Source organism: Prunus avium, chromosome 7 (genome assembly GCF_965620075.1).
Source record: "Prunus avium chromosome 7, drPruAviu1.hap1.1, whole genome shotgun sequence".
NCBI classification, from domain to species: domain Eukaryota; kingdom Viridiplantae; phylum Streptophyta; class Magnoliopsida; order Rosales; family Rosaceae; genus Prunus; species Prunus avium.
This window is the reverse complement of record NC_142290.1, coordinates 31,886,504-32,000,783: the sequence shown is the minus strand read 5'-3', so window position 1 is coordinate 32,000,783 and position 114,280 is coordinate 31,886,504. Positions and strand designations below refer to the sequence as shown.

Here is a 114,280-nt window from a genome sequence, read left to right as displayed (position 1 = left end):
CTATGACACTATGATAGTGTATACGATAAACCAATCATGCTTGTAATTCAGACTATCGCTTGCATTCAGAAAACCAATCACCCAATGTGGTAACCATGTTGGTAGCAAATAAAATTAAAAATCTTTTGGAAAAGAAAATTTTGGAAGAGCAAAAGTCCAATGAAGTTGGGAAACAAACCAGTCAACTCAATCCTTGTCCTAGCCTTTATATCATGTCAGTGAAAGTACGTAAACTGGTGACTTTTTGAGTTGGCTTTGAATATATATTTTTTGGTCAGATTTGAGATGGCTTTGATTACTGGGGAAAATATTGTAGTAAATTCATCCGCCTGGGGCACACGGGATCATCCCCCATGAAGTTAGACTCTGACATTGACTGCCTTGAAAAGTACAAAAGAAGGGGCACCAGCTTAAGAAATTGGCTTCATAGAATTTTTGTTTTCTCTATTTACCCCCTGCTATACCCGGTAAAAGTAAAACTATATAAGAAAAAAAAATTACTAAGCGTAGTATCGTATGATTCTTGATATTGTTTTTAAAGTTAAGGGAAGAATTGTCAACGGGGTCTAGCCTAGGGGTGTTCATGGTCCGATTTAGTCCAGTTTTCATCCCAAATCAGAATTAAAACTGGCATTATTCATTCAATCTGGTTTGGTTGGGTTTTGATGAAAAAATTATAATATCTGGTATGGTCCAATTTACCTTTTTTTATAAATATTTTTTAAAATAAAACCTAACAAAAAATTTATTTTTTGGGCTTAAAAATTCACAAATGACCCAATTTCATTCAAAGGAAGGTGATTGGGCCTAGAAAAGAGAGGTGATTTGGAGTTGGACTTGGGGAAAGTTAGTTATGGGCTTAGAAATTTAGCATTGGGCTTAAATATTTTATTAAAAAAATAAAAAAGTCGGTCCGATTTGACCCAGTCTGATTTTTCACTTCAAGAACCAAAATCGGACCAAACTGGTCCAGTTTGATTTTAGGTCAACTCGATCCAATTTTTAGTCAGCATGATTTTTTGCCCTTTTTTAAAACCTTTAAAAAAAAAAAATCAACTCGGTTTTCCAGTTTTCCGATTTTACAGTTTCAATGCCCACCCCTAATCTAGCCTAATGAAAAATGGCTTGAACTTGTAGACACGAGGTCTCAAGTTCAAATCCCTATGGCATCTTGATTGTGTCATGTGTGTGTGTGTATGTGAAAACCCTTCATCCCATGTAATTTAGATTATCGCTTGTACTAAAAAAAAGGTTTTAGGGAAGAATGTAAAGTGCCACTTACCTTTCAATTAGGTTGAATCCGTGAAGCAAATAATATATAGAAGTAATTTAGAAGTGCTTATTTTCTTATTACCAGTTGATTTAATATCAGGAATGTGAGAAAGATCATCCCTCTTGAGGGTGGAATTTGTGAGAGGGGTTATTTAATCTACAAAGCACTAACATTCAATGAGTACATGCATGGAAATTGGAATGGGCTTCATATCTGATTGCTAACAGGTGTCCATGGCCTAAAGAATAGAAGTTGAGAAACATCAACCAATTAACTCCATTACTCATCAATGGTCAATTTATCCAATTTACCAGGATTGTTCATATGCTTTTAATTTTGTGAAGAAAAAAAACACTTAGGCCTAATTTATTTATACCAATTTTAGTGAAATCTCCAATCTAGATAAAAACATGCATGTTTTAAGCTGGACATAAATCTATACCCCATGGCTGCACCACAGATGCTAGACAGTACAAATACATGTGCTTGTAGAATGAATGACAAACCGCAATTTAGATATAATAAACAAAATAAAATCCCATTTTGCTAACCAAAATGTTAAGCACTCAATCACATTAAACTTTAGTAATCAACTAGAAACTAAGCGATCTTTGTTTGGACAGTGATGAGCCCCTAAAAATTTAAAAAAAAACCATTAGAGAAAGGAGTTATTTGTTCAAAAGGAAATCATTTTAGAATTTTGGCCCAGGCTCCAAAAAATTCAGGACCAGCTCTGGCTTTACGACTTGAACTTGTTCTCTTTTTCTGTTGGAGAACTCTCCTCTGTTTTTGGGAAGGGTGGAAAAATTCAGGATCATCTTCATGATCATTTTTAGTCGATGGATGCATCCTTTCAAGAAACCCAGGTTTTCGTTTTTGGAATCTTCTTGTGCTAGACGTGCCTCCACCACCTTTTTTAGCAAGAAACCCATCTTTACCTGTAAAAAGATTACCATAAAACATTAGAAGCAAGAACAGAGAGGCAGAAAAGAATATGGAACTTTGCAGTCGATTGACTTCTCAAATATCATTTCAAAAGGTGGAGAGTTTCTTGGTCTAATAAAAAATGGAACCACATTGTGTAAGTTGATGTTGGTGATCTTGTTAGTTTGATAGGGCAGATAATCTCATGAGCAAATTCTGTATGGAAAGAAAGCAGAAATTAAAAAACCACAAAAGGACTGATACATCTTGCAATTAGAGGAAGGAGTCTGACTGATCCAATTGGTTAACTGACTTGCATACACAAAAAAGAAACAGTATTGAGTCTTAAAGAACAATTGCTAAGGACCTTTCACCAGATTTTCAAGATCTTTTCACAACCCTTGTTTTTTCTTGGGGGTGGAAACTTGTCCAAGATTTCAACAGAATCGTCACTGGAATCATCAACAAAATCATCACTCAAGAGCCTGCTGAAGGAAAATCTTGAAGAAGCTTGGCGTGTCCACTGGAAAGGCAGCGCCTTTACCCTCTCTCCTGCTCCACACGAACCCAGTTTTAGTTTCAGAGAGTTGAAAGTAGTATAGGCTCTGCTGCAAGGATGAACGTTTGAGCCCTTTTTTGTTGGAGAGAGAAGGACGTTGGAGGTCTTTAATTATGGAGAGAGAAAGTCTTGGGTTTTTGTTTGAGAGAAGGGCTGTGAAAAGTAATTGTGGGTTACTGGCAGTGGTAGTTGAGGAAGAACCTTTGGTTAATGACCTTCACTTTCCTTTTCTTTTTTGGGTCTGAATGTTAATGACCTTCACTGGTTCTGATGTAAAGTTAGTATATTTTACAATAATGAAGATAGGAAGCTTTTGAAACCCCATTTTTCTTCATTTTTTTCATCTTAATTTAATTAAGAATTCTGGTTTAAGTGAAATTTGTGCAGCTAGGTAGCAAACGGATATGAATTAATGCACACAAATTATGTCTGCCTAGGAAACTTTAGTTTGAAAGATGATTTATGCATCAAAATATGGTAAGTTGCACCTACAATAAATCCAGGATTGCACAACATCAGAAATATTTAACTACAAAGTGACTCCCAAGTAGTATCCAGAGATCCTCCTTAACTACAGCAAATAGTGGTCCATTTACATAGCAAAATGTGATAACTGAGCTCTTTGCATCCCTCTTTAAATGACATAACTTTGACTAATCAATGTCTGAAAATGTGAACTTTCAGTACAATGTCGTTTCTCTCGATGAGCTCAAACATACAAACATCTCCTCCCCTCAAACAATTTTCTGTCGCAAATGCAGGCCAGCCACCAGAAAGTTTAGCTGATGATTCTTTAGTCCAACCAATCAAATTCACACGCCACGATCTCTCTCTAACCTGAAGAGTCACAGTTTGTTTCCTCCGTTTGACGAAACTCCGGGCAAACCCAACTGGTACATGCTGCATAAGATGGATATATGGTACTCAACACAATCACTACATGGAAATGAAACTCTATGCAAACCAAGTGAGGATTAGTAAATAAATAATGGAGGTGATTTTGAACTAGTGCATAGACAACATATATACATATACACATCTATGCACAAGCAATGAGCTTACATTTAGTATTTATGTTTGAAGCTAAGTTGTATAAGTATGTACTTGTAGAACCTACCAATGACTGATATGTTGGCCCTAAAGTGGCTCTAAAGGATGGATTCTTTGGGATGAACCTGTTGGCAGCTTCAAGAGCCGTTGAAGATGAATTTAAAGGCCTTTGCGTAATCTGCTCATCAGTCTTCAACCCTTTGTACCTGCCTACAGTACAGCCAACAAAATATAGTCTGAATTCCTCAATCTTAATTTTGGGAATGTTGCATTCTCATGGGCTAACCAATTTCAAGAGAAGGATCAAGAGAGCAAGACACACCATTTTCACAAATTGTGGTGCGACCAGTTTCAACTTTATTTATGGGGCTTCTCCTTTTCTCAACTTGATCAATTGCTCCTCCGCCAAGGCCTGTGTTCCCCAAAAATTACACAAAAAAGAACAGAATATGTGTAAGTTACAATGCAGATAGAATGAACAGATTTACCTGGTGACAAGGGGCAATCTTCAGCTTCGTTGGTGCGGTAAAAGACAACTTCAAGTAAACGTTCATTGCGGTCAATCAATACAAAAACACACACATCACCGACTTTCAAATTATTGTCCCTTGCAAATGCTGACCAACCATTCTGGAATCGAGCCGTTGAATTTTCATATTTGAATTCAACAGGCCAAGTTCTTCCATCTAAAATTTTAAGGATTATGTTACCAGCAGACTGTTTGATGAGATGTTGCCTTGCAAACGGATGTGGGAAATGCTAAAACAAAAAGGAAATCGGGAAAAAAGATAAGAATTTATTTGAAACTAGTTATGATTCTGCTCTTTGAGGGGGAAGTGTCATTGCTTAATATTTTTTCACACTGACATCAAATAGGAGTTAGCATAAGTGTAATGATGCAGCAAGGTGTTATATAGCAAGCTTACCAGGTACTGTTGAAGGATATAAGCCGGTTCAATGGCAACCAAGCAATAAGGATTTTCGGATTTGAAAGCATTAGCTCTCTGAAGAGCCAGAGCTTTTTCACTTTTAGTCAATGGATGCGTCCTCCCAAGAACATCAGGTGTTCGTTTTAGGAATATTTGACTACTAGATGAGCCTCCAAAATCTTTCTTTGTGGGTAGATCATCTTCTCCTGTTAAAGAATATAATAGGATATTACAAGACAAATAAGGATGTATCTTAATTGTTTTGGTAGGAAACACAATAAGGTAAACAACACAAAGACCAAATATAACACTCTGTACTTTTGATTTCTGATTTAGACCAATGTGTAGCCTTGTTTTTCATTGCTCCTTTGCCATGGCCTGCCTTTCCAAAAGCTAAAAAATAAACAAAAAGAAAACAGAACAAATCATATATGTGTAGGTTATGCATTCATAATGTTGCACAAACTCAAAATTAACAACTGATTACTTACCTGGAGGCAAGGAGCAATTTGCAGCTTCAGTAGCTCGGAAAAAGACAACTTCAAATGAGAGTTTAATGTCCTTAATCAAGATAAAGACACAAACATCCCCAAGTTTCAAATTATTATCCCTTACAAATACCCTCCAACCTTGCTGGAAAGTGGCTTTCAGTTTTGGATATGCAAACATAACAGACCAAGTTCCTCCGTCCGAAACCTTAAGGATGGCATTAGCAGTCTGCTTCGTAAGATGTCTCTTGGCAAACCCTGTTGGCACAGTCTTTAAAAAAAATTGGAAAGCAGGATATTAGACAATAAGAACAGTTTTGAAGAGAGAATATTGATTTATTATTTTGCTTAATACTTTTCACGCTACGGCTTTAAATTATTAGACTATGGAAATAGTTGTATTGTAACTTGTTTTTAGAAAGCTTACCAAAGGACCGTTTGTGATGTACGATGGCTGCATGACAACAGTAAAAGAAGGGTTTACAGATTCAAAAGCAATAGCTCTCTGAAGAGCTATAGCTTTTCCACTTGTAGTTGATGCATGCATCCTCCCAACACGATCTTTGACCTCTGATGGTGCTAATGGAGATTTGTCCCCTGTTTTTGGGCAGGAGGGAAACGTGTCCAGTGTTTCAACAGAATCATCATCTGATTCATCTTCCTCTGTTCAAGATTATAATAGGATTTATTGCAAACTAGAACATAATGAGACAAAACACAATAAGAAAAAAAATTACATATTCCTTACTTTTCATTTCTGATCTTGAGCAATCTGAGGCTTTGTTTCTCAGAGAAGTTTGAGTCTTTGTTCGTCTAAAGTTGATGTTGCATTCTGCTTTACCACATGTTCTCATTTTCTTGTGCGGCTGAGGACATGGCAATGGAGATTTCTCCCTTGCTTTTCTTGGGCAGGGTGGAAAACCATCCAAGATTTCTACAGAGTTATCATCATCTTCTTCTTCTTCTTCTTCATAATCAGTTTTTTCCATTTCGGGCTTTGTTATGTGATATTCAACCTCAGTAGATGTTCTATCAAATATTAAAACATGGAAGTTTGAGTTCCCTTCGTATCCAAAGACTAGCCAATTAGCGTAGTCAAGACAGCAAAACTTGGAGAACTCTGGCCAACCCTTGTCAAACCAAACCCCACTATTATTGCATCTTCTGAGTTCTATTTCCCGTTCTGCACCATTTGGAAGTTTAAGATGTACTGGACTTGATAAATGTTCTCCATATTTCGTCACAAACTTCATTGGAATTTTCTGCAGAACAGAACATGTCAAGGCTTCAATAAAAATAACAAAAGAAATGAATATTTCAATAATCAGAAAACATTCTTAGCATAGTAATATAGGGAGAGAGAGAGAGGTGCTTACAATTCTGATGTTTTTAGAAGTGTCATCTAGAATGATCTTGAAGAAGTGGGGTCTGGGAGCTGAAGATGTTGGAGTGTCATGAAGAGAAGCCATGGCTGAATTAGCTCAAAAACTTGATTGAGAGATGTGTTTCAAAATCAAAAGCTTGAATGAGTTTTATAGAAGCATGTGAGACGGAGTTGATATAGTTCACTAAGCTCGAAAAGGAATCTAATTATTTCAATCAACAGAAGGGCCATTACTCCATTTTTTTTTTGGGGGAAATGAAGAGTCACTACTTATTACGACCCCATGCTTGTTGATTGGTTTTTATTTATTTATTTATTCATGTCTTTATCTCTTCAATTATTATTTTTCTTTTGAGATATAGTTATTTCTTCATGTTTAAACAAAAAAATATAAGTTATTTCTCCAATATTACCTGTGTGCCACTTATTTTTCTTCACTTTGGTTCATGATTAGTGGCATCAATGATCAATCTAGTCGAACAGATAAAATCGGTCGATTCAAATCATAATTATCAGTTTAGTTTGGTTTTGATCAAGAAAAACTCAAAAGATTTAAAATCGAACCGGACCATATGTGATTTGATTTGGTTCGATATTGAGCTCTTATTTTTATTTTACATGTGTAGCACTTTATTACATAATAACACTATATGGATGTTGAATTTGAGGTTTGATGGACCTTAGGAGTTAATGATATTTGAATTGTAGCTATATTAGTTATTGAAATTGACATGTTGAGTTTTAGGATGGTTTGATCCTACAGAAAACAAAAATAGAATGTAGCAAGTTATGAAATTTTTGTTGTAATTGGGCTAACAATGTTGAAAAATGCAAAAAGGAAAGTTAATTAGGCTTAGGCCCAAACCAGCCGAACAAAATCGAATCAAATTGTCATAAATTGGTTTGGTTTGGTTTAGTTTCTTTCATGATTTGTGTCAAAACCAACTGAACCAAATCATTATATTGTAATTGATTCGGCTACAATGTTGAAGTGAAACCGACCCAAATCAGATTGTGCCCACACTTTGTCGAGAAGAACATTTTTACTCACCCATAATTGGTGGTGATCAAAGAATTGGTGTTTGGTAATAAATTTGGTCAAAATAATTTGTGCATGGGTAATGGTTGTACGGATGAGAATGTCCTTAGTAGTTAGACCCAAGCATTGTTATTTTGTGCCTTTTCATCGTGCACCTACCTAGGAATTAAGTTTATGGAAAGCTAAGACATGATAATAATGCAAATAAACAAAGTGTGTCTGTACAGAGAGTAGTGGTGGGCATCAATCAGGTTAAATTGACTAAATCCGTGAATTCAAATTATAATTCTGGGTTTAGTTTGGTTTTGATCAAGAAAAAGTCAAATGGTTTAAAAATCGAAATGGACCGTATATTGTTTAATTTAATTTGGTTTTGGACTATTGTAAACCGGCTTAAACCGAACCGAATTGTCTACTTATATATTTATTTATTTTATTTTATTTTGCACATGTAGTCCTTTAATTAGATATAACTAGATATGAATATTGAATTTGAAGTTTGATAGACCTTTGAAGTTATTGATATTTGAATTTTAGCTATATTAGTTATTGAAATTTGAAGTTTTATGGAATGTTGAGTTTTAGGATGGTTTGATATACTAGAAAATGAAAAAAGTATATAGTGAGTTGTGAATTTTTTGGTTGTAATTGGACTAATAATATTGAAAAAATGTAAAATGAAAAATAATTGGGCTTAGGGCCAAACCAAACCAAACCAAACCGTTATATTGTAATTGATTTGGCTGCAATTTTGATATGAAACCGATCCAATCCGGATCCTGCCCAGGGTAAAGTGATCTTTTATCTCTACACTTGCGGTTCTCATTTCCTTTACTTCAATAATAATAACTCTTGCTGGCAACGAGGTCTAGCCTAATGAAAAGGGTCTTGACTTGTAGACCAGCAGTCTTAAGTTCGAACTCACATGACATCTTGGTAGTGTGTGTGTGAGAAACCCTTGCTCCCCTTGTACCTATCAGTTGTATTTTTTTTAATTAAAAAAAAAACTTGCTAAAAAAATCTTTGTGATTAACAATCATCTCCTTTTATACGATGTATCAATAAGATTTTGCCTAGAAACTTAAACGATAAGATAATGCACCTAAAACTCAAGATTTTGATAAGATCAGAAATATTACAAGTATAGCACAATTAACTATTGTAGGAGCTAAAATACGCAAACACATCTCCTTTCTTTTTCAAAGGTTATTAGCTAATTGTAGGAGCTGCGCTATTATGATTCATGAGAAGAAACTCATCAAAACCCACGTGAGAATCTTTTGTCCCCTCAGCCAAACCACAAACGTCATTGACCAGATTACGAGGCTCTGCAATATGTGCTAGCTAGCTGGTGTTTCCTTTTTTTAACCCACCAATGACCACAGCAGCATGCTAAGTAAAGTATTACGGACAAAGAGCATTTATTTATTTTTATCATTTCCACGTCTGGGATGATGATGGCTTTGTATTTTTCCTGAATTTGGCATTTTGATTTTTACTTTTTATCCTGTTCATAATGTTCCAAAATATTGCAGAACCATATTATTAAAAGTTCAAAAAAAAAAATATATATATATCATCTTCAAATATTCATAAAATTAAGTCACAAGTTAACCGAGAAGAAAGCATAACATGATAATAAAAGAGGTCTTGCATATAAGCTAGAAACAACATATTACTCATAAGCTACCTTATATATGCATCATTCTTCATCTTCAACTCGGAAGATGCCAACTTTGAATGCAATTTTATCAGGGCCCTTATTTATGAGCTCAAACACACAGGCATCACCTTCTTCCAAATGATTGTCCTTCACAAATGCCCCCCAACCAAAATTGTGGAATCTTGTTCTTGAACTCCCATTGTATACAGTGGTAATGCACTTGACTGGCCAAGATCTCTCATCATTTGAGATCTGCAGGGTCACATCTGATGAAACACCTCTTGCACATATGTATTTGTTGGCAAAGGGTACACTGATTGGCTTCAAACATAAGAAAACACAAAACAAGAGAACCAAATTACCAAACCAAAATTGAAATATATATATCATTGTGTCCAGCTCGTTTCTCTCCTGACCTCATTAGGGTTGCTTACCAGGTGAGTTGATAAGTATGATAGATGCATTTTCATCACAAAAAATGGATTGTTAGATTTGAAGCTTAAAGCTTTTGAGTATGCTAAATCTTCAAGTTCTGTCTTTGCAAAAGTTCTCAATGGAGCCTCTGATGCAGTAGACTTTCCTCCATGATCAGCACCTGTTTAGCTCCCATGATTCAAAACCATGACAAGTCACCAAAGAAAAGAAGAACCAAAAAATATCATAACCAAATTTACAGAATTCTCTAAGGACTAGGTGAACTTACCATGAGTTCTTTTTTCCCTGTCATGCTTATTTCCTTCACCTTCAGTTTCACTACTTGGATTGGAATTGCCTTCAGCTTCGTCATCAGTGCTTGAACTGAAATACTCCAACTCTAGAGTATTTCTCATGAAAATGCGAACTCTGAAATGGGAATGTTCCCCTTCATATCTGAAGATTAACAAGCAACCATGCTTTAGGGAGTAGAATTTCGCGAATTCTGGCCATCCCTTTTGCATCCAAATCTCTCCGTTGCAGGGCCTAGTTAGTTTTACTGGCCAAACTGCACCATCTGGAACCTCAAGGAATATTTTGTCCGCCATCAAATCTCCATATTCCATCACAACCATCTTTGGAATTTTCTACAATATTAACAACTTCCTCAAATTAAGATATGTTCATGTATAAAATATGTGCATGAAAAATAAATAAATAAAAAGGATACAAAGATCGGACTACTTGCGGCATGCAGCTGGTTAATTTCCTTTGAGTATGAGTTACCCTTTGAAAACTAATTAAATTTAGGGTTAAAGAGTATAACATTCTCTTTTTCTTTTAGATGAAAAAGGAAAACATGTTAAGGTCTGAAAAGAAGACTGACAAGGAGAATAAAGATGAAGAAAAAGCTAGCTAGGTTTCAACTTACAAGCTTCCCATCTTGAAGAGCCTGCTGAACGACAATCTTGAGGAAGCTTGGAAATGGAGTGCTCAATTGAAATGCAGGGCCTTTGCCCTCTCTCCTGCTCCTAGAACTCATATGATCAAAGTTAATGAGACCCTTTTTTTTCTTTCTGTTTTTGTTTTTGGGAGGCTTTCTACACTATGGAGAGGGTGACTGATGATATATCCATTTGTGAAGACATCAGAGAAGATGGCTTATCAACCATGTGCAAATGCTGTGTTTTTATTTAAAGTAATTAATGCAGATGTGGATGGGTTAGGAACTTAGGACCACATTGATCAGGACTTTTTTGATATGCAGACATAGATGTACACTTTTTTTTTTCATATGAGCAAAAAGCTTGGCTCTTTAGGAGCTCCTCCTTAAAGCAAATGAGATTTTGACACTTGTTAAATTCCAAAACAAAGAAAGTTGGAAGAATTTCAAAAAGGGGAAAAGTTAAATGAAAGAGACAAGTGTCAAAACGTCATTTGTTTTGAGAATGAGCTCATTCTCAGTTTTAAGGAGCCAAGATTTTTCCTTTTCGTATTTGTTTCCCCTCATGTACGTAGGTGAAGTCATAAGTATACATAGGCAAGGCGCAGTCCCATGAAACATTGGCAAGGGTTGCAATTCGTGATACTCTTATTTTAGTATATAATAATTAAGTTAATGTTTAAAGCAAATTAAGTTGTACAAAATTTTAAATAAATAAACTTTTAAAGGTATTGTGACCAATAATCAGCATCTGAAAATGTTTACTACAAATGTCGATAAGGAAAAAGACGCAAACATCTCCTTCTTTTAACCAATTTTCCTTTGCAAATGCTACCCAGCCAGCACTAAATCGATCGTTTAGAGGATGGAAAATCAGTCTCACAGGCCATGATCTATCTCCAACCCAAAGCATCACCAATTGATTCTCCATTACAGTGAAATGCTTCCCAAAACTAACTGGAACATGCTGCATAACATAGATAAGATAGTAAATAATAATTAAAACATAACAACCAATTAATAAAGTATTTTAAAAAGAGAAATTCAGATTATGCCATTCAATGGGTATAGCCGAGCGGCTATACTTAAAAAATCTATTTAAAGCGCATAGCCACACGGCTATACAGCTGAAATTTTATATTCATGGAGCATAGCCGCGCGGCTATACTCTCTTAACGAAAACACGCGCCAAGCACTGTGCTAGTCCTTTTTTCTAAATAGTATAGCCGCACGGCGATACACCGGATTTTTTATTATAAAACCGCCGCGCGGCTGTATTCTCTCCAAAAACACGCGGTAAGCGTTGGGCGGGTAACCCGTTTTTTATATATATATATATATATAAAATAGTATAGCCGTGCGGCGATACGCCGGATATTTTTTTATAAAAAAGGGTATAGCCGCGCGGCTACACGTCGGAAAAAAAAGGGTATAGCCGAGCGGCTACACTCTTTTCACACGCTAAGCCCTGCGTGGTTCCCCCTTTTTTTTTAATAAATAGTATAGCCGCGCGGCTATACTATTTTCACAAAAGCAGGCACCTAGCGCTGGGCGGGTCCTCTTCTTTTTTATGAAGAAAAGCAGAAAACCTCAGAGAAGAAGATGAAAAAAAGCTCCCAATGATTAAGTTACAAACTAATCCAGATCAGTTACAACTAAGCTTACACAGGCTTATATAGCATTGCCGACAACGTTACTCTAATCTAACAATGAGCACACATGAGAACCATGAACTAAGTCTGAAACTTTCTTGTAACTACACAAAAACGTGTCATGTCTACTTCATATAAAGCAATCTAGAGCCTCCCTGTTAATTAAAGTCCTAGACCAAGAAAGAAAAAGTCCTATATGTAGTGTAAAGCATGTACACATATATAGTTAAAGATAGACAATTGGGCTAGCTTACAAGTTTTTGGTCTCTGGAATTCTTGTCTATGATCATGTCTAAAAAATGGGGAATTGTAGCAGAAAAGTTTGGGTGAAGAGAAGGAGCTATTGAGTTGAGATGAGATGTATGTTCACAGACAAGACTTCCAGGGATAAAAAAATAAAAGCTTTGAGTTGAGATGTATGTTCAAAATGAAGACCTGTGGCTTCATTTTTATGGTGGATTTGTTCTCTGTTGTATTCATTTAGTTGCATGTGTGCCATCTCACATAAAGTGAAGTACAGTGGCAGGGAGTTATGAAGGCTCTGCCAACCACAAACACTTAACATGAAAGAGGAAAAGCTTGTACGGTTGTAGAAAATTGGGATTGGACTCGTTGGACAAATGTGGATATATATATATATATATATTTATTTATTATAGAAGATTGTGGAGATCGAAAGAAAAAGCTATGCCAACTTGCCAAGTGACTTTACAAGTACGATTTTGTTTGAATTGTTTACCACACCAAATGGTTTTGGGATATTGCATTATGACCAGATTGAGGCTAGTACTATACCATTGCCAAACAAAGCATAAACTTTTCAGAAAAGCAGAGGCATGACATGATGCAGAAAAACACCACCCATCAGCTCTTTGTGAAGTCCAAATACAGATGTACAACATTGGCAAAAAAAAATGGTAGAGAAGAAAATGCCAATTTTAACAAGATGTTTTTAGGTGCTTAACAAAGCATTATAGCCAAACAAAACAAAGAACATGCAAGAAAAGGGTAGAGATGTAATAATCAACATCTAAATATGTGTATGCAGGTGTCCTTTCCAGGAAAGAACATGCCAAATAAAATTTTGTGTTCAAAAAGTGAGTAACTGTATGAGCTTAGAGTGAAGCCAAATAGCTTGAATTCATCATGTTGAGAAAAATAAATCATTAAAAAAGTAAGAAGTTAAGTAAAATTAGTCTATCTCAAAGTATCAACTTCAACACATCCAGACAGACTTATAAGTAGTTACCAGTCACAAGTTCACAACAAAAGATGAAAGCATATAACTTGTTAAAGAGAGTTCTTGCACATGAGCTGAAAATAATAAGAGTCATAATCTTCCATGCACTACTGTGGGCGGCATCAGTCAAACTTGATCTTTATCTCGGAATATGCGAACTCTGAGTTTAATTTTAGGAGCCTTTTCTATCAACTCAAACACACAAGCATCCCCTTCTTCCAGTTGATTGTCCCTCACAAATGCTTGCCAGCCATGATGATGTAATCTTGCACATAACTGACCACAGTATACATCGATCATGCACCTAGCAGACCAAGTTTTCTTATCTGAAATCTGTAGGGTCACATTGCATTCGCCATCTGAAAGGATATGTTTCATGACAAAGGATGAAGAGATTCTCTGCAAACATCAGAGAAGATAAACATAGCCAAAAGGGAGTTATTAGTTACATATATGCTGAGAGATTATTCAAAATGTGTTGATCTTTGAAGGAGTCCATTGTGCCAAATTCGTGTCTCTCATCATACAAATGGAGTTGTTAGAGACCCAAAAAAAAAAAAAAAAACAAAGCTTACCAAGTGATTTAGAACATATGATGGTTGCATTCTGATCACAGTAAATGGATTGTCGTATTTGAAACTGCTAGCTTTGGCAAAGGCTCTACCTTTCAAACTTTCAAGTTTAGCAGTTCTCAAATCAACCTCCGATGATCTGTGTGAAGCAGTCTTTCCTCCATCACCACCTGTTTAATTATTCCAAAGACTCAATTTCATCATGACAAGTCCCAAAAGAAAAAGAAACATTCCAAAAGCATTATTCTTAATGAGCACTCACACAAACAGAACCAAATTTCCATATATACCAACCAAATTCTTTAAGGAAACTAGGTGAACCTACCATGTGTCCTCTTTTCTCCTTCAGTTTGATCACCACTTGTGTTAGAATTGCCTTCAGTATCGTCACTTGAACTGTTATACTCCATCTCTAAAGTATTCTTTCTAAAAATGCGAAGCTGGAAATGGGAACATTTCCCTGCATAGCTGAACACCAAGAAGCATCCATCTTCTAGGGAGTAAGACTTTGCAAATTCTGGCCAGCCCCTTCCTAAACAAATCTCGCGATCACGCCTAGTCAATTCAATGGGCCAAATTGATCCATCTGGAACTTCAAAGTACGCTGTGTCTGCTATATAATCTCCATACGTATGCACAGCAATAATTGGAATTTCCTGTAATTAATAGTGTCCTCAAATTTAAGCTGTGCATGCATGTTTATAGGGTAGCATATAGAAACACAAGACATATGACATGAACAAATAAAACCGTGAAAATATCAATGGACGTTATTCAGCAGCTGGTTTGAGTTAATTTCAAATGGAGAACAAGATGGATATAAGGAGAGGTGCATGAAGAAATCATTATATGAAGCAACTTGAAAATAAAAATGAGAAATATCAACACAAGGTTTCAACTTTAAACTGACAGACTAAAGCTAAACTGAGGAAATGAAGCAAAGTTATCAACTTACGAGCATCCCATCTTGAAGTGTCCTTTCCAAGATAATCTTGAAGAAGCTTGGAGCATTCACCAGAGAGGCAGGGGACTCGGATGAGTTTGAATAATCCATCTCACCATTTAAGTTGTGTTCTTCTTTAACACTTGAACCGAAATAGTCTATCTCTAAAGGAGACCTCATGAAAATTCTTACTTGGAAATGAGAGTGAAGCCCTTCATAACTGAAGAGCAATACGTAGCCAAAGGCTAGTGAGTAAAAATCTGCGAAGTTTGACCAGCCCTGTTGTAACCAAACCTGGCCATTACGCTTTATCAATCCTACAGGCCATACCGCGCTATTCGGAACCTTGAGAAAGACTGTGTCTCCTAGACAATCTCCATACTTTGTCACAACACTCTCTGGAAATTTCTGTAAATGAATAACTTCCTCTGAGTAAGATATCCATAGCTATAGGGTTTAGCTTTAGCATATAACAATAAGGTACTTAGTGATATGAACAAATAAAAGAAGGAAAGTATTCAACTTACAAGAACATCCTTTGACAAGACTATCTTGAAGAAGCTCCGAGAGTCCACAGGAAAGGCAAGGCCTTTGCCATGTCGACTAGATGAACCCATTGGAGCTGAGAGAGAGTTGAGAGCTAGCGTAGGTGTTGTGCTGCAAAAAGAGAGAGTTGAGAGAAACAGGCCTTGCTTGCAGCAATAGGAGGAGGTAATTGTTCAAATGCTATATTTGAACAACCCATTTCACCATTGGATCTTTTTTATATGATCTCAACCGTTTATTTTTTCATATTTTTCTTCTGTGTGATCTTATATTTATTTGGTTACTTGAATGTTTCTGTGTTATCCAGAGGTCTTTGGGAAGTCATGAATACACACAGCTGTAGCCATATGAAGACTACGTACAACATGCTTTACAAGCTTAAATTTTCACCATTATATGTCAGTATGCAAGACAAACCAGAAACTTTGCTTAAATGCTCCTTGCCTCTTTCAGTTTTGAGTTACAAAGATTTTTCTGTCTTCGTATTTTTGGGTGACCATTCTTATACAAAGAGTAAAGTTGGGGCAAAGTTTTATATATATTGAACTTTAGTAAATTATCAGAATTGCAGGATAGTATTAATAAATGCAGCAGAGGTTTTATTATCTGCCAATGCGAGCTTGGAGATGTAAGGTGCGATTTTTCATTATAGGTAGAGATTTAAATGTTTGTGTATCATCCAAACAGCTTTTTTGGGGAGTCAGAATTCAAGATTGGCAGATTCAATCAAACCCACAAACTGATCATGAGATGCTTTACAAATTACAAAGCAGAAAGTTTTCACCAAAATGTTGCTAAGCTAGCTAGAGAACCTAATATATGCCAGCATGCTTTGCCTTTTTGAGTTTGTTTCTTTTTTGGAGGTGGGTTGGCACTTGTCAGATATGAGATTTTTGTTTGGGCTTCGGCCTTCCATAATACCAAAAGAAAAGAAAAAAGTCATTTAAACTATGATGGGCAGTATATAGGGGAAGGTGCGGACAGTAGGAGGGAAGAAAGAAAAAGAAACTACTTTTCCTAAAACATAACAAATAATTAAAATAATTAAAAAAGAGAAATTCAGATTATGCTATTCAATGGGTATAGCCGCACGGCTATACTTTTAAAAAACTTCTACTTCTAGCGTACAGCCGCACGACTATACGTTTGGAATATTCAATTTATAGAGTATCGCCGGGAGGCTATACTCTTTTAACAAAAACACGTACTAAGCGCTGGGCGGGTCTTTTTTTTAAGGGTTAATCGCAGCAATGGTCCCTCAACTATACCCGTAGTTACACTTTGGTCCGTCAATTCAATTATTAGTTGCAGGGGTCACTCAACTAGGTGCTATGTTGCACCAGTAGTCCTTCCGTCAAACTCTGTTAAATTTTCTGTCAAAAATGAGGGTAAATTCGGAAATTCATCCACAACCCTCCCTTCCTCCACAATCCTCCATTGCTGCAACAGTCGATGAAGCTCGCTACCACAACACAACCCACACCCACCATTTCTCTGCCCACTACGTCCCCTTCAACGGCGACCCTTCCTCTGCTGCCGCTGTCGACTTCGAGTCCTACTCCCTCGATGAGATCGTCTACCGATCCGACTCCGGCGGCCTCCTCGATGTCTAGCACGACATGGCCACCCTCAAGAACTACGACGGCAAGTACTGGCGCGACCTCTTCGACTCCTGCGTCGGCAAGACCACCTGGCCCTAAGGCTCCGGCATCTGGAGCAAGAAGGAGTGGGTCTCCGCCTTCGAAGATAACTCCAATCTCTTCTGGGCTGAGCGTATGCCGACTCCAAATCCTTTGATCGAACCCCAGCAAATGATTTAGGGACATGAAAACCGGCACACAACACACACAATTGAGGCATGTGGCTTCCTTGATCAGAGGTGTAATACTAATATAGGCTTCATTTTTTGTTGGTCCAAATGCATTCTTCTTGCGATATTAATTGTCATAATTAATTGTATCACTGATTTAAATTAAAATTTTTGCTAGATACGAGTTTCCTTGAGTTTTGCCGACTACAAGGAGTTGCTATCGGCTGATGTCCTTGAAATTGCGTTTCAAAGTCAGAATGATCAAAAGCTCACCGGGTTTGGTGGTGGAGATGTGAATTTGTACGGTGCAGAGGCTGGGATGTTGACCAAGATGGGTGGCAAGAAGAAGGGGAAGAAAGGGAAGAAGGTTAGCCCTGTTGTCTTGGGATTTAATGTGGTGAGTAACCGCATCATGATGGATGAGATCCAGACAGTGAAGGGGAAGAAAGGGAAGAAGGTTACTGCCCTTGGTTTTGATGAAAAAAGTTTAGATTCGTTTAGAAAGAAAACAGAAACCTCAAATACATTTGATTGGGATTAGCCACATCGATTTATTTGGCCAACTCTTCATAATCCTTCCTCCATTCATTAGGTTGCGGCAATGGAGGATTGTGGAGGAAAGGGAGTGTTGTAGACGAATTTCCGAATTTACCCTCATTTTTAACGGAAAAAGCCACAGACTTGACGGAAGGACTACTGACGCAACATAGCACCTAGTTGAGTGACCCCTGCAACTAATAATTGAATTGAGGGACCAAAGTGTAACTACGGGTATAGTTGAGGGACCATTGCTGCGAATAACCCTTTTTTTAATTATAAATAGTATAGCCGCGCGGCTAGACTCGTTAAATTCATTATGTTTAAAAGATATAGCCGCGTGGCGATACGATTTAATTAAAAAAAAAATTAAGAAAAAAGGACCTTCCTAGTTGCATTAATTTATACTTGGTGGATATTAATTTGCTAGTTTCAACATATCCAAAGCATAGTTAGTAAATGATCTTAACCACTCACATTCATTCGTAGTTAGTAAAATAATAAAATAAGTACATGTTTTATGCGGTAAAATTTTGGAAAATTACAATTTAAAAGTTCAGCCACTATATAATTTTTAATATATATTATTTTTATTCAATAATATATGAGAATTATATGTATAATACGTGAATTTTGTATGTATTATTGAAAATATTGTAAAAAAAAAAAATTAAACATGAAAAATAAGTACTATTTATTAAAAATACATGTATTAAACATGAAAAAATATGTATTTTTCATGTTTAATACACTTGTTTTATAAAAACATTTCAATAATAAGCACAAATTTCACGTGTTATACACATAATACTCACATATTATTGAATAAAAATAAATTTTAATAAAATATTTAAATACTAATTATTCACTAAGTAAATAATAATTAAAACGTAACTACCAATTAAAGTAATTAAAAGAGAGAAATTCAGATTATGCTATTCAATGGATATAGCCGCGCGGCTGTACTTGTAAAAAAAATTCTATTTATGGAGTATAGCCGCTCGGCGATACCATTGAAATATTCTATTTATAATATAGCCGCGCGGCGATACGCTTTAAATATTATATTTGAACAGTGTAGTTGTACAATGTACATTGATAAAATTGGAACTTATACATTGACCGTTGTACTTGTACACACATCGTCAAACTAAACAGACCCATTTTCGTAATTTGGCTTCACATAAAATCCCCAACGTAGACCCCTCGCCACCACATTAACCCCCACCACCATGCGCCACCTCCTAAAACCCCTACGCCATCACTGCCGCCGCCTGCGGTGGGCCCACCATAGGGCCCAGAAGGCAGCAGCGAGCCCATCACCGCCGCCGAGACCACCCCGGCCGCCTCCGAAGCCCGAGAGCTTAACCTTCCACGACCACTCGTGGGAGGACCCGTACAGCTGGATGTCGAAGCTCAACGACAAGGTGGCGATGCGCCACCTGGACATGTACATGGAGCAAGAGGAGAAGTACACCGAGGCCACCATGTCCGGCACCGATCGCCTCCAGAGCAAGCTCCAGTCCGAGATGGCCTCTCGCTTCGCCTCCGACCTCTCCACCCCTCCCCTTCGCTGGGGCCCGTGGTATGAACCGTAATTATCGCTTCAATTTCGTCCATTTTTGGTTGTTTCAGCTGATTGAGAGTTGTGATGCGCGCAGGTTGTACTATCGGCGTGTGGAGGAAGGAAAGCAATTCCCGGTGCTCTGTCGCAGACTCGCAAGTTTAAACGACGAGTTCATTTCGCATAAATCGCCTTCTGCTGGATTTGATTTCACTTCGGGGAAGAGAATTGAGCAGAAGCTCCTTGATTACAATCAAGAAGCCCAAAGATTCGGAGGTAAATTTATACTTTTTAAATCATTTATAAATTTAAAAGGCTAGATTTTTTTGTTTTTGGATTTATTTGTTCTATTTAATTTTGTGTAGGTTATGCTTACGAAGAGTTATCAGAAGTATCTCCAGATCATCGGTTTATAGCTTACACAATGTATGATAAGGAGAGTGACTTCTTTAAGTTATCTGTTAGGAATTTAAATTCTGGTGCATTGTGTAGTAAGCCTCAAGCAGATCGTGTCTCGAATTTGGCTTGGGCCAAAGACGGTCAGGCATTGCTTTATGTTGTTACTGATCAAAACAAGCGGCCATGTAGGTCTGTAATTTGCGAAATTTTTACAATTTATGTGTGTTATTTTGTTACACCAAAATGAAATGTTGGTAATTTTAAGCTTTTGATCAATCAGGATATATTGTAGCATGATTGGATCAACCGATGATGACTTTTTGATTCTAGAAGAAACGGATGAAAATGTTTATGTTAACATTCGACACACCAAAGATTTCCGGTTTGTGACTGTACATACTTTCTCTACCGCATCTTCCAAGGTATTGCTTTGAAAATGACTTTGTGATCAGAGCATCCATTTTGTTTCAAGTGATATAGTAATTGTGACCTCTTTTTAGGTGTTTTTGATAAATGCAGCTGATCCATTGTCCGGGGTGAACTTAGTTTGGGAGTGTGAAGGTATTTCTCATGGCATACTTGAGCATCACCAAGGATATCTTTATCTGTTTACGGATGCTGCCAAAGAGGGCCAGTCGGTTGATTACCATTATCTTCTTCGTAGTCATTTAGATTCTTCTTCCAGTCCGAGAACATGGGAGGTCTGTGGCTTAATTGTGCATTATGTGTTTCTTAATCAATCTTTATTTTTTGGATTTTGAAGTTTTCTGCTTTTGACTGTTTGTCATTCTATGCTTGCAACTATAGCTCATTTCTCTTTTTTAGTCCTTTATCTGTGTATGGCTCTCAAATGGATGTTTTGAGTAGAAATGTTTTGTTTTCAAGTATGAGCATTTAAGTCTGATTGCTGTTTTTATCTGCATGATTTTTGTTGTTTACTCTGGATAGTTACTCCAAGACAATAATTTACTGTCCTTATTTACTGCAGAGTGTATTTACCGATGACCCGGATTGGGTTGTTGAGGATCTTGATTTCAGTCATACACACTTGGTAGTTACTTTAAGGGAAGGGAGAAACTTTAGACTTTGTTCCGTCACTTTACCTTTGCCTGCTGGGAAGGTAGGTTAACAACACCAACTTCTTTGGGGTATGTGCATAATGCATTGTCAACAACAATTTCAATGTGAAAGTATTTCGAACATGCTCTTCAATTCTATTATTCTCATATTTTTCACCTCATGCTGTATCAGGGACCAGTTCATCTAAAAGAGCTTCACCCACAATTCCTGCCTCTTCCAAAATATGTTTCGCAAATTTCACCTGGACCAAATTATGACTACCATTCATCAAAGATGCGCTTTACAATATCATCACCTGTGGTATGTGAGTTACAATGATCACTTCCTTCTAAAGATTGCTGCAGGATTATTCCATAGCTATATGCTTTCATAACGTGCTTTTCGTTATACCAGAGAAGTTGTTAAATGTCATGACTGTAATTTGAGCCTCTGCAATGGGTTGTGTAAAGTAATCCTTTCCCAAAAAACTGATCTCAAAATTTTGATCACCTGCCCAGATTGGTTTAGAATTCATGATTATTTGAAGGTCAAGGTTTTCACTTTATGCATTAGGACCATTAAGCACAATATGCATCCTTCTGCTTTATGATTACTGAATTTGTAGCACAGATAGCACCCTCCTAAATACGACAGAAAGTATGATGTTTCATATTTGTTCTTCAAATTAGTTTTGATTTGTCTCTCTATTCTTATCAGTTTCTGGAAAGAGTGTGCATGTCCATATTTCAGATTATGAACCCAATCTTCTGAACTTTTCACAGATGCCTGATGCTGTGGTTGATTATGACCTGTCAAATGGAGAGTGGAATATCGTTCAACAGCAGAATATTCTTCATGAGAGAACACGGGTTTTGTATGGAACAGCTTCTTCAGCAAGCATCATCGAGGAAACCTTAAATTCAAAAATTTCTAATCCTTCAAATGAAGTCAACTCTGATGATGATCAGTTGTGGAATGGTCTTTCTGAGTTTTATGCTTGTGAACAGTATAATGTCGCTTCTTATGACGGAGTTTTGCTTCCCTTGACTGTTGTATACTCTCGCAAGAACAAGAAAGAGGATCAGAGCCCTGGATTGCTTCATGTCCATGGAACTTATGGTGAGCTACTTGACAAACGGTGGCACAGTGAGTTGAAAAGCCTTCTTGATCGTGGTTGGATCATTGCGTATGCTGATGTTAGGTCTGGTTTGTCTTAAATCTATTTCTAAGTTATTTTTGGCCTAATCCTACTAATTAAACTTGGTAAAGGAGATGCCTTTTTTTCCTGTGGGGTTGAGTGGCATTTTTGCATCTATTGCATTGCAGAACTCACGTGTTTTTTCTCCTTCCTAAAGAGCCTTGTGATTGCCTACTAACAATGTTTGTTTGGATAATATTTCTAGAGGCGGAGGAGGTGGAGGTAAGAAGTGGCACCATGATGGAAGATGTACAAAGAAGATTAATTCCATCAAAGATTATATCTCATGTGCAAATTTCCTTGTTGACAAAGAAATTGTGCATGAAAACAAGCTTGCTGGTTGGGGTTATAGTGCTGGAGGACTCGTGGTTGCTTCGGCCATCAATCAATCCCCGCATTTATTTAAGGCTGCAATTTTGAAGGTAGACATGGATCTTGATCTGCTTTTGGGTTTTACGGGTCTTTTGGGTTTCTCATTTAGTTATTATTGTATAGTTTTGATGTGCTTTGCTTTGGTTAAATGGAGTTGTACTTTCTAATCAGGAGTCTAAATTGTTTTGGCTTCTCAGCATGAAGAGAACCTCATCCTATTTTCTTAACAACTTTAATTTTGTGTTCTTTTGCCAAAAGAAACGGTAAACTAATACTTAGGAACTGGCATTTTCAAGTATATGTCTGTAAGGAGGCATTAAGTTTTTTCTTTTGGATAAAAGAAATACATAGTTGTGCTGAATTATGTATATTTTGTTTGTAACTTAATCCATTTGCTCTGTCCGTCAGGTTCCATTTTTAGATCCAACAAACACTCTTCTCTATCCCATTTTACCGCTTACAGCAGCCGACTATGAAGAGTTTGGATATCCTGGGGACATTGCTGATTTTCACGCTATACGTGACTATTCTCCTTATGACAATATTCAGAAGGATGTTCTTTATCCAGCTGTCTTGGTATCCTCATCTTTCAATACACGGTAATTTTTCAATTATACTTTTGTTAGTTTTCAACTCTTATGCGGGAAAGGATGTGAAATATGGTATCTCACAAGATTGAGAAGCAGCTTTTGATAGGTCAGAAAAATGGAAAATGTTGGCCCCGTTCATGATTTTTTTGTTTGAGATGTTTCAGATTTGGAGTTTGGGAAGCTGCAAAATGGGTCGCACGGGTTCGTGAGCTTACAATTTATGAGCAAAAACGTCCAATACTGCTTAATTTAACAACTGATATGGTGGAGGAAAACCGGTACCTACAGTGCAAGGAGTCGGCTCTGGAGTCTGCATTTCTTATAAAGGTGATGGAATCATAGTTTTCATTATACCTCCCCATTCTGTTACTGAATCTGTTGATCAGCAACTCAGAAGCTAGGCGTTGGAAATACGCATCACTTCCAGAATCCATTTGAAATTGTTACATCCTTCAGCTGCCAACCACGATCCAATCGGTGGCAAAAACTACAGGTTTTATATTCATTTTGGATCCCCCTTTTGATCACGGTAGGTCTCCATATGTAAAGAAACGTCTTGTTTAGTACGCAAATGACCAAATACAGACATTCTTTGGTGCATGAATTAGACACTCAAATTATAGTACATGTTGCTTTCAACTGTTGTGATCAATTAGTTTGTTAACTCTACATGTCAATGTACCAGATTGGTTAATTAAATACAAGGTAGGATAAGGAAGATGTCCTTATCCTCTTTTATCTTACATTATTAATTTGAAGAAGCTTTCTGATTGCAATATTTTCATTTATCATTACACTTTTTGATTCTGGTGGCGACTTTGACCGGCACTATCTTCATCTAATAGTTTAGTATGGCCAACTACAAATTCATTCGGCTCAAATTTGTCAACCGATCACTGTCACCACCAACCATGTAAAAGTTTACTTTAGAAGTTAGCTTCCCCAATTACCTACCTCCCCAAAAATGGTTTCTTTAACAAAATCATTTGTCGTCAAACAGTGAACCACCATTGACCATTTTGTATGTACTCTTTTTATTAGATATTCTTAAATGATTTTCCTTATGATATGGGATATGCTATTCACAGGTTAGGTGACTTCTTTTTTTTCTTTTTTTTTTAAATTATTTTTTTTTATTCAAGGACAAATGGACCCTAGAGCTTTACTCAGAACACAGAACATGCATAATGGTACATGATTTTATTCAATGTATGTATCTGTATACTATTTATATCAGATTCCTTCTTCTTTGCCAATTCTGTAGGGGGGAACTTACCGTCCATTTTTAGGCGGACAATGCGAAAAAACAACAGAGAGCAAAATCAATGGGTTTTCCTTTTCCGAAGAATTAAATTATACCATGTAATTGTATTGTACAAGAGCAGATTGTGAGTAATGGGAACCCTTCCAATCTAATTCTGCTTTTGGTTTACAATGTCAAGAAGATACAAACCTCTACACGAATCCTTTCTAGCAAAAGATGGAAGAAAAAAAAAACCATAGGAAAACAGGACTCTACAAGAACTCAAAAGGTGAAAGAGGTGAATACAGAAGTCAACAAATTCATCCACCTGCATTGATGAGCTTTTTCTGGAAGAACAAAAGAATGCAAACTACAAAGGAAATCAGTAATTAAGGCCATTCCATCCTTCTGGCATGGAAATCATCTGCTCAGGCGCTCAGGCAGTGGTAACAAATAAATTTCGACATCAAATAGAAAACTGTTTCTCAATTTTGAATATACTCGTTGACGGATGTTACTGACTTTGTCTCAGACTCTTCATCAACAGTTGACAGCCCACCCTCTCTGATAAAGGTTGGATTAAGAAAATTCGCCATAAAAGCCCATAACTTGTAAACATCTTCAAAGTTGGTTAGAAAACCCAAGGAAGCTGTTACAACCTCAACCCTTACAAAACCGCCTTTTCTATCATTTCTTCCATTTTCCATTGGCCTGCACAGGGTTGTATCTTGAAGATTCAAAGCCCCATGTTGCTGTCTCGGGGTATCTAGGATTCGTATGTGATTGAGGAAACCAATGCCAAGAGAGATACCTTCTTTTTCAGCCAGCTTCTGAACAACTTCAGGATTGATTAACCCTCTATTTTGGTCTCTCACATTGAAAGCTACAGCTGCACCTCGTTCATATTTTATTTTTGGACCATAGATGTGAACCAGATTCGTTCTGCTGTCTCCATCTGAACCAGGCAACCTCAATTGCAGTAACGAGGTCACAAGCCAATTGATCAAAAATCGCAATCGGGAAGTGGTTTTATTGAGACCTAATGTATTAACATGATCAAGATGTCGGCATATTATTTCAGGTTCCCTCCTGTCCCAGTCTTGCCCATCACCATATTCCTCATCACTAAAGTAATCTTCATCCTCAATACTAGTCACAGAAACTTCTCCTGTCTCAACATTATGGCTCACATTATCTTTTCCATTATCATCCGTGCTAAAGGACACCCTTCTTCCCCGACTTGGTTCCTCATTCTCTTCTAAACCAAAAAATCTACCGTTGCCATATTTACTCCCCTCCCTTCTCCCTAACAACCTAAATTCACCTTCAGTTTCTCTTCTTATGGCGCAACCTCTTACCTCTGTGCAATTTTCAGCAATTGATCCATTTTCTAGGTTCTGATGCTGAGAAGTGGAAGTTGAATTCTTGAGACAAATCCCATTTGTGGCAGAATTCAACATTGACCCATTAGACAAGGGTTTGCTAACTCCACATTCTTCCTGGATCTCTCCATTATGATGGTCAGAACCCATTTGACCATTTCGTGAAGTGGGGGCTGCTTCTGAAAATTGTTCTTCATTGACCTCCTTGACACAATCCAGCTCCTGAGAAATTGATTGGACAGCAGCATCAAATGAAACTACATGAGAGTCATCGTGTAGCCTTGAGTTTACCTTTTTGTCATCAAATATGGGGCTGCCATATATCCTAGAAGTAGGTTTTGGGGAAATTTGCTTATGATTCTTCCTGCCAAACCAAAATGGAGGCAAAGGAGAGGCAATCTTCTGCTTGCTAATCTGGCCAGCCTGGTCAGAACCCAATGGGCTCTGACCCAAATCAATCCAAAATGAGTTGTCCGATGACTCATCCTCACTGAAAACTGGACTCTTCATCACCTCCCCAACTGAGACACTCTCAGCTTCTTCAAATAAGGTGCTGGTTGCATCCCTGTCAGAGCTATCTTGATCCATCTCAGTTTCAAATACATCCATTACCTGAGAAGATGTGTACGCTCCAGAGAAAGCAGGCATCTGCTTTCCCTGGCGAGGTTCAGAGGTTACCTCACCATTTCCAACAACTTCATCATCTTCAATTCCAGCCAATTTGTCAAGACCATCTGCAGAATCACTCAAATACAAGGGGAACTCGGGGGTAATCTTCACCATCCCAGACCCAGTAGACCCAGACTGATTTTGAAGGCATCCTATAACTGATTTTTTAATCAGAAGGCACCCAAATCCAGTTGGATCATAACCAAAAACCTTGTAAAATGATGTGACAATAAAATCAGGCCTGAACAGGGACAATCCAAGTGAATCCATGTCCTTGGGACCCAATGACCCAGCATCAAGCAAGACATGCCAATTGTTCTGCTGAGCCAGTGCCATCCATTGGTAGGAATACTTGGCCCCGGTTACTCTAGACTGAACCGGAAACACAAAAAGACCAGTCGCAGAATCCTTCTTCCTCCTCTTCTTGATTGACATTTGCTTTCTCAAATCAGTGGAGCAGAGTTTCAGGGTTGGCCACTTAAACCAGGCACTGTATACCTTTGCCCCTTTCTCTCTGGCACTCTGAGCCATCCAATTCACGGACTGGCTCTCATAATCAAACATGGTCAACAGTTTTTTGTTTGTATGAAAAGGGTATGATTCAGCCAACAATTTAAAAGCAGACCCTCTACTCACAGTAAAAACAAGACCATACTCATTCTCAGGAATGTTCAAATAATCCATTATCCTAGCTTTTATATCATGCTCCACAGTGCCTTTCTCAGCACCACCATAAAGAACATGGTTACTCAAATTTGCAGTTATCTCAGACAAGCTAAATGTAGAAGACTCCCAATAGTGTAGAGTTTGAAGGTATGAAAAAAGACCAAATCCACAGTAGTCAAGGCATACCTTTGGAGACAAATGTGAGTACTCATCCAACCTCAGCTGATCGATCTTCTCCGAAGACTGGTACTTCGGGTACATAGTGAGGAACTTAGAGAAAGCTTCATGGAGGTCAGGGATGGTGTCTTCAGACTCGAAGATGCGCTCAGCAGCAAGAGCAGTGGCGCAGAGGAATTCTCGCTGGGCATGGAGCCTAGCAAGCGATCTGGACCGGCCAAGGCCCTCGTCTTGGTTGGAAATGGACTCAGACTCCATGTCTTGGGATTTAAGGAGTGACCCATCTTCTGAAGCTTCCTCGAGAGCTTCTCTGAGCTTGTTCTCTTGAAGTTTCCGGAGAATTGATGTCGTCTTCTTAATGTCAAGATTTGAATCTGAGCCATCTTTCTTTTTGCTGCTCTTCTTGTCCTTGAGCAGAGCAGCACACTGAGATATGGACTTCCATAATGAAAAATGCATGAAAGCTTCTTTGATGTAACCCAATGTTACAGAAACCCCAGAAGAGAAAATTGGCTCGGAGCAAAAGAACTCAAAAGGGTTTAGCTTTAGCCCATCAAAGAGGGATGCACAAGCAGGTCCACCTCCAAACCCTAACTCCTCTCTTAGGCAAAAACAGATTTTGGCCAGATCAATGAAACCCAACTCTGGATTTCTTTAAAATTGAAGTATTTGTCACAAAGGAAGCAACTTTACACAAGTATAAAAACCCCTATCAAAGAAACCGGTGACTGAATGAAGCAATTTCCAGGTCGAAACCAACCCACAATTCACTCAAAAGAAACCCCCATCACCAAACGTCAACTGTCACTGCAGCACATTTAATAGCAAAGCAAAGCAAACCCACCTCACCAATTTCTCATTTGCTCATATTCTGGTGAGGCAAATCCAAAACATAACAGTGTTGATTTGACAACCCCAATATCTCTCTGTCTATCTTTGACCCATCTATAATTCTTTTCTCTCTCTACAATCTTCCATACCAATCCCTTGTTAACAAACAGAGAGAAAAGACATTGACTTTCTTAAGCCCATCGTAAAATGATGTTGTTTATTGATTTTTTTTCCAATTTTTAATCAGTCCATAATAATCAGGTTGGTTTTTGCTCTGCTGGTGATGGGACCCGGGGAAGCCAATTTCCTCTTATGGTCAATGGTAAAAAGTCAAATAATAAGCTGGCTTTTTGGCAAAAGCTGATTTCTGTCCAACTAGGCAGCTAGAATGGATTTGCATAGTTCTTTTTATTTTTGGTCTAGGATTTGCATGGTTAAAAGTTTCAAACTTGATAGTCCTAACCCGAAAAACCCCTCCGTCTTTTTTATTTCAATCTCAAATTGACCCCTTAGCTCTGCATACTTGCCTTTTCTTCTCTTCGTATAGAGCTGTCTGGTTGGTTTGCTTACCACAGACAGTACAAGTAATTTGGATTATATATCTTCAGTGGCACTGTGGCAGAGGAGTGTGGTGGTTGCTTTCGGCTAGCAATCAATGCCCATACTTATTCCATGCTGCAGTTTTGACGGCATACAATGAAACATGGATCTTTTGGGTTTTAACTTTTAAGTATCTTTTTTATTTCTTATTAATTTGTTCTTTGTTGCATCGTTTTTAGAGGGTGCTTTGGTTAGATGGAGTCTTCTAAATATAACCATGGTCAGGTTGGATTCAAAAGGATGTTCTTTACCCAGCCGAATTGATATCTCTCTTCTAATATACTCATTTTCATTTGGTTTTTGTTAGTTTTTCGCTGCGTCTCAAGTTTTGTTTAGAAAGCTGCGGCTAGATGAATGGATGTGAAGTATGCTACTTCATTAGTTCCTCACAAGAGTAACAAGCAACTTTTTTATGAGCCAATAAAATTAAAAACTTGGCAGGTGTGCTCATGATTTAAATTTTCAATTCTCCAGATTTGGAGTTGTGGGAGCTGCACCATGACCCAAAAGTTCCAATACAGCTTGATTTAACAAGAGACTTTGTGGAGCAAAAACAGGGTAGCTCCAGTGCAAGGAGTTGGCATTGGACATTCCATTTCTTATAAAGGTGACACATTTAATGGTAGGTCTCATGTCACAAACTACCCAAGTAAGAGTTTCCTCTAGAAGTTAGCTTCCTCCCAAAAGTGGTTTCTATCAATAGTTAATTGAAGAGTCAAGCTGATAACTACCATTCTGTATGCATTATTTTAGTTAGAATAGATGATTTGCCATATAATATGGGATATGTTTTTGCCACTTGTTAGGTGTCTTTTCTTGTTTCTTTGCTTGGAGGACCAAATTGAGTTTGATTATCAGTATCAAGTTCTAAAAGGAAGCATGAAATGCAGTGACAATACCTACCAGCTTCAAGAAAAGGGAGGCTCAAGCTTTTATCAGACCACAAAGTACACAAAAGCCAAAAGAGAAGTATGCTGATACATATGCTTTTATGATCACTGTAATTTCCAGGGAAACAAAACCCAACGGATATGGCCCATTGATGATTATCACTACGAGAAAAAGAAACCCCATACATCTAAAGCAGCCGCTATTTAGTTTCTTCTTCTACCTTTTCCAGTCTGATGACAAAGCTTCAGATTCAATTACTCAATGCATGCCCATATTTTGTTACTATCAGATAAATGTTGCTTTGCCATAGTCCAATCTCTGATTTTGATTTTCCTTTATTTCCTCAAAATGTTAAAGGGGGCTAAACTATAAGTCCCTAAACTAAAAGTCTTAGCTAAACAGAGACATCAATTATGCTCTCAACTAAATTAACAGGTTTTGTGAGGAATAGAAGCTGTAAAACATAAGCTTTGAATTTCCAATGAGGAAGACAGAAGGAATCCCACCTGCCTTAACAGGGCTCAAATTTGTTTTGACCAGAATATACTCTTCCCATTGGCTCCCTCCCATTGTTAACATAGGGGGAAGTATTTATCATGCATGTTCTGGAGAACAATGCGAAAAAGCAAAAAGAGGGGCAAAATCTGAATTTTCTTACAAGAAATAAGCTACACCATGTATTTTGCAAGAGCAGAATATGACTAATGGGAGTAGTTACAATGCTAACTCTGCTTTTGCTTTACCATTTGCCAAGATGATACAAATTTCTAAACCAACTCTACAAGAACCCAAAAGTTTTATAATAAAAAAAAGAAAAAAAGAAATTTAAAATGCAGAGCAATAACAAACATGAATCAACAAATTCACAGGCCTGCTTTGATGAGTTTTTCGAACAAGAGCAAAAGAATCCAACCATACAGGAAGTAAACCCTTCTTGTTTCTTTTGGCTTGGAAACCATCTGCTTAGACGTTTCGAGAGACCACCAAATAATTTTCCACCTCAAACAAAAAACAATTCTCTCAATTTGGAACAATATCATTGATAGATGTTTCAGATTTTGTCTCAGATTCTTCTTCAACAGTAGACAGTCCACCCTCTCTGATAAAGGATGGATTTAGAAAATTCGCCACAAACGCCCATAACTTGTAAACATCTTCAAAGTTGGTGAGAAAACCCAAAGAAGCTGTTACCACCTCAACCCTTACAAAACCGCCTTTTCTATCATTTCTTCCATTTTCCATTGGCCTGCACAGGGTTGTATCTTGAAGATTCGAAGCCCCATGTTGCTGTCTCGGGGTATCTAGGATTCGTATGTGATTGAGGAAACCAATGCCAAGAGAGATACCTTCTTTTTCAGCCAGCTTCTGAACAACTTCAGGGTTGATTAACCCTCTATTTCGGTCTCTCACATTGAAAGCTACAGCTGCACCTCGTTCGTATTTTATTTTTGGACCATAGATGTGAACCAGATTCGTTCTGCTGTCTCCATCTGACCCAGGCAACCTCAATTGCAATAACGAGGTCACAAGCCAATTGATCAAAAATCGCAATCGGGAAGTGGTTTTATTGAGGCCCAACATATTTACATGATCAATATGCCGGCATATGATCTCAGCTTCCCTCCTGTCCCAGTCTTGCCCATCACCATATTCCCCATCACTGGTGTAATCTTCATCCTCCAGACTAGCTGCAGAAATTTCTCCTGTCTCAAGATTATGGCTTGCATGGTCTTTAGGGTCTTCTATGCTAAAGGACACCCTTCTTCCCCTGCTTGGTGCTTCATTCTCTTCCAAACCAAAAAACCTACCATTAGCAAATTTACTCCCCTCCCTTCTCCCTAACAACCTAAATTCACCTTCAGTTTCTCTTCTTATGGCACTCTCTCTTATCTCTGCACAACTTTGAGTGGTTGATCCATTCTCTAGGCTATGATGCTGAGATGTTGAAGTCGAATTCTTGGGACAAAACCCATTTAGGGCAGAGTTTAACACCGACCCAGTAGGTAAGGGTTTGCTGGTTCCACATTCTTCCTGTATCTCCCTGTTGTGATGATCAGAACCACTTTTACCATTTTGAGAAGTGGGGCCTGTTTCTGCAACTTGCTCTTCTTCAGGCACTTTCTTGACACAGTCCAACTCCATGGAAACTGATAAGACAGCAGCGTCAAATGATAGCACATGGGAGTCATCACGTGGCCCTGAGTTTACCTCTTTGTCATCATATATGGGACTGCCATATATCTTAGAAGTAGGTTTTGGGGAAAGTTGCTTATGGTTCTTCCTGCCAAGAAGCCAAAATGGAGGCAAAGGAGAGGCAATCTTCTGTTTGTTAATCTGGCCTGCATGATCAGAACTCAATGGGCTCTGACCCAAATCGATCCAAATTGAATTGTCTGATGACTCATCTTCGCTGAAGACGGGACTCTTCATCATATCCCCTACTGAGATACTCTCTGCTTCTTCAAATATGGTGCTAGTTCCATCCCTGTCAGAGCTGTTATCTTGATCCATCTCAGTCTCAAACACATCCCTCACCTGAGCTGGCGTGTATGCACCAGAGAAAGCAGGCATCCGTGATCCCTGGCGAGAGTCAGAGGCTTTCTCACCATTTTCGGCTAGCTCATCGTCTTCAAATCCAGTCAATTTTTCCAGACCATCTACAGAATCACTAAGATATAATGGGTATTCAGGGGTAATCTTCACCATTCCAGACCCAGTTGACCCAGACTGATTTTGAAGGCATCCGATTACTGATTTCTTAATCAGAAGGCAACCAAATCCAGTTGGATCAAACCCAAAGACCCTGTAAAATGATGTGATGATAAAATCAGGCCTGAACAAGGATAGCCCGAGTGAATCCATGTCCTTAGGACCCAATGACCCAGCATCAAGTAAGACATGCCAATTGTTCTGCTGTGCCAGTGCCATCCATTGGTACGAATATTTGGCCCCAGTAACTCTAGACTGCACCGGAAACACAAACAGACCAGTTGCAGAATCCTTCTTCCTCTTCTTTTTGTTCGAAATTTGCTTTCTCAAATCAGTGGAACAGAGTTTCAAGGTTGGCCACTTAAACCAGGCACTGTACACCTTCGCCCCTTTCTCTCTGGCACTCTGAGCCATCCAATTCACGGACTGGCTCTCATAATCAAACATGGTCAATAATTTCTTGTTTGTTTGAAAAGGGTATGATTCAGCCAACAGTTTAAATGCAGACCCTCTACTCACAGTAAATACAAGACCATACTCATTCTCAGGAATGTTCAAATAATCCATAATCCTTGTCTTTATATCATGTTCCACAGTACCTTTCTCAGCACCACCATAAAGAGCATGATTATTCAAATTTGCAGTTATCTCGGACAAGCTAAATGTAGAAGACTCCCAATAGTGCAGTGTTTGAAGGTACGAAAAAAGACCAAATCCACAGTAGTCAAGGCATACCTTTGGAGATAAATGTGAGTACTCATCCAACCTCAGCTGATCAATCTTCTCCGAAGACTGGTACTTTGGGTACATAGTGAGGAACTTAGTTAAAGCTTCATGGAGGTCAGGTATGGCGTCCTCTGACTCGAAAATGCGCTCAGCCGCCAGAGCAGTGGCTCGGAGGAATTCGCGCTGGGCATGGAGCCTAGCGAGGGATCTGGAGCGGCCAAGGCCCTCCTCCTGGTTGGCAAGGGACTCAGACTCCATGTCTTGGGATTTAATAAGTGATCCATCTTCTGATGCTTCCTCAAGAGCTTCCCTGAGCTTGTTTTCTTGAAGTTTTCGGAGAATTGATGTGGTTTTCTTGATGTCAAGATTTGAATCTGACCCATCTTTCTTTCTGCTGCTCTTCTTGTCTATAAGCAGAGCAGCACACTGATATATGGGCTTCCATAGTGAAAAATGCATGAAAGCTTGTGTAACTGAATTCAATCTGATTCAAAAATCCAGAAGGGAAAATTAGCTCAGAGCAACAAAACACAAGGGTTTTGGCTTTAGCCCATCAAACAGGTATACAGAAAAGCAGCTTCCAACCTTAGGTCCTCCTAGGCAAGAAAGAGATTATCTTGGCCAGATCAATGTAACCCAACTCTAGATTTCATTTGGATGTCAAGAAGGAAGCAACTATTGGTTTTAAACACAAAAATTTTGAGAGAAAGGAAGCAGCTTTACTTGCAGACAAGAACCACTATCAAAGAAGCCGGTGACTCAGTGAAGCATACGAACAATTTTCAACCCAAATTTTCATTCAAAAGAAACCCCATTTCCCAAAAACGTCAACAAAGAGAATTATTCTGGAAAAAGGGAAAATAAAAGAACCAGGAAAGAGAGAAAATCAAATCAAATGGGTCAAACCTAAAACCCAGATCTCAAATATGCCAAAGGAACCCACTTTACAAAAGAAAGGAAATCCAAATTGAACAAATTTAAGAATTTCCTTCAAGAATCAAAAGTCTTTCACTGCAGCACAATTAATAGCAAATCAAACCCACCACACCAAATGCTCATTTACTCAAATTCTAGTAAATCCAGAACATAGTGGTATTGATTTTCTCAGCCCCACTCACTCACTCACTCTCTCTCTATCTCTCTCCCTCTCTCTTACTTTGACTCAATCTACAGTTGCTTTCTCTCTCTACAATCTTCCACGCCAATCGCTCCTAAACAAACAGAGAGAAAGAACATTGACTTTCACAAACCAAACGTAAAATGATGTTATTTATTCATTTATTTATTTAATTTTTTTTCCCAAATTTTTAATCAATCCGTAATAATCAGGTTAGTTGGTTTTTCGCTGTGTTGGTGGTGGGACCCGCGGAAGCCACTATCCTTCCTTTCCATGGTCGCGCCATAAAAGTCAAATAATCAGGTGGCTTTGTACAAAAGCTGATTTCTGTCCAACCAGGCAGGCAGCTGCATAATTCTTGTTTCAATCTCAAATTAAACTTTACTCTCAACAAAGTTCTTAGTATTGAAATATATCTCCATAATTCCATTTCTGTGATTATTACAATTTCATAGGGAGATTTTGATCTTCCCTTCCCTTGCAAATATTATTATTCTCAAAAGACTTTAAAATGTGATTGGAAAAAGAAAAAAAAAGTACTTCAAAGGTGTGTTTTTCAGTTTGAAAAGAATGTGAGAAGGTTGTTTTTCTACCAAGGAATTGTTTTTTTTTAGATAACCTCGACAGTACGATGAAAACTTTATTGATAAAAAATGCATCTACAATAAATAACATCAAGTGGTTTGAAGAACCACCTGACCCCTAGTACAAGCATCCATAATAAGTAATATCAGGTGGTTCTTCAATACCTAACTCCGAGTACAAGCATCCACAACAAGTAACATCATGAGGTTATTCAAACCACTCAACCTCACCAATGAATTGTTTAGTGTTTAGGATTGGAGTTTTTGACTACTTGGTTCTTAACACTTACTAATTTCCAAAGAAGAAAAAAAAAAGGAAAAACAATTATAGGTCTATGAAGCATTCCCCAAACATGTCAATTAAAATTTTGGATGGTATTTTTGTTTACTACAAGATTCTGCCCCTACTTTGATGGGTATGTCTATGGTGTGAGAAATGCTTTCTCTTTTTTTAAAAACAAGCTAGGATTTATACAAGTTTCCTTTTTTTTCCCCAAACAAATAAAGAATAGCAATGCAAAATCTTATAAAATAAAATGCAAATAAACTTCTGTGCAAATTGTCCACTTGCTCTCTTTTTTTTTATAGCAAAGTTAATAAGCATATTCTCTCATGAAAAAAAGAAGTTAAATAATTAAGCATATTTGTCCACTACGATAAAGTGACATCTTAGTCAACTCTTACATCAATCAATCAGAAAGAGTTTTAATTTGTCTTTGGTTTCCTTTGTTTAATGCTTCTCGGATGCTAACCCCACAGGATAATAAACGAATAAAAACTTTAACAACACTATTTTTGTTCAAATTAAAAATAAATAATAAAAAAAGTAAACCCTTAATTTGTTGTTTTGTAATTTGGTTATTAGTCCATGTATTTTTATTTTTTTTATTTCAACATATATGTTATCCTTGTAAGTTGTATCCATCATGAATACGCAAAAGACTTTTTTTATTTTTTTTATTTTATAAAAATAAATTTCTTGTCCTCTTCTCTATTGGTGCAGCTAGAAATGAAACAGCTAATTCTTGATAAACAGAATATCTTAAGCTCATCCTTGGTGTATATTATTGTAGTTATGGCAGGCAGGCCTATCGTCTAGAGATTTGGTAGAAAGTGGGAAGGCTCAAACTTAATTATGTAGGCCCCTTGTTTCTTTATGAATAAATTTATACAAAAAAAAAATCTTCACAATAAAACAATGTTGAAGAGAAGAATATTTGTTCTATTTTTTTATTTTTTTTTTAAAGTGCAGTTTCATTAAGAAATAAAGTTGAAATACAAGAGGATTACTTGAAGAATACAATCATAAGAGGTTCTTGCATACAAGAATCGAGAAAAATAAAGCACTTCAAGACAACGAGTAAACTAATTAGGAATTTAGCTTACTCAGAGTCAAAGTTGGAGAGAATTCATAAGGACTCAAATCAAGTCAGTATTGAATACATCATGGTGGAGAAACAAGATTAATGGATGTTTTGAAAGACTTATTAAAGGCTAAATATATGATGGATTTGAAGAAGGATACTGATGAGGAGGAACTTCCTTCTAGATATGAATGCACGACACAAAATTTCCCTAATAATTTCGTACTAATTGCAATTTAATGCGACAAGGTTTATTGCTTTGTTGTAGTTAATAAAAAAATACATATCACGTTAGTTATTACGAAAAAAGTTTGTCACGGTTTGGTAAAGAAAGCAAAAACATTCTACTTTATTGTGAACTCAATGGGATATTGACAGGTGGAATTCATTTTTGTATGGCCTTAATGGAATCTTATCAGAATTATGGATGTTCACTTTCCATATAGAAAAAGTTTTTTAATAATCATTGTTGTTGATTGTTCGTTTGTTGTATTTGATATTATTGGTGTTCTTATTAGGATTATTGGTGTTGAGAAAAAAGAGAAAAAAATAAAGAATAAAATGATAATCCTATTTAATGTTTTAAGTTGGCAACGAAGGTAACTTTTTTCATATTTTTTGAAGAGGGAGGATTCGAACTTAAACTTAAATATTATTGATATTCTAAACTAGGAGCTGGTTGATATTCTTTTGGTGGTGGCGTGGAACCACACGCCGTCGCCGTTGCCGTTACATAATGTGTGTTGTAGGAGGAAGGGGCATGCACCCCTACTCTTGATGAGTGAATGAGTTGCTGCGATTCTTCCTGAATAGCCTGGATTCTACTTTGAAAGTATTACCTAAACACAACAACATCCAAGTTTTTTGTTTCTTTGACCAGAAATAGCATCCAAGTATAATAACAAGGCTCTCAAAGTATACAGACATACAAATGAGACAAGTCACAAGTATACAGCTCCTTTGGATTCCCCTCTCCTCAATAGGAGAGACTTAGTGCACAAAACCCTAGAACCTGTCTCACAAGGGCCAATTTGCAGTACTATAGTTTACTTTTCAACTTTGGACTGAATTATATATTGACTACTAACTAAAAGTTAAAGCAAAAAACAAAAAGTCAAAAAGAAAAAAATATATATTTCATTCTTTTTTTAATCAAATAGTAATTTTCTTGGCCAACCTTTGCCGTATATAATTGTTTGGCCTTGTTATTGAGAATCTTACTTGCAAGTGAAAGAAGCTCAAGAATTCAACTACGAGTTCAAACATTTTATTTTTAAATGTGAGATAATTGAGTTCTTATCAAGAAAATAAAGTCAAACATTCAAAGCCATGCCTATGTATAATTTGGAAATATTATAGTCATAAATATACTTAACTAATTACATTCGTTTCGTTATCGTGATTGCAACATGTAATAATTTTCCATCAAATTGATACAAATCAGAAATCTCTCTTCTGACTTAATATTAGAAAATTCTTAAAGAACACATTTTTCTTTTTTAATTTTTGGTTGAAATTCTAAAAGGACACGTTACTTATACTTGAAACAAAGGCAAATTCTTTGACATTGTTGGGATGGGATGGTTTTGATCCTTTTTATATGACAAATGCAGCTTTTAAGTTGTATGTATATAAATTATATCATATCGAAGCCAGCCTAAGAATTCGAACATATCCATAATGAATCATGCATGGTTGACAAACGTTAAGCTTTTGAATAATCACAAATTCCTTGTCAAATCACGAGGGAGGACTTTTAAATTAGCATGCTTCCTTCCTACCCCAAAAAAAATTCCAGAAAAAAGAAAAGGGTTAAAGGGGCTTTGCATTATGGCCACGACCTTAGCTCATGGTATCCATGCCCAACTAGGTAAATGTAAAATGATGAGACTCGAAGCACAAGAACACCAACTTTGCCAAAAGTGGGATAAGCTAAGGGATCTTTTTGTTGCAAGCAATGAGTAAAAGATGATCTCTTTTTTTGTTATCAAATGCTTTTGTTCTTTTCTTTTTCAACCTCTCCTCCCCCTTTTTTTTTTCTTCAGATATTGGATTCTCTTCATGTTTTGCTTCAATGTACTTATACACTAAAAGCTTATTTTCGTTTCCCTTTTTTCCCAACAACTATCATTTATAGAAAAGACTTCACTAACTAAGTTGGAAATTGGTTTAGTACCATACTTATTTGAAATTTTTAGAATTCATTTTGGGTTTGTGATGATTAAGGTTAGGGAAATGAGCAATTAGGAAATTGATAATCATTGTTGTAGAATAAATGACGTCCACATGGAGTTAGATGTATGTCATGTGGTTAGGAGATGTTTTGCCTAGTATCCAATGAAATTGATAAGCAATTGCGTTTTCCTTTTTAGCTTATAGCACAAAAGTGATTTCTAGCCCAGCTTAAGCTCAGGTCGACGGTCAACTTAGGAACTGTTGGGGCCCAACTCCACCATGGGGGACAAAAGCCAGTGGAAAATGATCCACCTTCCTTCGGGATGGCCATGAGAGGCCCCTTATATATTCTGGACTGTGAAAGGCATGGGCCACTTTTAATAGTACAAAGATGAGATCCATATGAGCAGCTAGATCCTGAGATCCATATAAGTTTATTTGGAAGGCTAAACTGTAGTTTGTTATCATAAATCTCAGTTTACCAAAAGCAATTTGACAGATAGGGGAAGCAAATTAATAATTTCCAATTAAATTAACACTAATCTCAAATGTTCCTATAATATACTGAGTCATTACAAAATAGGACTTAGACAGAATTCTGAAGGTAGAAACCACAATTACATACACAAAACTCGGTTTCTTGCAACACAGGCAATTCTGCTACATTAGCCAAAATACTGGACTCTATTCTTGCCGAAACGAAGCATGCAGATTCGAAAGAACCTCATCCTCATATTGCTTGACCTCAATCCCCCAGCAATACCCTCTCAGCTACCTAGACTGGAGTTGATTACGACAGAGTGTTTGCGCCATCAGGGCTATTGGCCTTGCGCCTCTGCCTCAATCTTCCAGCTATACTGTCTGGACTTGGTTCAGCAGCAAGAGCACGCTTCTTCTTGAGCTTTGAACTTGTACCCAATGCAGTACTGATATCGCCACCATCACTAAATAGTATGCCCTTTCCTTTCTCCACTTCCTTCTTTGACAAGATTTTGTTTACCTCCTGCTCAACATCTGGAGTTTCAACTTTTGCCTCTGGTAAGTCATCATCATGGTCATTTCCTTTCCTACGTCTCTGTCTTAATCTTCCAGCAATGCTACCTGGTTCAATAGCCAGAGCAGGCTTCATTTTATGCTTTGAGCTAGTTTCATGACTGCTATCACTGAGTTTCATATCCATCAAATGTATCTCTTTCTCTTTCTCGCCTTTAAGATCATCTCTGCTGCTCTCAGATTGATGCTTTGGCAATCCAAGGTGGTCACCAACCTTGTGGTCGACCTCAGGTGATCCAAAATTTTCAGACTGTTGTATCACATCTGGAAAGGACAATGACCTCTTCGCAGAAGTTTGGTTGTTAATATCTGGATTTGAGCTACTCTGTGCATCATTCTCTTTTTCACTCTTTAACTCATCATCTCTTTTGTGTTCAGCAAGAGGTTTTATCATTCCAATGTCATTGCAATGGTCCTTGAGAATTTCTTCACATGATGCATCCACATCTGGGAAGTGCAGTGACCTTTTTGCAGAAACTTGATTGGTGGTTTCTGGATTTTCTCCTAAATTCTTCTGTGAGCGTTGGGTTTGAATGAGATAGTGTGCAACTGATTTGAAGCCTAGTTGTGTTATCTGGAAAGTAGACATAATTAATCTTAGTTCCAATGCAATGCCAGGGGACAAAAGAGATAGTTAAAAAAAAGGCATAGTTTTGAAGGAACCTTTTTGTAGAGCACACCAGTGGGAGGCCATCCTTTTGCTGTCCGACAAAAACTACAGTTGCAAATTCCACGGCAGACAGGGCAAATCCAATCTGGATTCTGAATGGCTTCAATTACATGCTCCCCATATCTGCTCCAAGGAGATAAATGAGCTAGTATAAGTATTGGATTAACACTTTCTAGAATACATATATGGCAGCCAGGAAGCTTAGATAGGATTCCTGTGAAGCTTAGAAGGATGATTCTGTACAAACAAAATGCGTAAAACACATGTGAGGCAATACCTACGAGATGTGTGAAGTTTGCCGAACAAATTATGTTAACGTAAAATTGGGGACTATGTGTCAACCTAAAATTAGGGACATGTGCCTGAGGGGGAACCAGTAGTCAATTAGCATGCTGTGAAGTTTTGACAACCAAAACATGTGCCTAAGAGATGCATGCAAGGAATCTATAGTTTTTTTTTTAGTCGAAACTAGGGATCTATAGTTATTAACCCCTTTATGACATCATAAAAAATCTGCCCAATGTTTGCAAATAGGAATGATTAAAAGCAATGGGGGCCAAACTTATAGATAGATATTAAGGCAGAGAAGAAACTTATAAGAGTATACAGTTTACCTCATGTACAAACAATCTCCACAAAACTGCCCTTGGACCTTGTCGCACTGGCTGCAGTGAGTATGATGACCCAGAGTTTTCTGCCTGTGAAACAGATTTTCAATCCTTGTTAATATACTAATACAGGGAACTAATCCACAAAAAGCTCCACTGCAACACTTGTTGCATGAGATGATATCACCTCTGGATGAGACACAGAACTTAGCAAGAAAAGGAAATTGAAATTATGGAAAGGGGAAGTTGTTTCATTAGTACTTTGTCATCTTATGAGGAAAATAATGAATTCTGGATGTTACAAACTTACAATATTTGATATTCATAAGACTTGAAGACAAAGTTTAAACTCATGTTCCTTACCGTGTTCTTTGACTAACATCTAAACTGTTCTTTCTCTATCCCTATTTATACTAAGCCCAGCATTCTCTCACTTTTCAAATAGGGCATTTACTATTTTCATTATGCAACATTTTGGCAATAAAGGTTATACCTGCATTGATGGCAAGTCTTTCCTCTAACTTGGTCATAAATTCGTTTTCCATCTTTTCCGTAACCATCCACAAATAGAGTCCAGCTCTCATCGGTGTTACCCAACAACTTTTCATGCTCTTCGGTGTAAATCTCCGGCTTTGCACCCTCCTCCAGCATAATGCCTTCCTTGTCCAAAGCCTTATCCTTCTTTGTCAAATACATCTCCGAGTAGCTTACTGGTGTCGCATTCTGCAATCTGAAGCAACAACCAAATTATAAACAATAAAATAACCTAAGAAAAAAAAAATGTCAAATAGGATTAAGAAAAAAGTATTTGAGATCCAATCCACATTCTCCAAAATCAAGTACTAGGTAGGAAGAATTCACAATCAGAAACTGTTTCAAACCACCAGAATCACAGACCCAGTCGATTAAAGACTCATTCTTTAAAGCAAAACATGTATCATTCAAAACAATAAATAAAAATTTGAGAACCCATGGAGCATTCGAAGTCAGAAATAGTGTAAGACAGTAAAACCCACCAGATCAGAAACCCAGTTGGTTAAAAGTTTTAACTTCTAAGCCCCAAATGTATACACAAGTCATTTGTAACTTAAAAAGAAAGCATTTTTCTCAACATCAACAAACAGATTCATGCAGTCTATGCAGAGGCAGAAAGCAAACAAAGACCGTAACAGAGAGGGCATGCAAAGATTACCTAGAAGAGCGACGAAGGCGTCCTGGCTCCCGAATGGGAGAGGGCCCAGACGGCGTCGTACAGCGGTTGGAAAAGCTCTTTGGTGCTGTGCGCTTGGGTTGAAAGTTAGACTTGAGCTGAAGAGAGATGTCAACAATGCCGAGCTTTTTCATTCTCTCAAGGTTTTCCTTGATTCTTTCTTCTCTGGACTGCTCGTACTGAGACTTGTTCTGGGTCTGAGAGGTTTGGGTTTGCTCATTGTTGCTTCGATTGTTAGGGTTTGCGACACTCTTCTTCCTCAGAATCGGCATTGTGAACTCACTCTTGTTCCTCTCTGTTTCTGACTATTGAGTTTTTGAGTCTCTGTATGTGATTTGAACCTCTCACCCCAACGGTCAAATTTGGAGCCCGAAATGGATTTTCGAAATTTCCAAGGAGGGAGAGTAGGGTTTAGGGCACAACTGGGCTTTTGTGTTTTCTTCTTATAGTTGGGATGGTATTTATTTTTACTTTTTACTCTCTTTTTTTCAAATTTGAAAAATCTTACCTTCTATATTTCCTTCTGCTTAGTTTTGGTTTATTGTCTTACCTAGTATTAGGAGAATGTTTCCAATTCCCAAAATAAAAATTGGGTAAAATAATAAGGGAGCTGATATTGGCACTCCAAAATAGTCATCATGCACTTCTCTTTAATGAATCAATAAAAGATAATAGGAGTGCAGTATATCTCTTTGGAGTGCTAATAACACCACTTTCAAAAAATGTGTTGGTTTGACTGTCACCAACCATCGTTGAACTTAATGGTTATAGTTTTTTTTTCACGATTATAGTGGCCTCGTTAAAACATTCATAGGAAAACCACGTGGGACAAACCCTAGAGGAGGAAAAAGTACATGTGATGGACTAACAAGAGAGTCCAACCCGAGCGACATTGAACAGTTACAAAAACTAGAAAAAAGAAAAAACCTATTAAACACCAATACAATAGACCTACAGGACAAAACCGCAACACATCCCAACTGTTAAAAGAAGCCTTCTATGAGAACTCATAGTCCTTTGAATATCACAAGAACTGCATAGCACACCAAGACCCCATTTGGTTCGCGGGAAAGGAGTCTTGGAGATGAGAAATCAATTGTTTTCCCATGTTTGGTAAGAGCATCTCCAACCGATATGTCAAAAGTGCCACATAGACATTTAACAGCTAGAAATAACATCTCACACACTCCAACCGATGTGTCAAAGATGATGTGGAATGAAGGCTGAAGATTGAGATGTTATTTTTGACATCCCAAAAGCAAGATGTCAAATGAATATTTTATGATTTTTTTTCTTTTCTATTCTTTTTAATTAAAAATAAATCAACACTAAAATGTAATAAAATAATAATTTAATTTGACATATCGGCTGGAGTGTAAAGCTGTGTAAGATGCCAAATTGCCACATCAGCCATCAAATTTAAATTTGATGTTTGGTATTTGACATCTCCCTTGAAGATGCTCTAAGTACATGCATGAGAAATGATTACTTAGCACATGGGAAAGTAAAGGGGAAAGTGAAGCCCTCTTCCCCTCTTGGGTTTTGTTTTCCCATTTCATGGGAAAGTTGGGGAAAATGAGTCAACATTAAATGCACATTTTGCATGACCATTTTTTCCCCCATTAACAATTTAGAATTACAATATAGCATTAAATACATTATTTTTTTATTTGATTTCATATAAGTATAATTGGAAAATTAAATAAACTTTGTTTTACATTCCTATGCAAACCAAACATGTGAAAGGAAATAAAGTGGTATTTCTTGGTTACTTTCCCAGCATTACCAAACATGGGAAATGAATCTTCCATTTCTCATCCATTGGGAAAAAACATGGGAAATTATTTCCCATCAATTTTTTTCCCCGAATGAAACAAGTCCCAAGGGTTAGAGACACAAGACAACACACGAAGGAAGAACACGGAGACAACATCAAAGAGGAACCCCAAACAAGCACACCAACTCAACTCAGAGCCTGACAAAGAAAACCTCTTATGACTAAGCATAGTTCTTCTTCGAATGGCGCAGAGATAAGAAAAACTGTGAAGGGTTAACACAACAGAAGGAGAAACAAAATTATAGTTGCTAAGAGATATTTGTGCTTAAATTTATGTGATTATGTACGTTGAACCTAATTGTTATAGTTGGTAACCCTTGTCTTTTATCTAAACCCAAATTTATTAGAGCTCCACGGGAGATGCTCTTTCTATCTTCTGACTTCCAGTATATTTTTTTATTTTAAAAAAAAAACAATTATCTTCTGACAAGGAAAAAAAGTTCTTCAATTTTGTTCTTGAAATCACAAACGTTTTCAGCTTAACTATCCCAAATTTTATTGGTGCAGGAACCACCACTTCTCTCCAAATAATCCTTGGATTAAATAGCTTTTTCAACTCCTAAGTTCCTAACCAACCAACACCTAAGTTCCCCAATGACGTGGGCCCCTTTGTACTGTTGCAAAAGCAACCTAAAAGTTCTGGACAAGTTGAGAAAATTGCACCAATGTTGATCAACTACCTCATCAAAATTCGTGGCCGTAGACCTCTACAAAAAGAGGTCAAACCAAATGCAGCTGGATTTTAAAATCTTACAAGTTTCACCAATGGCTTCTTTTAGCTTCTCTCGTGAACAAGAAGTTGCTTATATACTTCGAATTGGTACTCAGTTTTCATCATCAACTTGCGAAGCATACGATGGCCATGATGAAATCTTGCAATACTGTGGCCTTGGTAGGCTTGGTTCTTTTGTTCACGATCCATTTGGCAAATGCTGCTGAAAATCAAGGGTTAGGAGCTTCTTTCATCTTTGGTGATTCTCTAGTTGATTCTGGAAACAACAACTATTTACCAACGTTGTCCAAGGCAAATATTGTTCCAAATGGGATGGATTTTAAAGCATCTGGAGGAAAACCCACCGGGAGGTATACCAATGGCAGAACCATTGGTGACATAGTTGGTACATGACCATGACTCTCACCTCTGTTAGAGATGTGATCCATAATGCATTCCTAATAATTTGTCATTTTTGAGTTTAACATGAAAACAAACCCTTTTTTTTGTTTGTGCAGGTGAAGAATTGGGGCAACCAAATTATGCACTCCCATATTTGGCACCAAATACTACAGGGAAAGCAATCTTGTATGGGGTGAATTATGCATCAGGAGGAGCAGGGATTATGAACTCAACAGGGAGAATATTTGTTAGCGAGCTCCCAACCCTCTATGGATTACTTTTTTTTTTTTTGGAGTATAATTTTATGCACTTTAAACACATGTTTTATCCAACTACAAAAGAATTATATATAAATCTTGGCTTGCAGGTTAATAGGGTGGGAATGGATATCCAAGTTGATTTTTTCAACCAGACAAGGAAGCAGATTGGTAAGCTGCTGGGCCCATCACCGGCAAAAGAGTACATTATGAAAAGATCCATATTTTCAATCACAATTGGATCCAATGACTTCTTGAACAATTATCTGCTACCAGTCCTCTCCATTGGAGAAAGAATTTCTCAGAGCCCAGATGCGTTTATTGATGATCTGATCAGTCACTTCAGGGCCCAACTCACCGTAAGTTTTATTTGATTGATTAATTTGGGTTTTTTTATATATTTTATTTAATACAAACGACAGGGTAATGAGGGTTTCACACACACACACTACCAAAGTATCGTGAAGATTTGAACTTGAGACTACTGATATGCAAATCTTAATTAACATGTTTAGTGACAAATTAATTGGTGCAGAGACTTTACCAATTGGATGCTCGAAAATTTGTGATTGGAAATGTTGGTCCCCTAGGCTGCATCCCTTACCAGAAGACTATAAATCAACTAAATCCAGATGAGTGTGTGGAGCTGCCCAATAAGCTGGCTCGACAGTACAATGGCCGGTTGAAGGACTTGCTTGCTGAGCTAACTGACAACCTCCCAGGATCAACATTTGTTTATGCAAATGTGTATGATCTGGTGACGGAGCTCATCACAAATTATGACAAATATGGTAAAGCCCAAATCAAATATCATATTATATGAAAATATTTATGGTATTATTTTGACCCAAGATTTATCAAATTTTTATTTTTATTTGAAAGTAACTCAACAACTTATCCAACCTACATACAGTCTTGGTTTTTTCAAAACCAAGCTATGTATAACACGGTCCTTTTCTGAGTTCTAATAAAAAAAAACACAAAATTATATGAATATAGAGGGTCTAAGAATGTGCAATACAATGGTTCTGCCATATTCATCTTGATGGCCTTGACGTTAATATATTTGTGGAAGAAGAAGATCAATTAGGTTTCTTGTACATTAGCTATAATCATAATCTAATAATAATCATTCGACATTAATAGCCTGTGGCGGGGTAATTAATTGGTTAATGTCTTAATGATTATTATTAGATTATGATTAATGAAACCTGATTTCATTTGTGTATGCCGCATTGCAGGATTTACAACAGCAAGTAGAGCTTGTTGTGGAAATGGGGGCCAATACGCAGGTATAGTTCCATGTGGTCCAACGTCTAGTTTGTGCAAGGATCGCTCCATGCATGTTTTCTGGGATCCCTACCATCCCAGTGAGGCTGCCAATCTTATACTCGCCAAAAAATTGGTTGATGGAGATACCAGATTCATTTCGCCAATGAATCTCAGACAACTTCGTGACCATTAAAACTTGTTTGTAGGATTATATCCTACTATTTCCGCCTTTATTTTGTAAACAGTAACAAAAATGTAAGCCCTTTCGAATGTTTTTATGCTTGGATTGGGAGATTTGGATCCACAGAGATTTATATATATATATATATATATATAGCTATTTTCTACTGAGTAGATTTTATAAATCTTAAAAGACATGACGTGTTGAGAAACTTCGCTTCCACCTAATTTTCTTCTGCTATAATTCTTGATATGGTTCAAGTTACCATCTGCAGTGCACGGAAAAGAGAGAAAGTGTTATATTGCCTGTGGGACATGCGCACCTTGGTTGTGTTTGGTCATCAAGTCCCACTAATTCTATGATTTCATTAATCTATGATCATGAATAGAAAATAATAAAATATATTTCTTGACTATAGCTTTACTTTCACGAGTTTTGAGTGCTAATGGATTAATTTCTTAATAAGTAATATGAATATGAGAGAAACTATGAATCAAACCTACTGAACTCAAACTTTCGCAAATGTATAAAAAACACTTGAGTTGTCTCTTTATTTATTTTAATCACAAATCTAGCATTAAGATGTTTTTTAAAAAATCGAAAGGAAAACATCGATTTGGTTTTGTTCCAACCAAGAAAAGCAATAACAAAACAAACAAAAAAAGTAGCTAGAAGTTCTTAGAAGCACTTATGTTTGGGGTAGATGTGAATATATTTTTTCTCAATGTGGGCACACACCCAAAATACGATCATTGGTTCATGTGAAGGAATCATGTCCATAGCAGAAAAATCCAAATATAAAAGAGTGAGACAACCAGAGAGAGAGAGAGAGAGAGAAGGCATTGAAAAATCTAAGTTGGTGAAGAAAAAAGGAAGAAAGGGAGGGAGGCATTGTCAGTGATAATAGGCGACCGAATAAGCAGACTGAGAGAGACTGAGATTGAGAGGATGGCAATAGTGTTTAGGACTGACAAAGCCTTTGAAAACGACCTATGATGCTTTGCCGAAGACATTTCTATGGCCTCTCAGCCTTCGCGTGCCATTCTTCTCTTGACCGACAACTACCTGTCTTTCTTCGCCACGTGTTACTTCCAAAGGGACCCCCCCAACCCCTACCTCACCTAGTAGTCCTTGAATAAGAGGTGAAAAAGGAAGAATCCGTTCATCTTATCCAAGACTTTGCAATGAAGACAATAATATAATACAACCTTTTTGTTTTTTTGGTTTTTGTGTGTTTTGTAGTGAATTAGACCCCTTACTTGGATTAAGCAATCACTGTGTTGTGTAATGGCCACTGTAGCAGTAAAAGTTTAAACTCTTATAAAATGAAGAGAGGGATGGAACTCGAGTGTAAAAGGATATGCACAACGCCTTCGTCATCTGGGATAACACAAATATGCATCGTATGTGTATACTATCGCTCTATTTCTCTCATCATGTGATACATCAATTTTGCCCTTAAGTAATTTTGTCTTTATTTTTAACCTCATTCATTGGAGAAGGTAAAAAGATGATGTAACAAAGCAAACACAATTTGCCTCACCCTTGACGTTGTTCCTTAAAAGATGATAACCCGAGTAAATCTTGGTTCAACACAACCTTTTTAAAAGAAGTGTTTGTTATTACTGTTGGAAATTGCGGCTCAAATTAGTAGCTTGTTGTCGATAGCTACAAATCGACCGGTCAGACCATTGTGGTATTCACTTTTGGTACAAATCGACTGGTCTGCCCCAAAGAGCGACCGGTCAACCCTTGTGAATTTAATTTCCTTTTGTTTGAATTCTATTTAGTTATGTTTTGGGATTGCTTATCGGTTTGGATAAATTGCTCTAGTGGAACTTTGGTTTTGTAAGAAAGCCTATGAATATATATCATTATGGTGTTTGTTTCCTTGGCGTGTGATCAAAGTGAGTGATGAAGAGATATGTAGTGGCTTTGAAGGTTCGCCTCTAGGGTTGTTACATATCAAGTGAGAGAAAATTTGAGGATGGAAGAGTGAGTTTCTTTGGTGTGTTGTGGTCTCTTTATGGAGTTGGGTTGAGATGAGTGAAATTGGTTGTGAGTGTGTGAGGGAATAGTAATTTTGATATGTACTTAGTGAGTCATTGTTAATTATTGGACATCGAGTAATGTAATCTAATTTGGGGTGAATTTTGTAAATCTTATATGTTCTGTAATTGATTCTTTCTTTTATTTTGTTCTTTTCGTTATATTTGTGATATTTTGAGCTAGGAATTGCGCGTGAATTCCTAAAAAACATTCTTCAAAAGCGACAACTATACTAACCTTTATCTCCAATGCAACTTTGAGATGCATAAATTAGGAGGGCCAGTCCATGAATCTACCTTTCTGCTTTCAAACTAATCATTCAAAACATGCATGTCTTTAGTTAAGCTTTATATCATAAGGCATGGCTTGTCTATTAAGCTTGATAATAACAAACAATAATAAGCCCTTGCCTGCCTGATCAATTCACCTGTTCGTGCGTGGTTAATAATTTTTTAGGTACATAAAAATTATGAAAAGGTAGGGGTTATGATTTTGAATTATGTGTCTTGTGACAGAGGGGTGTAGGAGATTCATATCATAGCTCATAGGCCTTAGATTAGACATGGCTGTGTTTGGGTGGGAATAGGAAAAACCGGAATGGGAATAGAGGGAGAATTGTGTGTGTTGTTTGGTAATGGGTACAGTGTAGCGCGAAATGCGGTGAGAGGAAGAGGTACGGAGGAGGAATCTGATGCGGACATGACGCGTCCGAAATCAGAGGAGAGAACCAATAATTGCTCCCACGCTGTCCGACATTCATGATTCTGTCGGTACTGCCCCACCCACCTAATCCCAACACCCCATCAATCCCTCTCAACTTTGACGGGTATTGCCCGCTTAGCTTACTTCAATTTTTGTCTTCTCATCCCATTAATCTAGGGACTTCTTATCTAATCTTTGTTTATGATTATTATTGCAGAAAATATAATCTATATCTCATTTCTTGATACGGCTAATGAGTTAAGAAACTAGTATATTTATAATCTTACGAGTAATATTCTCTCGTCATAAAGTATGATAACTCAAGATCGTTATATTGTCCGATTATCAATTTCGATCTTTATACTCTTCCAGTCTTCAGCTCACTATACTTAGAAATATCATATTTCATGACAGTCTACCAATCGGCCATTTTTCTAAAGAAAAAAAAAGGGAGATTCACTATTATACCAAATATAGGAATCCAAATTAAAAAAAAATCATATATGAAATAGACTTTAGAAACACACCCAAAGTCCATTTACAACATAACAAAAAGACTTTTAACTTCTTTAAAATTACAAAATTGTCATTGATTTCTTAAAACAAACCAAACCCCAAAATCTTTTTAAAAAGCCTAAAACACTCAATAGGACATCAAAGTAATTTAATAATCAAAATTAAATTCAATAAGGCCAACTGTCATTTTTTTGGGTTTGTTTATTGAAATTAAATGATGTATGATTTATCTATATTATTAATGCTAAGAATGGGTATATGAGTAAATATCTCAAAAAAAAAAGTTTAGCAGCTTATGGTTTCAATTTTAGAGAGAGGTAAAGTTTGAATTGAACCATCTTGGGAAAGACATGTAGCCCCTTTTCCCATTATTTTTTGTCGAGCACTTTTCCTATATTTAACATGTAGCCCCCCTTTTTTTTTGTTACTTTATTTAGCAATTAGAAAGATGGATCAAATTTTGTTGCAGAGGAGGAGAGCAAGAACCCTAATTCACATGAAACACAAATGCAAATCAACTTGGTGCATTGCATGCAAATTCAATTAAGCTCCTTTTTTCGTTTTTGTTTTTTGAATTTTGGTTCTTTAGTTTTTCTGGGTTTTAGATAACCTACAGAGCAAGTGCTGTACGTAGCCCAGACAATAGCTAGCTAGTAGCCAAAAAGCAATAAATATTGTAATCTAGCAAGTTCGTACGATATTATGGAGGGATCATTGGAATAAACCTTACCTTGTTTATATAATAATTAGTCCCCCCATGCACAGTACTTTCAGGCCTCAGAAGGCATGCATGCAAAAGGTAAATTGAAATCTCCGACCACAGGCGCTATCTGTATATAGAATATACATGCATACATACATACATAAAAACACAGAGAGAGAGAGAGATGTATGTATATATAATATACTTTCTGCAGAAACTTATGGATATAACCCTGATCCCCACCATCCAAATCATAGATTCATAGGTATAGGTAGGAAATTTAAATTAAACTTTGTAATTTTCAGCCCCAAAAAAAAAAAAAAAAAAAACAGAATTTTATTTTTTTGAGGGTTCGAGCCCGGCTGTAGCTGTAGTTTTAGCCGACCCAAAACAGAGAAAAACAGAGGCTGTTCTGGAGCCGACTGAAATGTCGTGATTAACAGAACACACTGTAAAAGCCTGCTCACTCTGCTTCATATATGCCTCAGAAACCCTGTTTCACTATGCCACACCAGCACCAATCTCACTCTCCCACTCTCTCTCTCTCTCTCTCCTCCTTCTCTCTCCATAAAACCCCCTTCACCCCCTCCCCGCAAAAACCCAAAATCCCATTCTCTCATTTTCTTCACAATCATCTTATATCACTGCTCCAACAAAAATATCAAACACCTTTGATCAAACCACACAACCAAACCAAACTTAGCCGTTTGATTGAGACCCAAATGCCGTCGGACTCGAGCGATCAGCAGAACAACCAGAACCGGAGGCCGGCGAAGGCCCAGACCCCGGGTGCCCCACCGCCGGAGCAAGAGCACCTCCCTTGTCCGCGCTGCGACTCCACCAACACCAAGTTCTGTTACTACAACAACTACAACTTCTCCCAGCCCCGCCACTTCTGCAAGTCCTGCCGCCGCTACTGGACCCACGGCGGCACCCTCCGCGACATCCCCGTCGGCGGCGGGACCCGCAAGAACGCTAAGCGCTCCCGCACCACCAGCTCCTCCGCCATGATCTCCACCACCGCCACTTCCTCACTCTCCGACCACCCAATTCCCCCCACCCCAGTTTTTATGAACCCGGGTGGCGCCGCCGCGTTTGGGGACTTAAAGGGGAATGTGGGAAATGGATGCGGCGGCGCTAGCTTCACTTCTCTGCTCAACACTCAGGGGCCTGGGTTTTTGGCCTTAGGGGGGTTTGGTCTTGGGCTGGCCAATGGGTTTGAGGAGATGGGCTTTGGGCTTGGGAGAGCGGTGTGGCCTTTTCCCGGAGTGGGAGATGGTGGTGCTGGTGTTGGAGGTAATGGTGGGGGCCATGGGATGATGAACACGTGGCAATTTGAGAGTGGAGAAGGTGGTGGGATTGTGAATGTGGGTGTTGGCTCTGTTGGGGGTGAGTTCTGTTCTTGGCCAGAGTTGGCAATTTCTACCCCTGGAAATGGTCTCAAATGAAAAAAAAAGAAAAAAGAAAATATGTTCTCTTTTTGTCTCTCTCCTAATTCTCTCCTCCTCCTCCTCTTTTTTTGTATCTTATGGATAATATTTTGTGTCTTACTGCTGTAGACTTCTAATGATAGTGTTGAGGCTTGAGGCTTGAGGCTTGAGGCTTGAGGCTAATTTAATTTGCCACTGAATTGCTACGTATCCCAATCCAAGAATTAAGTTTTTTGAGTACAAGAACAAAATGAGAATGAAATTGGCATCTCATCAGTTTTCAAATTCTGCCCAAAGGGCCACACTCTTTGCCCACAATTTTTGAGGTTTTTGAAGAATATGAGTTGTTCTTGAATCCATTGAGATTACCAACATGCATGCCCAAGCTGTATAATTTAATTTAATTCCCTGCAAGCCAAATCTTTGCTGTATCTAAATTAAGGGCAGTGCTCTTCACCCTCCCCGCATTTCTGTGTAAGAGTGGATGAGTATCTTCAAGGATAAGCATCAACAGCATTCTGATATGGAAAGGAAACAAAGAGAGCACCCAAATTTGTGAAATTCCTTAGGAAAAGGAGAACGTTAATGTGGGCAATCCAATTATTACAATTAGATCAGTACCAATTAACTCCATTCTCCAATCTCAACACCTGCACCACGAAAAAAGAATATCCCTTCACGCCGGGACGGAATTAAACTTGCTAATATGGAAACCTAATATGGAATTCTAAATTGAATTTTCTTTCGACAGATTGCCAAGTTTCATATATAAAGAGGCTCAAGTTTCATCAGTTTTTCACATTGTGAATGGTAGCTGCCTAGGCTGGTTTGTATCTCAAGTTTTGTTTCAGTATTGTAGTTGATCGTCTCCTATTTTTCTGCATAATGCAGGATTCAATCTTATACTCTGTAGTAGCTTTTATGCTACTTGTGACTGAGTTGCAAAGCTATGCTGGTAAGTCCTTGGCCTTTTTTGTACAAATAAATTTTCATATTGCTTGTGAATAAAATGGGGAGATGTAATTTAAATTTGATGTCTCACAATGCAGGAGCTCAGGGCATTGGGGCAAATTGTGGTAGACAAGGTGACAACCTTCCAACTCCGGACAAAGTAATCCAGCTATGTAAATCCAGGAACATTCAAAGAATTCGTATTTTCGATCCACAACAAGATGTTCTGCAGGCACTGCAAGGGTCAGGAATACAAGTCATCATAGATACACTGAACATAGATGTCCCAACCCTAGCCAATGATCCAGCATTTGCTACCACTTGGCTCCAAACTAACATCATTCCATTCGCTTCATCTGTCAATTTTTGATGCATATCCGTTGGAAACGAAATGGTTCCAAGCCAAAATGCCAGCAGCATACTCCCTGCCATGCAAAATCTGAGAACTGCACTAATTGCAGCCAACCTCAATATCCCCATATCAACTGCAGTGTTCCAAAATGTACTGGCATCACCATTTCCACCATCTGCAGGAACATGGCATCCTGATGCAGCCTCAATTATGGTTCCTCTGGTACAATAAATGCAAGCCAAGGGCTACCCCCTTTTTTACAATGCCTATCCATATTTCGCCTACCGCGACAACCCGAATGACATTAGGCTAGACTATGCATTGATGAGCACCTCAGAGGTTATTGTAACGGATGGGGCTCTAGGGTACACAAATTTGCTTGATGCTTCCCTAGATGCTCTCTATTGGGCACTAGGGAAGGTAGGGGCACCAAATGTTGAGATTGTTGTGGCTGAAACAGGGTGGCCATCAGCAGGAGAAGGACATGATCCAGCAACTATTGATAATGCCAGAACATATAACAGCAATTTGATCAAGCATGGGCAATTTGGAACACCAAAGAGACCAGGAAAGGGATTGGAGGCATACATATTTGCTTTGTTCAATGAAGATCTCAAGACTAAGGGGTCTGAGTCTCATTGGGGATTGTTTTACCCAGACATGAGTGAAGTTTACCATGTTGATTTCTAATTAGGGAATTAGTTGTTCATTGTCATTGGTTAATAAGAATGAAATCCCTTTGTCGATTATAATTGGTCTCCATACGGACAACGGAATGAAATCTTTTGTTTGCATAAATTCTAAATATAGTAACCTTATGAAGATAATTTTTTTTCTCTTATATAATGATGATGCTGCTTTATAGTTTGGTCATTTAAAAACAAATAATTGTCAAAAAACTATGTTCATGGAACAATTTTTATTAATTGTTATTATTGCCATTAACTCCATAAGAACAATTTTTACTAATTATCAATTGTTTATTAACTAAACTGGCCAAAGTAAAAAGTCCAGAATCCAGATGTGAAATAAAGTTATAAACTGAAATAATCATTTATATTGGTGATTTTCAAATTATGCATAGGAAATCTTGCCCTTATTCCACTTTAACTCGAGGTTTAGTCTTACCATCTATCTCAACACTTGACATGTGGTTATGGGAATAACCATGATTTCAGAGATACGAAACAAACAGTTAACTATGGTTATGTTCATGAATACGTGTCAAGTGTTGAGAAGGATGATGAGGATACACCTTAGGTCGAAACTTGCTTTTTGATATTATTTTTTTCTTTTTGCTTCAAAAGCATTTTAAACAAATTGAAAAGTAATGAGGCGAAAATGAAAAACTCAGAAAATTTTGTAAGGACTGGTTTTCCTTGTTGATAAAAAATGTTAGTTTCCTATTTCCTTTCTTAGCAAAAATAGTTTTTTTTTCTTTTGTCAACTTAGCAAAAATAGTTTTATAGTTTCTGTTTTTTCTTCTTAAGTAAATAAAAACACAATTTTTAAGGTGTGTGAGAAAAATCGGATGCGTTTGAAAAAAAAGAAAAAAGAAAAATCGGATGCAAAAATAAGATGATTCAATTTTCCTAGTCCACACTGGAACAAAGGGCGGGTCTTTCACTTGCCCTTTTTTCCCTCTCTAGGGTTTTAAACAGGGTCTTCTTCAATTTCGACCTCGATTGCAAACCAGACCAAAAAACCAACAATGGCATTCTCGTTTTACTCCACGCCACAGCCACAGCCACAGCCACAGCAACAGCAGCAGTCGCTGTTTCAAACTCAGCAGCCCTCACAGCTTTTTCAGCAAAGCAGTCCCTTTTTCTCACAACAACAACAGCAACAGCCGCAGCAGCAATTTCAGCCACAGCCGCTTCAATTTCAGCAGCAGCAGCAGCAGCAGCAACAACAGCAACAGCAGCAGCAGCAGCAGATGTTTTTGTTTACGAATGACAAGGCTCCGGCGAGTTATAGTACCAAGTGGGCTGATCTCCATCCCGATTCCCAGAAAATTCTTCTTCAGATTGAGTACGTTTTCTTTTATTTCTGTAAATCTTGAGCCTTTGTCTTGTTTTGCCATTGTGAATTTTTGGGTATTTGGCCTGATTGGTTGCTGAGAAAGTGTAGGGGAAGAAAGCAAAATTTCGAGTCTTTTTTGTTGTGTTAAGCAAAATTAAGCAAACTTGCTGCATTGCTCTCCATAAAGTGAATTACTTTTCCTCTATTAATTGGTGTAGTTTCATTGAGTTCCGTAGGATTTGGTGTAATATTTTTTGGATAGGTGAAATTTAATATGTCACGCTGGCATAACAATTAACAGTCTTGAGTTTACTTTTTGACTCGAATAATTATGAGCTGAGCTGAGACATAGTTTTTATATATATGGGTTTTGAGGTTCTTAAGTATTGTTTGCTTGCAGGGAACGGATACTGGGGCATAGGGATGAGAGTCAGAGGCTGGATCAATGTAGTCGTCTCTACGATTCTTCAGTTTCAAATGATACTTTCGAGCATGATGCCAGTCGTATCCTTCAGGTTTGCTTCTTGGATAGATCAGACTTTCTAATTGCTAACTGTGATTTCTATTTGTCTTGTTGGGTGTGGTCTTGTGATTATGAGGTTTGTCATTGTAAGCAAACTGCTTCATTTGGTATTCTTGTGTATATACTATGGGGCTCATACTATGTTGGATCAGCGACTTCTGCCAGATCCTTTGGAGGCTTGGAAGTGTGCATACAGGACATAAGGGAAAATTAGTTAGCAGGAAATGTAGAAATGCTTCTTGGAGTCAGTTTCCTAGTGCTTGTCCTGTCACAGATGTTGGGTCTCTATGATTGATTCTTGAATAAAATAATGAAATTTCTATACATTAGTTTTCACATAACAGCATGAAAGGAGCTCTTTGCCTGTAGATCCCATATTCTCTTAGTTGATTGTAAGTGATATATAATTTCCTGATTCCCTGATGTATTTCCAACAAGCAAACAAAACTCATATCTTACCCATAATGCTGTTATTCAAATTTTGTGCAAATATCCTCAATCTTATGGGCATTTTATTATTCTTTGTTGATGTTGTTTTCTTCTAATTATTAAATACATATTTGGGTATAAGTTGCTGAAAAATGCGACGACGTAGATGACTTCTGACATAATGGCATGCTTGTTTACTTGAAAGGAGAACGAAAGAATGTGAATCATTCCCATTCCTCTTTAGTCCGACATTTACTTAGAAGCGAATGTTTTTGATGCGGACATCATTAGTTAGTTTCCTGATTTATTAGTTTCCTAGATTCTCAAGTTTTCCAGATTTCACTAGGATTTTAGTTTCCAGATTTTTAGTTGGATTTGATTTAAGTTTCCTAGTTTATTTTTACTTAGTTCCTTGGTGGATTTGGATTTCTGTTTTAGTAAGGGATTTTTATCCTATTGTCTCTAGGTTTTAGTTTGCTATAAATACCCCCCCATGTAGTTCTTTAAAACTCAGTTGTTGAGATATAAAGAAAAGCTTATTTTCCAGAGATTGGAGACTACTTGGTGTGAAGCCAAACCCCTGGAGTGATTCCAGACCTATCCCTTTTGTTCCATTTTCTGTTTTCCATTGTTTTCGCTTCCGCTAAACTACCTAAATACTCAATTCACCCATATCCTACATCAGTTTTTCTTTTGCCATTTTAAATATCTTGTATGCAAATTGTCTGTATATATTTTGCGAGGGCTCATGGTAGAATTATTGTTATTGGCGTTTATATATTTCATTAGTAAGTATTTGACGATAATGTAATTTATATTGAATAAAGGACATTTTATAATCAAATTGGTTTTAATTCTGATATCCCTGAGAGAGAAAACATATCAACGGTAACAAACCTCATTCTCATTCCATTCCAGTTCCAGACAGCTAGTATTCATCTTAATATGAGTGCCTCATTCTGATTCTTTTTCATTCCCTTCCAATTCATTTTCATTCTGATTCTACCATAAGTGGAAAATAAATTCACTTGTGAGATCTTATACTCAAAACTTCATGGCTTTTAACTTTTGTAGAAGTACATTTCATATTACTGTTAGATAAGAGGGTTGACTTTTGAAATCTTGTAATGATATCTTCTGATCGTGTTCATGATAATTTGATAGCCTTGTACCTCTTCTTTTGTTTGATGTCAATATTTTTTTGTTGTTGGATGATGTCAAGACTTAAAATTGAAAAAACTGATCAGATTGACGGGAAATATAACAATGGTACCCACCAAAGTAAATAAAAAAAGAAAGGTCTGGTGCAAGTTCTAGGACTTTCAATGCCATTTTCTTATGTTTCTAATTGTCAATGTATGGTTTAATTACAAATTCTTTTGTTATCTATACAGGAACTTGGGGGAATTGGTACTGCCATGGACCGACAGAAAGCTCTTCTGCATGAGTTGATGGCTATTGTGAAAGATATGTTACGGAACAGCGAGGTTGCTGTTCGTACTTTCATGATTTTACGCCCACGGTTTCTTCATCCAAATACAGGAGGTACTTCAAATGCCATTGCACCGTCACAGGCTTCTGGAGCAACCGCACCACCTGGTTCAAGTAGTCAACCAACAGCTACTTCTATAGTGCCAGTTTTTGATTTCTACAACGGGCTTCCAAGGAAACCGTCTCCCTTCCTACAGCAAACAATTGCAAGATTCGAGAAGTATCTTGTTGAGTGTCGTCAGTGGATTGAAGAATTAGAGCAGCTTCTTTTAGCCTCAGAGAGGAATTCTGCCAATGATGGCTCCTCATTGTTGCAGTCTCTTCCAAAAGTCATGTCAAATGTGCATGACTTTTTTGTTCACGTGGCAGCTAAGGTAAATAAAAACAATTGTATTTTGTTTAGTTAAAGTTAATCATTGAGATATGCAGTAAAATATACTTCATTGTGGCTTTTATCAGCTAGAACCTGCATTTTGTTGGCCTTATATGATAAGCACGCTGCCATAACTTGTGGTTTTTATTGTTTAAACTGCTGTAAACAAATTATTTTCATATATTTTGTTTGTGGGTGGAGAAAGATTTGCACAATGGTAGTTATATCCATTTTGACTTGCATGGTCATTTGTGATAATTTGTATCATTTAATGGTTTCAAAGAAAAATAAACAATACAGCTAAAAAGAAATCTCAATACTGGCTTCTCACTTGTTTGATGCGTGCGGCCTACATTTTGAGCACAAATGAAGCTGAATAATGTTTCTTGACACTTAAAAGTTACTAATCAATAATATGATCCGTTTCTTAGGTGGAGAATATTCACCAGTACATTGTATCCATGAAATCAGCTTATCTTGCTAACCAGCGCCGCCTAGGGGATGGGAATGATCCATTTCTCGAGGCTGATCGCCGGGAAACAGCTAGGCAAGAAGCTGCTGCTAAGAGGGTGCATCCAACTTTGCATCTACCTGCAACTTCACAACCATCAACACAAGTTGCTGGATTGTTTGCCAGTTCAGGAACTCAGGGGGCATCACCTGCCCCCCAGATATCTACAGCTGCTATTACAGCTTCCTCCGGGAGTGGACTCTCACTTTTCAACACCCCTTCTGCTCCATCTTCTTCCATGTCTTCCTCTCTGTTTGCTACACCAATCACCTCTGGTCCTATATCTTCTCTTTTTGGATCTTCCTCTGCTACGCCTCAGACGTCACTGTTTAGTTCTTCCTCAGCATCTTTGTTTGGAGCTGCTTCAACTCCCTCTCTGCTAGGAAATACTGCTCCAGCCTTCGGTTCAACTACTCCTACTGGAAGCTCATTATTTGCTTCAGGTTTATCTCATTCTTCTTAGTTCTACATTGGGACCTTTACATTAAATTGTCAAAATTATTATTCTTTATAATTTCTCGTTACTTGTTCTACATCAGATAGTGTATGGTTGAAGACATGCAGAAGTCTTTTGCTATAAAGATCTACAATTTTACATTGCCAAGATTGTGACGGTACTAATTAGGATATTTTATCACTTTTTCCAGGTGCTCCTGCAACAGGGCTGGGGTCTAGCTTTACTTCATCGGTGCGTGAATCTTCTTTCAGCTCTCTTAGTTCAGTTAATTTTCACTTCGTATAACTTAAGTTTGTTCCAGAAACAAACATGGGACTCAAAGATTTCCAAACTTAAGCTCTATGCTGCAGATATGATTTGATTTCCCATCTCTAATAATATGGTTTAGTTGAGGTGCAGTATACATCTACATCTACTGAATAATCTCTTCTGTGTATTCTAACAATTGCAGAAATCAGCAAAACCAAAAGGCCGGGTTGGCCGGCGGTAGCTGCAGTGGTTTCAGGTCACACAATGTGGATGAAAGCTCTTATGCTAGAAAACGTCTGTGTTCTTAAAGTGTCGAGAATTATTCTCTTTGTTCCCTGCGTGACTTGCGTGTGGCTCATTTTTCTGTGGAGTGAATGGATCTCCAGAGATATATCACTAAATCCAAGTCCCAAGAGAATCATATTTCATTTCAAATGCTGCTCAGCCATGTCGTCTGTGTACTGCCTCCTCGCTGCAAACGCTTTCTGCGTGCTGTAATGTTACAATGAGATGTTGGAAGATTCATGTCACCAACTTCACTGTATAATTTTAGGGTAGAATCTAGGTCCCAATTTTTTTGAATGTGTTGACAAGAAAAAGTGTAGGCCCATCCTTGAGATAGACATGTTTGATCTGAGATGTCAAATAAACATGTGAAATTGTCTAATGTTGGATTTGTTGGTGGGTCAAGTTGTGCCAACCATGTGCTGATACTCAACCTCAAGAATGTTGTGTTCTCCATGTTTTTTGTTTGATGTGTGAATTGAATTCTCATGAAAAATCGTTTGAACCACCTGAAATAGGTTTTATTTATTTTTTATCGCTCTTCAGTCTAGTGGAAAAGGCATTAACTTACAGACAAGTGGTGTCAGGTTTGAATTCCATGACACCTTAATACTTGATAGCGTCCTCCCCCCTTGTAGTTTAGACTATCACTTATATCTTGAAAAAAATGACACAATCGAATCATGGCTCTACTCGCCATAAATTGGAGGAGATTCTAAGTTCAAATCTCATTCTATTGATTCGCTATTTTATTTTTAGGACTAAGTATAGTAAACCCCCCAACTTATAGGGCCATTTTCAAGTACACCCCAATCTATTGACAAATTACAATTACATACACAACGTCACGAAATATTACAAGCGAGCCCCCTCCGTTAGCGAGATCGTCAGAATAACAGTTAGCTGCCTACGTGGCATCTAGCTGGACATTTTTTTAAGGGCATTTTCGGCATCTCAAGTCCATGGGTTTCGCGCCAACACAACATGTGGCGTTTTTTAATTTAAAATAAAAAAACCCCCAAATTAAAACACCCCCACAACCCCTCAGACCCTAAGCCCCAAATCGACAGAAGTCGTTGGCTAGGTTCCAACTCGAAGAAGACGAAGACGACGATGTCGACGAGGTCGACGAGATTGACGATGTCTGAGAATCGAAGATGCGAAGTGGGCCCACGAATTTGCCACTGCGGCAATCAATGTCGGCTGACGACGTCGTGGACTGACAACAACCCTGGGAGAAGATTTTGGGGCTGCGCTGATTATGGGGTAAGAAGAGGTTGTGCATTCTTTGAATGGTATGATCCACAGGTATGCGAGAGGTCGAAGATTGTGATATGTGGACTATTGAAACGATTACGTAAGGAAGAAGAGGAAAACCGAAAATTGAAAATAGAGGTTGGAGCTGGCTTGAAAGCACGGAGATTTCTACTAGCAAGTGTTCTGGGTTCTTGGATATTTTTTATTGTGTTGTTGGGAATGCTAGTACTGGAATGGAGAGACGCTGGATCTTCCAAGAATGTGAAATTAGCACTTCAATTTTAGGGTCTAGAATTTAGGAGACTTGGGAGATGTTTTTTGTGGCCATTTGTGGGATATTTTGGCAAATGAAAGTGCTTTATGTGTATGAAATGCGTTTTGTTGTGTAATCTCCCATGTCTATTTGTATGAAACATGTTTATGTATGAAAAATGTTCTTGCAATTTCCAAATGCATAGACTGTTTGCCTCAAGGCATGATCCATTATATATTGAGTTCAAAATACATACATACTTTGCAAACATTTGCAGCTCAATAATGCATAGACTGATCACCTAAATTGGGATATAACCAATTCAAAATACATACAGAGTTTACCAAAAGTTGACAAAATGGCCACATCACAAAACCAAAAGCTGCACTAGTTCAAAATACAATACATGGCATAAACTATGTTCTCTGTCTCTTGGATGCTCCCAATCCAATTCCTGCAGTATCAGCTGCATTTGGCTGGGAAGCATTTAGTGCATCCTTCTTTGCAACAGCAGCAGCCTTTGCCCTTCCATATGCAAGCTTTCTCCTTGCTCTTGCAGCTACTTTTGCTTCTTCCTACAGAGAAAAAAAAATTGTTTCAGGTTCCATTGGTGTCAAACACGAAAACAGTTTCATGAATAGGCTAGGAATAAGATTAGGCACTCACAGCAGCAATTGCAGGGTCTTGGTTAGGTATGTTTCTTGGTCTCCCTCTACCCCTTGATTTATCCTTTGGAGGTAGATTTCGATGGTGAGTCCTTTTGTTATGGCTAGTTGAGCCACAAACATTGCACCTCATTTGCATTCCTTGTCTCCCAACCATTTTTTCCCAGTCTTATCTATTCTCTCTTCAGGTCCTTTTATTCTCACCTTTCTAGGCCTTCCAGGTTGTCTAGTGTAGGCTGGTGGCTTTATTGCTGTTTGGTTTGTCTTCTCCCATAGCTGTGACCCATTAATTGGCATAATCAGATTGGTATAGAGGGCCATGTAACTGTCCCTGCTGTAGTAAGAATGCACATAATCCTCCACAACTTGCCCTCCTTTGTAATGTATGGCAGCAATTCCATGAGCACAAGGAATGCCTGACAAGTCCCACTTCCTGCAAGAACAAGTGTGGATATCCAAATCTACCACATATTGGTCCCCTCTTCCTGCATCCACTTGATATTTAGGACCACCAGACCATTGCACAGTACAGTTGCATGCTTATAATTTTTTGTCTTGCAGATGGTCAAAAATGTTCTTGCATATCTTATGAGGCCAACTGCTCATCTTGTCCCTCCTCCACTGGATCCTTCTCATCAACAAGCACCTGATCATCTCCAGCATTGTGATAATTGGCTTGTCCCTTGCTGCCTTGATAGTATTGTTGAAGCTTTCACACAAGTTATTCTGCAGCATGTCACACTTAATAAGTGTTCTGAAATGAGACTTAGACCATTGTGTTGGCGGCTTCTCAGCAAGCCACTCCCAAGCATTGTGATCTAAGGTCTTCATTACTTCCATTTGATACTTAAAGGAAGGCACATTGGTAGCTCTAGCACACTTCCATAACTGATCCCTCAAAACTTGACCTTGATAAGTTTTGTTGAAGTTATCCCAAAGGTGCCTCACACAGAATCTTGTCTCAGCATTAGGCACAAGGTCTTCAAATGCACCAGCCAGTCCTTTTTGCTTGTCAGATATAAAGGCCCATCCATGTGAATTAACAATGTCCACATCCTTGGCCAACAGATCAATGAACCATGTCCATGACTCCCTTGTTTCCATCTCAACCACAGCATATGCTATCACCCAAGTCTCGTTATTGGGATCGATCCCAACTGCTGTAACCAACTGTCCACCATAAACCCCTTGTAAATGGCAAGCATCTAACCCAATAAAAGGCCTGCAGTTCATCTTAAACCCTTTCTTTAATGGTTCTAAACAAATGTATAGTCGTTTAAAAACTGTTTCACCATTAACAGACAGACAGTGTATATTTGTTGTAGAGCCAGGGATTTTGTCTTCCAGCTCATGGCAATAATCCCAGAGCATGGCATATTGCTCAGTAACCGTTCCTTCAATGAGTCGAAGCGCCTCTACCTTTGCCCTGTAAGCTTTCATCCTTGATATACCTACTTTAAACTCAGAAGAGGCTGAGTTGACTATAGACTGTGGAGGCATTGTGGGATTTGTCTGAATCCTAGGCAGGAACTTATCTCTCAACCATTTAGTTGAGGCTTGTGAGTTAGCAAAAACTCTGACACAATTGTGACTAGGATTATAGTTTTTCACCACCAAGCTTCGATCTGTAGTGTTTTTCGAAGCCACATAAATCTGCCATGGACAACTCACTGCCTTACACACTGCCTTCAGCTTATACCTTTCATTCCTGGTGAAAGTGACTTCTTTCCCACTCAACAAGCAATATTCACGAACAGCTTCTCTAAAAACCTTGGCGTCACTGAATATCATTCCAGTATCAAATATAGGGTTTTCTTTGTCTGTTTCATGGTTATAGTGTTTGAATTTTTTCCCCCTTGCATCTCTTTCATCATCTTCATCTGAATGAACACTTTTCAACTCATCCTCCACTGCTTGATCCCTCTCTTCCAACCTGGTGTCTTGAAGATCTGTATACTCAAACTGCCTAGTCAGAGAAGGCGGCTCCCTGTTTTGACCAGTCTGTGAAGGGTGGTTTTCATTTTGACCAGTGTGTGAAGGATGGTCTTCATTTTGAGCAGTCTGTGAAGGGTGGTCCCCACTTTGACCAGTTTGTGAAGGTTGGTCCCCACTTTGACCAGTTTGCGAAGGTTGGTCCCCACCTACCAAGTTGTCTGAATTACGGACCCCACCTTCACCCTCATTAACACCACCACCTTCACCCTCATTTCTCTCTTCATCTTCAAGAGGCCGAAAAGTATCTTCAACTGGGGCACGGTCTGTAATCCACTTTTACAAAAAATTGTGTTCCTCAGCCATCTCCTCAATGTTATCCCCCCCATAGTCACTGTCAATAAAACTAGATGCATCACTATCTTCCCCTTTATCCTTTGAAGACTTTCTACCTTTTCCCCTTGTTGACACCGTAGGTGCAGCCACTGCTTTACCCTTTGAAGACCTTGTAGCCATTCCCCTCTTTGGTGCCTCAGTTGCAGCCACTGTTTTACCCTTTCCCTTCTTTGGTGCCTCAGGTGCAGCCACTGTTTTACCCTTTCCCTTCTTTGGTGCCTCAGGTTCTGAAAAATCCCCAACATTATTCACTGCTTCTTGCTCCACTATCTTCACCTTATGTGGCTTAGGATATGTAGTTGCCTGCTCAACATTGCTCTTTCTGTTATAAAGAACAACAGGACTACAATCAGCATATCCTAGATCCTCAATCACCAGTGACCTCTGTTTTTGTACCCCGGAACCTTCCACCCTTTGCAGCTCGATCTCTTTGTGTTTGTTTAAAAAGGTATAAAGGTCATCAGCCAACTGTGTCAAATAAATATCTATCTCCCTCACTTTAGGCACACATTCACACATTTTCATAACATCTGCATCAGAGAGAAGCTTTTCTACAGAAGAAGAGTTGGGAAGCTCATAGTGATATAACACTATACCATCATAGCCTAACTCCTTAACCATCAGACCAATTTCAAACATAGACATTTGGTCCTTATCGCAAAAATCAATGAAGTCCACAGTCCCATTTACATACAAGTTGTCACATATAGAACCCCCATGGTTCATTCGAATAGTGAACATATCATCTTCACCTACAAAACAATTGTTCAATACAGCAATGGTGAATACACAAGGATATAAACAAATGCACACGTTTTGGACCACTGAGTATTGTCTGGAATCCAAAGCAGTTTGGTCTGACAAACAAAGTGTTTTTTTTTTTTTTTTTTTAATGCTTTTTCAACAACACACCGACAGAAATTGACCTTTTATGCTTTTCCAACAAAACACCGACAGAAATGGACCATGGACCACAAATATCACTCTCAAGCACACTTCAAAGCAAATCACAGGTTCAGAAAATACAAAACCGCAACCTCTGTACGACAAAACCAAAAAGCAAGAAGGAATAAAACCACATGCAACTTACAGTAACGAGGAGGACGACAGCCACGAGGACGACGACTCCACGCCATCTCGACTTACAGCAACCCAGCCTTCTCTGTGCGCTTTCGATCGACACGAAATGGGGTTTGGGTTTCAATTTGGGGAAGAAGTTTCGATTTCGGGGGGAAATCGATTTTCGTGGGGAGGGGAGGGGCTTTGGACGAGAATCTGCAAATCGATTTGGGGTTTTTTTTTTATATTTTGAATTAAAAAACGCCACGTGTTGTGTTGGCGCGAAACCCATGGACTTGAGATGCCGAAAATGCCCTTAAAAAAATATCCAGCTAGACGCCACGTAGGCAGCTAACGGCTATTCTGACGATCTCGCTAACGGAGGGGGCTCGCTTGTAATATTTCGTGACGTTGTGTATGTAATTGTAATTTGTCGATAGATTGGGGTGTACTTGAAAATGGCCCTATAGGTTGGGGGGTTTACTGTACTTAGTCCTTATTTTTATGGCAGTAAGGCCATTTCCAACCCATGAGGCCAAACTCAAAATATCCCAAAATATAACCCAACACCTTTCCTAACCCAAGAAAATGAAGGGGCCAAAATTTGAGAAAATCCAAACTTGGACCCAAATAGTAGTCCAAGTATTGCCTGGACCCAAAAATATTCGGTGGAGCCCACCTGTATTTGAAGCAGCCCACCTGCATATGCTCCTGCTGTGCTACTGCTTTATGGCAGCTTGTCGCGCCACATGTCAAGCTCTTGTGAAGTTGCCGTTGGAATCCAACAGCAACAATTCAATTCGTTTTTTTTTTGTATTCTAAATGTAACTTAAATCAACGATCTAGATTAAATCTAAACTATTTTAATGGTAAAAAAAAAAGATCCAACTGCTGAAATTTAAATCCAAAGGTCAAAATAATATTTTAAATTAATCTTGATCATATCCAACCCCAAAAATCACTCCAAACTCTATAAATACCCATCCATTTCTCAAATAATATACCAAAAATATTTTATCTATTTCTCAATTTATTTTTCCTTTGTCAATCTCATCAATCTCCTTTCATTCTTATTGAAGATGTCCACAAAATCTCAAAGAGGTGTGAATTGGAGGCCCGAAGAAGATGAGGCGTTATGCAAAGGGTGAGTTTCTATCAGTGAAGATAGAGCTATTGACACCAATCAAGCAAGCGACACATTTTGGAAGTATGTATATCAAAAGTTTCTGGAAAATGATCGGGGCATTAGTGGACCCAAGCGATGAACATTCAAGCCATTGCTTATTGATTCAAGACTATCAACCAACAATGTTCTTTTTGGAAGGCGTGCTTGACTAAGGCCAATACGAACCCACAAAGTGGCTCAAATTTACATGATGTGGTAAGTAACCATTCTTATTAAAGCTTTAAATTTATATTTGTAATTTTATTCAACTCCAAACTTAGATTTATTTTTTCATGCGTAGGACGTGTATGCGAAAAAGATATTTCTTAATGATAATAAGCCTTCAAATAGGCATTTCAAGTTGTACCATGCTTGGGAAATCTTAAAAGATTGCCCAAAGTGGAATGATATAAACAAGCCTCCCACACAACGTTCTTCTGGCGCTAGTGCAAGTATGGTGAATTTGGATAATGACGTAGACGATATCACCATGCCTAGTCCAAGGCCTAAGGGGTGACATAAACAAAAGGCTGCAAAAAAGAAAAAAAAGAAAAGGGAAAGATGACTGACCCTTCTTAACAAACAAGGTATAAGCACTTGGAATCATTGGTTGAGCAAGGTATTGCTTTCGAGGAGGATAGGAGACGAAAGCTTAACATATTGGACAAGTTTGTCAAAGATCAAGCTGATGCTTATGCGTATCAGAAGCAACAAGAAAAGGAAGCCCAAGAACAAAAAATAATGTCCATGGACATGTCCAAATTTACTCCAAGAAAGAAGAAGTATTAGGGGAATAAACAAGATGAAATTATGCAAGAACATGCACAGGGTCAACAGTCTACCGTTAATCCTGAAGACAACTCAAGGGACTATTATCCAAGCCCCCACGATGGTGGTTATTAGTTTATTCCTATTGGGTTTCATGTATGGTGAATTTGAAGTATTGTGTGTTTTCTTTTAGAATTATGTTGTATGTTTTCTTTTGGAATAAAATTATATTTGTGGAATTTCAAATTTTTTTTTTAATGTCAAATTGTTCAAAAAATTTAATTATGAAGTTATTTAAAAAGATTGAATGAAGAAAAGTTATTCATTTAAAAAAAAATTAGACTTAAACTATTTTTAAACAATTTAATAAAGTTGCGGACTTAAAATTTGAGTCTGGAAGGTTGGGAGAAAAAACGATTTGCATTCGGGGAAAACCCAAATAGTTACTTTTTGAAGGGAAAAAATTTAAATTTAGCCCCAAATAAGTTGGAGAACGCCTTAACTAGACCATAAAATAGAATGTATCACATTAATAATGATAATGACTCTTCAGTGTCCATTGGTTCATTCTACAGTAGTAATGACTATGACTCGTCACATCTTGTGACTGTCCATTTGTAGTTCCTTCATGTCTACAAGTGTACCTTCACATGCCTCTGATTACCTAAGCATAGTGTCGTTTTTCTGTGTATGCAGTTCGGTTCTTCTAGTTCATGTATTAAATGCAAGTGCAAATACAATGTATTAAATGCAAGTGCAAATACAATGTATTAAATGCACGTGCCAATACAATGTATTCAATTCCGTCTGGTTTCAGTCAGTTTCAGTCATGATAAGTGGCACCCACCTAACTCGTATAAATTTCTATGGTGGCTATGTTGAATGGCTTGTTTTCAACATATCCAGCTATCTGATTCAAATCATAACTTGTTTTCAAGTTAAAACCTCAATTAAGTCCTCATCGCATTCTTCACTTAAAGGTTAATTGAAATTTCCGGCCCTTTTCAAAAAATTTAATTGATAAAAAAATCAAGGGGAACTTGTTCCTACTAAAGAAGCAGAGGCAATATATGTATAATTGATGTCAACCATGCGATCCCAAAAGTTTAGACGGTTAAGAATGAGCCGACAATGTATATCATATTAACACTATCTCGTATATAATCTCATCTTACAGGTAGAAGGGGAGATAATGCAAATCGAGATAAGTACACAAGTACTTCCCCACTCTGTTGTCTGTTACTTGCAAACCAACAAAGATTTGTGGAAGGAGAATAAGAGATTCATATAACTAGACCTTTAAAACCATGTTACAGAAAATGTACCAACAATTAAAAGACTAAATTAAATTAATAAAACTTCACCAAATATAGTTAAGTCATCTTTATAAATAACCTAAAGATCCCATGTGAACAACAAAATCACCAACAGAGAAAAATGGCAGCACCAAAAGCAGAGAAGCATTTTGTTCTAGTACATGGGGCTTGCCATGGCTCCTGGTGCTGGTACAAGGTCAAGCCAAGGCTAGAGTCTGCTGGTCACCGAGTCACAACCTTGGACCTTGCAGCTTCAGGCATCCACACGAAGGCCATACAAGATGTTCACTCTTTAGCAGAGTATTCTGAGCCTCTGTTGGAGTTTATAGCCTCACTTGGTCCAGAAGAAAAGGTGATCCTTGTAGGGCATAGCCTCGGAGGCATGAACTTGGCCCTTGCCATGGAAAACTTCCCGCAGAAAATTTCTGTTGCTGTTTTCTTGACTGCCTTTGTGCCAGATACCACACACCAGCCTTCACATGTTTTGGATCAGGTATGGCATAATTATTTCAGAGCTCAAGGGGTGTTAGCTATGTGGTTGAGAATACCCCACGGCACTCCCCTTCCTAAATGAGGCAGAAAAAAAAGTAGCTTATTTGGCTTTTTTAGCTCTAGCTCCCCAAGAATTAACCAAGAACAATAAAACCTCTTATTACAGATAATTAAGTCAATTTTAATTGTTTCTTTCATGCTTCTTAGTTACATTCTGATATCTGATTATGGTAAGATAATTAACAAAACAAATATGAATAAACTCTAATTCAAGCCAATCAATCCAAAACCTAATATAAAATTATTTAATATATATTATGAGCAACTTTAATTATAAGCCCTGGTTCTCAAAGAAATCGTGTTACTTTACTTTCAGCTAATTAGTCTATTTTTTTCCTATTGTTAGTCAAAAGGTAAATGATTAAATTACAATGTTTACGCTAATCGTGTTTGTCAAAAGGTATGATTAACTACATGGTTAATTAATTGCTAGTGATCGATGCTTTTCATTGAGCTATAATGTTAAAGATAATTATAAAATTATTTTTCACTAAATTATTGTGAGGAAAATATATAACCAATCAAACACTGAGGATCTTCTTCCCCATCATAATACCTCCTTTTGACAAAAAGAATAAAAGAAAAAGAAAAAGCTACTTCATACTCTAAACATTGCAATGGGGTCCAACTCTGCGATCTTTTCAGTACACAGAAAAATAAAATGGCACTTACTGCTACTTCATGAGGTTAACGTCTCACCAGCTTTCTGGGAACCCATTGATTGTTTGTCGTCCCCAAAGAGTAGTATTATTTATGTTTTTGTTTTTTTAAGGTACATCCGAAGATGTATTTTAGCATGCTATGAGACAATTCATTCGTTTTCACATATCTGCCTGATTTAAACACTTTGGTTTCTGTTTCGATGTGAACAGTTCAATCAAAACATGCCCGCCGAAGCATGGCTGGACACTCAGTTTACAAATTATGGAAGTGCTAAAGAACCCTTGATGTCAATGCTTTTCGGTCCTGAGTTCTTAGCCAAGCTCTATCAACTAAGCCCCATTGAGGTACATATCTTTCTCTCCCTCACACCTGCGCATATCACAACTCATCTGTGAGTTAGAATTAGGATAACGATAATAACACTCAAATTGTGGTATTTGGGTCATGTTTTATCACGCAATTAGGTCCAATAATTTCACAGAAAGAAAGACCTATAGGCAGATTTTTTTTTAAAACAACAGCTACTGAACCATTATTGGTCCCGTTCCATTGTTTATGTCCCATCAAGAGACCTATAGGCTGGACTAAGATGATGGCAAATTGAAAATGAAAAAAAGTTGAAAAAGTAACACCAAGAGACAAGAGCTCCACCCGATCACGCTAGTCCAAAATTGTTAAACTTTTTCTAAAAGAGGATAATGCTACCCTCCATCTGGATAAGGAGGAACGTTTCTCTCTCGTTAAGAATAATTAAAGTGAAAAATAAGTGCATATTTGAGAATAAAAAACAAAAGACAAGTTTTAAGAAGCCAAGTTTTGTACGCAAAAATAATGATTATTCTTTCCAACTAATGTTTGAAAAATCATTTTTTCAGAGTAAAGAAATCCAATATCATCATATAGGTCTTTAAATTCCATGAACGACTAAAATGCAATTATTATTACATCGCACATGTTGGAATGTAGGATCTGGAACTCGCCAAGAGTTTAGTAAGGGTAGGCTCACTCTTTCTTCATGACTTGTCAAAGATGAAGAAATTCTCGAATGTGGGGTATGGGCGGGTCCCACGAGTTTATGTGGTTTGTAGCGAAGATAAAGGAATTCCTGAGGAGTTTCAGCGGTGGATGATTGAAAGCAGTGGGGTTACAAATGTGGAGGAGATCAAGGGCGCCGATCATATGCCAATGTTTTCAAAGACCCAAGAACTTTGCAATGCTCTTGTAGATATATCAAATAAGTACACTTCAGATTCAACAATGGTAGGGTCTGGCTGAAAAGCGATCGAGGAGATTAAGTTTGAACATGTTATGCTTAGACTTTGAACATGTATGAGCTATGTTTATGTAATAATGCTGGAGTTATCAAATTTGTGCTTTATATATTATGTGTTGGTGTATATCTCGGTATCTAATAATTGAGGTCAAAAAATTAGAACAAAAACAAAAATGTCACATCATTTAGTGCGCATTGCAATAAATGCCTATTATTGATATCGCTTGTGACAAAAAATAAAATAAACTTAATGATAACCTGCTCCAATGCATGAACTCCCTATCTTCAAATTATTGATGAGAAAGAGCTTATTAGAAAAAGAGTTTATTTTTTATGCAATTATTTTTACTTTGTGAGTGGCAATTTTATGGTTTTTTTATATTTATGGCTAGTGGCAATGCGGGTTATGATTTTGGAAGATAACAATTAAATTATACAATAAAAAAAATATTATGTTAATATTTACGGTTTTCTTAGGCTAATAATGTTGACCCTCCTTGAGAGAATTTCTGGCTACGCCACTAGCTAGTGGCCACACACTTTCGTGACAACTAATTGATTAGTTGCATTATTGCATGCGGTAGAAATGTCAAAGTTTCGTGGCAATTTTATGGTTTTTTTTTAATGGCTAGTGGCAATGCGGGTTATGATTTTGGAAGATAACAATTAAATTATACAATAAAAAAAATATTATGTTAATATTTACGGTTTTCTCAGGCTAATAATGTTGACCCTCCTTGAGAGAATTTCTGGCTACGCCACTAGCTAGCGGCCACACACTTTCGTGACAGCTAATTGATTAGTTGCATTATTGCATGCGGTAGAAATGTCAAAGTTTCGTGGCAATTGATTAGTTGCAACTTGCACTGATACCATATTAAGGGCTTGTTTGGGAGTGCTTCTGGATAGACTAAAATCGTTTTTTGACAACTAAAAGCACTTCTAAGTAGAAGCACTTGGATTTTTTTATTTATTTATGAAAATTCAAGAATTTTTTAATAAAAGCGCTTTTGTTAGAAGCGCTTATGAGCAGAAGCACTTCCTAGAGAAATAGTCCCAAACGAGCCCTAAGTTTGGTATAATAGAATGAATTGTATTTCATTGAATGAATGATTTATAAGATTGTACAACATTATAAGGACCAAGGATTAAAATATCGGCCGTGCAGATAATATCGGGCCTCCAATTTACGGATATTTCGGGGGATATATCGTTATCGTTTTAGGTATCGGTAAAAAATCAACAAAAATGATAGATATAGGCATTGAAACACATAATTTTGGTGTAAAACTTTCATTGATGTTATTTACATTATCAATGAATGTATTGAACAAATAGAACTCAAAATTTACTAATAATATGATATACATATGATGAAATATAAGTGGTATGTAACGCGCGTTAATGAAAAGTTTGAAAATAAAATGTTGATTAGAATGAATAAACCATGCATAAATCCATAGTTTGTTTAAACATTGGATTACAATTTAGATAAGTGTCCATCTACATAAATGAAGAGCTCCTATGAGGTTGAAACAATGAGGAACAACTTTGTAAGCCATGTTTGAACATGGTGCACATACGTCTCTCTTGAGCTCCCTAATGTCCTCCCATATATGGGATAGTTAGGATTAACCAAACTAGTAGGTCCATAATCTGTTTCATCATCTTGAGCTCCATAACTAGTTCCACTATAATCAGACATGACATAACCATAGCCATCATAAGATTCATTTGAGTTAGTACTAGGTTTAGTTCCTATGCTCATAGATCCAAAACTGATCGCCATGTCCTCTTTAGATGGATTGGAGGTATGTGGGAAGTGGACTGTGCATAATTCTTCATATTAATAAATTATAGGGTTCTAGACAAGAATTAGCTATTTTTCAGTTCTAATTTGTTTCAATTGCCTTCAAAACTTCTGAATTTTTTTTGGGTTCTGTTATGGGTATCGGGAAATATCGGGGATATTGGCAAAATATCGGGGATATCGCACTTATCGGGGATATATCGTTGATATCAGGGAAGATATAGCCTTACCCCCCAGTATCGATGTCGACAACTGAAAATATCGATATATCGGCCAATATATCAGTGTATCGGCCGATATTTCAATCCTTGATAAGGACTATACAGAGACCTATTCTAGGAAGGAAATCAACCTATACTAGTATTGCTTACAATTAGGAGTTGATCCCTGTACATAGGATGCGAAGTAATCAACTACATGCAGGGGCGGAACTGGCCCAAGGGTTGCCTTGGGCTGTAGCCTCAGGCTAATAATGTTGACCCTCCTTGAGAGAATTTATGGCTTACGCCACTAGCTAGTGGCCACACACTTTCGTGACAGCTAATTGATTAGTTGCATTATTGCATGCGGTAGAAATGTCAAAATTTCGTGGCAATTGATTAGTTGCAACTTGCATTGATACCATGTTAAGGGCTTGTTTGGGAGTGCTTCTGGATAGACTAAGATCGTTTTTTGACAACTAAAAGCACTTCTGAGTAGAAGCACTTGGATTTTTTTATTTATTTATGAAAATTCAAGAATTTTTTAATAAAAGCGCTTTTGTTAGAAGCGCTTATGAGCAGAAGCACTTCCTAGAGAAATAGTCCCAAACGAGCCCTAAGTTTGGTATAATAGAATGAATTGTATTTCACTGAATGAATGATTTATAAGATTGTACAACATTATAAGGACTATACAGAGACCTATTCTAGGAAGGAAATCAACCTATACTAATATTGCTTACAATTAGGAGTTGATCCCTGTACATAGGATGCGAAGTAATCAATTACATGCAGGGGCGGAACTAGCCCAAGGGTTGCCCTGGGCTGTAGCCTAGGGAAGGTTTTGGGGAAAAAAATAATTAAACATATATAGCTTAATAAGAAAACTCACACATCAAGAAAACTTGATTTTATGGGATTTTAGTATGAAGTATATATTGACTTAATAAGCTATCATTTTTAGCCTAAATCGTATTTTCACTAAAACGGATTTTTCATATTTTGATTTGGTGGGAATTTGATTTTTTAGTATTTTTATTTGAATCCAAATGGGGGTATTTCCTTATTTACATTGTAAACTTAAGTAAATGGAGTAATACAAAAATAAATGAAAATAAAAGGACAAAGACATTTACTTAAATGCTGAAAATGGAAATAAGGTAATCTATACACTTGTGCACCACCACCAGCTGAGCAAAGGGGCAATTGGAAGCACCTACAATGGTTTTTCCGGCGAAAGGAGGTGCTTAATAGGTCCGTCATTGTGTGGTAGGATATGCAATTGTATATTTATTTATTTATTTATAGTTTAAAATATTAAGCTATATATGTTTAATTCTTTTTTTCTCCAAAACCTTCCCTAGGCTACAGGCTACAACCCAGGGCAGCCCCTTGGGCTAGTTCCGCCCCTGATATTACACGGGAATTGTAACAATTAGCGGGTCCAATAAATTAAGGAAACTACTTCTATTAAAGATGTGGTACACAATGTCGTATAAAAATATGGTAAGCCTAGCATTACCCATAAATTAATATCAACTTGACTTGTACAAAACAAAAAACCCTACTGTGGAAATTTCTGTATATAGACAAGCAACGCACTGGGGAAATTTCTGCTTAGGAAAATCCTGCCTAGGTTATAATATAAGTTTTGGAATTTTATTAATTTCAATCGATCATACCCGACAAAGAAAATGGCAGCAACCAGCGAAGCACAGAAGGCTCATGCTCATTTCGTTCTAGTACACGGTGCTGGCCATGGGGCTTGGTGCTGGTACAAGATCAAGCCGAAGCTCGAGTCTTCCGGTCACAAGGTGACGGTGCTGAACCTTGCAGGTTCCGGCATCAACATGAAGGCCATACACGATGTTCACTCACTAGCAGACTACTCTGAGCCTTTGTTGGAGCTTATAGCCTCACTTGGTCCAAAAGAAAAGGTGATCCTTGTAGGGCACAGCCTTGGAGGCATGAACTTGTCCCTTGCCATGGAAAGGTTCCCACAGAAAATTTCTGCTGCTGTTTTCTTGACAGCCTTTCTGCCAGATACAACTCACCAGCCATCATATATTATGGATGAGGTATGCTACTATTTCAAGCCTCACCTTGTTATTTGTTTACTTTAATTAGAATGGTAATTAACTAAAATCTATTTCAAAACACTGGTTGGCTTTTTTTTGTTGTCAAAAGTTCATGCAGAAGATTCCAGCAGACTCATGGCTAGACACTCAGTTTGAACAATTTGGAAGCGCCAAAGAACCCTTAACATCGATATTCTTCGGTCCCAAGTGCTTACAGGCGAAGCTCTATCAACTCAGCCCCATTGAGGTATCGTTCTCTCACAAACACACACAGAGACACAAGAGACACTGCAACTATATCATGGAAAATACTTTAGATTTACTCTCTTGAAAATTGCATAGAATCTCCATTGTTTAAATTTCTGGCAATTAATAATTTCAGCTGTGTTTGGATTTATGTATGTCGAATTTTGTAAATAACACAAATTATAGTGAAAATGAATTCCTGCTCAATTAGAGTGATCTTTTTCTTCCTAATTGTCTACTCTCTTTCCTGAAGTGGGATTTACGTGTATAAACTTGTATTGTATGTATTTATACTTCCTGAACTGATGTTATTGCATTGTACATGCTCAAAGGATCTGGAACTTGCCAAGAGTTTAGTGAGGAAGAGTTCATTGTTTCGTGAAGAAGTGGCTAAGATGAAGAACTTCTCAAATGAGGGATATGGGTCGGTTACACGAGTTTATGTGGTTTGTGACAAAGATTTGACAATAACTGAGGAATTTCAGCGATGGATGATTGCAAACAGTGGGGTTAAAAATGTGGTGGAGATTAAGGGTGCTGATCATATGCCAATGTTTTCAAAGCCACAAGAACTTTCCAACGCTTTTCTGGAGATAGCACAAAAGTACGCTTAAAATGTTAGTGAGCTATGTTTTAGGCCAATTGTTAGGAGAATAAGTTTGCTAACCATGAGTGCAAAACTACTACTCTACTTAATTGTGTGTTCTAGGTGTTACACCATGAATTTGGTCTTTCTATTTTCAATTTCATCAGTTTGAAGCAGCTGTCAAATAAGTAGCAGCTTTATTGCTAGTGGTAATGAAAGCTGGAAAGAGTTTGTATCAATTCTAAAGCTTATTAAAACGAATTAGCCGTTGATTCTAAATTGGTTTTGTTTTGGATGCTCACATAGGGGAATGCTATCAACCTTTTCTCTAATCTTCTTATTTGGACGTTCTCCATTCTCTTCATGACATGTGTCACTTTCTCTACACTTAAAATAATGTCATTAATACATTAGACAATATATCTTTTGTTTCCTAAATTTACCCTTATTAAATGCATTCGACAAACTAACTTTTGTTTCCACCTTGTTAAAAAATTATGGGAGAATTTTAACATCTTCCACAAAATTAACGTCAACTTGCTTTTTTATTTTTTTAAAATAAACAAAATAAATTTTCTGTTTACTCTATTTTTGGTGAGGGAAGTGGCGATGGGTTTTTGGATATGGAATCGAAGGAGAGAGGGAGTGAGAAGTACAATGCACGGTGGGGTTTTGGATTGGAGAGGAATGGTGATGATTGGGTAGGGATGGGGGCTTTTTTAAATTTTTTTTATTTAAATTTTTTAACTTTTTAAATCAATTAGAATGTTCATTAATTTTAAAAAATATTTATCTGTATTTTTAAAAAATTCCATACGGTTTTATTGTAAAACTTATTTTTGGAACCAAATTTTTTTTTTTAGGGAAGTATACTTCGAATATTTATTTAATTGAACTTTTAGTGTTTATTTTTTAAATTTAATTGTTTAAGTTAAGTTGTAAATTGAAGGAAATATAAAGTCAATACATTTAATAAGGGTAAATTTGGAAACAAAAGATATATTTTCTAATGCATTAATGTCATTGTTTTAAGTGTAAAGAAAATGCCGAGCCTAGTAGTGTGGACTTGTGACTAAACAGAGTATTAAAGTGATTGGTTGGATGTGGATCTTGGGTAAGCCCTAGGCCAACAGGGCACTCCCTACTCACCATGGGTAGTTAGCAATTAACAAATGAACAAATGAAGAAGTGTAAAGAAAATGACACATGTCGTGAGGAGAAGGGAGAAGGTTAGAGAGAAGGTTGCTAGCATTCCCCAAGCTGGAAAGAGTTTGTATCAATTCTAAAACTTATTAAAAGGAATTAGCCGCGTTGATTCTAAATTGGTTTTGGGTTGGATGCTCACATAGATAAAAGCATTGAGATTTCAAGATTCTACCTCTTTCTACATCTTATGTAGTATACATCTGTTCATCAGATTCATCTGTTTGTGAGCTTACCATGTTTCCTTGTAGCCAATGCAGTGCAGCTTGGGCTTCACCTACCTCTTGTTCTGATTGAACACCAGAACAAAATACCTGAACATTATTCTTATCCTCAATCCAGCTTAGTCCAGGATCCTTTTCCAACGTCAGTACTTTAATCTTTCTCCTCATTTCTACCACACTACCCCATTTTCCTGCAGCAGCATAGAGATTTGACAGCAGGACAAGTGTTGCACTGTCTTCTGCATCTAAACTTAGAACCTGCTCAGCTGCATGAACTCCTACTTTCAAATTTTTATTGATGACACACGAGCTTAGCAAAGTTCTCCACAGTTCAAGATTATCTTCCTTAAATGGTGAACTGTTAATAAGCTCCTCTGCCTCATCTAATAATCGAGCTCGACCTAACAAACTTACCATGGAAGAGTAGTGCTTAAGCCCAGGTGTGATACCGTTTTCCTTCATACATTTCCACAAGAACTTTCCTACTTCAACCAAACCACTGTGGTTGCAAGCTGAGAGCACAGACAGAAATGTTACTTGGTCTCGTCTGAGACCATGTTTTTCTATCTCAAAAAACAGCTTCAATGCTTCCTCTGCCATGCCATGGTGACTATATCCCCCAAGCATTGAGTTCCAGCATTTCAAATCAGGGTCTGAAACTTGGGAAAATATAGAATAAGCAGCTTGAAGGCTACCATTTTTCGAATACATATCCACCAGACTCCCACAAACAGACAATTCAACATCGTACCCTGTTTTTACAGCCTGAGAGTGAATCATCTCACCTTGTTTTAACATGGCAAGGTCGGAACAAGCACTCAAAGCTCCACTGAGAGCAAAGCTATCAATCTTATGGCCTGCTTGGCACATTTCAGAAAAGAACTTAATTGCACTCTCCCCATCAGCCAATCTCGAAAAACCCATGATCATCTCAGTCCAGAGAACGACATCCTTATCTAAAATGGAACAGAACACCTTCTGAGCATCATCAGTTTCACCATTTTTGAAATACATAGACACAAGTGTAGTTCCTACAAAAACACTTTTCTCAAATCCTGCTTTTGTGACTTGCCCATGAAGGGATTTACCATAGTCGGAAGCTAGGTATGTTCCTGTTGCAGATATGATGGCTGCAAAAGTATACTCATCTGGTTTAAGAAGAGAAATTTTCTTCAACTGAGCAAATAAATTCATGGCCTGCTCTCCATCCCCATGTTCCGAATACCCAGAAATCATCGTGTTCCATGACACCAAATCTGGGTTGTACATTCCACTGAACACACTAAATGCTACTCGGGTGTCACCAGAACTGCAATACATGTCAAGCAGGGAATTCTGCAAAGTTAAATCAGTTAGTGTGCTTGAAACTATGACTCGGGCATGTATGAGTTTCCCCAGACAAAAATATCTTAATCGGCTACACATATTCAAAACCATTGAATACGTGAATTGACTAGGAACAATTCCACTCCTCAGCATGCCATCAAAGAGATGAAGCCCTTCCTTGGTCTCATCATTCTTCAAGTTCCCAAAAATCATAGAATTCCAAGCCACAACATCTTTATCAACTATCCACCCAAAAACTTTCCTCGCAGATTCCAAATCTCCACAGTTGGAGTACATCCCAAGAAGAGCAGTTTGAACACATAAATCATTGGAGAAACCAAATTTCACAACCTTGGCATGAACCAAAGAGCCAACCAACCAATCCTCAAGAGTATAAGACGCTTGTAGTAAGCTTGTGAAAGTTGAAGCATTTGGCCTAAGGCATTCACTTCCCATTTTGTTAAGTAGTTCAAAGGCCAAAAGTGCACTTCTTGAATCTCGGGAATAGGCCGCAATGAGCGCATTGAAAGAAACATGATTTCTTTGAGGCATTTTATCGAACACCTTCCAGGAATCTTCGAGTGAACCACACCGTGAGTACATAGATATGACATTGTTGTACGGGTACGGCGAGTACGAGCCTATAGCTGTGGTGGTGACGAGGAGAGCGTGGAGTTGCCGCGCTTGTTTCAGTGAGGTTATCGAGGTGCATTTTTGTATGAGAGCTGCTAAGAAAGAGGTTTCATACGACGGTGGCATATAAATTAGTTAATCCTTTTACCCGCCAAAAAAGTGAGTGGTTTGGATTTTTAAGTAGAACAAATTGCAATATATCAGAACCGTCCCTGATGTTCTCCAATATATCACCGAAGACCCGCCTTCCAAACGCACCGTTTGGCCATCTCAAATCAAGACTCAGTTTTGAAGCTGAAGCGGAAGTTGAAGTTGAAGCTTTCGCCTTTCCTCGTCGATTTGAAAATGTGCAGTGATTCGAAGCTCTCGCGGCTCTGCCGTTTGGTCGATGAGTGTCTCCGTCCGTACACTGTACGTTTCTCCCTACTCTATGATTAGGGTTTCATTTCATTGGTTGTTTCAGAAGCTCAATTCTCTGTTGCTTTGCAGGAATCCGGTGTCGTTTTGGTGACCAAAGAGCGAGAAATCCTGGTCACTCTCTCTCAGCTTCTTCGACAAGTCAAGCTCTTGACCCAAGCACTTGAATCCGACTCTGATAATGTCAGTCTCTCTCTCTCTAAAAACTTCAAATTTGACTTTTTTGGATAAAACCCCAATGAAAGGCGTAAACTTTGGAGTGTTTATCTTCTGTTAATCCTTGTGATCAGGGCCCGGTGATAGGATTGGATTGCGAGAGTGATTGCATGTGTCTAACTAAAATCGTAACTCGCTTGGTAAGTTCAGCTTCTTATTTCCAAGTAAATAATTTTTTGTGGACATTTCGGAGTACATAAATGTTTGAGCTTAAAATTTTGTTGCTTTTTCAACAGGTAGTTTTGCTGACAGTGGAGAGTCAATATGTCAAGCATCTGACGTGCAATGTTCTAGTTGCTGTCTCAGAATTCCTTGCTGCTTCGGTATTTTACAACTTTACTCCCTTAGAGATTGTATTTTTGTAAGTATGGTTGTTTACTTGGGTTTTGTGCTTCATTTTCTTACCTATATGTGTTTTGTAGGGAAGGAACTGGGGTGCCTTTATTCATTTGTTGTGTGTTTGTATGGATTTGGCGATCACTGTGGCGATTCAATGTACTTCATCACATTTGACAACTGAAGCTGATGATCTTCACTCTGGTTCATCAAGTTTAGTTCTTGTGTTAAAACCTAATCTGGAAAATGCTGACTCGTCTGTTGCAGCTGGTGTTGTTCGAGTTTTACGTGATATACGTAAATATTTGAAGTCGGAAGATGATGATGAACTTGTTGAACTGTTCTTTGATAATGTCAATTCTGTTCTTTCAACTGTCTCTTGGAATTTATTACAAGGGATTCATGTTGGACCAAATGTTGATGCTCAGAAAAGCTCTGGTGCAGATGTTTTATTTCAAAGATCGTTGTTTCTGGGAAACTTGGTTCAGTTTCTCTGTTCCTTGGCTGAGCAAAGTGGTTCTATGGAAGCTGCAAGTGGATCTGTAGATAAGCATCATCCAATTATTTCTACAATCATCAACCTTGTACCCAAGCTTTTATGTTGGTGCCTTGGTGAGCAAGCAGATTGTGTTAACTTTAACAAGTGCATCTCTCAATACTTTAGACACAAGTTATTGGTATGAGTTAGCCTGAGTCTTTTCTTTGTGAATAATGAATGTGCAGAAGTTAACTGTTGATGGTCAGAAGATCTTACAAATGTTGGTTCTGATTCTAAGCCGAAAATCTAAGAATGGACCAAGTGTTTGATGTCATAATGCATTGATAACTGTCTAACATTTGCTATTTGAAAAGGTCTTAAGCAACAGGCCTTACTGTTAGTACTGTTATTTTCCGGGGATGAAGGCTTAATTGAGTTGGGCTGATTAATACCTAGAATTCTAAATCCTTCAATCTAACGCAATCAGAACTAATTATGATGCTAGAGTGTTATCTAGGCATTCATTGTAGAGACGCTAGTGAAGATTTGTTTCTTCTTTTTGAAAAATTAATCTCTCATAGAACAATTTCCTTTGTATTTTATTATGAGAATTTTATATGTTAGCTTTCTTTGTAATCCTTATAGTTTTGCAGTGACACTTATATAAATTTACAAAAAGAAATGCACCAGATCCTTTGTGAATGTTATATTTTATATGTGATGATTTTATTAAAGACATGCTTCTTGACTAGTTTTTACAACAATTAGCTGGGAATGTGAGGTGTTTGTGGATATATATTAGATTATTTCTTACGCTTGTGTGATGCACTGTACGGAATTTGATCATAAGTATACTGTGCTAAACATGTCCTGCAGGTGCTCATGATCAGGCTCATTTTCCAAACTTGTCAGGAATTCTCAATTCTTGTTTCATGGTTGCAACTTATTCATAAGTACTTTGAAGACCTTTTACAGAAACCCATTACTCTTGAGAATGATCAGGATGATTGTCTGGAAGGCTCTCCGTTTCTTTCCAGTGTTTCTGATGCAGAAGTAAATAGTCTGTCTTCTCGCCATCTGCAAAGACAGGCTGTTTTCCTTTTCCTGAGGTGTTCTTTTAGCTTGATTAGCACAAAAGGAGGCACTAACAAGAAATGCGCTTGTACAACTTGGAACTTACACTTGACCTGTGATTCAAATGCAGAGCTTCTGTGTTGTGGGAGAAAGAAAGGTCTCTTGGAGCTTTATAACTGGCTTCAAGGGCATCTTCCAGCTAATATGACAGTGGACCATGAAATGTATTTTGTAGAATGTGTTGACTTTGCCAAATCCTTCGTCCAACTGTATATCAAAGAGGTATGTCTTCTTTATCTTTGAAACTAGGAGTTTTTTTGTCTATGTTTATATGCGACATGATATAAGCAAAATAGGCAACCTATTCACCCCAGACCCAAAAAAAGAAAAATTGCATCCATATTTTGTTTTGTCTATCTGAATGCATCATCTTGTTCAACAATTTCGCATACTAAAATTCTGCAGTTCTGTATTCTTCATTTGTTGTATTTCTTTTGCAGTTTTTTAGACTCATGTCCTCATTTCTTGCCTTGTTTTTGAACTGTAGGATGATGTATTATTTAAAGTGCTCTTGCAACTGCTTTGTGTACCTTGTTGTGCAGAAGAACAGTAAGGAATTAATATCCTAGTTTTCCGTTGTTCTAAAAGTTATCGTCATGGATTCCTTTTAACAAGATTTTTGGGTTTATATAGGGATGAAAAGGAAAAGGTTGCATTTGAGGATTCAAATGGCAATATACTTTTACGTGTCTCAGATCTTTTCAATCCTATACTCTTGTTCCATCTTTTCCTATTAGAGGCAAGATGCTCACTGTTGGACATTTACATATCTGCATTTCCACTTCGGCATGCCTCCTGGTTGTTAATTTGAAGTATATGGTATTGCAGAATAAAAAGGAATCACTGACATTGTGCACTTTCTTTTTTCTTCCTATTTTGCAGTTGAGCTATGACCATCAGGTGCTTCTTGATTACCTTATTTCAAAAGATACTGGAATCAGTTGTGCAGAATATCTTTTAAGGTCTTTTCTCTTTCTATGCCTTCTCTTAACTTATGAAATCAAACCGTGGTGGGCTGCATTTTTCTGGTGTCAACCTCGGTGAACTAAACTATAAAACATTAACCCTCTGCTTTTACACGACTTCTTAACCAATTAGCAAAACAAGAATCAATTTGTTTGACCCCAGACAGTTGCTTTTAATTGCCACTCATTGTATCTTTGCTTTGCTTCTTACCGTCCTTAATGCACTCTTATAGGTGCTTGCGTAAAGTGTGTGATTCATGGAGCTTATTTGTGGAATTTCTAGTGGGTGGGCAAGCTACAAATCAATCATTTTGCAAGAAAAGAAAAGTTTCATTGGGTGGCTCGAGTTCCTGGGGAGAGGATTCTCTTGCACCAACGAAAAATCATCTCACATTTCTTGATGATGAACCTGATGAAGAAAATGAAAATGGCTGCAAGCACACCCAAAATGGAGGACAGTATTTCAAAGAAGCCAAAGAGTGCTTACTTTCACTAAAAATTTCTATTGAAGGTCTACACCAAAAGAATCTGTTTCCTTACAATCCTAATGTTCTTCTCAACCGGTGCGTCTCTTTGAAATGAGTTTTATTATGCTTCCCAGTAAACTAGTGATTGCTCTTAATATAGAGTTTGATTTTATTTTGAATTTACTGCAGTCAACTTCTTTCTTTCACTTTTAGTTTCATTCATTCCTCGTGAACGGGACTTATCCAAACTAAACTGGTTGCTCTTTGCTTGCAGCTTAACAAGATTTCAGGAACTCTGTTTTGAGGAAGAGAAATAAACTTCTAAAAGAATGAACTTATCAGCACAGATTTTTGCAGAGCATCATTTATTCCTTCGAGTTGAAGTGATAAAATGAGATCTTGCCAACCAGTGAGGCCAAGTCTCGACGAAAACTCTTTGAGTTTCTTTGAGTCAGGCAACTGGGCCAGAGTCAGACAATGCTGGAAAAAGTGCTTCGAGATCCTCATGACTCTTTGAGGCCATATATGGAGATCTTTTAGAAGTGAATGCACTTTGTGGATGAGCGTTGTTACGTTGAGCAGTGAAGGAATAGAAGAACAAGCTTTGTAATTAAGGTAATTTAGATTCTATGTATAGAATTTTCATTTTTTTCCCCAACAAGGATATGCGAAGAAATCTAATTCGTAGCATATTTAAATCCACGAGATGAAGTCAAAGTGATAAATGGTTCTGATCACATGTTCATGTTTGTTGTCTAGACCAGTAAAGCTGTTCTCCCACCTGCTAATGCACTATACGTATTCGATATGAATAAACTATTGTCAAAGAAAATCACTTGATATTGGTGTAAATGAATTCTTCTATCCAAACTATACGAGCTGCCAGAGACAGATAGAAAAGGACTTAACCTAATCACAAATATAAAATTAAAGGTTCCTTGAAGCCGAGAGAGAAGGATGAGTTAGGTATTATATATGTATGCAGTGTCAAAACTGATAAAAGAAGACCCCAACAATAAGTCTTGTCATTTCAAAACATAAACTTCTGGTTTGTTTTTCCTTGTTACTTGGCATAATGGCAAGAACAACGGTATAGGAATCGCCAATTAATCTGTTTATTAACATTCGGTGAACAAAACTTGGTGAACAAATTTGGTGACTGTAGAAGTACTGGTACAAAAATTCAACAATTGAAAATATATGGATTTACTAATTATAATATGTTACAGGTTAGTAGTAGATTGGAATTTATGGACTCTCAATATTGATTTGATAAAGGACTCAAACAACCCTCCAACATCGGCAATTTTTAATCCCCAACGTATGACTTCAGTGTTGTACCAGCTGTCGCCACCAGAGGTAAATCTTGAGGAAAAAATGCGAGAATTTGAGATATATGATATATCCATACTATTATATAAACTTGGAAAATGTCAATTATAATTCACATTTTCAGTAATTAAAACAAATCTAAATCTAAATTTTAAAATGAGTTATTAACTGTAATGATTCCTGAATTTATATCCAAGTTTCATTTTGGTATTCCAACTCGTTTTTTAGTTTTTGTCGTCCTTCCTCTATCTATCCCACGCATTCCAATTTCGTGATTTAGTCAAATTTCATCAATTAATTGGTCTATTAGATTAGATAATCAAAGTGGGTATAAATTTAGAAACCATAACGGTTAAAAACAACCCTATTAAAATTAAGGCTGCCATAGTTATTATGCCCATTTTATGCTGTGGAGGAGTCAGTCTACATCCATCTAGGTTCAATTTTCCAATTGCTTAAGCTTCTACATGTCCTTTTTTTTTTCTTTCATTTGTTTATTTATTTTTTATTTGGATGTCAACAGGACTTAGCACTGGCATTGTCATCGCTGAGATTTTTCCCTCTCTTTGATGAGGAAATAAAACTCACCAAGGAGAAATATGGGTCGGTTCCCAGAGTATATATCGTGTGCGACCAAGACCTTACCATTGGGGAGGATGTACAACGGTGGATGATCAAGGAAAGTCCTCCACATGAAATCAAAATGATAAACGACTCTGATCATATGCTCATGTTCTCCAAACCGTAGGAATTCTTCTCCACCCTCCAAGAGATTTCTGATCAATATTCTTGAACATCGTGAGCACCTGATAAATTAGCTAGGAGCTTGTCATCATTATAGATGATGCAGTTATACTAGCTAGCCTTTCTGACCCACTAGGGCCTGTTTGATAATCATTTCAATTTTAGTTTTTAGTTTTCATTTTTTGTGCTAGAGTATAGAGGAAAATGAGAGTGAGGATGAGATTGAGAGAGAGGAGGATAGGGCAGGATGAGAGGGAGGAGTGATAAAAGTGAAAACAAAAACTTGAAAGTGAAAACAATTTGAAATAAATTTTAGTTTTTAGTTTTTGTTTTCACTTTTGTTACTCCTCCCTCCCATCATCTCCTCTCATCTTCCCTCTCAATCCCATATGCACTCTCATTCTCACTTCCATTCTCCCTCTTTTTCCTCTATACTCTAGCATGAAAAATGAAAACTAAAAACCAAAATTGAAATGATTATCAAACAGGCCCTAAAATTGTGAAAAATAGATACGCCAACTAGTTGGTGTAATAAATTCCATAATAAGTATTTAAGTTAAGAATTGGTTACATACTTCTAATCTCGGTCATTGGATTGCATCTAAGAGAATACAAACACATTTAATGAATGTAATCCAACGGCTAAAATTAGAAGTATGTAACTAACTCTTAACCAAAAAAACAAAAAACTTATTGAAGAATCTCCCATATCGAAAAAATATATATAACAGTGTGCTATTAATCTCATGTAATCTTTTCTTTTTGGGGAATAATGCTTTTTTTTTTTATAGATTGTATGATATCATAGATGAGCCTTTATTTGAGGAAATAATTAAAAGTGAAATAGTTTGCAGAAATTTCCTCCTAATGATGCACATATGTAGTTTACCAAACAAATAGAAGTAAAATATTTTGCACAACTCTTTTCCTTAAATCTCCGCTCGTTGACCAAGAGAAAATTTGCAATCCTGCTTCCTTTAAGACTTTCTTTTTGAGGAGTCGGCGTGCACCTCAGACTACAAAAATGAGAACAATAAAGTTGAATATTGGACATCAATGTCTTCTTAATTTTGCTAACTCAACAGCCAACGGCCGAGTGGAAAAAGGGCCTTTATTTGCATATTAGAGGTCTCAGGTTTGAACCCCTTATAACATCTTGGTTGTGTGTGTGAAAAATATCTCCTTCCCTGTAATTTAGACTATCGCTTGTACTAAAAAAAATTACTACCTCAACAACTTAAATACCCCTAGGGCACTTACTTAGCACTATTGAATTATACAGAATTGCATGGATGTTCTTGAATTTTCCAAAATAAATAAAGGTCGTAATTCCTATCATTCTTAAAAAATGAGAAAAATAAATTCCTTGACGTGGGATTAAGACAAACTCAAGGCCGGCTTTCCACTACTAGGCGGCTAAAACAATAACAAGGGGAACACTAGAGATACACTCCAACATATTACAATAAAACTAAGACTATACCAAATGCCAAGCAAAGATTGATAAATTAAATAACAAGGAGCATATGTGATCAGCTGAGCATTTTGAGTATTTCGTTTTATTTGTTTGCCTTTAAGAAGCATTTTGTGCTAGTTCATGGAGCTAGCCATGGAGCATGGTGTTGTTGTCAACTCTATTTAGTTGATACATCAAATAACTAAACGATCTCGAATTTGATTGAGTTTTTGCACATATGATCTTTAAATAGTGATTTAAAAGATGAATGATTTAGATGATGACACGTATATTGTGAAGATTGCTTAATCACACCACACTCAAACCTCTCAGGACACCCAAGGCACCCAAAACCTTACAAAAGGTCAGTTCATGATGCAAAGGACTCAAAAAAGATTATACACAAAAAGAGTGACACGTGAATGCATAGTATGGGTGTGGACAATCTGGCAGCCTCACCGCATTTTGTATGGATAGCGTTTATCTTGAGCAAGCTCATTCATAAATGTCTAAACTTTTGTGAAAGATAAAATCAATCAAAATCAATGAATTTGTCCTTTTGTTTTCAGAGAAGATTCAAAATGGACTTGGAGAATTATGACTTTGCCACTCAGGGAGGAATAACTACCATTCAAAATGGACTTGTGAAATATATATAGGCCAAGAAAAGAGGCAAAAAACCTTAGAATTTTCAGTCTCTCTTTGCTCACTAAGAATGTGTTCTCGATCTCCAAACCCAGAAGCCCAAAAGAAGCATTTTTTGCTGGTTCATGGAGCTGGCCATGGGGCATGGTGTTGGTACAAGTTGTCAGCTCTGCTCATCTCTGCAAGTCACCATGTTACAGCTCTAGACCTAGCAGCATCTGGAGACAACCCAAAACAGATAAATCAAGTCCATTGCTTGGCGGACTATGTTGAGCCGTTGATTGAATTCATGGAGTCTCTCCCACCAGAGGATAGGGTTATCTTGGTCGGCCATAGCATGGGTGGGGCCTGCATATCTATTGCCATGGAGAGGTTCCCTGAGAAAATATCTGTTGCTGTATTTGTCTCCGCTTTGATGCCTGGCCCTACTTTGAGTTACTTGACCACAGGTAAAGAGGTATAGTTATCAGTTCCACACATATACCCTTTTGTTTAATTTTTTCCATATACCCTTGAAAATATATTTACTAATAATAATATGTTACAGGTTGGTAGTAGATTGGAATTAAAGGATTCTGAATATAGATATGATAAAGGACCCAACAACCCTCCAACATCGGGAATTATTGGTCCCCAACGTATGACTTCAATGTTCTACCAGCTCTCCCCCCCAGAGGTAAATTTTGAGGGAAAAAGGCGAGAAATTGGTTGAGATATATCTATACTATTATATAAACTTGGAAAACGTCAATTATTTCCATTTTAAGTAAAACAAATCTAAATCTAGAATTTAAAATGGGTTATTTACTGCAATGGTTCCTGAATTTATACCCGAGTTTCATTTTGGTATTCCAACTCGTTTTTTAGTTTATGTCGTCCTCCCTCTATCTCATGCGTTCCAATTTCATCATTCAGTCAAATTTGGTAAATTTTTCCGTCTATTGGTGAAACTCGGGTATAAATTTAGAAACTATGATGGTTTAAAAAAAAATAAAGGTGGACCCAGGAATATTTGTAGGGATAGGCAAAATTTATTTTTTTTGGGGTAAATTATAAGCCCCTGTTTGTTACAATTTGTTTTTTAATAAGAACTTTTTTTTCAATATATTTTCTTCATTATATTTAGAACTTTTTGTTATTATATGACATTTGCAACAGAAAAAATATTGGAATTATTGATAATATTATTGAAATATTTGGAAGAGATTAAAGGGAAACAAAGAAAGAAAGAAATTTTTTTTTGTCCATGGCGGGCTGATTTATTTCTTTGATTGGTCTAGATTGAGCCCTACATGATAAGCCTAATCTCAAAGTGAGCACATGCTAGCCTATTCGTGCATCCGCCCTTGGAAAAAACCCTATTAAAATTAAGGGTGCTATAGTAATTATGCCATTTTATGCATGTGGAGGAGTCAAGTCTACATCCATCTAGGTTCAATTTTCCAATTGGTTAAGCTTCTACATTTCCACTTTTTTCTTTGATTTGTTTATTTAGTTTTGATTTGGATGTCAACAGGACTTAGCACTGGCGTTGTCATCGCTGAGATATTTCCCTCTCTTTGACGAGGAAATAAAACTCACCAAAGAGAAATATGGGTTGGTTCGTAGAGTATATATTGTGTGCGACCAAGACCTTGCCATAGGGGAGGATGTGCAACGGTGGATGATCAAGGAAAATCCTCCACATGAAGTCAAAGTGATCAATGGTTCTGATCATATGCCCATGTTCTCCAAACCGCAGGAATTCTTCTCCACCCTCCAAGAGATTTCTGAAAAATATTCCTAAACATCGTAAGCACCCACCTGATAAACTATAGCCAGTAGCTTGTCGTCATTGTATAGATAGATGCAGTCCAACCAAAGTCGTCTCCTACAACATATGTTTTCTGCGAAGCTTCTAGTGTACGTAACAATATTGCTGTTGTTGCCACCCTTAGCAAAAGAACGGTGAAGTTCATTATATCTGTACCCTATATAGGGAAATATGTATATGTATGTATCAAATGCCTTGTCACAATTTACATGACTGTATAAGCCAACTTTCCGGCAGCTATGTGGGTCGCCTAACCCCTCTTGTCCTTCTGTATCTGCCAGTGATAGATTGGAAAGAATACGCGACAACTATTTGTTGAGTTTATGCTTTTTAAGTTTTTATTTTGGCTTCCCTTGACAATATTGTAATAGGACATACATTGTAATTACCCAAGCTCAAGTTTAGTTTAAGAATAGTTTCTCTAAGTATTTTTATCTGGCTACTATCTTATGGAAGATCAATCATATTGGGCAAAGATAATTTGTGCATTGCATCATATTGCATTCATTATATTTCTTAAGATTATGACTAGTCATCTTGTTTTTGTATGACTAGTCAACTTTTGCATCAGCAAGTTTTCCAGCTCATTGGTTTTCAGCTAGATCCTACCAAACCTTTTTGTCCTATTCTACGAATTTTCTCAGCTGTCATGTGTACTATTCTGACATAGGAATTTTTGGGTAAAAGCCAAATGATTCCTCATTTGGCAGCCGTCACTTTTGAGGTGAGTTTTTGAAAAAGTTTCTTCCATCCTTTTGCTCTCTCTTCGTCCAACTGTATATCAAAGAGGTATGTCTTCTTTTTCTTTGAAACTAGGAGTTTTTTTTTGTCTATGTTTATATGCGACATGATATAAGCAAAATAGGCAATCTATTCACCCTAGACCCAAAAAAAGAAAAATTGTATCCATATTTTGTTTTGTCTATCTGAATGCATCATCTTAGTCAACAATTTCACGTACTAAAATTCTGCAGTTCTGTATTCTTCATTTGTCGTATTTTTTTTGCAGTTTTTTAGACTCATGTCATCATTTCTTGGCGTGTTTTTGAACTGTAGGATGATGTATTATTCAAAGTGCTCTTGCAACTGCTTTGTGTATACCTTGTTGTGCAGAAGAACAGTAAGGAATTAATATCCTAGTTTTCCATTGTTTTAAAAGTGATCGTCATGGATTCCTTTTAACAAGATTTTTGGGTTTATATAGGGATGAAAAGGAAAAGGTTGCATTGGAGGATTCGAATGCCAATTTATTTTATCGTGTCTCAGATCTTTTCAATCCTGTACTCTTGTTCCATCTTTTCCTATTAGAGGCAAGATGCTCACTGTTGGACATTTACATATCAGCATTTCCACTTCGGCATGACTCCTAGTTGTTAATTTGAAGTATATGGTATTGCAGAATAAAAAGGAATCACTGACATTGTGCACTTTCTTTTTTCTTCCTTTTTTGCAGTTGAGCTATGACCATCAGGTGCTTCTTGATTACCTTATTTCAAAAGATACCGGAATCAGTTGTGCAGAATATCTTTTAAGGTATTTTCTCTTTCTACGCCTTCTCTTAACTTATGGAATCTAAACCGTGGTGGCTGCATTTTTCTGGTGTTGACCTCGGTGAACTAAACTATAAGACATTAACACTCTGTTTTTACACGACTTCTTAACTAATTAGCAAAACAAGAATCAATTTGGTTGACCCTAGACAGTTGCTTTTAATTGCAACTCGTTGTATCTTTCATTTGCTTCTTACCGTCCTTAATGCATTCTCTTTTAGGTGCTTGCGTAAAGTGTGTGATTCATGGAGCTTATTTGTGGAATTTCTAGTGGGTGGGCAAGCTACAAATCAATCATTTTGCAAGAAAAGAAAAGTTTCATTGGGTGGCTCGAGTTCCTGGGGAGAGTATTCTCTTGCACCAACGAAAAACCATCTTACATTTCTTGATGATGAACCTGATGAAGAAAATGAAAATGGCTGCAAGCACACCCAAAATGAATTTCATTATGCTTCCCAGTAAACTAGTGATTGCTCTTACTATAGGTTTTGATTTTATTTTGAATTTACTACAGTCAACTTCTTTCTTTCATTTTTAGTTTCATTCGTTCCTCGTGATCGTGACTTATCCAAACTAAACTGGTTGCTCTTTGCTTGCAGCTTAACAAGATTTCAGGAACTCTGTTTTGGGGAAGAGAAATAAACTTCTAAAAGAATGAACTTATCAGCACAGATTTTTGCAGAGCATCATTTATTCCTTTGAGTTGAAGTGATAGAATGAGATCTTGCCAACCAGTGAGGCCAAGTCTTGACGAAAACTCTTTGAGTTTCTTTGAGACAGGCAACTGGGCCACAGTCAGACAGCTGGAAAGAGTGCTTTGAGAGCCTCATGACTCTTTTGAGGCCATATATGGAGATTTTTAAGAAGTGAATGCACTTTGTGGATGAACGTTGTTACTACGCTACCCAATAGAAGAACAAGCTTTGTAGTTAAGATAATTTAGATTCTATGTATAGAATTTCCAATTTTTTTCCTCAACAAGGATATGGGAAGAAATCTAATTCGTAGCGTAGTTAAATCCACCAGATGAAGTCAAAGTGATAAATGGTTCTGATCACGTGTTCATGTGTGTTGTCTAGACCTTCAGAATATTGCTAAAAAAATACTCTTAAACATGAGTACCTGCTAATGCACTATACATATTCGATATGAATAAACTATTGTCAAAGAAAATCACCTGATATTAGTGTACATTAATTCTATCCAAACTATACCAGCTGCCAGAGAAAGATAGAAAAGGACTTTACCAAATCTCAAGTCTTCCTAATCTCAATTGTCAAAGAAAACTATACCTGATATTGATGTACCCCAAGTCTTCCTTATTATCTCAAACATTCTTCTCATTTCAAAATATAAGCTGGTTTCTTTTTCCTTGTTACTTGGCATGATGGCAAGAACAACGTTATAGGAATCGCCAATTAATCTGTTTACTTAATTTTGCAAATACACATAAATATTTCATTAGAAAAATGAGGTTCAAAATAAGCTCACATTGGAATATTATCATTCGGTGAACAAATTTGGAACAAATTTGTTCACCGTAGCAGTATTGGTACAAAAATTCAACAATTGATTTTTCTTTTATTGCATAAGATAATAGTTTCTCCCTTTTGATAAAATATTTTCTTAATAATTTTAAAAAAAACACTGGACAAGCACACTGGACAAGCACCATGTACTTGCCAGTAGGGTTTCTCCCTTTTGATAAAATATTATCAAGGAAAATCCTCCGCATGAAGAGAAAGTGATAAATGGTTCTGATCATATGCTCATGTTCTCCAAAACGATGGAGCTCTTCTCCCACCTCCACAAGATTACTGAGGTGCACCTGATAAGCAGCTAGGAGCTAATTATCATCATTGTTCAGATTGTGATGCAGTATATATATAATTTGGATAAAGTTCTATAAAATAAAATCAGTTAATTCCATCCATTCAAGCTCGACAAATTCAACACTACGGAGTTGAAAGAAAAGGAGCAACGACAAACCAAATATTGTCTAGAAATAACGCCGGGTAAGCAATTTAAAAATACGAGAGAGTATTTTTGCTCACCGCCCTTAATTGGTGATGACTATTACTGCCACGTTCATTGTGGCGGGATTGATGAGTCTGATTATCTATCTACTACACCAATTTCCAAAATTAAAATTTTAAACTTTCCAACCCCAACCATTTAAAAGAAACCAAATTCCTATAATTCTTTATAGAAGAGAATACCTCAAGGCCGGCTTCAGAAAAAGAAAGGATGCTATGCGGCTATAAGCGTTTAAAACAATAACAGGGACAGTAGAGTTCCACTCCAACATGACAAACCAACTGAAGCATAGTAGTTTGCTTATGTTAAAGTAAATAGAAACGACACTGCTGGCTCACGGCATTTTGTAGATATCGATGGCTTTTATCTCTATCAAGCTCATTCACTAAACTAGCTAGACCAAGTCTTAAAAGTACTTATGATGTTGTGATAGATTAAAAATTATATATAAGCTTCACTAAGTCAAGCATTTTGTGCATTTCCTTTTATTCTCTTTGCTCACTAAGAATGTGTTCTCGATCTCCAAACCCAGAAGCCCAAAAGAAGCATTTTGTGCTGGTTCATGGAGCTGGCCATGGAGCATGGTGTTGGTACAAGTTGTCAGCTCTGCTGACCTCTGCAGGTCACAATGTTACAGCTCTAGACCTAGCAGCATCCGGAGACAACCCAAAACAGATAAATCAAGTCCATTGCTTCGCGGACTATGTTGAGCCATTGATTGAATTCATGGAGTCTCTTCCACCAGATGAGAGGGTTATCTTGGTGGGCCATAGCATGGGCGGGGCCTGCATATCTATTGCCATGGAGCGGTTCCCTGAGAAAATTTCTGCGGCTGTATTTGCCACCGCGTTGATGCCTGGCCCTACTATCAGTTACTTGACCATATTTGAAGAGGTATAGTTACGTATAAAACGATATTCTATCATAATTTAATCTAAATTATCGGGAGGGAGATTCGAATTTGGTGCAAAGTGGGGAGATATTCTATTACGGAGAGGGAGATTCGAACTTGGGTGCAAAATGGGGAGCAACTTTGTTGATTATTTTTATTATATACGTATCCTTGAAAATAGATGGATTTACTAATTATAATATGTTACAGGTTAGTAGTAGATTGGAATTTATGGACTCTCAATATAGATTTGATAAAGGACTCAACAACCCTCCAACATCGGCAATTTTTGGCCCTCAACGTATGACTTCAGTGTTCTACCAGCTCTCACCACCAGAGGTAAATTTTTAGGAAAAAATGCGAGAAATTGTCTGAGATATATCTATACTATTATATAAACTTGGAAAATGTCAATTATTCACATTTTAAGTAATTAAAATAAATATAAATATAAATTTTAAAATGAGTTATTTCATGCAATGGTTCCTAAATTTATATCAGAATTTCATTTTGTTATTCCAACTCGGTTTTTAGTTTTTGTCGTCCTTCCTCTATCCCACGCGTTCCAATTTCGTCATTTTGTCAAATTTCATAAATATTTTCGTCTATTAGAGAACCAAAGTATGAAACTCGGGTATAAATTTAGAAACCATTGACGGTTAAAAACAACCCTATTAAAATTAAGGGTACTATAGTAATTATCCCCATTTTATGCATGTGGAGGAGTCTAGTCTACATCCATCTAGGTTCAATTTTCCAATTGGTTAGAGCATCTACAATCATGCTCTTCATTTTTTAGTTAAAATTTAGTTTAAAACGTATAAAAACTATTTTAGGAGCTTTCTATAAAATTTTAACTACAATCATACTCTCTAGTTTATTGAGTCATAAATGTTATAACTCTTTTTTAATTGGTCCATCTCTATTAAAAAATAATATAAAAAATAGTTAGCATTAATTAAAGATTTAAAATACTCATAAAATAAAGCAGCATTAAATTATAGGGAGTCACTAAGAGTCATTTTTCTCTCCTCAAATTTAGGAGCTTCTAGAAGTCTCCATATTTTAGGAGGTGGATAGGGAGTATGGTTGGAGTTGTATTTTTCCAATTCCTCCTTAAAATTTGTCTAAAATGATGGTTTAGGGAGCCCATTGTAGATGCTCTTAAGCTTCTACGTAACGTTTCCTATTTTTTCTTTAATTTGTTTATTTATTTTTTATTTGGATGTCAACAGGACTTAGCACTGGCGTTGTCATCGCTGAGATTTTTCCCTCTCTTTGATGAGGAAATAAAACTCACCAAGGAGAAATATGGGTCGGTTCCTAGAGTATATATCGTGTGCAACCAAGACCTTACCATTGGGGAGGATGTTCAACGGTGGATGATCAAGGAAAATCCTCCACATGAAGTCAAAATGATAAACGGCTCTGATCATATGCTCATGTTCTCCAAACCGCAGGAATTCTTCTCCACCCTCCAAGAGATTTCTGATCAATATTCCTAAACATCGTGAGCACCTGATCAATTATAGCTAGGAGCTTGTCATCAATGTAGATGATGCAGTTATACTAGCTAGCCTTTCTGACCCACTAAAATTGTGAAAAATAAAATCACCAATTAGTTGGTGTAATAAATTTCAATGTATATACATTCTCCAATAAGTATTTAAGTTAAGGATTGGTTACATAGTTCTAATTTTGGTTGTAGGATTACATCTAAGAGACTACCAACACATTTAATGAATGCAATCCAACGACCAAGATAACCAATTCTTAACAAAAAATACTTATTGGAGAATCTCCCATGTCCAATATAGATATAGCTGTGTGCTATTAATCTCATGTAATCTTTTCTTTATGGGGAATAATGCTTTTTTTTTTGGTTGAGATTGTATGATATCATAGATGAGCCTTTATTTGAGGGAAAAATTAAAAGTGAAATAGTTTGCAGAAATTTCCTCCTAATGATGCACATTTGTAGTTTACCAAACAAATAGAAGTAAAATAATTTGCACAACTCTTTTCCTTGAATCTCTAGCCTCTTCCGCTCGTTGACCAAGAGAAAATATGCAATCCTGCTTACTTTGAGATTTTCTTTTTGAAGAATAGGCGTGCACCTCAGACTACAAAAATGAGAACAATACAATTGAATACGGGTCATCAATGTCTTTTTAATTTTGCTAACCCAACAACCAACGGGGTCTAGCCGAATGGAAAAAGGTCTTAACTTGCATACTAGAGGTCTCAAATTTGAACTCCTTATGACATCTTAGTTGTGTGTGTGTGGAAAATACCACATTTCATATAGTTTAGACAATCGCTTGTATTAAAAAAACATTTACTACCTCAACAACTTAAATAACCTTAGGGCACTTACTTAGTATTATTAAATTATACAGAATTGCATGGATGTTCTTGAATTTTCCAAAATAAATAAAGGTCGTAATTCCTATCATTCTTAAAAAGAGAAAAATAAATTCCTTGACGTGGGAAGACAAACTCAAGGCCGGATTTCCACTCCTAGGCGGCTTTAGGTGTTTAAAACAATAAATTGGCGGTTTTACCCCTGGCTGACCTAATTTATTCACTAATATTCTTATTTTGAAACCCAATCACAAATGCCCCTTATAAAAACTCCCTATTGACAGCCTATTACCCATCTTTCACTTTTGTTTAGTCGTTCTGAGCTCTCTGAAATCCTCTTTCACAATTTCTCGATCTCACTCACTCAGCCCTCCTCTCCTCTCTTTTCTCTCTCTCTCGCTCGCACCCACATCGGTGACAATCACTGTCACCTCCTCAGAAACCCTAACCCACATCGGTGACAACGACCTTTCCACCTCCATCTCTCACTCTCTGTCACCTCTTTCGACCTCTATACCTAGAGATGGCGTCTCAGGTAGCCAATTTTCTCCTACACATTTGGGTTTTCTTCTCCTTATTTCAATTTCATATTTGGGTGAGATTGTACAGAAATTTGTTGAAACATAATTGTGGGTTGAATTTAAAATTTTACTCTCTCTGTTTACAATTAATATTTTCAGCTTGTGTAGAGAATGTTATTTCAGTGGGATTATACAAGAACTTTTTGAACCAAAATTTTGGGATTGTGCAACAAATATTTCTCAGTTTGTCTTAAGGAATATTATGCTTGAAGCTTGTCCAATCTACAATGATTTTGAAGATTTTCTTTTGCTTATTGAATTTGATTACTGAGTTAGGTTTTTATTTTGACAAAAAACAATTGAAGAAACACAGTTATTTGGTTCAATAATGGTCTCTTGGTTCAATGATATGAATTTGTTTGTTCGATTTTGGGATGTGATTTTTGAATGAACTACATAAATTGATTATGTCTTTAGGTGGAGGATATCTCCAAAAGTGACTGTGGAGTTTGTAAGTTTTATAAGAATGCCAATATTTTAACATAAGTTTGATACTGTAAAGTTGGCAATGGCATATGTTGGATCTTGGTTTTCTCTATTTTTCGTAATTCAATCTTGGATATGTTTTTGGTGCAGTTTATAGTCCTCGAGGTTGATATCAAGCCAAGGTTGTGTTGGTGCCGTGAAAAGGGTTCTTGGAAAACTTGAAGGTTTGTTGACAGCTCTTGCATTTATCCAGTTCATTGTCTTGCTCTTCTTCTTCTCTGAGATTGTGCTTCTTTAACTGTTTGAACAATGCCAAATGCACTATTGATGATTTCCTGATTTGTATTTTTATTCGCCTGTCAAGACACATATTCACTTCACCCATGTTTATAATAACTTTTATATTGCAATTTAGTAGTATGAAATCATGTGCATGAATGTGAACTTTAATTTTGCAATGGTACTATCTTGTGAAAGTTTGCTATATGAAGAATTGGGTAATTTAGAAAAGTCAACAATCTGTATGAAGATAAGATTCTTGAAGGTAGTCCTTCACTGGAGAAACTACAGATAGATTTCTCATAGGTACATATAACTCAACAAACTTCAAGCTCAGCTCTTAAATGATGTATATCATAATTTTTTCTTTCTTTCTTCTATTAAAAAATGTATGTCATACTGCAGTTTTACATTTATCCACTCTATTTGTTGTAGTGCATGTAAATGTATGTTTATGATACTTGTAGTGTGTAAATATGTTTGAACTTGTTTTGGTATTGGTTTCTGAATCTGTTTTGGTATTGGTTTTTGTTATGAATTTTGGAATTGGTTTCTGTTTTGAAATTGGTTTCAGTTGTGATTGAATGTTATGTTTTTGTTTCCATTTTGATTGAATGATTTGCTTCTAATATGCACTTTCGATCCATTTTATATAGATGGCAGCGTTCTCTTGGGGAGGAAATTCCTAACTTTCAGATTAAATTCGGTTCTAAGAGGAGATGTCGTCGAATTTTGCTAATGTGTTAAAATTCCAAACCAAGAGGAGAGGTAAATTTTTTGTTTTGCCACTTTCTTATGTATATCTTAAGATGTAATGAGATAACATTGTTTGTTCATCAATTTATGAAAGTCAAGTTAGAAGGAAATTTGTCCAACAAGCTTGGTCTCTAGTGATTCGAAATCCTAACTCTTGAGTCTTGAGATAATTGACTTTCTTTTTTCATGACAGTTAGACCTAGATTTTTGGCTTCTAGAAGATTGTTGTCATTGAGAACCTTCATCAATTTGGGTTTGGACAACATTCCATTTAGTTGCAAGAAGTGTATTGTAGTTATAAGGAAAAAAAAACATGTACTTGAGGGACTACTTGTGTATAAGACAGACCATGTAATTATTTAGTCATCATGGAATGAAATTGAGTTCAATTTACTTGAGAAATTTCAGTCTTGAATCTTTTGTTTTTATATATTCGCAAGTGCATGCAATGGAAAAATACTTTTATTCAATTATGCATTGAAGAGAGCACATTATATACATTATGTGTATATATAGCTCATTCTTCTTGCCTTTGTGGATGACAATGGGTCGAATCGGGGGTGGGTATGCCATTCCCATCCCCATCCCTGTGAAGCTTTTTTCCCCCATCCCCACCTTTATACCCTCAATACAGACTTTAAAAAAAAGAGGGTATACGAGGGCAATACAGTAGCAATACATAGGCAATAAAGGGCTATACAATGGCAATACACAAACTCCATACTCCCCCTATAAGTTTATTCCAACACTGACTTGAAAAAACAAAGATATGAGGGGACAATACAGTAGCAATACACAAGCAATAAAAGGTTATACAATGGCAATACACAAGCAATAAAAGGCTATATAATGGCAATACACAAACTTCATACTCCCCCTATAAATTTATTCCAACAAACTTTAAAAAAAAAGGATATACTGAGGCAATACACAAGCAATAAGGAGCTATACATGTGCAATACATATGCAATACATATCTGTCATGGCATTTGCCAATGAAATAACTGATTTGGTTACATTTGTATTTTTCTTCTTTGCAAGGGGAAAGATAAAACCATGAAAACTAGAGATTGACAAATTTCCTTCTAACTTGACTTTCATAAATTGATGAACTAACTATGTTATCTCATGACATCTTAAGATATTCATAAGAAAGTGGCAAAAAAATAAAAAATTTACATCTCCTCTTGGTCGGGAATTTTAACACATTTTATAGCTATCAGCAAAATTCGATGACATCTCCTCTTGGTACCGAATTTAAGCTGAAAGTTATAGCAATTTCCTCCCCAAGAGGACGCTGCCACTTGAATCAAGACAATCTTCCATCTGTATAAAACGGATCAAAAATGCATATTAGAAGCAAATCATTCAATCACAATGGAAACAAAAACATAACATTCAATCACAACTAAAACCAAATTCAAAATAGAAACCAATTCCAAAATTCATAACAGAAACCAATACCAAAACAGATCCAGAAACCAATACCAAAACAAGTTCAGACATATTTACAGGCACTACAAGTATCATACACATACATTTACAGGCACTACAACAAATGGAGTGGATAAATGTAAAACTACAGTATGATATACATTTTTTAATAGAAGAAAGGAAAAAAAAAATATGATATACATCATTTAAGAGCTGAGCTTGAAGTTTGTTGAGTTATATATACGTTTGAGAAATCTATTTGTAGTTTCTCTAGTGAAGGACTACCTTCAAGAATCCTATCTTCATACAGATTGTTGGCTTTTCTAAATGACCCAATTCTTCATATAGCAAACTTTCACAAGATAGTACCATTGTAAAATTAAAGTTCACATTCATGCACACGATTTCGTACTACTCAATTGCAATATAAAAGTTATTATAAACATGGGTGAAGTGAATATGTGTCTTGGCAAGCGAATAAAAATACAAATAAGGAAATCATCAATAGTGCATTTGGCATTGTTCAAACAGTTAAAGAAGCATAGTCTCAGAGAAGAAGTAAAGCAAGATAATGGAACTAGATAAATGCAAGAGCTGTCAACAAACCTTAAGTTTTCCAAGAACCTTTTTCACAGCATCAACACAACCTTGGCATGATACCAACCTTGAGGACTGTAGACTGCACCAAAAACCGATCTAAGATTGAAGTACGAAAAATAGAGAAAAACAAGATCCAACATATGCCAACTTTACAGTATCAAACTTATGTTAAAATATTGGCATTCTCATAAAACTTACAAACTCCACAATCACTTTTGGAGATATCCTCCACCTCAAGACATAATCAATTTATGTAGTTCATTCAAAAATCACATCCCAATACATAACAAAACAAATTCAGATCATTGAACCAAATAACTGTGTTTCCTCAATTGTTTTTTGTCAAAATAAAAACCTAACTCAGTAATCAAATTCAATAAGCAAAAGAAAATCTTCAAAATAATTGTAGACTGGACAAGCTTCAAGCATAATATTCCTTAAGACAAACTGAGAAATATTTGTTGCACAATCCCAAAATTTTGGTTCAAAAAGTTCTTGTATAATCCCACTGAAATAACATTCTCTACACAAGTTGAAAATATTAATTGTAAACAGAGAGTAAAATTTTAAATTCAACCCACAATTATGTTTCAACAAATTTGACAGGACCCGCCCCGAATCTCCTCGGAAACCGGGACGGATCCCGTCTAAAAATCCGACATCCTATAGGTGCCGGGCCCACTTACTAAAAACCGAGACTTCTACCAAAATTTTGGCAGTCTCCCCTCTAAACAGGACATATCCCAAAAATTTCAACATGTCAAAAACACAGATATTTACAACCCAACAGCCAGCATGCATCACACAAAGCATAGTGTTTACAAACTATGGCCTCCGGCCTCAAAAATCACATCCTAACAGGGCGATCACAGAGCATGTCTAACAGAATTCAACAACCAGCAAAAATGAAGTTTTACGAATTTACAAGGTACAGAAGCTCTACGAAAGCTCGGAGCACTGCAGTTCACGGTTCAGGGCACACGACACAACTCTGTTGCTCGTTCCAGTCAACTACTGGCTGTGGGGCGCAAAACAGAAAATTGTGAGTGGACAAAACAAAGTTTAGTTCCAATTAAATCAAAATAATATAACCCCACTGTTAGAAAACCATGCATGATACCAATGCATTAAAAACCATCATAATCATACATATATAGTTTGCTCAAAACCAGAGCTAAAACCGAAACCATAATAAAACTTACAATTCAACCCATTCAAACCCTTTCTTATGAAACTCAAATCAAACTCTCAAACCCCGTGCCCGATGGCACGACGAGCGGGGAAGTATCCTCACTCAGAAACAAGAACAAATGCATAGCTATATAATATAAGAGATATTATATATATATATATATACATGACACACCTAATTGTACCGGGGAAACAATCCAACAGGGGATTGTTGACTAGCTCACAATTATCAGCCCTCAAACAGACTATGTGGCTAGGGACGAGCCGTCCAACTGGGGGACTAACTCTCAGCCAGCACGTACGGACGAAGAATCAAGACCCGTAAGCCTGTAAACAGTCCTACGCGCGCAGACTACCCAATTAAGGGTCTACAACGACACCCTGTTAAGGTATGCCCCGAGTTCCGACATTTCCAAGTATCTCACAATTCCATATCCACAATCCAGATCAGGGGAGGTACACAGGGTAGTGCTGACAACACTCCAAACTGACTTTTCTACTCTCGCATCTTACCATGCCTTACAACCAATCCCAAGTACCCCCACATAAACTCAACATAAAGTACTTTCCCAAATAGTATGCATAAATAATTCAAGATACTTGAATATGTCTAAAACCCAAACATAACACCCATACTTTATAAAAATATTAGTTTCGAATAATAAGTATAAGGTAAATTTCCATAAACCCTTAAATCCATATGCATAGAAATTTCATCATAAAGCTCATGCAATTTATTTGAAAACAAAGTCCACTTACAAGTAGTCCCAAGCTGCGTGACCCTGAGAGGGTCCTGCTTGCTGTGAAGGAGGTGTCGGATTACCTATTTCAGAATACGAGCACGATATTAAAATCCAACGCTTCAAAAGAAAACTTTAAAGTAAAATCCTGATTTCCCGGGTTTCCCTTAAATACAAGGAACGAGACGTCCCTAAGGTCCAATCTAAGGGTTTCAAGCGCTGGAAAAGTCTCGGAAGACACTCGGTCAACCGGACGGTCAAAACTTTAAGTTGATGAATCGGAACATCCGGGGCTCCGATTCACGATCCGCGAATTCCTATACGATCCTAGGAATACCAGGAACAACATACGTGAAATTGGGTTTGATCCAATAGTCCAAACACATCAAACCCGAAAATCACAGAATATGTCAAATTCGTTCGAGGCCCAAACGATATCCAAATTGAGATCCGTAAACTCCTACGCGCTCGTGACAACACAAGGATCATTTTAAGAGAAAATGTGACCTCTGACGGACTTCCCACGCGCCTCCCCACGCGCTGCCGCGCGTGGGTGGCTTGGTCACTGTTCAGGTGACCGGAAAAACTTAGAATCTTGGCTCCAAACTCCTAACCTAGGTAAAACACCTAATTTGGAGTCTCTTTTGTTCTTGGGAAATGGCCAAAAAGTGGCCGGAAGTGACCGGAAATTCAAATTGAAAACAGGTAGATTCTAGGGTTCGAATTCGAGTTGCTAAACTTAGAAATCAGTCAAAACATACCCAACAGCCAGCTAGAGCACGAAGAGAGAAACCATACCTCACTCGTCGGAAACGGTGGCTGGACGGCGGAGATTGAAGGCCGTGAAGTTTCGCGATTTTTCCGGCGAGTTTTCTGCGTTTTCCGGCGGCTGGCGGCGACTCCAGGAGCGGTGCTGGCCGGGGAAGAGAGAGGAGGAGGTGGTGGTTCGATCTTGACTGGTCTCGTGGCCGGTGGTGTGACGTGGCGGCGGTGCTGGCCAAAATAGCCGTCGGTGAACAATGTCGGGGGAGGGGTTTGCACGCGAGAGAGAGAAGTCAGGGGAGAGAGAGAGAGAGAAAGAGAAATGAAAAAATGAAAAGGAATTTCTGATTTTAATCGAATTAAATTTCTGAAATAATTTCAATTAGGTCCTCAATGATTTTTCGATCGTAATTTCTTCGTTTCAAGTCCGAATCGAGCCTACCGCGTGTCTACGGACTCGGCTCCGTACAACCTTCCTAAAAACACCACTTGCTGCCCCAAACTCTCTCCGGATAAACATTGACCTTTTTGCCCCCATTTCAAGGGCAAAATTGGAAATTCCATATTTTAAATTAAATTAATTAGTGAATAGTCTTATTTTTGGGTCGGGATGTTACAAAATTTATGTACAAACTCACCCAAATTTGACTTGGAGGGACTTGAACTCACATCAAGCACCAAAAATCCAAACTCATATATGAAATTGAAACAAGGAGAAGAAAACCCAAATGTGTACGAGAAAATTGGCTACCTGAGACACCATCTCTAGGTATAGAGGTCGAAAGAGGTGACAGAGAGTGAGAGATGGAGGTGGAAAGGTCGTTGTCGCCGATGTGGGTTAGGGTTTCTGAGGAGGTGACAGTGATTGTCGCCGATGTTGGTGTGAGCGAGAGAGAGAGAGAGAAGATAGGAGAGGAGGGCTGAGTGAGTGAGATCGAGAAATTGTGAAAGAGGATTTCAGAGAGCTCAGAACAACTAAACAAAAGTGAAAGATGGGTAATAGGCTGTCAATAGGGAGTTTTTATAAGGGGCATTTGTGATTGGGTTTCAAAATAAGGATTAGTGAATAAATTAGGTGAGCCAGGGGTAAAGCCGCCAATTTCCCTTAAAACAATAACAAGGGGAACGCTAGAGATACACTCCAACATATTACAATAAAACTAAGACTATACTAAATGCCAAGCAAAGATTGATAAATTAAATAACAAAGAGCATATGTGATCAGCTGAGCATTTTGAGTATTTCGTTTTATTTGTTTGCTTGAAAAGAATGTTCACCTCATCTCCAACCCTAGATGCCTTTAAGAAGCATTTTGTGCTAGTTCCTGGAGCTAGCCATGGAGATGGAGCATGTTGTTGGTATAAGTTGTCAACTCATCGAATAACTAAACAATCTCCAATTTGAATGAGTTTTTGCACATATGATCTTTTGTGATTTAAAAAATGAACGGTTTAGATAATGACACGTATATTGTGAAGATTACTTAATCACATTCCAACTTCTCAAGACACCCACCCAAGACACCCAAGGCACCCAAAACCTTACAAAAGGTCATGTTTTAAATTTTTGGGTAAACTACTGAAATGCCCCTTGAACTTGTACCTAATTATCAATTTACCCCCTGACCTTTTTTTATATACAAAATTAAGGACTTGAATTAAATTTTATTCTCAAATTCCCCCCTGCCGTCCAAATCAATAACATGTCATCCAATAATCCGTCAAATCATTAAAAAAATATATTTTATAAAAAAATTAAAGAAAAATATATATTTTTTGAAAAAATTAAATAAATAAAAATTTGGGCCCCCTCAGCTGTGGGCCCCAGGCTGTAACCCTGGTAGCCCTGGCCCAAGGCCGCCTCTTGCTGCTATCTTGTCCATTTCCTCTGTTATGGAAACTTCAACACACATGCCTGACTAAAAAAAGATAATACACAAAAAGAGTGACACATGCATGCATAGTATGGGTGTGGACAATCTGGCAGCCGACCGCATTTTGTATGGATAGCGTTTATCTTGAGCAAGCTCATTCATAAATGTCTTAACTTTTGTGAAAGATAAAATCAATCAAAATCAAAGAATTTGTCCCTTTTGTTTTCAGAGAAGATTCAAAATGGACTTGGAGAATTACGACTTTGCCACTCAGGGAGGAAAAACTACTGCACACGCACGCGCATACCTCTAGATATATTTTGACAATTATTCACTGACTTTTCAGATTGTCAACAACCTTAGAATTTTCATCTAGATTAAGCATATGCAGGCCAAGAAAATAGACCAAAAACCTTAGAATTTTTAGTCTCTCTTTGCTCACTAAGAATGTGTTCTCGATCTCCAAACCCAGAAGCCCAAAAGAAGCATTTTGTGCTGGTTCATGGAGCTGGCCATGGGGCATGGTGTTGGTACAAGTTGTCAGCTCTGCTCATCTCTGCAGGTCACCATGTTACAGCTCTAGACCTAGCAGCATCTGGAGACAACCCAAAACAGATAAATCAAGTCCATTGCTTCGCGGACTATGTTGAGCCGTTGATTGAATTCATGGAGTCTCTCCCACCAGAGGATAGGGTTATCTTGGTCGGCCATAGCATGGGTGGGGCCTCCATATCTATTGCCATGGAGAGGTTCCCTGAGAAAATTTCTGTTGCTGTATTTGCCACCGCTGTGATGCCTGGCCCTACTTTGAGTTACTTGGCCATAGTTAAACAGGTATATTTATGAGTTCCACACATATACCCTTTTGTTTAATTTTTTCCATATACCCTTGAAAATATATTTACTAATAATAATATGTTACAGCTTGGTAGTAGATTGGAAATAAAGGATTCTAAATATAGATATGATAAAGGACCCAACAACCCTCCAACATCGGGAATTTTTGGTCCCCAACGTATGACTTCAATGTTCTACCAGCTCTCCCCCCCAGAGGTAAATTTTGAGGGAAAAAGGCGAGAAATTGGTTGAGATATATCTATACTATTATATAAACTTGGAAAACGTCGATTATTTCCATTTTAAGTAAAACAAATCTAAATCTAGAATTTAAAATGAGTTATTTACTGCAATGGTTCCTGAATTTATACCCGAGTTTCATTTTGGTATTCCAACTCGTTTTTTAGTTTATGTCGTCCTCCCTCTATCTCACGCGTTCCAATTTTATCATTCAGTCAAATTTGGTAAATTTTTCCGTCTATTGGTGAAACTCGGGTATAAATTTAGAAACTATGATGGTTAAAAAAAAAATAAAGGTGGACCCAGGAATATTTGTAGGGATAGGCAAAATTTATTTTTTTTGGGGTAAATTATAAGCCCCTGTTTGTTACAATTTGTTTTTTTAATAAGAACTTTTTTTTCAATATATTTTCTTCATCATATTTAGAACTTTTTGTTATTATACGACATTTGCAACAGAAAAAATATTGGAATTATTGATAATATTATTGAAATATTTGAAAGAGATTAAAGGGAAACAAAGAACGAAAGAAAAAAAAAATTTGTCCATGGCAGGCTGATTTATTTCTTTGATTGGTCTAGGTTGAGCCCTACACAATAAGTCTAATCTCAAAGTGAGCACATGCTAGTCTATTTGTGGATCCACCCTTGAAAAAAAACCCCTATTAAAACTAAGTCTACATCCACTTAGGTTCAATTTTCCAATTGGTTAAGCTTCTACGTTTCCTCTTTTTTCTTTAATTTGTTTATTTGTTTTTTATTTGGATGTCAACAGGACTTAGCACTGGCGTTGTCATCGCTAAGATATTTCCCTCTCTTTGATGAGGAAATAAAACTCACCAAGGAGAAATATGGGTTGGTTCGTAGAGTATATATCGTGTGCGACCAAGACCTTGCCATAGGGGAGGATGTGCAACGGTGGATGATCAAGGAAAATCCTCCACATGAAGTCAAAGTGATCAATGGTTCTGATCATATGCCCATGTTCTCCAAACCGCAGGAATTCTTCTCCACCCTCCAAGAGATTTCTGAACAATATTCCTAAACATCGTAAGCACCCACCTGATAAACTATAGCTAGGAGCTTGTCATCATTGTATAGATCGATGCAGTCCAACCAAAGTCGTCTCCTACAACATATGTTTTCTGCGAAGCTTCTAGTGTACGCGGCAATATTGCTGTTATTGCCACCCTTACCAAAAGAACGGAGAAGTTCATTATATCCGTACCCTATATAGGGAAATATGTATCAAAATTTACATGACTGTATAAGCCTAACCCCTCTTGTCCCTCTGTATCTGCCAGTGATAGCTTGAAAAGAATACGCGACAACTATTTATAATGAAGTCAAATTATACGTAGTTACACACAAATATCTAGCTAACATATTTTAAATTTTAAAAACAAAACTTTGTTCTTTGGAATCGTTAACCAGCTAGCAGTCTGGATTATATGCCTGCAGGATACTTGGAAGTCAGCTTTATAATTTTATTAGTCTTCGGTGTATTATTACGACAGAAAAACCACTCGAGTCGAGAGGCTCCTGCCTATCAACAAGACTATGAACAATAGTACGGAACAAGGCCGGCTAGGGCTTATGTCTTTAAACAATAGTAGGGAATAGTTGGAAGATGAACTAATATCACAGCTGGCTGAAGGAATTTTGGATATGCATGGGGGATGGGGCGATCTTGATCAAGTTTAACTACTAAAACTATATTATTGTATGAAAGATTCAAAATCAAGTAAAACCAAAGAATAAATTTTTCTTTATGCAAATTGTAATGTATTGTTTTTAAAGAAAGTTGGAGTTCGAGATTGGCTTTTGGCACTTAGGGAGGATTAGCCTACACACATGCACTAAACCTGAATATTTTTGAGATAATTATTCACACTGACTTTTTAGATTTTCATATTCATTTCAGAAAGTTTGATTAATTAAGATTAAGCAGAATCTTAATCTGTCTTCGAACGCCAATTGAAGGACTTGGTCCAGTATTAAAGCGAGACTAGACCACACTGCTATTGGTCAAGGAATTAAGAGAAGGGTTTTGAGCACCATATAGAGCCTATCAAAGTTAAGCATGTTGTGTCTTTCTTCTTGTTTCTTTGCTTGGCAAGAATTTGCACCTCATCTCCAGTTGGGAAGAAGCATTTTGTGTTGGTTCATGGAGCATGGAATTGGTATAAGATGACAAATCTACAGACCTCAATCGGTCGATGACAATGTCACAGCTCTAGACCTAGCTGCAGCCGGGATAAACCCAAATCAGGTACAACAACTCTATTCCTTATCGGACTATGTTGAGCCGTTGATTGAATTTATGGAGTCTCTTCCATCAATGGAGAGGGTTATCTTGGTGGGCCATAGCGTGGGTGAGGCTGCCATATATATCCACCGCCATGGAGAGGTTTCCTGAGAAAATCTCTGCCGCGGTATTTGCCAACGCTTTAATGCCTGGTCCTGCTCTCCCTTACTTGACTGTATTTGATAAGGTAACAACATATCATATTGATCCTTTGCTCATTATCATTTTTTACTTAATTTTTTTATATTTATATTATGCCAAGATCGTGCTATATAGTCGAGATATGGGTTAAGATGAGAATACGAGGTCTCAACTCACATACGAAATTTCTAAAAAATTGTAGGGAAAAAAAAAAAAGTTAGATTAGATTTCTAGTTGATTTTTTTTATAGGAAAAATTAAGATTTCATTACCACCAACCATCGGCTACAAGCGAATGGTATGTAAATAATTGGCCTCATTAAAACCTTGCCGAAAAAAATTCAGTGGGACAAAACTCCGGGGGAGATTTTTAGTTGATATGTTTAATGTGAATATGGATAATTAATATATTTAAAAAATATACAGGTCGTCAGTGGAATAAATTTTATGGACTCTGAATCCAGGATTTGCGACAATGGATGATCAATCAAAATCCGCCGGATGAAGTCAAAGTGATCAATGGTTGTGATCACATGGTAATGTTCTCTAAATCGCTGGAGCTGTTCTACTACCTCCAGAAGGTTGCTGAATGCTGAGAGTTGTTAAATATTCATAAAATTAAAAACAATAAAAGAAAAAAATATTAAAAATAAAGTGAGCACCTGGCAACTAGCTAGGAGCTTTATCCTCATTGTACAATAATTTATGATGCAACCACATATGAATAAATTTGGAGAAAAATTAAAGTAAGTTAATTGGTGTAATAAGTCGGAGGATAAAGATCCTATGTTGGACATGAATAATAATATATAAGAGGGATTCCTTAACCTCTTTCTTTGATTCCTTAACCTATTTGTAATTTGGAATTTCCAAATGACCAATCTTTTTATACATCTTCATCTCTAATTCTAAATGTTTGGTACTATTAGCTTGTCACATCTTCAATCCGATCAAACAAATACATTAGAAATATATTAGAAATTAGCTTAACATCAAACAAATATATATTAAATGCAACCGAAAGCCACATATTATGAAAATGAAAATATGTCCAACAATAGAATTAATAGTATATAGATATTATCAAAATAAAAATATGTTTAACAGTCGATGCCATTAGACAAGAAATACCACCCCACACTCAAACCTCTCAAGACACCCAAGGCAACCAAACCATATCCAGCACAAGGTTAGCTCATGAAAGGTCTTCTAAATCTTTATTAGATTTGAAATCAAATTTTTAAATAATTGAATAGTTTGTCAGCAGCCTCGCCGCATTTTGTATAGATAGAGTGTGTCTTGGGCAAGCTCATTAAGAATTTTTGTTTTTGTTTTTAAAGAAGATTGCTAGCAACATGGACTTGGGGATTATGACTTTGCCTCTGAGGGAGGATTAATTAATTCACGCATATCTTATAGATATACTTGGACAATAATTCACTGACTTTTCAGATTGCCAACATCATCTGAAATTTTTTATCTAGATTAAGCAGATTCATGATATATAAAAGTAAGACTAGACCAAATGCATAGAAATCAAGGCTTAATAGAAGGAAGACTTTAGACTGGACAACAATTCTTTTCCTTTTCTGTGTAATTACCTTAGACATAGGATCTGGAGATTTCTTTCCTTTTGTATTCCTTAAGCTTTGTTATATATCTGTAATCTTTGTACAGTGATCAATACAGTAAACATTCACCATATTTTCTTATATGGTATCAGAGAGCAAAACATCTGATCCCTCTTTGCTCTTCCTGCAATCTTCATCATGACAAATACCAAAGAAAGCAGTGTCACACCGAAAACACAAAAATCCGTCAACCAGGAAACTAATTCAATACCTGATTATGCAGTTTCTTCACCACTCTACCTTCATCATTCAGATAACCCTGGCGCTATTATTGTCTCCAAGCCTCTTATAGGAGATAATTACCCTACCTGGAGTCGAGCTATACGCAGAGCTCTGGAAGACAAGAACAAACTTGGATTCATTGATGAAAGCTTGACCATGCCTACAAAAGCATCCCCAGATTATGACCAATGGATTGGCTGCAATAGTATGGTGAATTCTTGGATTGTCAATTCACTTTCTGCAGAGATCTCCAACAACGTCATTTATATCGAGAGTGCGCTTGATGTCTGGACTGATCTCAAGGAACAATTTTTGAAAAAAAAAAATGCTCCACGCATATTTGAGATACATCGAAGTATATCTAATCACCACTAAGGGACGTCTTCTATGTCAACCTATTACAATGTTCTCAAAGGATTTTGGGATGAACTCTCATCGTACACATCTGTGGCTCCTTGTTCCTGTGGTGCCACCAACTCTCGTAATGATATCTTAGAGGAGTGGAGACTCATGCAATTCCTCACAGGCCTTAATGAAGTATTGGTTTGTTTAACAAAATATTTATTCAAAGATCCTCTTAAACTTTGAGCAATTTCTTCTTTTTTTTTCTTTCTTTGTCTCTTGAGATTTCCGGAAATTTGTTTCTTAGGAAACATTTTTTAATTTTTATAATAAACACAACACAATAAAAAATAATAAAGCTAATTAACAAAGAACAATAAAACCTGGATTTTGAGCATATTTTCTTCAACTTGAAACTTCCAATTATAAAGAACAAGAATCCTAGCCAAATTTTTTGTTGAATCAAATAATAAAGAAGAAAAAGTTAATAAATATATGTATTACAATTTACAAAATTTATACATCTAGATTCTATATAGATCTATAAAAAAAAAAATTACCTTCAAAGAAAGGCACTGGTCTAGCTTGTGGATGATTTATTTTCCAACTCTGTTTTGAAGAAGACGAGAATCACAAAAAAAACAAAAAAAATTTGCTTGCGTTATGAACTTCAACTTCTAAGAAGGTCGAAGGTTTTTTTTTTTCTTCTTTTTGTGACTAGAAAGTTTGTTTTGATTTCCCCATATTTTGTTTATTTGTTTTATATTATATTGTATAATTAATAAGGGACTTTTCTTCCTCATTATGTTTCTTCTTGAGATTGAGAATATAATGATTGATTGGCTTCCTCTTTGGTATACAGGTAAAGGCGGCAACTATCTTTTGTTTTAAATTTTTGGGTAAACTGCCGAAATGCCCCTTGAATTTGTACCTAATTATCAATTTACCCCCTAACCTTTTTTTTAACAAAATTAAGGACTTGAATTAAATTTTATTCTCAATTTCCCCCCTGCCGTCCAAATCAAAAAACATGTCATCCAATAATCCGTCAAATCATTAAAAAAATTAAAGAAAAATATATATTTTTTGAAAAAATTAAAGAAAAAAAAGAAAAAAAATTTGGGCCCCATCAGTTGTGGGCCCCGGGTGTAACCCTGGTAGCCCTGGCCCAAGGCCGCCTCTTGCTGCTATCTTGTCCATTTCCTCTGTTGTGGAAACTTCAACACACATGCCTGACTAAAAAAAGATAATACACAAAAAGAGTGACACATGCATGCATAGTATGGGTGTGGACAATCTGGCAGCCGACCGCATTTTGTATGGATAGCGTTTATCTTGAGCAAGCTCATTCATAAATGTCTTAACTTTTGTGAAAGATAAAATCAATCAAAATCAAAGAATTTGTCCTTTTGTTTTCAGAGAAGATTCAAAATGGACTTGGAGAATTACGACTTTGCCACTCAGGGAGGAAAAACTACTGCACACGCACGCGCATACCTCTAGATATATTTTGACAATTATTCACTGACTTTTCAGATTGCCAACAACCTTAGAATTTTCATGCAGGCCAAGAAAATAGACCAAAAACCTTAGAATTTTTAGTCTCTCTTTGCTCACTAAGAATGTGTTCTCGATCTCCAAACCCAGATGCCCAAAAGAAGCATTTTGTGCTGGTTCATGGAGCTGGCCATGGGGCATGGTGTTGGTACAAGTTGTCAGCTCTGCTCATCTCTGCAGGTCACCGTGTTACAGCTCTAGACCTAGCAGCATCTGGAGACAACCCAAAACAGATAAATCAAGTCCATTGCTTCGCGGACTATGTTGAGCCGTTGATTGAATTCATGGAGTCTCTCCCACCAGAGGATAGGGTTATCTTGGTGGGCCATAGCATGGGTGGGGCCTCCATATCTATTGCCATGGAGAGGTTCCCTGAGAAAATTTCTGTTGCTGTATTTGCCACCGCTGTGATGCCTGGCCCTACTTTGAGTTACTTGGCCATAGTTAAACAGGTATATTTATGAGTTCCACACATATACCCTTTTGTTTAATTTTTTCCATATACCCTTGAAAATATATTTACTAATAATAATATGTTACAGCTTGGTAGTAGATTGGAAATAAAGGATTCTAAATATAGATATGATAAAGGACCCAACAACCCTCCAACATCGGGAATTTTTGGTCCCCAACGTCTGACTTCAGTGTCGTACCAGCTCTCGCCCCCAGAGGTAAATTTTGAGGGAAAAAGGGGAGAAATTGTTTGAGATATATCTGTACTATTATATAAACTTGGAAAACGTCAATTATTCCCATTTTAAGTAAAAAAAATCTAAATCTAGAATTTAAAATGGGTTATTTACTGCAATGGTTCTTACATTTATACCTGACTTTCATTTTGGTATTCCAACTCATTCTTTAGTTTATGTTGTCCTCCCTCTATCTCACGGATTCCAATTTCATCATTCAATCAAATTTTGTAAATTTTTCTGTCTATTGGTGAAACTCGGGTATAAATTTAGAAACTATGACGGTTAAAAAAAAAACTAATGGTGGACCTAAAAATATTTGTAGGGGTGGGCTAAAATTTTTTTCAATATATTTTCTTCATCATATTTAGAACTTTTTGTTATTATACGACATTTCAAACAGAAAAAATATTGGAATTATTGATAATATTATTGAAATATTTGGAAGAGATTAAAGGGAAACAAAGAAAGAAAGAATTTTTTTTTTGTCCATGGCGGTCTGATTTATTTCTTTGATTGGTCTAGATTGAGCCCTACACGATAAGCCTAATCTCAAAGTGAGCACATGCTAGCCTATTCGTGCATCCGCCCTTGAAAAAAAAAAACCTATTAAAATTAAGGGTGCTATATAGTAATTATGCCCATTTTATGCATGTGGAGGAGTCAAGTCTACATCCATCTAGGTTCAATTTTCCAATTGGTTAAGCTTCTACGTTTCCTCTTTTTTCTTTAATTTGTTTATTTATTTTTTATTTGGATGTCAACAGGACTTAGCACTGGCGTTGTCATCGCTGAGATCTTTCCCTCTCTTTGACGAGGAAATAAAACTCACCAAGGAGAAATATGGGTTGGTTCGTAGAGTATGTATAGTGTGCGACCAAGACCTTGCCATAGGGGAGGATGTGCAACGGTGGATGATCAAGGAAAATCCTCCACATGAAGTCAAAGTGATCAATGGTTCTGATCATATGCCCATGTTCTCCAAACCGCAGGAATTCTTCTCCACCCTCCAAGAGATTACTGAAAAATATTCGTAAACATCGTAAGCACCCAACTGATAACATATGTTTTCTGCGAAACTTCTAGTGTACGTAACAATATTGCTGTTGTTGCCACCCTTAGCAAAAGAACGGCGAAGTTCATTATACATAGGGAAATATGTATATGTATGTATCAAATGCCTTGTCACAATTTACATGACTGTATAAGCCAACTTTCCGGTAGCTATGTGGGTCGCCTAACATGAATTGCCATCCTTTACTTTACGCACTCTCATTTCAATTATTTAATTTATGTAATTTACATTACGCAATCGTCTTTACATTCTTTATTTTACGCACTTTAAATTGCACACTCGTCTTTAAATTATTTATTTTATGCACTTTACTTTCCGCACTTATCTTTTAATTATATTTAAATTCAAGCACCTTTTACTTTACGCACGTGTTCTTCGTTTCATTACATTTCACCTTCAATCTTCATTTTCACCCACTCCACATCATTTGGTTGCTCACATAAAGCCTTGACTCCGAGGTAGTGAAAGAACCTAGGCCGTGAGGAGGTTCCTTGCTCGGCCGAACAATCGTTTGATTAAAGTCAGATTTTGGACGCATCATCTACTCACATTCCATTCAAGCCTAATTCGTGGCTTGGTGGTGGCACGCCCCGCACTCAATTAAAGAAGGACCAAAAAC

General features: G+C 37.2%; 17 protein-coding genes, 1 long non-coding RNA gene and 3 pseudogenes across 24 annotated transcripts; 14 read left to right on the top strand and 7 right to left on the bottom strand.

Moving 5' to 3' along the window:
• Positions 1-1,769: 1,769 nt before the first annotated feature.
• On the bottom strand, positions 1,770-3,015 carry LOC148293338 (uncharacterized). Its single transcript, XR_015837179.1, has 2 exons — positions 2,565-3,015; positions 1,770-2,211 (listed from the first exon to the last, which is right to left on the bottom strand). It is a non-coding gene; the product is annotated as an uncharacterized LOC148293338 (long non-coding RNA).
• Positions 3,016-3,328: 313 nt separating this feature from the next.
• On the bottom strand, positions 3,329-6,759 carry LOC110753026 (B3 domain-containing protein LOC_Os12g40080-like). Its single transcript, XM_088256116.1, has 10 exons — positions 6,600-6,759; positions 5,972-6,485; positions 5,651-5,886; positions 5,227-5,494; positions 5,054-5,128; positions 4,733-4,941; positions 4,295-4,565; positions 4,129-4,218; positions 3,874-4,016; positions 3,329-3,656 (listed from the first exon to the last, which is right to left on the bottom strand). The coding sequence occupies exons 1-10, from the start codon at positions 6,690-6,692 to the stop codon at positions 3,414-3,416; spliced, it is 2,142 nt and encodes a 713-aa protein (XP_088112242.1). The 5' UTR covers positions 6,693-6,759; the 3' UTR covers positions 3,329-3,413.
• Positions 6,760-9,256: 2,497 nt separating this feature from the next.
• On the bottom strand, positions 9,257-15,816 carry LOC110753017 (putative B3 domain-containing protein Os03g0621600). Its single transcript, XM_088244686.1, has 10 exons — positions 15,601-15,816; positions 15,086-15,481; positions 14,456-14,786; positions 14,134-14,300; positions 13,691-13,957; positions 11,550-11,633; positions 10,655-10,828; positions 10,013-10,370; positions 9,726-9,904; positions 9,257-9,630 (listed from the first exon to the last, which is right to left on the bottom strand). Exons 1-10 carry the CDS (start codon positions 15,688-15,690, stop codon positions 9,349-9,351), a joined length of 2,328 nt encoding a protein of 775 aa, XP_088100812.1. The 5' UTR covers positions 15,691-15,816; the 3' UTR covers positions 9,257-9,348.
• Positions 15,817-19,117: 3,301 nt separating this feature from the next.
• On the top strand, positions 19,118-23,891 carry LOC110753039 (Prolyl oligopeptidase family protein). The gene is made up of 11 exons (XM_021953833.2): positions 19,118-19,551; positions 19,628-19,806; positions 19,896-20,118; positions 20,210-20,351; positions 20,430-20,630; positions 20,918-21,049; positions 21,181-21,309; positions 21,771-22,189; positions 22,392-22,608; positions 22,967-23,157; positions 23,313-23,891. Exons 1-11 carry the CDS (start codon positions 19,199-19,201, stop codon positions 23,488-23,490), a joined length of 2,364 nt encoding a protein of 787 aa, XP_021809525.2. The 5' UTR covers positions 19,118-19,198; the 3' UTR covers positions 23,491-23,891.
• Positions 23,892-24,534: 643 nt separating this feature from the next.
• Positions 24,535-28,329, bottom strand: LOC110753010 (uncharacterized). The gene has a single exon (XM_021953802.2). The coding sequence runs from the start codon at positions 27,742-27,744 to the stop codon at positions 24,877-24,879; it is 2,868 nt and encodes a 955-aa protein (XP_021809494.2). The 5' UTR covers positions 27,745-28,329; the 3' UTR covers positions 24,535-24,876.
• Positions 28,330-30,239: 1,910 nt separating this feature from the next.
• Positions 30,240-34,303, bottom strand: LOC110753000 (uncharacterized). Its single transcript, XM_021953792.2, has 2 exons — positions 33,628-34,303; positions 30,240-33,526 (listed from the first exon to the last, which is right to left on the bottom strand). Exon 2 carries the CDS (start codon positions 33,499-33,501, stop codon positions 30,628-30,630), a length of 2,874 nt encoding a protein of 957 aa, XP_021809484.2. The 5' UTR covers positions 33,502-33,526; positions 33,628-34,303; the 3' UTR covers positions 30,240-30,627.
• A 4,479-nt stretch (positions 34,304-38,782) lies between these two features.
• On the bottom strand, positions 38,783-42,233 carry LOC110752955 (uncharacterized). The gene is made up of 5 exons (XM_021953729.2): positions 41,806-42,233; positions 41,107-41,343; positions 40,620-40,703; positions 39,999-40,128; positions 38,783-39,909 (listed from the first exon to the last, which is right to left on the bottom strand). The coding sequence occupies exons 1-5, from the start codon at positions 42,093-42,095 to the stop codon at positions 39,073-39,075; spliced, it is 1,578 nt and encodes a 525-aa protein (XP_021809421.2). The 5' UTR covers positions 42,096-42,233; the 3' UTR covers positions 38,783-39,072.
• Positions 42,234-44,476: 2,243 nt separating this feature from the next.
• On the top strand, positions 44,477-46,668 carry LOC110753018 (GDSL-like Lipase/Acylhydrolase superfamily protein). The gene is made up of 5 exons (XM_021953812.2): positions 44,477-44,778; positions 44,891-45,021; positions 45,142-45,390; positions 45,567-45,822; positions 46,273-46,668. The coding sequence occupies exons 1-5, from the start codon at positions 44,517-44,519 to the stop codon at positions 46,494-46,496; spliced, it is 1,122 nt and encodes a 373-aa protein (XP_021809504.2). The 5' UTR covers positions 44,477-44,516; the 3' UTR covers positions 46,497-46,668.
• Positions 46,669-50,714: 4,046 nt separating this feature from the next.
• Positions 50,715-52,072, top strand: LOC110753003 (dof zinc finger protein DOF3.4). The gene has a single exon (XM_021953795.2). It carries the CDS (start codon positions 50,934-50,936, stop codon positions 51,900-51,902), a length of 969 nt encoding a protein of 322 aa, XP_021809487.2. The 5' UTR covers positions 50,715-50,933; the 3' UTR covers positions 51,903-52,072.
• A 137-nt stretch (positions 52,073-52,209) lies between these two features.
• LOC110753002 (putative glucan endo-1,3-beta-glucosidase GVI) lies at positions 52,210-53,949 on the top strand (annotated as a pseudogene). Its single transcript, XR_015825714.1, has 2 exons — positions 52,210-52,839; positions 52,934-53,949. The product of XR_015825714.1 is annotated as a putative glucan endo-1,3-beta-glucosidase GVI (transcript).
• An 809-nt stretch (positions 53,950-54,758) lies between these two features.
• Positions 54,759-60,042, top strand: LOC110753001 (hydroxyproline-rich glycoprotein family protein). Its single transcript, XM_021953794.2, has 6 exons — positions 54,759-55,218; positions 55,610-55,724; positions 57,556-58,026; positions 58,457-58,979; positions 59,184-59,224; positions 59,445-60,042. The coding sequence occupies exons 1-6, from the start codon at positions 54,899-54,901 to the stop codon at positions 59,481-59,483; spliced, it is 1,509 nt and encodes a 502-aa protein (XP_021809486.2). The 5' UTR covers positions 54,759-54,898; the 3' UTR covers positions 59,484-60,042.
• Positions 60,043-68,211: 8,169 nt separating this feature from the next.
• On the top strand, positions 68,212-70,950 carry LOC110752994 (salicylic acid-binding protein 2). Its single transcript, XM_021953786.2, has 3 exons — positions 68,212-68,831; positions 69,763-69,897; positions 70,520-70,950. The coding sequence occupies exons 1-3, from the start codon at positions 68,460-68,462 to the stop codon at positions 70,826-70,828; spliced, it is 816 nt and encodes a 271-aa protein (XP_021809478.1). The 5' UTR covers positions 68,212-68,459; the 3' UTR covers positions 70,829-70,950.
• A 3,470-nt stretch (positions 70,951-74,420) lies between these two features.
• On the top strand, positions 74,421-76,025 carry LOC110752995 (salicylic acid-binding protein 2-like). Its single transcript, XM_021953788.2, has 3 exons — positions 74,421-74,914; positions 75,024-75,161; positions 75,493-76,025. Exons 1-3 carry the CDS (start codon positions 74,531-74,533, stop codon positions 75,772-75,774), a joined length of 804 nt encoding a protein of 267 aa, XP_021809480.1. The 5' UTR covers positions 74,421-74,530; the 3' UTR covers positions 75,775-76,025.
• Positions 76,026-76,805: 780 nt separating this feature from the next.
• Positions 76,806-79,362, bottom strand: LOC110752998 (Pentatricopeptide repeat (PPR) superfamily protein). The gene has a single exon (XM_088244011.1). The coding sequence runs from the start codon at positions 79,256-79,258 to the stop codon at positions 77,138-77,140; it is 2,121 nt and encodes a 706-aa protein (XP_088100137.1). The 5' UTR covers positions 79,259-79,362; the 3' UTR covers positions 76,806-77,137.
• Positions 79,363-79,414: 52 nt separating this feature from the next.
• Positions 79,415-85,484, top strand: LOC110752993 (golgin). Of its 3 annotated transcripts, XR_015825632.1 has the most exons (13): positions 79,415-79,543; positions 79,622-79,732; positions 79,840-79,905; positions 80,002-80,088; positions 80,188-80,778; positions 81,456-81,935; positions 82,201-82,262; positions 82,347-82,452; positions 82,596-82,675; positions 82,912-83,241; positions 83,420-83,760; positions 84,375-84,504; positions 85,001-85,484. XR_015825632.1 is itself a non-coding variant. In XM_021953785.2 (11 exons), exons 1-11 carry the CDS (start codon positions 79,478-79,480, stop codon positions 83,460-83,462), a joined length of 2,022 nt encoding a protein of 673 aa, XP_021809477.2. In that variant the 5' UTR covers positions 79,415-79,477; the 3' UTR covers positions 83,463-83,870. The 3 variants fall into 3 exon arrangements, 1 of the variants encoding a protein (XP_021809477.2); XR_015825633.1 differs by lacking the exon at positions 84,375-84,504 and having other exon boundaries at positions 85,001-85,482; XM_021953785.2 differs by lacking the exons at positions 84,375-84,504; positions 85,001-85,484 and having other exon boundaries at positions 83,420-83,870.
• Positions 85,485-87,301: 1,817 nt separating this feature from the next.
• Positions 87,302-89,457, top strand: LOC110752982 (methyl jasmonate esterase 1-like). The gene is made up of 3 exons (XM_021953770.2): positions 87,302-87,779; positions 87,870-87,998; positions 88,839-89,457. Exons 1-3 carry the CDS (start codon positions 87,393-87,395, stop codon positions 89,106-89,108), a joined length of 786 nt encoding a protein of 261 aa, XP_021809462.1. The 5' UTR covers positions 87,302-87,392; the 3' UTR covers positions 89,109-89,457.
• On the top strand, positions 89,345-91,798 carry LOC110752986 (uncharacterized; annotated as a pseudogene). Its single transcript, XR_015825793.1, has 7 exons — positions 89,345-89,350; positions 89,877-89,924; positions 90,192-90,255; positions 90,340-90,445; positions 90,589-90,668; positions 90,907-91,143; positions 91,285-91,798. The product of XR_015825793.1 is annotated as an uncharacterized LOC110752986 (transcript).
• A 1,305-nt stretch (positions 91,799-93,103) lies between these two features.
• Positions 93,104-95,234, top strand: LOC110752984 (methyl jasmonate esterase 1-like). Its single transcript, XM_021953774.2, has 3 exons — positions 93,104-93,616; positions 93,825-93,953; positions 94,850-95,234. Exons 1-3 carry the CDS (start codon positions 93,230-93,232, stop codon positions 95,117-95,119), a joined length of 786 nt encoding a protein of 261 aa, XP_021809466.2. The 5' UTR covers positions 93,104-93,229; the 3' UTR covers positions 95,120-95,234.
• Positions 95,235-104,962: 9,728 nt separating this feature from the next.
• On the top strand, positions 104,963-107,152 carry LOC110752981 (methyl jasmonate esterase 1-like). 2 transcript variants are annotated; one of them, XM_088244882.1, is made up of 3 exons: positions 104,963-105,454; positions 105,545-105,673; positions 106,473-107,152. In XM_088244882.1, the coding sequence occupies exons 1-3, from the start codon at positions 105,068-105,070 to the stop codon at positions 106,740-106,742; spliced, it is 786 nt and encodes a 261-aa protein (XP_088101008.1). In that variant the 5' UTR covers positions 104,963-105,067; the 3' UTR covers positions 106,743-107,152. The 2 variants fall into 2 exon arrangements, with proteins under 2 accessions (XP_088101008.1, XP_088101009.1); XM_088244883.1 differs by lacking the exon at positions 105,545-105,673.
• Positions 107,153-107,257: 105 nt separating this feature from the next.
• LOC110752985 (putative inactive methylesterase 20) lies at positions 107,258-109,002 on the top strand (annotated as a pseudogene).
• A 2,867-nt stretch (positions 109,003-111,869) lies between these two features.
• On the top strand, positions 111,870-113,915 carry LOC110752983 (methyl jasmonate esterase 1-like). Of its 2 annotated transcripts, XM_021953772.2 has the most exons (3): positions 111,872-112,349; positions 112,440-112,568; positions 113,354-113,912. In XM_021953772.2, exons 1-3 carry the CDS (start codon positions 111,963-111,965, stop codon positions 113,621-113,623), a joined length of 786 nt encoding a protein of 261 aa, XP_021809464.2. In that variant the 5' UTR covers positions 111,872-111,962; the 3' UTR covers positions 113,624-113,912. The 2 variants fall into 2 exon arrangements, with proteins under 2 accessions (XP_021809465.2, XP_021809464.2); XM_021953773.2 differs by lacking the exon at positions 112,440-112,568 and having other exon boundaries at positions 111,870-112,349; positions 113,354-113,915.
• The last annotated feature ends 365 nt before the right edge of the window (positions 113,916-114,280 follow it).

Coding starts and splice junctions, on each gene's coding strand:
- LOC110753001 (XM_021953794.2), top strand. CDS start 54,899: ATGGCATTCTCGTTTTACTCCACGCCACAGCCACAGCCACAGCCACAG. Junction 55,725..57,555: donor ATGCCAGTCGTATCCTTCAG/GTTTGCTTCTTG, acceptor TTATCTATACAG/GAACTTGGGGGAATTGGTAC. Junction 58,980..59,183: donor AAGCTCATTATTTGCTTCAG/GTTTATCTCATT, acceptor CACTTTTTCCAG/GTGCTCCTGCAACAGGGCTG.
- LOC110752982 (XM_021953770.2), top strand. CDS start 87,393: ATGTGTTCTCGATCTCCAAACCCAGAAGCCCAAAAGAAGCATTTTTTG. Junction 87,780..87,869: donor ACTTGACCACAGGTAAAGAG/GTATAGTTATCA, acceptor AATATGTTACAG/GTTGGTAGTAGATTGGAATT. Junction 87,999..88,838: donor ACCAGCTCTCCCCCCCAGAG/GTAAATTTTGAG, acceptor GGATGTCAACAG/GACTTAGCACTGGCGTTGTC.
- LOC110752995 (XM_021953788.2), top strand. CDS start 74,531: ATGGCAGCAACCAGCGAAGCACAGAAGGCTCATGCTCATTTCGTTCTA. Junction 74,915..75,023: donor CATCATATATTATGGATGAG/GTATGCTACTAT, acceptor TGTTGTCAAAAG/TTCATGCAGAAGATTCCAGC. Junction 75,162..75,492: donor ATCAACTCAGCCCCATTGAG/GTATCGTTCTCT, acceptor ACATGCTCAAAG/GATCTGGAACTTGCCAAGAG.
- LOC110753039 (XM_021953833.2), top strand. CDS start 19,199: ATGCGCCACCTCCTAAAACCCCTACGCCATCACTGCCGCCGCCTGCGG. Junction 19,552..19,627: donor CCCCTTCGCTGGGGCCCGTG/GTATGAACCGTA, acceptor TGATGCGCGCAG/GTTGTACTATCGGCGTGTGG. Junction 21,310..21,770: donor TTACAATATCATCACCTGTG/GTATGTGAGTTA, acceptor AACTTTTCACAG/ATGCCTGATGCTGTGGTTGA.
- LOC110752994 (XM_021953786.2), top strand. CDS start 68,460: ATGGCAGCACCAAAAGCAGAGAAGCATTTTGTTCTAGTACATGGGGCT. Junction 68,832..69,762: donor CTTCACATGTTTTGGATCAG/GTATGGCATAAT, acceptor CGATGTGAACAG/TTCAATCAAAACATGCCCGC. Junction 69,898..70,519: donor ATCAACTAAGCCCCATTGAG/GTACATATCTTT, acceptor GTTGGAATGTAG/GATCTGGAACTCGCCAAGAG.
- LOC110753017 (XM_088244686.1), bottom strand. CDS start 15,690: ATGGGTTCATCTAGTCGACATGGCAAAGGCCTTGCCTTTCCTGTGGAC. Junction 11,634..13,690: donor TATTCCGAGATAAAGATCAA/GTTTGACTGATG, acceptor TATGTTATGCAG/CATGTTCCAGTTAGTTTTGG. Junction 9,631..9,725: donor TGGTAAGCAACCCTAATGAG/GTCAGGAGAGAA, acceptor TTATGTTTGAAG/CCAATCAGTGTACCCTTTGC.
- LOC110752983 (XM_021953772.2), top strand. CDS start 111,963: ATGTGTTCTCGATCTCCAAACCCAGATGCCCAAAAGAAGCATTTTGTG. Junction 112,350..112,439: donor ACTTGGCCATAGTTAAACAG/GTATATTTATGA, acceptor AATATGTTACAG/CTTGGTAGTAGATTGGAAAT. Junction 112,569..113,353: donor ACCAGCTCTCGCCCCCAGAG/GTAAATTTTGAG, acceptor GGATGTCAACAG/GACTTAGCACTGGCGTTGTC.
- LOC110752984 (XM_021953774.2), top strand. CDS start 93,230: ATGTGTTCTCGATCTCCAAACCCAGAAGCCCAAAAGAAGCATTTTGTG. Junction 93,617..93,824: donor ACTTGACCATATTTGAAGAG/GTATAGTTACGT, acceptor AATATGTTACAG/GTTAGTAGTAGATTGGAATT. Junction 93,954..94,849: donor ACCAGCTCTCACCACCAGAG/GTAAATTTTTAG, acceptor GGATGTCAACAG/GACTTAGCACTGGCGTTGTC.
- LOC110752955 (XM_021953729.2), bottom strand. CDS start 42,095: ATGCCGATTCTGAGGAAGAAGAGTGTCGCAAACCCTAACAATCGAAGC. Junction 41,344..41,805: donor CGCCTTCGTCGCTCTTCTAG/GTAATCTTTGCA, acceptor TTGTTGCTTCAG/ATTGCAGAATGCGACACCAG. Junction 40,129..40,619: donor GGAGATTGTTTGTACATGAG/GTAAACTGTATA, acceptor TCCTTGGAGCAG/ATATGGGGAGCATGTAATTG.
- LOC110752981 (XM_088244882.1), top strand. CDS start 105,068: ATGTGTTCTCGATCTCCAAACCCAGAAGCCCAAAAGAAGCATTTTGTG. Junction 105,455..105,544: donor ACTTGGCCATAGTTAAACAG/GTATATTTATGA, acceptor AATATGTTACAG/CTTGGTAGTAGATTGGAAAT. Junction 105,674..106,472: donor ACCAGCTCTCCCCCCCAGAG/GTAAATTTTGAG, acceptor GGATGTCAACAG/GACTTAGCACTGGCGTTGTC.
- LOC110753000 (XM_021953792.2), bottom strand. CDS start 33,501: ATGCATTTTTCACTATGGAAGCCCATATATCAGTGTGCTGCTCTGCTT.
- LOC110752998 (XM_088244011.1), bottom strand. CDS start 79,258: ATGCCACCGTCGTATGAAACCTCTTTCTTAGCAGCTCTCATACAAAAA.
- LOC110753003 (XM_021953795.2), top strand. CDS start 50,934: ATGCCTCAGAAACCCTGTTTCACTATGCCACACCAGCACCAATCTCAC.
- LOC110753018 (XM_021953812.2), top strand. CDS start 44,517: ATGGCCATGATGAAATCTTGCAATACTGTGGCCTTGGTAGGCTTGGTT. Junction 44,779..44,890: donor AACCATTGGTGACATAGTTG/GTACATGACCAT, acceptor TTGTTTGTGCAG/GTGAAGAATTGGGGCAACCA. Junction 45,022..45,141: donor ACTCAACAGGGAGAATATTT/GTTAGCGAGCTC, acceptor CTTGGCTTGCAG/GTTAATAGGGTGGGAATGGA.
- LOC110752993 (XM_021953785.2), top strand. CDS start 79,478: ATGTGCAGTGATTCGAAGCTCTCGCGGCTCTGCCGTTTGGTCGATGAG. Junction 80,779..81,455: donor ACTTTAGACACAAGTTATTG/GTATGAGTTAGC, acceptor CATGTCCTGCAG/GTGCTCATGATCAGGCTCAT. Junction 82,453..82,595: donor TCCATCTTTTCCTATTAGAG/GCAAGATGCTCA, acceptor CCTATTTTGCAG/TTGAGCTATGACCATCAGGT.
- LOC110753010 (XM_021953802.2), bottom strand. CDS start 27,744: ATGCATTTTTCATTATGGAAGTCCATATCTCAGTGTGCTGCTCTGCTC.
- LOC110753026 (XM_088256116.1), bottom strand. CDS start 6,692: ATGGCTTCTCTTCATGACACTCCAACATCTTCAGCTCCCAGACCCCAC. Junction 6,486..6,599: donor CTTCTAAAAACATCAGAATT/GTAAGCACCTCT, acceptor TCTGTTCTGCAG/AAAATTCCAATGAAGTTTGT. Junction 5,129..5,226: donor AAATTGCTCCTTGCCTCCAG/GTAAGTAATCAG, acceptor TTTATTTTTTAG/CTTTTGGAAAGGCAGGCCAT.